The sequence below is a fragment of the Phocoena phocoena genome, chromosome 2, assembly GCF_963924675.1.
Source record: "Phocoena phocoena chromosome 2, mPhoPho1.1, whole genome shotgun sequence".
Classification (NCBI taxonomy): domain Eukaryota; kingdom Metazoa; phylum Chordata; class Mammalia; order Artiodactyla; family Phocoenidae; genus Phocoena; species Phocoena phocoena.
The window spans coordinates 51,690,488-51,834,666 of NC_089220.1; positions in this window are offsets into that span (position 1 = coordinate 51,690,488).

The following is a 144,179-nucleotide window of genomic DNA, read 5'->3' on the forward strand; positions in this document are numbered from 1 at the left end:
CATGAAGAACGTAAGGGCAGGATGGGAATAAAGATTCAGACCTACTGGAGAACGGACTTGAGGACACGGGGAGGGGGCAGGGTAAGTTGGGACAAAGTGAGAGAGTGGCATGTACATATATACACTACCAAATATAAAACCGATAGCTAGTGGGAAGTAGCTCCATAGCACAGGGAGCTCAGCTCGGTGCTTTCTGACCACCTAGAGGGGTGGGATACGGAGGGAGGGAGGGAGGCAAATGCAAGAGGGGAGAGATATGGGTATATATGTATATGTATAGCTAATTCACCTTGTTATAAAGCAGAAAGTAACACAGCATTGTAAAGCAATTATACTCCAATAAAGATGTTAAAAAAATACTATGAACAAGTCTATCCCTACAAATATGAAAATGTAGAGAAAATTGAACCATTCCTTGAAGTATATATCTCCATGGAAGAAATATGGACGATGCATAAGAGTTTTGATACTGAACCCAGACAAATTAATGTGGATATTATTGCTCAATTCAGGTGAGAAATGATGAGATATTTGTGACCGGATAAGTAGAAATTAAAAGGAGCAGGTATGAGGAGGTTTGAAGAAGAGGGAACCATCTATTCCAATGATCTTACACTTTAGCATTTCTCATCTGCTCACTCCCTTGAACATATCATTGACTGCATAATCTCAATTTTAAGCAAAATTCTCTCTAACTACAACCTCCTGTCTTCCTAACTAATTACCTCTTTACAGTGATTTTACAGTTCTTTGAATTTCCTATCTAGACTAACAGGTCTAGGGGAAATTTTTTTTTAATTGGGATATAGTTGATTTAAAATGCTGTATTAGTTTCAGGTGTACAGCAAAGTGAATCAGTTATACATATACATATATCCACTCTTTTTTAGATTCTTTTTCCTTATAGGCCATTACAGAGTATTGAGTACTCTGTACAGTAGGCTGTGCTGTACAGTAGGCTCTTATTAGTTATCTATTTTATATATAGTAGTGTGTATATGTCAATCCCAATCTGGGGGAAAATTTTTAATAACATTCATTCGAGGCTTTTTACACCCATAATTTTGTTATTCTTACAGTCAACATGTTTTTCCTTAATGTACATCTAAAATTATTGCTGGAATCTTGAGGAAGAAAAAGGAGCTGGAGGAACCAGGCTCTCTGACTTCAAGCTATACTACAAAGCTGCAGTCATCAAGACAGTATTGGCAGAAAAACAGAAACATAGATTGATGGAACAGGATAGAAAGCCCAGAAATGAACCCAAATATCTATGGTCAATTAATCTACAACAAAGGAGACAAAACTATACAATGGAGGAAAGACAGTCTCTTCAATAAATGGTGCTGGGAAAACTGGACAGCTACATGTAAAAAACGAAATTAGAACATTCTTTAATACCACACAGAAAAATAAACTCAAAATGAATTAAAAACCTGAATGTAAGATTGGATACTATAAAACTCTTAGAGGAAAACATAGGCAAAACACTCTCTCACATAAATTGCAGCAATATCTTTTTCGATCCATCTCCCAGAGTAATGGAAATAAAAACAAAAAATAAACAAATTGGACCTAATTAAACTCAAACACTTTTGCACAGGAAAGGAAACCATAAACAAATCGAAAAAACAACCCACAGGATGGGAGAAAATATTTGCAAATGAAACGACTGGCAGGGGATTAGTCTCCAAAATTTACAAACAGCTCATGCAGCTCAATACCATAAAAACAAACAACCCAATCAAAAAATAGGCAGAAGACCTAAATAGACATTTCTCCAAAGAAGACATTTGGATGGCCAAGAGCCATATGAAAGCTGCTCAACATCACTAATCATTAGAGAAATGCAAACCAAAACTACAATGAGGTATCACCTCACACCAGTCAGAATGGCGATCATCAAATAATCTACAAATAATAAATACTGGAGAGGGTGTGGAGAAAAGGGAACTCTCCTACACTCTTAGTGGGAATGTAAATTTTTATAGCCACTATGGAGAACAGTATGGAGGTTCCTTAAAAAACTAAAAATTATAGCTATCATATGATACAGTAATCCCACTCCTGGGCATATATCCGGAGTAAAACTTGGTTCGAAAATATACATGCACCGCATTGTTCATTGCAGCACTGTTTACAGTAGCCAAGACATGGAAGCAACCTAAATGTCCATGGACAGATGAATGGATAAAGAAGATATGGTACATATATAAAATGGAATACTACTCAGCCATTAAATTAATGAAAAAATGCCATTTGCAGCAACATGGATGGACCTGAAGATTATCATACTAGTGAAGTAAGTCAGACAGAGAAAGACAAACATATATTGCTTATATGCATAATCTAAAAAAAAATGATGCAAATGAACTTATTTACAAAATAGAAACAGAATCACAGACTTTGAGAATGAATTTATTGTTACTGGGGGGGAAGACATGGGGAAGGGAAAGATTGAGAGTTTGGGATTGACATGTACACATTGCTATATTTTAAACAGATAACCAATAAGCACCTACTGTATAGCACAGGGAACTCTATTCAGTATTCTGTAATCACCTAAATGGGAAAATAATTTGAAAAAGAATAGATACATGTATATGTATAACTGAATCACTTTGCTGTATACGTGAAACTAACACAACATTGTTAATCAACTTTACTCCATTATAAAATTTAAAAAATTAAAAAATAAATAAATAAATAATGAAATTATTGCTAGCATTCATAAGGTGTTTCATTTCTACCAGTAGGCATCTATGTATCAGTCTCATTGCTCTGCTAATTCCACATGCAAGTGGAAATATGCTACAAATCTTTCATTGTGCTATGTATCTTAATGCAATTACACTAATCCTCTTGTTCTTGACTTATTAGTGACTAAGTGGTAAAATGAAAAAATATTTATCTCATCTATTCCATATAAGCAAAAACTAAAAGAAGCTGATCAATATTCTTACATTCAATTCAAGTAAATTTTATCTCTAGTTAATGAAAATTGGGAATAAAAATGAAAACTTTTTTCCATGAAATCATTTTCAATTCAAAAGTGGGTATTAGCATTTGAAAAAGATACGTTTATTAAATTAAAAACATAGTTCAATACTAATCTCAGGTTGATATTCATACCCCTTAGAGGTAATGAATTTCAGAAAGGAATGTTTTAAGTAGGAAATACAATTATACTGTCACATATAATACATGATTTGAAAAATATAACTAAGATGAAGTGGCCTACCAAATTGTAATTCAGAACTAATCATTCTATTTGCTTCACTGTTTCCCTTACACATCCTTCATTCCCTACCACCTCACCCACACCATAAAAAGATGAGAATATAAATGTTTTTCTGTACTCTCTGTCCTATTTTGTAGTTTCAGATTATGATCCTTTGGCAAATGGAAAATTATCTATTATAAACTTGATGACAGCAGCTAAAAGGTATTTCAGAAAAATATTGAAAAAGTAACCTGTCTTCATGGATATTTCGAGGATATTTTTCAAAAACAAACTCTTGTTTTGTTTTTTTGTTTTTTTTACTATATTTGTAGTATTTCTGAGGATCCCTTCCAGGAGATTGGATGTACAAATAAAGCTGTTCATAAGATTTTCCCCACTTTCCCTATCTTATGCTAAAGGGATAAGCACAATTTAATACAGAACAATGGTAAATAAGCTTTTTTTCTTTTTAAGCAATATGCTTCATCATTATTTTATAAAGTAGGAATCTAACTTTGTGGCATACAACATGGCTAGATTCAGGGGCTTATACATTTTTTAACATGATAATACTTTGATATTAATATTTGGGTAAAATTAAGTAACAGAATTATCTTGTTTTAATAGGTACTCATATTAAACATTCAGGGAAAATTCTTTAGGTGTTTATATTTCTAAATTAATAAAATTTAACCCTTTATATCAAGAATAGATTTGTTGAGGCCTAATTCTAAATATTTTTGATATGTGTTTATCATATTTAATTTAAATTTGGGATTTAATTTAAAACTTACTTTAAATTTAAGTTTGGGAACTTACTGATGCTTTCATCCATGACAGTAATCCTTTAGGGATTCAAGATTCAACGTGTATAATAGGATTCATTCTGAAGAAATACGACTAGCTCCTGCAAAATTGCCTTGCAGTTTACAATTCAAAAATATTTTAACATTTTAGTGTGGGTTAATACAGTCAAATAGATTACTTTTGTGTCATCATGGTATTAAAAATGTGGGGATTCTCATTTTTTATTGTATTCCTTTTAAATGTTAAAATGTACTATTTATCCAAATGCCTGCTGGTGGTTTGCTGTCACTTTAAAATGAATAAATGCACTCATCTCATTCTAAATCTGTTATACTTTAATCTTGTTTATTGTTAATGGCAACATAAGTGTCCTAAATTCTGGTCTTATTCATTCCTCTCCTTCACAATATATTAAATCAATCACTAAGTCCTATAGGTTTCTGATCCAAAGTGCCATAATAATTTCTTCTTCCTGAAATTTTTTGTAACTTCATTTCCTTAGCCCAAGTCTTATTTGCATTGTAAACTAAAAACCTCTTTCTGGATGCATTGATTCTCCAATCACAGTGGAAGTCACTGCATCCTGAACTATATTCGATATTGACTGTAAGATGAAGGAAGGAGCCATATGCCAAGGAAAGCTGTGGACAGTAAAAGCTGAAAAAAGCAAAGACATGGATTCTCCCTTAGAACCTCCAAAAAGGAACACAGTCCATCCATCACCTTGAATTTTGTCCCAATAGACCTCTGTCAGACTTCTGACCTACAGAATCGTAGGATGACAGTTTGTATCATCAGAGTACTTATTTTCATAAAGTGTTCTTTGAAGATATTAAGGATGTGACACACAGATCCCTTCAGTTAAACCGAAGAGCATCTCAGAAACTTAAGGACATTATCCCTCAGTTATCTCAGCAAAAGGCAAAAATAGAGATGAGCTAATCTAGGAAATATTTGTGAAGGAGCTTCTTGTCTGATTAGTGAACACTGGGTCGTACACAGGAGCACTGTGGAAAAGTCTAGAAAGGTATATTTTTTAAATGTCTTAGTTCTTCTAATGGTAATTCCTTTCATATTTATGTTTCAGATTTCAGAGATAAACCTATGGCAACGTTTCCAAATGCTTGGTTCAAGGGTCCCAAGTATCACCTGTCTAAAATTAAGTAGAAAATTAATATTTATGATGAAAGTGAATACGCATTCACCATATTGCACATAAAACTATGAATATATGTTGGTGAGTTATAATTTCTAAATGTCATTTGTACTCATCAAATAAATCCTTAGGCTCTGCTGATTCAAATGACAGAATAAGGCAAAAATAGCTCTGTGATGGTTATAAATGATAGAAACAGATCCACAATTATTGGTCACTAAAATCTCAGTCCTCTTGAAGACAGGTGACTTTGACAATTTAATACAACTTTTTAGGCTGATAACATTTTGTTTTTTGTCTACCCTCCATGAAAATAAAGATGGGTACCACAAGAACAAACAAGCAGAGAGTCAGCTTGTTTGTCAGAGCCTCTGGTTCTCCAGGAGATAATGCAGTCAACAACAAAGATGTCAGCGTTTTGACCTGGAGCAAAAGACAATGTTCATCTGCATTTGTTAGCTTGAAGCACAACCTGGCGATCTGGAAGATTTTCCCCATGAAAGCTGTCCTAAAATGGCTCCACATAGCATGGAGACTCTGGAAAAAATTCCTTTGGGCTAACTAGTGTTTTAATCTGTTGACAGCATTTTAATTTTCTCTTTCTGAAGAACCTCTGAAGAGGCCCCGTGGAGAAAGGAAGTAAGTCAAGAGGAAATTAAAAGTGAAGATCTTGTTTTCTCACAACTAGGATAAATCTGTTAATTAAGCCAACCCAGAAAAATGTAAGCAATTTTTAATTTACAATCTGGTGAAAGCTTGCTATCAAATAAATTGATTAGTAGTAATCATAATCAAAAGCTCTGGATTAGTAGTTAATTTGTGGAATCAATTAATAGGAAAATTTATCAAATATTTTTTGCTCTGTGTTTCTGCAGATAACAGATTCATTGCCCTGTGTTTCTGAAGATCAGAAACCCTGGATTGTGGGATTTGCAATGATTCCTAGGGATATGGCTCTGATGTGAGTTTGTTTTTTCTTGATTTCTTGTTTCAAAAAATATACTCTTGAATATTGTGATTTAATTTTTCCTTTTTATAAGCATAATATTAATGGATGATGTGTAAAATTATTTATCAGGTAGAATTTTTTAGTATTAATTTATTAAAGTGGTCTGTCCAACTGTTTGTCCTGGATATTTATAACTAATTCACTTAAAGCTGGATAAGTATTTTTCCAAATTAATAAAATTAGCAGTGGCTCAAGGCTCAATTATCTGCTGTTAAACCTCAAATGAACTACATCTCTCTAATTTAGAATTTAATGTTTGCTTGAAGGGTTTTTTTTCCCCTGAATATAAAAGTTTCATATAAATGCTTAAACCATGTAATATACTACCCTAATTTATAAGACTTTTTAAATAAATATTGGGTGTGTTACTGAAGGACTGCTTTTCAAAGGAAGTTCCTTAAGGCAAAATTTTAAAAGTATTTTTAAAATACATTTTGTAAATCAGTCATTTCCTTAAATTAGATTTATCATCCAAACTAACCTTACATCATTGATTTGATTATACATTAAGAAAGAAGATAGAGCCCTATTACTTGATCTATGAGAAAAATATAACCAAATAAATAATTATTTAACTTTTATTTTTAAACTTCAGAGTAAATTTGTTTATGCTCTCTTTTCTAAAAAGAAAACATATCACTTTAGCATATCTTCTATTATTCAGTTCTTTTCTTCAAAGTTAATTTGCAGCAATGCCTGGTTAAAGGGTCAGTTATATATGATTATACTTGGGCCAAAAATTTTTTAAAAATTATACTTCATGTGTTATAAAGCAACATAAGGAATATGATATTTCTGTTTAATGCCAAACTTTACTTTCATTTGGAATATAATTTTACATTATCATGTCTGAAAATTCTTATCACAGTTTTAGCTTTCTTTATTGTGTACTAAAAATACTCTACAGTATTACAAAAATGCAATTGGTTATTAAGCCAGAAGAGAAGAGTCTTCAAAAAACAAAATGACCTTTTAGTCATCATCAATTCATTCTGCCTAAATAGTCTTTGGTCTCATATTAAAACATAGTGATGGCTCAAAATGACCAATCAGAGAGTTACCACTGAAAGGGAAAAGAAGGACTTGATCATCTAAAGTCATGTTCTGCTAATTTTAAGGGAAATGTATATTAACAGAGACCTCTATATCATATTCCATATGTCATATACATTACATGAAATTAACTTACATGAAAATTTTTATTAAAAATTAGGCATTGATTTTTAACTCCCAGGCAAGCTAGAGTAACAGAGACTGACTTTACACTCCTACTTGAAACAACTGAAAAAATAGACAAAATACATAAAAGAAGAGTATAGTTTTTAAGTCTATGGACATCAGGGAATTAAGGATAGTGATCCCTGAGAGACAGGAAGCAAATGAGGTAAGCTCTATGATTGCCTACTTTCCTGTCTAAAGAAAGTTTCCAGCTGGGGCAAAGATAGGGGACCCAGGAAGAGATTAGAGTTGAGGAACTGAAGCTGAGCGTCCTGAGAAGCCAAAAAGTCTAGAGTTCACAGTGTAGAGTACCAAAGAGTGAGCTGCATAGATAGAGGACTCTGAGAATCTTCAGAGTAGCCCCCTGGAGTCTTAATCTGAGTATTTATATACATTTGGGGAAAACATTGCCCAAAGAAAGAACCACTCAAAATCATTAAAGAGAAAAATTTCCAGAACTCACACAGAGCCAGAACTAATACCAGTTCCTACCAGTCAGATTGGAAAGACTTACAGGCATTGGGGAGAGTACTCAGAAGGGTAGTGCCTTAACTATAAGGAAAATTAGTCATTAACTGCATGTTGCTCTTATCTCACAATGCCTAAAAACAAGACCTGAAAAGATCAAACTGTTTCCAAGTAACTTAACTGCATGCTAGAATGAAGCCTAAGAATATTTATTAGAGTAAAAAAAAAAAAAAATCCAGCAGCCAATACTTTCATATTGTCCAGGATTCAGAAATTACCCAGAATGCAAATAAGAAAATGTAACCCATAGTGAGAATAATAATCAGTTAATTGAAACAGACCCAGAAATGACACAAATGATGGAATTAGTAGACATGGCTGTACAAAGAGTTATTATATGTGTATACCAAATCTTTAAGAAGCTAGAGTAAGGATTAACACATGAAATAGAGAAAAGAAAGATACAAAAAAGGACCCAAATCCAACTTCCAGTGATGAAAGCTACAATATCTGAAAGAAAAAAAAAAATATTTAGATGTGTTGACAGTATATAATATACTGCAGAAAAAAAAAAAAGAACAAAGATTAGTGAACCTCAACACATATGAAAAGATACTATCCAAAATAAAACAGAGAAAAAAAAGAATGACCAAAAAAAAAAAAAAAAAACGTGAACAGAGGAACTATGTGACAATATCAGGCAATCTAATGTACATGTAATTGGAGTCGGGTGAGGCAAAAAGGGTGGGATGATGAAAAATAAAAATAATATGAAGAAATTATGGCAGATTTCCCCCCCAAATTTGATAAAAACTGTAAAGCCACAGATGAAGACACTAAACAAAACCAATGAAAAGAAACAAGAAGGAAACTACACTAAGGTATATGACAAGCAAAATATTTAAAACCAGAGGAAGAAAAATAATATCTTAATAGAAGTTCAAGAAAAAAGGATATATACAGAGAATATAGATAAGGGTGACAGCAGTGTTTTGGCAGGAAAAAGTGCTAGATAGAAGATATTAAAACAACATCTTTAAATAATGGAAAGAAATCTGTCAATTTATAAGTTTATAACATGAGGAAATATTTTTCAAAAATGAAGATGAAATAAATACTTTTCACACATACAAATGCTGAAGAAATTCAACACCATCAAATTTGCACTATAAAAAAAAGTTAATGAAAGAGCTTTAGGTGGAAAAAAATGATACCATGACAATGACATAAACAATAATTATTGGATTAGATGAGAAAGCAAGACCCAACTATATGTTGCATATAAGAAAGCCAGATTAAATAGAGAAACAAATAGATTAGTGTAAAATCAGAAGTTGTGAAGGACATGAGATGTTACTACTTACAAGATGATATACTAGATGGATGGATGGATGATAGATAGATAGATAGATAGATAGATAGATAGATGATAGATAGATAGATGGATATAGATAAACAGACAGACAGACAGAAAGATAGATAGATACTAGCAGAAACTGTAGGTATCTGAGTCTGAGACCAGAGCTTTATCAAGTTGATCCCTCATTCCTAGTACTAGGCAGGTGACATGGTGAGAGCCAGACAAATAATCCTACTTAAATGGTGGGATCAATGTACAGGAAGTAGACAATGCAAATATTAATCTGGGAGTTTATATAAGAGAAGAGTAATTGTTTCCCAGTCCCCTCCTTATAAAAGAAAAGAAGACTTTGCTCCCTAATGTAAACAAAAATTATCTTCTGGAAGAGAAAGGGGAAGATCCTGGGTTCTTGCACTTTGTAATGTAGATAAGTGTCTGTAAATCATCCTCTAAGCTTACAACCCAGAGTTTTATCCCCCTTTGAAATATAAACACATAAGGAGACATGTCCCTACATCCCTATGGAATTTATTTTCAAAATTTGTCCCTTAAACCAGTACTCTGGAATGTAAGCATTTGGCTACAGGGGAGGTAAGGGAAAGTGTGTGTGCATGTGTGTCTGTGCGTCTGTGTGTTTTGGGGGTGGGCTGGTTTCTTGTTTTTTTAATCTTCCAAAAAGAAGCAAACGCCTCTATCATGAAGAAAGCAAATGGCTGCAGGTTTGATATAAATGCCCTGTGAAGGGCAAGAGGACATAATCATCCTAAACATTTAAACACATAATAGAATATATTAAAAATGCACAAAGCAAAAACTGATAGAACCACAGGGACACATAGATGAACTTACAATTACAGTAAAAGATTTCAACACTATCTCTCAATAACTGATTTAAAAAAAAAAAAAACAGAAACTCAATAAGAATATAAAAGAACCACACTTTTCATGAACCTGACTTAATTGACCTTTATATATACTTCTCCCTAAAACAGAAATGCATTCTTTTAGTCTCCTGGGAAAGACTCAATAATTCCAAAGGATTCAAATCATACAAAATAATTCTTTAAGCAAAATGTAACTAGTAGTAAAATCAGTAACTGAAAGATCTCTGGAAATACTCAAATATTTAGAGACAACACAATTCTAAATAGACATGTGTCAAAAAGACATTTAAATTAATATTAAAAAGTATTCTTACTGAATGAAAATGTAAACAATGTAGCAAAAATTTCAAGATTCAGCTGTAGCAGTATCTAGAGGGAAACTTATAGCACTATATGCCTGTATTAGTGGACCAATTCCTTAAAAGAGACAAGCCAGCAAAGTTCACTCAAGAAGAGATAGATATCTTAATAACTCTAAATTAATTAAAATTGAACTTGCAGTTGAAAACTTTCCCCAAAAGAAAAATCAAGGCCCAGATAGCCTGACTGAGGAATTTACTTCTATTGTTGAAGGTGAATTGTCTGTGCTCCTAGCAGGGACAAAATCTCTGTTGCTGCACTAGATCCCATCTTTTTAATATATCAAGGAAATCTTTCCACCAAGATTCCTCTATTTAACCTACACCATAAGTTCTCCTATTTTACTAGATCATCCTTAAAAGCACACAGACATACTTTAAATTAAAATCTTTACATCTTTTTCTCCTGACTGCCTAACTGCTTTCCTTCTTTTCACAGAAAACCTTCTTAAAAATATTGATTTACCAGTGCTGACCAACAAAACTTTATGCAATGGTGGCAATTAAGGAGTTAGATACCATTTCGTTTCTACAGATTGAACATAGAAAAAAATAGTCTATTAATATCAAGTGCTGGTGACACTGTGTTATAACCTGAGTATTTTTAACATGTTGGTAGCTATGTAAATCCATACAATGCTTTGGAGAAAGAGAAAATATTTAGAAGATGTTGTGCTATTTTCCTTGGCCTTACCATTATAGTATAAGTAAGACTGGCTTTTAGCCACAAGTCATCTGCATATTTTTAACCTGAGAGTCTTTTCTCTGCTCACACTCACCTCAGGCATGCATGCGGGGCAGGCCAGAAGTCCTAGAGAATTAATGGCTCTCGGAACAGCCCTCAATCAATAACAGGTGAGTTAATGCATAAATACTCTAGTTCCCTCACACTTAAGGTTGAATATCTCTGAGTTTCAACCACATTCTACACTGGTTATCATAGTTTCTTAGTAAAATTAAGTGCCAGTTGCCCACAATGGTAACTTGCTTGAAAATTCATGCTTTATTGGCTGTCTTCCCTTCTTTATCTCACTTCCTTCTGGGATCACCTCCCAGATAAGTTACTCATAATTGACTCCTCATCTCAGGGTCTGCTTCTCAGGAACACAAGCTATGACAGACTTTTTCAAGTAAATTTGAAGATGTTCATATTGATGAAATAGCAATTCCACCCCTAGGTATTTATCTTAGAAGATCTATTGCATATGTGCACCAGGAGACATCTACAAAAGTGTTAATAGTACTCCCTTTTGTATTAGCAAATAACTGGAAACAGGAGAAAGGATAATAAATTAGTAACTTCATACAATGGAAAACTCCGCAGCAGTAAAAATGAATGGATTTTAGCTTTAAGTACCATGATGCAAAAATCTCAGAACAAATGTTTATGGAAAAAAAAAAAAAAAGTATGTTGAAGAATGCCTAATGATTTGCATTTTATAAAGATAAAAGTCTGTAAAATGAAAAAAGTGTTCAGGGACACTAATATACATGATAGTATTCTAAGGAATTGCAAAATTTAATGCAAAATTTAGGATAATGGGTACCTCTGAAGAAGAAAGGAAGTGGATTGGAATAGTGCATAAAAGGTCTTTGAAGATGATTATAACAGTATTTCAAATTAAACTGTGTGGTAAGTGTATCTCTGTTCATTATTCTTTATAAATTACACAAATTTTATAAATGATATTTTGTTTCTACTTAGTATTGAGATTAGGAAACTTTAAAAAATGAAACTTTATGATGAGAAAGGTAGTTTCCCTATGGAAAATCAGTTACACATCTACTTAAAAGTTAAATATGTATTTGGTTTTACATTATGCAGGATCAATGAAAAAATCCAATTTTCTATGAACATTGGTAAATGTTCTGACATTAGTTCTACTTTATAGGAAGATTGGAAAATTGCTGATTTACTAATTAGTGAAGGCTAATTGCATTGAATTTGGGATTGATATCTGGAATTATTTATATTTTTACCAACAGCATGATCAAATTGAGTCATGTCTTCTCAAATGGAAAATACTATCCAGAAACACATTGGGTTGGCCAAAAGGTTCATTCAGGTTTTTCTGTAAGACATTATGGAAAAGCCCAAATGAACTTTTTGGCCAAACAAATACTTTGATTGAATAGTATACAACGTATAAAGGTGCTGAAAGACTACAGAATATATCAAGTATGCAAGAGAGTTAAGTAAATCAACCCTGGCCAAGAAGGACTTCATGGATTAAAAAAAAGAGAATCATAGTGCCATGTAGTGCCAGGTGATTATGGGTAAACATAAATTTTCTTCATTTAAAGGACTGTTTTTTGCTAAACCACCTGAAACATTTCAGTAAATGTAAACACATAATATGTTAAATGCTCATAGAGTCCCTAGTGATACAGCACCAACTGCTATGTTATTTTTTCCCTAGTGCTGTGAAAAAGAGATTGTATTTTTTTCTACTTCTTAAGATTGCCCTTTCTACACTTTACATATTTTGCTGATTATCACGTCTTCTTCATCTATAAAATAAGAAAAATATTGCCTTTACTGCTAAACATATGGTTATATTGAGCCTTAAATAAGATAATAGATGTTAAAATGTTTTATATACAGTAAAACACTCTACATACAATCAAGGTATTTTGGAGAGTATTTTACTGACTTTTGTTGAGAGTGATGTGAAGGGACATTTGTCTTCTCTGTTTAATTCTCTACTAATGGAGAAATTAATATAAAGTTTAGATATTTCACCTTACAAACAAAAAGTCTCTTTTTTAAATATTAATCTGACACTTCTAAGCTCAACACCTCAAATATAGAATATAGTGAATATTTGTTGATGGATGCTACTATTGATATTTTGGTCATATAGCATTCACTTCCACTTTCTTACATCACATCTCTTTTCTAATTTTATTTTCTGGGAGTCTGGTAGCTCCATAGTTGAGATGCCTTCCCATCTGGAGACCAGGGGTAAGCACATGACATAAACTAACAAAACAGACACAGTTTATCTAGTACTCCCTTTATGGAGCTCAGTAAAACAAAATTAGAAAAGTTGATTTGGAAAATTAACAGTTGCCTAAATTCCTCAAGACACCTGTGTTCCTAACTGTCAAGTCTTCCCCAGTTGGCACCTTAGTCTTCTTTTCCATCCCTTGAAGTCCCAACCCAATAACTTAAGTTCTAAAAGAGTAGGGTTTTTTTTTTTATGTGAATATATCAAAGATTACTTTAGCTGGGAATTTTATTTTTTAATTTATTTTTTTCTTTCAGCTTTATTGAGATATTATTGATATATAATACAGTGTGTTTAAGGTATACAATGTGATGATTTGATATATGTATTGCAAAATGATTACCACAATATTTCTGTCACCTCACATAATTGTAATTTGTGTGTGTGTGCGTGCATGTGTGTGAGAACATTTAAGATTTACTTTCAAACATTTAATACAGTATTAACTATAGCCACCATGTTGTACATTGGATCCTCAGAATTTATTCATCTTATAACTGGAAATGTGTACACTTTGACCAACATCTTCCCATTTCCCCCACCACCATTCTACTCTATATTTCTATGAATTTGGCTTCTTTAGATTCCACATATAAGTGAAATCATATTGTATTTGTCTTTCTCTGTCTAACTTATTTCACTTAGCATAATGCCCTCAAAATCCATCCATGTTGTTGCAAACAGTATGATTACCTTCTTTCTTGTGGCTGGTTAATATTCCATTCTACAGGTATACCGCCTCTTCTTTATACATTCATCCATGTATGGACACTTGCTTCCACATCATGGCTATTATGAATTATGCTACAATGAACATGGGAGTGCAGATATCACTTCAAGACCCTGATTTCATTTCTTTTGGATATATAATCAGAAGTGGGATTGTTGGATCATATGGTAGTTTTTTCATTTATTTATTTTTTTTTTTATGGTAGTTATTTTTAATTTTTTGAGGAAACTCCATACTACTTTACATAGTGGCTGAGTAATTTACATCCCCACTAGCAATGCACAAGAGTTCTCTTTTCTCCACATCCTCATCAACACTTATCTCTTGACTTTTTGACGATAGGCATTCTAATAGGTGTGCGGTGGTCTCATTGCAGTTTTGATTTGCATTTCCCTGATGATTAGTGATGTTGATTATCTTTTCATGCACCTGTTGGCCATTGTATGCCCTCTTTGGAAAAAAAAAGTCTATTCAAGTGTTCTGCCCATTCTTTAATTAGATTGTTTGATTTTTTGGTATTGAATTGTATGAGTTCCTTATACATTTTGGATAATACCCCTTATCAGATACATGGTTTGCAAATATTTTCCCCCATCCTTTAGGTTGCCATTTCATGCTGTTGATTGTTTCTTTTGCTGTGTAGAAGCTTCTTATTAATGTAGTTCCACTTATTTATTTTTGGTTTTGTGACTTGTGCATTTGGTGTCATATCTAAAAATATATTTCGGTGCTCCAATGTTTAGGTGTATATGTACTTATGATTTTTATGTTCTCATGATGAATTGACTCCTTTATCATTATATAATGGCTTTCTTTATCTCTTGTTACAGCTTTTGAGTTAAAGCCTATTTTGTCTGCTATAAGTATAGTTAACCTGCTCTCTTTTGGTTCCACTTGCATGGAATATCTATTTCCATCCCTTCACTTTGAGCCTCTGTGTGTCCTTGAAGCTGAAGTGAACCTCCTGTAGGGAGCATATAGTTGGATCTTGTTTTTTTATCTATTCAGCCATTCTATATCATTTGATTGGAGAATTTAACCATTTACATTTAGAGTAATTATTGATAGGTAAGGGCTTACTAATACCATCTTATTGTTTTCTGGCTGTTTTGTAGTTCTGTTTTTATTTTTCCCTTCCTCTCTTGCTGCCCTCCTTTGTGAATTGATGATTTTTCATAGTGGTATTATTTGATTCCCTTCTCTTTATCTTCTGTATAACTACTATAAGTTTTTGCTTTGTGGTTACCATGTGTTGGGGGAGATCATTGAGAAGATAATGACTGCCTGTTGACCGGAGAGCTGGACCCAGGCAGTTGGAGGCTCCCACTCTCTTCCCTGTCCTTGAAATGTGCATTTCCCTTGCCTCTCCCATTCCCAGAAGCTGTCCCAAGGATATGCTGCTGAGACCACCTGGATGGTATACATGACTGAGCCCAGTAAACTCTTCTATATAAATGTTTAAGATTTTCTGGGCAGGTGCAAAAACATACTAATCTTGAGGCTGCCCAAGAAAAGCCTCATAAGTAACTTCCCTTGCTTATTAAACCTGCTTATTAAACCTCCACCTATCAATCTGGAGTAGTTTGTCTCTTTCTTTTGTCTCTCCAGTCCTCCATTAGTGTGGAAGCTGGTTTCAGATTACACCCTGGAAGTTCCCAAGGACACCATGAGGTGAAAAGAGTAGTTTTAAGGGATTAACATAACAATAACGATAAATTGGAGCAAGGAAAAGAGTAGATTTTCTAAAAGCGATGAAAACAAACCAAAACCTATTTGGAGACATAGAAAAGCAACTAAACCATTTGGGCCAATAATTGTTTTGAATGCTGCAGTGTCCTCACTTTTGGTGTTCCATTTGAAAGTCACAGAGACTTGGGGTTTTAATACAATATAAACACACTTTTCAAGTGTTTTCCACATAATTTTCTTCTCTAGGGAAATTTACTTAAACATTCATTTTCACACAGAATACTTAAGAAACATTAAAGTGTACACTGACATGACTAATAAGCCACTCACTACTCATACAAATCTATTGCTTGGGCAGTCAGGATATCAGGTAGTATAAAACTGCTTTATGGGAGATTTACCTTACTAAAGATGAAAGTTTATGCAGTATTTCTAAATTTTTTTATGAAAAATGAATTTACATGTCACCATTTCCAGCTCTTACAACCAAAGTGCAATCAAAATGACCCAGAAATGCCCAGAAAATGTTTATTAAAATTGATTTTTCTGTCATTTCATTGCCAGTGAAAACTGTATGAAATACATATATTTCATTTAGAGGGTCAGTTTTCTTCTCTTAGAATGTCTTTAATAATAAGTTTTTAAATAAAAGAATGTCTCTAAAATGGGACAAGGCAAAGGAATTCTAATTTTTCATGGAAATCAGGCAAAAACCTTTTGTACAGATGGAGAGAAATGTTTGGACTTTCAGCTTGTGAGTGCTAATCTTTCAAGAGATGTGGACTATATTCCAATGCCCAATAATTGCCTTATTTCTCTTGAGTTTAAAGATAGTCAAAAGTGTAGATAGTCATAAATTAACTAATAGCTAGATGGAAAACTATGGTAGAAGAAGAAAAGAGAAAGACTAAATGACATTCCCCTTATTATCATATGGGAGCTTAAATGTCACAGAGAAGGAAGGACAGAGGGAAAATGAGAAAGGAGATTAACTCTCAATCCACATAAATTAATAATAATAATTTTGTATTTTTAAAACCTTGTGTACTCAGAGAAAGAGGGGCTTTACACTTCCACAATCAGAAAAGTAGGGATATCATAAAATTACTGACTGCAAAATAAACTCAGCAATTTATTTTTATACAATGTGTGAGTTCTTAGAAGTTATCCTAATTAGAGATTTAGCTTCCTTCTGATTTCCACTGTTATTTACGTACCTCAAACCAGACACAAACATTACATAGTAACTATACTGAAAAATGTTTTGCTAGATTAAAAGAAAAATGCATATAAAATTAGTCTCATTACTGGCTTCAGCTATTTCTATATTGCATACAAATTGGTTCTCTTTAAACACAGAGGAACTGCCTCCAAAATGGTCTATAGGTGAGGGGTATAATCTATTATGGCAGGAAGCTGACAGAGCACATAAGAATAGGAGATGTTCATTTAACAAGAGAATTTGACTTGTCTTATAATGGGTTTAAAGAAAACAAACTGCTTGAAGCATTTATCCCCAGAATTATAAAAGAGTAAATTCCAACTGATCTATTATGAAATTCAGTTACCGAATGTAATGCCAGAATCTTTGGGGTTTTTTTGTTTGTTTGTTTGTTTTTACTTACAAACATGATAGTATTTCTCTATTGTATTTGCTCCAGGACAGCCTGTTTCCAAACTGAAAATGGTGACGTGATGCTATAGTGCACAAGCATCTTCAACTTCATTCCACCAGCTGCTTGTTTAGAGTTTTATCCCCTGGCAGTTTGCTTTGGCAAAAAGCCTTCAAGATTGTGTCAGCCATGGAGCACAATAGGAAAGGCCAACATGGTGGTTTACAGAATTAACAAGAGCAGCTATCTTCCTTGACAGATTGCTCTGTTTAACGATAGCTGTTGGGGATTGAGTCAGCTGCTTGAAAAACAGGGAAAAATCAGAGGGTCATTAAAGCAGTCTGTTAATTTTCTGTCATGAGTAGCTGTATATCCATGATCTGCATAGGCAGTATGGCAGAACACTTTCCAAATTACTGGCCTTACAACCCCTACGGTATTTTTTTTTTAATCCCTGTGGTAACTTAAGGGATAAGAAAACTGTGGTGATTTTGGATACACATTTATAGTAGTTAAAATTTACCAGATGGAAAATATTTTTGTTCCAAAATTGATCCGAAAATATTTTTTAAAGAAAAAAAAGAATATCAATTCAACGCATCACCTTCTTCTGCCAAAACTATTACTTGTTCCCACATGTAACAAATAAAAGGCATATTATAGTCATTCCTTGGCCCATATTTTTCCTTGGAAGAACAGATATCTTTAAAGATATTAAAAGAAAAACAAAACTTCTACTCTCTTTCAGGTGGGACAAAAAAAAATTAATAATAAAAGCATCTATTCCATGTCAGGAAAAATACTGGAGCTGAAATGATATTACTTGGTAGCCATGCAGACTCCTAGAGAATGGCACGAAAGGGCAACCAGTTTATGTAATCTTTTAAGAACATCCTGCAGTGTCATCTCAGCAGCTTCAGAATGCTTTAAGTACTTCTAAGTTCTGCATACCAATATGTGAAAGGCACTGACAATGCAGGACTAACACACATTCTAAAAGTTCTCAGCTCTTGAAATACCTGCAATACACTACTCTTAGTATCTTAACACCAGCAAAGATCACTTCAATACAGGTTGCCTTTGGAATCTAGAGTTCTCTTCACAGCTGCTGAGATTGAATAATAAGCTTTACCAGAATTGAGAATTGAGTAGGGAGGTATATATCAATTTAAGGGAACTTTCTAATCTATGTGTCTGCCTATAGATAAGAAAACACAATCACTATCATTAAACACTATGCTCCCAAGAATGTGAAAGCACTTAAATAATAACTTGATAGGAGATAAAGAGAAAATTAAGAACAATAGCACTGTGATGGTCTCATTATATCTAGAAGAAAAGGAAGAACTAAAAAATGATCTAGGTTCCTAAAATTTAATCTGTGAATTAAGCAATACAACATTCTCTAATAAATAAAATCATACCCATTATGGTTAAGGCTTCTTAAGTATATGTTTCTTTCTTTTTTTAATTAGTTATCTATTTTATACATATTAGTGTATATATGTCAATCCCAATCTCCCAATTCATCCCACCACCACCGCCTCCCACTTGGTGTCCATCTGTTACTTCTCTACATCTGTGTCTCTATTTCTGCCTTGCAAACTTGTTCATCTGTACCATTTTTCTAGGTTCCACATATATGCATTAATATATGATATTTGTTTTCCTCTTTCTGAGTTACTTCACTCTGTATGACAATATCTAGGTCCATCCCCGTCTCTACAAATGACCCAATTTTGTTCCTTTATATGGCTGAGTAATATTCCACATCTTCTTTATCAATTCATCTGTTGATGGATATTTAGGTTGCTTCCATGACCTGGCTATTATGAATAGTTCTGCAATGAACACTGGGGTGCATGTGTCTTTTTGAATATGGTTTTCTCTGGGTATATGCCAGTAGTGGGATTGCTGAGTCATATGGTGGTACTATTTTTAGTATTTTAAGGAATCTCCATACTGTTCTCCATAGTGGCTGTATCAACTTACATTCCCACTAACTGTGCAAGAGGATTCCCTTTACTCCACACCCTCTCCAGCATTTGTTGTTTGTAGATTTTCTGATGATGCCCATTCTAACCAGTGTGAGGTGATACCTCATTGTAGCTTTGATTTGCATTTCTCTAATAATTAGTGATGTTGGGCAGCTTTTCACGTGCCTCTTAGTCATCTGTGTGTCTTCTTTGGAGAAATGTCTATTTAGGTCATCTGCCCATTTTTGGATTGGGTTGTTTTTTTTTTTTTAATATTGAGCTGCATGAGCTGTTTATATATGTTGGAGATTAATCCTTTGTTCATTGATTCATTTGCAAATATTTTCTCCCAATCTGAGGATTGTCTTTTCATCTTGATTATAGCTTCCTTTGCTGTGCAAAAGCTTTTAAGTTTCATTAAGTCCCATTTGTTTATTTTTGTTTTTATTTCCATTACTGTAGTAGGTGAGTCAAAAAAGATCTTGCTGTGATTTATGTCAAAGAGTGTTCTGCCTATGTTTTCCTCTAAGAGTTTTATAGTTTCAGGTCTTACATTTAGATCTTTAATCCATTTTGTGTTTAGTTTTTGTGTATGGTGTTATGGAGTGTTCTAATTTCATTCTTTTACATGTAGCTGCCCAGTTTTCCCAGCACTATTTATTGAAGAGACTGTCTTTTCTCCATTGTATACCCTTGTCTCCTTTGTCACAGATTAGTTGACCATAGGTGCGTGGGTTTATCTCTGGGTTTCTATCCTGTTCCATTGATCTATATTACTGTTTTTGTGCCAGTACCATAATGTCTTGATTACTGTAGCTTTGTATTATAGTCTGAAGTCAGGTAGTCTGATTCCTCCAGCTCCAATTTTTTTCCCTCAGGATTGCTTTGGTTGTGTGGGGTCCTTTGTGTCTCATTACAAACTTTAAGATTTTTTGTTCTAGTTCTGTTAAAAATGCCATTGATAATTTGATAGGGATTGCATTGAATCTGTAGATTGCTTTAGGTAGTATATCATTTTGACAATATTGATTCTTCCAATCCAAGAATATGGTATATCTCTCCATCTGTTTGTGTCATCTTTGATTTCTCTGATCAGTGTCTTATAGTTTTCTGAGTACAGGTCTTTGACCTCCTTAGGTACGTTTATTCCTAGGTATTTTATTCTTTTTTTGCAATGATGAATGGGATTGTTTCCTTAATTTCTCTTTCTTATCTTTCATTGTTAGTGTATAGGAATGCAAGAGACTTCTGTGCATTAATTTTGTATCCTACAACTTTACCAAATTCATTGATTAGCTCTATGAGTCTTCTGGTGGCATCTTTAGGATTTTCTATGTATAGTATCAAGTCATCTGCAAACAATGACAGTTTTACTTCTTCTTTTCCAATTTTTATTCCTTTTATTTCTTTTTATTCTTTGATTGCCATGGCTAGGACTTCCAAAACTATGTTGAACAATAGTGGCGAGAGTGGACATCCTTGTCTTGTTCCTAATCTTAGAGGAAATGGTTTAAGTTTTTCACCATTGAGAATGATGTTGGCTGTGGGTTTGTTGTATATGGTCTTTATTATGTTGAGGTAGGTTCCCTCTATGCCCACTTTCTGGAGAGGTTTTATCATAAATCGGTGTTGAATTTTGTCAAAAGCTTTTTCTGCATCTACTGAGATGATCATATGGTTTTTATTCTTTAATTTGTTAATATGGTGTATCACATTGATTGATTTGGGTTTATTGAAGAATTCTTGCTTCCCTGGGGTAAATCCCACTTGCTCATGGTGCATGATGCTTTTAGTGTGTTGCTGGATTCTCTTTTCTAGTGTTTTGTTGAGGATTTCTTCATCTATATTAATCAGTGATATTGGCCTGTAATTTTCTTCTTTTGTAGTAGCTTTGTCTGGTTTTTGTATCAGGGTGATGGTGGCCTCATAGAACGAGTTTGGGAGTGTTCCTTCCTCTGAAATTCTTTTCAAGAGTTTGAGAAGGATGGGTGTTAGCTCGTCTCTAAATGTTTGATAGAATTCACCTGTGAAGCCATCTGGTCCTGGACTTTTGCGTGTTGGAAGATTTTTAATCACAGTTTCAATTTCATTCATTGTGATTGGTCTGTTCATATTTTCTATTTCTTCCTGGTTCATTCTTGGACTGTTATACCTTTCTAAGAATTTGTTCATTTCTTCCAGGTTGTACATTTTTTGGCATAAAGTTGCTTGTAGTAGTCTCTTATGATGCTTTGTATTTCTGCGATGTCTGTTGTAGCTTACCCTTTTTCATTTCTAATTTTATTGATTTGATTCCTCTCCCTCTTTTTCTTGATTGGTCTGGCTAAAGTTTTATCAATTTTAGTTACCTTCTGAAAGAACCAGCTCTTAGTTATATTCATCTTTGCTATTGTTTTCTTTGTTTCTATTTCATTTATTTTGCTCTGATCTTTATGATGTCTTTTCTTCTACTAACTTTGGGTTTTGTTTGTTCTTCTTCTCTAGTTCCTTTAGGTGTAAGGTTAGATGGTTTATTTGAGATTTTTTTTGTTTCCTGAGGTAGGATTGTATTGCTATAAACTTCCCTCTTAGAACTACTTTTGCTGCATCCCATAGGTTTTGGATCATCATGTTTTTGTTGTCATTTGTCTCTAGGTATATTTTGATTTCTTTTTTGATTTCTTCAGTGATCTCTTGGCTATGTAGTAATGTATTGTTTTGCCTTCATGTGTTTGTGTTTTTTACATTTTTTCCCCCTGTAATTGATTTCTAATCTCATAGCATTGTGGTCAGAAAAGATGCTTGATATGATTTCAATTTTTTTTTAATTTATCAAGGCTTGATTTGTGACCCAAGATATGATCTATCCTGGAGAATGTTCCATGTGCAGTTGAGAAGAAAGTGTAATCTGCTGTTTTGGATGGAATGTCCTATAAATATCAATTAAATCTGTCTGGTCTATTGTGTCATTTAAAGCTTGTGTTTCTTTATCAATTTTCTGTTTGGATGATCTGTCCATTGGTGAAAGAGAGGTTTTAAAGTCCCCCACTATTATTCTGTTACTGTCAATCTCTTCTTTTATAGCTGTTAGGATTTGCCTTATGTAATGAGGTGCTCCTATGTTGGATGCATATATATTTATAATTGCTATATCTTCTTGTTGGATGATCCCTTGATCATTATGTAGTGTCTTTCCTTGTCTCTTGTAACATTCTTCATTTTAAAGTCTATTTTATCTGATATGAGTATTGCTACTCCAGTTTTCTTTTTATTTCCATTTGCATGGAATATCTGTTTTCCATCCCCTCACTTTCAGTCTGTATGTGTCCATAGGTCTGAAGTGGGTCTCTTGTAGACAGAATATATATGGGTCTTGTTTTTGTATCCATTCAGCAAGCCTGTGTCTTTTGGTTGGAGCTTTTTATCCATTCACATTTAAGTTAACTATCGATATGTATGTTTCTATTACCATTTTCTTAATTGTTTTGGATTTCTTTTTGTACATCCTTTTCTTCTCCTGTGTTTCCACTCAGAGAAGTTCCTTCAGCATTTCTTGTAGAGGTGGTTTGATGATACTAAGTTGTCTTAGCTTTTGCTTGTCTATAAACTTTTAATTTCTCCATTGAATCTGAATGAAATCCTTGCTGGCTAGAGTAAACTTGATTGTAAGTTTCCCTTTCATCACTTTAAATATATTGTGTCACTCCCTTCTGGCTTGCACAGTTTCTGCTGAGAAATCAGCTGTTAACCTTATGGGAGTTCCCTTGTATGTTATTTGTCTTTTCTCCCTTGTTGCTTTTAATAATTTTTCTTTCTCTTTAATTTTTGTCAATTTGATCACTATGTGTCTCGGCATGTTTCTCCTTGTGTTTATCCTGCCTGGGACTCTCTGCACTTCCTGGACTTAGGTGGCTAGTTCTTTTCCCATGTTAGGGAAGTTTTCATCTATAATCTCTTCAAATATTTTCCTGGGTCCTTTCTCTCTCTCTTCTCCTTCTGGGACCCCTATAATGTGAACGTTGGTGCATTTAATGTTGTCCCAGATGTTTGCTAGGCTGTCTTAATTTATTTTCATTCTTTTTTCTTTATTCTGTCCCATGACAATTAATTCCACCATTCTGTCTTCCAGGTCACTTATCCGTTCTTCTGCTTCAATTATTCTGCTATTGATTCCTTCTAGTGTATTTTTCATTTCAGTTATTGTATAGTCCCTCTCTGTTTGTTTGTTCTTTAATTCTTCTAGGTCTTTGTTAAACATTTCTTTCATCGATCTTTGCCTCCATTCTTTTTCTGAGGTCCTGGATCATCTTCATTATCATTATTCTGAATTCTTTTTCTGAAAGGTTGCCTATCTCTACCTGCATTTAGTTGTTTTCCAGGGTTTTTATTTTGTTCCTTCATCTGATACATAGCTCTCTGCCTTTTCATTTTGTCTATCTTTCTGTGAATGTGGTTTTCATTCCACAAGCTGCAGGATTGTCATATGTTTCATTGAAACTCATTGAAACTGGACTGACCATGCATTAAAATGATCTCAAGGAAACCTTCTACACTTTTCAAAATGGGTCTAATTTGCTATTTATATTCCATACTTAAATGATGAATTCTTCCTTATTGAAAATATCTCCAAAGTGAATTCTAATCACATTGCTTCCTTTTTTCTTTTTATACAGTCGCAATGGAAATTATTTATCTTCATTAATGGGTTAACCCTCCATGAACTGAAAGTAATAAATAACCTAAACACTTTAATTCTAAACACCTAAAGAGGTGTAGATTTTGAACACAGATATTTATACATGTGTTTATTAACTTGATGCAACTCCATGCTGTGAAGTTATTAAAAACTGAAATTTATAATATTTTTGATGATATCCAGGGTTAAATCAAGATTAGAATGAGGAAAGATGAACTCAGAGTCTCTAAAGTCTTATGGCTTTCCCCTCTCAATAGGTTAGCAAGGAACTGGTTCAGAACCCTGAGTTACATCAGTAAAAGACAGGTTGGTACAAAATTCCCTTCTCTAATGAGTTGACTTTCTCAACTAAGAAGTTCCCAGTCTCCCAGATATCTCCTTCCCTGATGTTCCTATAAATATGCAGAATTTTATGTGGATTCATTCCTTCTTCTGGAGTCTTCTCCATGGTGTGTCCAGTTCAGTAATGCCTGGTTCAAGTATACGTCTCTGTATACTTAATAGGAAATAGTGTGTATTCTGCTCTTTTAGTGTTTTAAATCTCCTCCAATAAACCCTAATTCACCTTTACAACACATTGCTCCAATTGCTCCTTTGTGTATGGCACAGAAATATTGAAAACATGCTTCTGATGTAACCCCTTAAATCATTTGACATAATAAAGTATTAAGGACATAAATTTTCTACTATATATTCTGAAATTAGCTTCATTTTGGCTGAAAATTTTCATTTATCAGAATCTTAATCCACAGAACTCACTTTATTAAGGACAGAGACATTTGTATTGCAAATAATATTTGATTTTATAGACATATATGATACTTAAAACAAGGAATGTTATTACCCTGGTAGTAAATGATCTGGTCCTTAAATTAATAGGTAAAAACCTTTGCAAATAAGTTTCAGAATAAAAAGTAATAATCCATATGTTAATTAAAGATGAGTTGTTTTTGCCTGAGAAGCTACTATTAAGTACAACTGGCATCCAATAGAAGCATCTATTTAAGTATATGGTTACAAATAAATATTTTACATTAATATGTTAAGAAGAAAAAACATAATTTTTAATATCTATGGCAATTTTCATGCCTTACTAAGTGTGACTTGAACTACTTTATACCAAGGACATAAAGGGTTTAACTAATACTTGTTAAAAATATGATCCCCATTTACTCCTTCAGAGAATCTAATCTATTTATTGTATGGAATTTGATGTAAATTACAAACTGTTTTATATATATATATATATATATATATATATATATATATATATATATATATATATATATTAGAGAGTAATTTTATATATATATATGGTAGAAAATAATTATTTAGGATTTTCAGACTAATCAGTCTAAAATTTTTGTGAGAAGTCAAATATATTTTAAAAGAAGGCATTTTCCCTAATCAGCTCACAGAGGGATGAGAAGAAGGAAGCGATGTGATTTAGAGATGTGTTCATTGAGTTGGCAACTGTGCAGAATCTTTAAGAAGATTAAGTGTTATATATAAGTGGGGAAAGATGTTCCATATATAAAAAGAAGTAAGGGCAAAATAACCTTAGTACCTTTTGAAAACAAATATATAATTTTAGATCATGGTATTTTGAGGAATGAGGAGTAGTCATGGTGAAAGTAATGTTGATCGTAGTGAGAAAAGCGATACGTGATGTTTATGTACATAGAATACAGGGACTATGTCTCACTCATATTTGCACCTTTCCTAGGTACTGAAGTCAATGACTAGAAAAGTGTCATAATTGTTAAATAATATTTTTGAAACATGAATTTTTTAAACTGTATAACTATAAAAAAGAGTGACATGAATAGATTTAATTTTAAAGAATTTCATGCAAAGGGAAATGAAAAGGAGGATTGGAAAATATTGGATGTAAACCTAGATCAGAGCTGGGCCACAGGCCCTGACAGTGGTTCCAAGTGATAGTATATATTCATTAAAAATAGTACCAACAGATTTCTATTTCCTGATTGAATGGCAGTATTCAGCAAACACACTAGAAAAGGCCAAGATAGATTTGCTTTTAAAGTGTCTGTTTAAAGGCATCAAAGATTTTTGAAGCAATGAGGGATAATAAAGACTAAAATTCCTGGTGAGTGTGAATCACAGTTCAATAGTTTCTTTTTCCTTGGAAGCATTTCTAGTTCTGATGAGGGCAAATGGATGAGAATCTAGGTTCATCTGGAGAGAGGGTCACAGCTGGGAACGAGCAGAACCAGGGGAACATTTAATGGTCCTGTAGAGCTGGAGTGACAAAATTGGTATGATAAAATGATAGGCTTCAAACACACCATCAGTTTACACCTCAAGACATTTACCAAATTCTAAAGCTGCAGAGCACAGAAGGTCAAAGAGCTACCTCAAACCTCTGAAAATTAGAGTTTTCCAGTAGGCAAAGATTTGAGTTTAGGTCCTATGTAAGGGAGTGGCACCCTGGTGAACATACCATGATATCACTTGAATGCCCTGATGTTCTATACCATAAGCAATGGGGAAATTTAGTGGTAGAGTAGTTCTTACCAAATTGAACCCAAGTCTTATCTCAGCTCCATACCTGATTGAATTAACCTGAAAAGCTTTCCCTCTATCAGCCTCATAAAAATAAGAGAGTAAATACTCACTAGAGAAAAATAACATCACCAATAAATAATTATTTCTAGTATTGAATCACGCATTACTAGGCATTTCAAAAGAGAGTACCATATGGTGGAAAACCAAGAGAAAAACTGACTGAAGCTACATACATGTAAGCCACATATTACAGTCATCAGACAGGATTGTGAAGAAGACAGAAGAATACAGAGGGAAAATATGGAAAAATATTAATTTCATCAGAAAATTATTTCTAAACAAAATATCAAACACTTTATAGTACAAAATACAATACTTTATATAAAATTCAAAAACTGGATTTAAAAACAAACAGAGTGGGCTTCCCTGGTGGCGCAGTGGTTGAAAGTCTGCCTGCCAATGCAGGAGACATGCATTTGTGCCCCGGTCCGAGATGATCCCACATGCCGCGGAGCGGCTGGGCGCGTGAGCCATGGCTGCTGAGCCTGTGCGTCCAGAGCCTGTGCTCCACAATGGGAATGGCCACAACAGTGAGAGGCCCGCATACCGCAACAACAACAACAACAACAAAAAAAAAAACCAGAGTACAAGGCACTATTAATGAACTAAAAAATAGATCAATAGATCACATATAAACCAACCCACAGAGAGGGTCAAACTGGAAAAATGTGAAAAGGATGTGAAGACATGAGTGATGTAATTTAAAATGTTTATACATATGTTTATTGGGGGTCCCAGAAAGAGAGGAAAGAATTGGATAGAAGTAATATTTGAAAAGATAATGAACAAAGATTTTCCACAATGGATGAAACATGTTAAGCATAGATCTTAAAAATCTCCATATACTCAAGGAATGATAAATGTGGCCCAAATAGAAAAAAAGTATAATATAATAAATACTTAAAGAAGAGGCTAAGACTATGATAATTGATTAAAACAAATTAAGAAACCAAAACAAAATCCAAAACACTCAACTAATATTTGACAAGGGAGCTAAGAATACTCAACAGGGAACAGATAGTCTTTATAATAAATGATGCTGGGAAAATTGGATATTCACAGACAAAAGAATGAAATTGGACCACTATCTTGCACCACTCACAAAATCTAACTTGAAATGGATTAAACACTTAAATGTAAGAACTGAAACCAAAAAACCATAAAACCAAAAAAAATTAGTCTTGACAACAAATTTTTAGATTTGACACCAAATGCATAAACGACAAAGCAAAAATAAGTGGTACTACATCAAATAAAAGGCTTCTGCACAGCAAATAGAAACAATCAATGAAATGAAAAGAAAAGGCAACCTTAGGAATGGGAGAAAATATTTGCAAATCATGTACCTGATAAGGGATAATATCTAAAATATATAAGCAACTCATAAAACTCAACAGAAAAAAAAAACAATCCAATTAAAAAATGGAGAGAGGACTTGAATAGACATTTTTCCAAAGAAAACATACAAATGGCCAACAGATGCATGAAAAGATAATCAACATCACTAATCATCAGGGAACTGCAAATCAAAACCACAGTGAGATGTCACCTCACACCTATTAGAATGGCTATTATCAAAAAGACAAGAGGTAACAAGTGTTGGTGAGGATGCTGAGATGTTGGTCAACAGGTACAAACTTTCAGTTATAAGATGATTAAGTTTTGGGGATCTAAGATACAGCAAGGTTACTATAGTTAACAATACTGTATTATATACTTAAAGGTTGCTAAGGGGGTGGATCTTAAATGTTCTTACCACCCACCACCTGCTCCCAAAATTGTAATTATGCTGAGTGATAAATGTTAACTAACCTTTCTGTGATACTCATTTCACAATATATATGTGTATCAAATCATCATGTTATATACCTTAAATTATACAGTGTTATTTTTCAATTATAGCGCAATAAAGCTGGAAAAATTCCAACTGCGTTTTGCTTATATATATAAAGACAAATAAAGACTAAAAGATGGAAAAACCTATACCATGCCAACAACCAACCTGAAGAAGGTGTGAGTAGCTATATGAATATCAAAGGAGATTTTTAAATCAAAAATCATTAATAGAGGTAAAGAGCCATTTCATAAGGATGAAAGTTTGGTGTAACAGGAATATGTATGTAATAATTGCACACTTGTATACAAAATAAAATGGCTTAAATATAGATAGTAAAATAGAAATTATCAATTTCATAAACTTTGTGTGAGATTTAGCACATTTCTCTCAGTGACAGACTAAGTAGATAAAGCTCTTGTAAAGATTTAGGAAATTTGAACAATACAATTAACAATTTGATCTAATTTACACTGTACCTTCGAACTGCAGAATGTAAAATATGTATTCTTTGCAAATACCTGAAATGAACACAAGCTGATTTGAAAATCAAACATCAACGAAAAAATTGGTTTGGGTTGATGAAGTTTTCCATTGACTTTAATCACAGGGAATGATAGTACTAAGAGATGCCCTAATGGACCTCTTATATTCTAGACATACTCTTCCTTACCTCCATTGTGAAATAGCAGTGAATTTTTTCTTGGTAATCAGGAGGAATCACCCCAGGAAGCAAATAGGAAAGACTATGTGAGGACAAGGCAAGAAGGCAGTCATCTGCAAGCCAAAGACAGAGGTCTCAGAAGAAACTAAGCTGGCTGATATCTTGAGCTTGGACTTCTAGCCTCCACAATTGTGAGAAAATAAATTTCTGTTGCTTACGCCTCTCAGGCTCTGACATTTTGTTAAGGTAGCCCCAGAAAACAAATATGGATTTTGGTATAGGCTCCATTGGAAAAAGTAAACAACATTCAAGAATTGATCAGTAATATAAGGAGAGGGATATAACCTCTAAGAATCATTAAGAAATGTCTGATTTTTTTTTAAAGGTAACAAAAATGAAGAATACCTTTAACATGCTTACCAATAGACTGGACACAGAATTAGTGAGTTTGAAATTATGTCAATAGAAACTTCCAAAACAAAAATGCAAAGAGAAAAATGAATGAAAAAAAAAATGCAACAGACCATCCAAGAACAATTACAAAAGCTATAACATATGGGCAATGGGAATACCAGATGGAGAACAAAAGAGTGAATGAAGCAGAAGAAATATGTCAGTAATAATGGCTAAGGATATTTCAAAACTAATGACAGACACCAAACGTAGATCAGAGACGTCAGAGAACAATAAACAGGATAAATATCAAAAAAATCTACACCTAGGAATATCATATAAAAACTGCAGAAAACTGAAGACAAAACAAAAGAATCTTGAAAGAAGCCAAATGGTTCAGGGAGACCAACAAAATCCTTACTTATAAAGAAATAAGTATATACAAGATGTCAAAAAGACATAGGAGCCAACGACAGAATTTTCAATGGCTCAAACTGAAACAATTTGAGCAAAAAAATACATAAATACCCAAAGTATAAAGTAAATATCCAAATCCCATACTGATAGAAATAAGTGATTAATGATGTAAATAAATAAATGGGAGAGAATAGACAAATCTCTTGCACAGAAGAATTCTGAATAATTGATGTAGATATTCTTCCCTCAAGAGGGTAGATCATAATTTCCTACTCCTCATGTGTGGACTACACATAGTGACTTTCTTTAAAAGAATATAGAATGGAAAGGGGAGAAAAAAGGAATAATTTTATACATGGGAAACCCAGCAAACACTACCTCAGCCAGGTGGTCAAGGTTAGCATCAACACTGTTGCAATAAGAAAAGCATTTTAGTTCTATGGCTTTCCTCCCCAAACTCCATAACCCTAGTGTAGTCATGAAAATTTCATCAGATAAATCCCAGTTTAAAACACCTGACCAGTACCCTTCAAAATGGTCAAGGTCATCAAAGTCAAGGAAAGTTTGAGGAACTGTCACAGACAGTAGGGAAATAATGAAACATGACCATGAAATATGATATATTCTGGATGAGATACTGGTATGAAAATATGACAGTACATAAAAACAAATAAAATATGAATAAACTATGGACTTATAGTTATGCTTTTTTAAAAAAATTTTTTTAACATCTTTAGTAATGCTTTTTTAACATATTAATAATTTTGCAAAAACCTGTTGCAAGATCATTCAAGAAAAAAGAGAGAAACACAAATGACCAAAAGAGAAATTTAAAAATATTTAAAAGACATTAAGAAGATATTACTTACAATTATATGTCAATAATTTTGCCAATTTGGATGAAATCAATAAATTCTTGAAATTATACAACTGATGAAATCCTGACACAAGAAGACATAGAAATTCTGATCCTATTGAAGAGATTGAATCAGCTACTAAAATATAACCTTCAATGAAAATTCCAGGCTCTTAAAATCCCCACATGGAAAGATAGAAGGGCAGTCAAGGGAAATAGTCGTGTCAGGCAGATGTTAAAATGTTTCCACTGAGAAGCTTTTTATATGTTAATGAGTGATTTAAACCAATAGGTGAATATATCATTAATTGCTTACTCGTGTCTTAGTTTCAAGTACAAATATTCAAAGACATTTGTTCCAAAGGAATAAACTAACAAATGTCTACTCAAATCACCACTAGTAGGTAAAATTAAGGAGCTGACAAAAAAATAGAGTAAGAAGAAAAGATAAGGCTAAATTTATTCCCTCAACCCCTAATGACACCCACAGAAGGCATCCCAGTCCAAATCTGTAGGAAAACAATTATAATGGACTAAGCTAATCACCAGCATCCCTGTTTTGGGGGAGAGCTTTGTATCCAGGTCACCTCATCAGTCTTTGACAATGCCTGTCCTTAGTAAATATCTCTATACCTTGATCATGTAACTGCCCCTGGGGAGAGTTACATTACAGAACATATTTGCTTTAGCATGATCCTTCAGAAAAGAAGGGCAACTGGCAGGAAAGATTTCTGTGAAGGAAGGCCATTTACATGTCAGGTACTAAAATTGGTAAATCCTATAAAAATGCATAGCAGATAAGGAAATAAAAAGTCCATGCTGTCAATAAACTCACAATCTGCTGAGGGAAAAGATAAAACAAATTCTGTAATACAAGACCTCACATAAGGCTGCCTTAGAGTTGTTCATTACTGAGAGTTCAGAAGGACTTGTGTCTTCCTTGAATTTTTAATACAACTAAAATAGCTTTCAAAATTTTTATTGAACATAATAACATATATCAGGAGGATTTTTTTTGGTGGCCCTAATTTTTAAATACTACGAAGAAAACGGAAGAAAAAGAAAATCAGCATAATTTAAATGGATAGTAAGAGCAACCAATTGTATTTATTTTGTGACAAGCATCCTTTTAAGTACTTTATAGATATTGATTCAGTTAACTTTCATAAAATCATATTAAGTATGTTTTATTATTTATGCCCAGTTTTACAGATGAGTAAACCTGAGAAAAGTGACGTTAAGTAATATGACCAATTTCATGTAGCTACTGACATGGCAAGAAGTTGAACCAGGCAGTTTGGTTCCAGATCACAAGCTCTTAACCACTTTTTTAGTCTTACATTTATGCAAAGTTAATGTACAAAATAATTCAAGGATTTTCCTTATAAGAGAGCCATTTATGTCTTGGGCTAGACATTACTAACAACCTTTCTGGTTGCAAAGGATAACTGAAAGAAATGAAAAGTAATAATCTTAAAGAGACCAAGACATGCCAAGTTGAATGCATCATATTCTATGTCAAGCAGGTGGCAGGCTAAGTAATCCATTTCAGGAAAAATTTGGATACAAAATGTTTGAGAAGTGTTGATTTTAGTAGAACAGTTCTGCAGTGAGATCCTACTGAATGAAATAAAGGAAGATGAGTATGTAGGACAAGGTGGCCCTTGTTCTATGTATCCAGGCCTTCACCACAAGTTCTAGAACATTCTGTCCAGAAGTTTCATAATAAGCTCTTAAAAGAAATATTGGGGGCTTTTTGCCCCTCATCAATCGTTTTCTAAATACACATTCTTTTCTGATATAATTCAAGACAACATAGGATGCTCAATAGGTGGCTATGCTAACAAATGTTCCCAGACAAAGCTTGACAGTACTGTAAGGTCAGTACATTTCTTTACACAAAATAACTCAAGACAAATTGAATGGCAAGTTCACTAGAAATGATTGTTATAAATGCAAAGACAAAAAATTGGAAAGATTTAAGTTATAAAAATAACAGCTGAAATCACCTGTTTTCTGCTTTTCTATTATGTTGGCTCATCTTTATTTTAAAAATCTTTCTAGAAGGTTCAGATACTAATCATTTTTTAAAATTCTACAAGGATGGAGGTTTGTATCACGTTGTTGAATGAAATTTAGAAAAAAAATTCTTGAACTGTTCCACCAAATTATTTGCTTCACTTTCTCCCACACTGAGCCCTTCAGGAATACCTTGTTTTTAATTCTTCTAACCATATGGTCATTAAGGTTATGGTCTTCATCAACCAGTTTCTGAATCTTTATTGTCTTGCCTTCATGCCACTCACATTGCTCTGTGACCTACACGGACAGATACAGTGGCTTTTCCAATTGGAAATAAAACATATTTGTTTGTTGAATGTGCTTACAAAGTTAAAACTTATCTGCTTCATTCCTAAAGGAACATAATTTCCTCTGGATTTATTCTTATATATATTTTTAATTAACCACCTTGTGATTTTGTGTTACAAAGGACATTCAAAATATATTTGCTGATTTATGTTAATCTGTTAAGGGTTTTATTTTGTTTTGTTTTGTTTTAAGTCTGATTAACTAATTTGTAGAAGATTTTATGTTAAACTGTTACCAACATTGAGACATTTATATTGATACACAGTGTTGATATTTTATATTCATCAGTTGCTTAAAAGAATAACACTAATAAATAAAGTCTCATCTATCTCATGACAATTAAAATCTTTAGGTGGTGTAGATTTTAGCAGGTGAGTTTGAAATTTTGTTCACAATAAGAACACTAAAAATAAAAGAAGAAAAAAATTATTCCTGGTGACTGTTGGTTGACACATTGGTTGACAGGAGGACTGAGAGATTTACAACCTAATTTTAACTTATTGCACTGCAGTCTTCCTGGTGTTCCTAGGTACAAGTACTATATTTAGAAAAGCAGATTAACTCAAGATAACTTGGAACAGCACTCATATGTAGATAGCAAGAACCATAATGCTTCAGATATGAAAGTCACCTTTAGAGGACATTCTAGCCCACCCCCAATTTTACAGATAAGGACACAGTAGTATAAAGAATCTAGCTAATTTGTAAAAAGTTACACATCAATTAGTGAAGGATCAAATGATGGTCTCCTGAATTAGCATTGCCCTGTTTTTACAGTACTGAGGCACAAGAAAGAGGAAGTAGGAGAAGCAATAATTTAACTGAAGAAAGATAGCTTCTGTATTTTTTTTTCTTCCAAGGTTTCATGCTCAAATTGCTATAGGCCTCACAGGTCTGTGCTGATCTTGTAGCTTGATGGGGTGTAAGGGAGTATGTAGAAGAAGGCTTAAGGAGACATCAGGAACTTGGTCAGATTTTTTTAAGCCATTAGTTTTTTTGTTTTGTTTTGGCTTTTGTTTGTTTGTTTTTTAGTTTAATCCTTTTTTTCCCTCTTCTTTTAAGAAGGGAAGGTATAATATTCAGCTGTAGGAAAAACTTGTCTTGTATCCTCTCCTAACAGTTTGCCCTTGGCCCAGTGTAACTAAATGTTTTGTTCTGTTTGCATAATCTGTTGTCCATTGCTTGCCTGTTTCTCTCATGACCTCTGTGTCCTGGATGTTAGTCTGGTTACATCTTGGTCTCACACATTTTGAATGAATCAATACTACCTCCTTCACTTTTTTCTATTGCTTTTTCCTCCCCCTTATTTACTTGCTTGTCCATCATTTCCTAGGGCCTCTTAACCCTACTCCATCCATTCAACACTTCTCCAGGTCCAAAATTCTCTCTCTCCTTTCCCCTTTAAAACTCCTTTGTCTCTTAATGCATTAGCTCAGGAGTTAGGAAATAGTTTATTGAACTTAGGTCACATTTCAGTCTATATCACTGTTGAGCTAAAATTATTGTCAGGCTCATCACTGTTAACTTCCTCTGTTTCCTGCCTTGATGCATAAAATGGACTATCTTGGCACAAGTTCTCACTCTTTTCCCCACAAATATAAAGAAAGAAATAGTTCTTTTCCTGCCAAGTCTTAACCACTACCCCCTCTGCTTTCTCTGAAAACTCACTCAAGTGAACTCCCCACTGAGGTTCTTTGCCCTTAGTTTAAAATGTCTCATCTTAGGGCACATACACACACTGACCAAGACAGCTTTAACATTCCCCTCAGCTTGATTAAACATTAGACAGGTTTCTTCCTAACTATAGGCCCCTGATCATCATTTTCTTAGAACACATACTTTAGAAAACTTGCAAGCAAGCCAGGAATGCCTCTCTGGAGAACGTGCAGTCATCCTTTTGAAATGTAATCATCAAGAAAGATAGAGCCTCTATCTCCCAGTCTCTGTGAGAGGACAGAAGCCTAACTAAGTGACAATCAGCCAAAGCAGATATCTTTTTTTTTTTTTTTAATGGTACGACCACCTTTATTGTTTGCAACCAGGAAGTGGAAGAGGAGGGGATACAACAGCTCCGGCTCCTGGGACAGCTCCACAGACTCCTGCGCTGTCCTCCAAAAGGCAAAGCAGATATCTTAATGACATTGACTAATCTCTTTCCTAAAGTCATTCAGTACTTTTTCATTAACCCAATCTTTAAGTCTTTCTGCCTTTTTTTCCTGCAGAGTTCAGTTCTTTCTCCCCTATTGCAATAGTTTTGAATAAAATTTCCCCTGCCTGTATAACTTGGTCCAGTGCAATTTTTCTTTGAAAACACATACAGACACACACACTTTCTTAACATTCTAAATGTTCCTCTAGTTGCTATCCTATTTTTATAGCTAACATTCATTGTCCCAACTTTCTCACCTTCCAGTCACTCCTTAATTTACTACAATATAGCATCTGTCATTCCACTGACACTAAAGATATCAAGGTCACAAAAACTTCCTAGTTACTATAGACATTGGCTATTTTCAGTTTATATCTTACCTGAAATCAACACTAGACTCAAATTCAGCACTGCGTTTAACCTCTTTTTTAAATGCTCTCTTAATTCCTTTGTCTTTATAAAATTTTCATGGGGTCTTCTGTTGTTACTTCAGACATGTTGGTGTTTCACAGTTTTCCAACATCTTTCTTAATATTCTATAAATTATCTATGGGTAATTTCATTTTCATCCCTGTCATCATCTACTACATCCCTGCTGTGGATTCTCATACTGGTTAGTCAACTAGACATTTCCTCTGAGTTCCACACATTTATATTAAATGTTCCACTAGATACGTCTATTTGAAAATACCAGAGGAAATTTAATTTTAACATGTAAAATTAAATTTAACTGATCATTGTCTCTCTCTAATTGGTCTTTATACATTAATTAATCATCAGAGTGCAGGCTGCCAACATCTAGCTAGCTGCCCACACCAGACATCTCAGGGTTTCCTTCTTGATAGCTTTTTATCTTTACCTCTTGAACCCAGTCAGACATCTTACCTACACTAACTCTTTAGTAACCCCAGAATATGAGTTCTTTCCTCAATCCACTGTCAATACATTTGTGCCAGGTTTATTGTATTATACTAGGATTACTGCAATAACTGCCTAATTGGCATCCCTCTTATCCCTTGGCCTGTTGTCTCTCCTTGTTTCAAGTCATTCTTCAAAAAGCTCCCACCTTTGTAAAACAAAAATTCACCTGTCATTTTCACTGCACTGCAGGATAGAATCCAATTCCATTACTGTAAAATATTGAGCCCTATGCCAAGATTTGTTTTTTATTAGGTATAAGATGTTGGGTTGGACAAGCTGTTTACCATCTCCCTTTTCCATTTTCCTCATCGCAGTAATAAGTAACAATAATCATGACACCTTCCTCATAGTACTATTATTAAAACTGCTTAGCAAAGAATCTGTTACATAGTTACTGTCATTAATGGAAATGGTATGAGTTTTGTCCAAGAAATTGTAGATCACTTAAACTTTAAATGTATAATGTATCAGAATACAAATAGAGCACATCACTTTTTAGGTAAGGAATGATTTCTAAACCAGCAGATTTTACAGGAAATGGATGGAATTATCAACATATCTTAAAAAATAAAGAATGCATCAATAAGAAGTGGCTTTGATCATAAATGGAAGCAAAAAAGAAAAGAAAAGAAAAAGGAGAAAGAAAGGAAAGAAAGAAAGCAGGGAGGAAGGAGGAGAGAGATTCAGAGAAAAATGTTTGTGCAGCAGATCTAAACATTTCCAACAGAGTATGATCAAGAAAAAATATATAACTCAGCCCCAGTGGCAGGAATATTCCCATGATGAAGACTGACACCACTAAATATCTGACTCTCATAACTAACTTTCCTTGTCAAGATTTCTTCTACATTTCAAAAGTTTTCAGATTTTTTTTCTCATATATTTTGTTTAAAGGGATAAAATAGTTTGGATTTTGGACAAGAAAAATAACTACCTCATGAAAGTTTTATTTCTCAGTCTCTGGGAACTTGGTTAAAGGAAATCCACACTTTAGAAATGGATCCATTCTTAGACTGCTAACAAGTCATGACTCTAAGTCTACAAGGTTAGGAATAAAATGTTGAACTATAGTGTATTTATCAAAGTCATACGACCTGTAAAGCTTTATCTAGGCAGCCACTAGGCCTTCCCAAGGTGACCCTTAGTCTCAGTGTAGATGTTTTACTCAATATTTCTACATAAACATAAAATACACATTGTCATTGTTGTTTGAAATCACTAAGTAGTAAAATTTTCTAGGTTCCCTGCTTAAAGGGTAAGGTGTGTTTAATTGACCATTTTCTTTCTTTGCCTTTCTAGTTAAAATGTTTTATAGTAAAGAAGGGCTTCTGCACATGATGAACTTTTCTGTTAAGGAAAAATTGGAGGCATTTTGGTCAAAGACAAAGAGTACATGGTCCTATTATGTGTTATAAAAAAAATACATGTGATTTTGGATTTTTAAAAATCTTATTTTTGATAATACTGGGAGTCATTTTTCATTTACCATTTATTGAATTCTTACTATATGAGGCATAGTTTTAAGTATTTTTCATGGATTAATTTATTGGGGAAATGAAATAAAAATATCATAGGGTATCTGTAACTGAAAATTTGTGGATTTCAATTCTGAGAATTTACAGCCTAAATTGATGGTAGTGTATAGAATATCAATAAAATTAAATAAAATAAAAGCCTTGGAGGAGCAAACAGAGGAAGTCTAACTCCTAACTCCTAAGGGTGTGTCCTGTTGTGCTGATGAGAGGGGGATGGGAGTGAGAGCAGACTGGACAAAATATTCTACTAGTGGAGAGAATGACATCTAGAAAATCATTTTGACAAGTTTTGCCAAGATAGTGTATTCAATAAAACCACTTAAGAAACTGCCATTCAGTGTAGTCCTTTTTTGTTATCGTTTTAAATTCCTTCTGTTACCCTTACCACTGAAGAATGGTCTAGATGTTAGGGTATACTTCACTAGAGGTATTTGTGAAATTAAAACAAAATGATATAATAGTTAAGAAAATAAGTTTGGAATCTGATAAAACAATTCCATATTAATATTTAAATTTACTAGCTGTTTTTCTTTGGGCAAATTACTTGATAAAAGAGGTAGTTCTACAAATTCATGTTTGTAAATTCTTTGATACTCCCCTTGATAATGGGATGGCTTTAGTGACTCATTTCTAATGACCACAGTGCAATAGATTTGACACAGTGATTTTCAAGGCTAGGTCATAAAAGGCAATACAGCATCCCCCTGACTCTCTCTCTGTGGACTCCAGACACCATACAGCAAGGAATCCCAGACTAAATGGAAGGGCTTGGTGTGTGTGCCCCAGCCAACAACACTCCACTGAGATCTCAGCCTACAGCTGGCATCAATTGCTAGACATGGGAGAAAGTCTTTAGTATGACTCCATCCCAACCACCATGTGCCTTCAACTTCATAATGGGAACTACCCCCACTGAGCCCAGTCAACTGCCAGAACCATGACAATGAATGATTGTTTCATTCCACTAAGGTGGGTTTATTATGCCACATAGAAAACTGGAATAATTTGTGAGCTGCAATTTTGTCATCTAAAAATATAAGTAACAGTACCTCCTTCAAAAATTTGCTTTGAGAATTAAGTGGGATACTCTTCATTAAGGAGCAATAATGGCACCTGGCATATAAATTAGTGTAGTAAATGGTAACTTTAGCTCTTAATGATAATTTTGTTTAGAAGTAGTATCTTAGTCTGTTCAAGCTGCTGTAACAAAAATATCATAACAATAATATTAAACAAAATAAACATTTATGTCTCACAGTTCAGGAGGCTGGGAAGTCCAAGATCAAGGTGTCAGCAGACTGGGTGTCCCATGAGAACTCACTTCCTGGTTCATAGATGACCATCTTCCCTGAATCCTTACATAGTGGACAGGGTGAGGTAGCTCCATGGGGGTTTCTTTTATAAAGATACTAATCCCATCAGAAGGGCTCTGTCTTCATCACCTAATCACCTCCCAGAAGCATCACCTCCAAATACTATCACATTGGAGATTAGGTTTCAACATACGAAATTTGAGAGGGTGCAAATATTTAGCCTATTGGATTCTGCCCCACACCCCAAAATCTATGTCCTTCTCACAAAATTTATTCAATCCACCCCAATAGCCCCAAAAGTATTAACTCATTCCAGCATCAACTTTAAAGTCTAAGTCTAAAGTTTCATCTAAATCAGATGTGGAGACTCAAGGTACTATTCATCCTGAGGCAAATTCCTCTCCAGCTGTGAATCTATGAAATCAAACAAGTTATGTGCTTCAAAAATACAATGGTGGGGCAGGCTTAAGATATACATTCCATTCCAAAAGGGAAAAATAGAAAAGAAGAAAGAAGTGACAGGTCCCTGGTAAATCCAGAACCTAACAGGGAATGTTCTATTTAACCTTAAGCCTCGAGAATAAGCTTTGGCTCAAGGCTCTGCCTTCTGGGCCAACTGGAGTGGCAACACCACCCCTACAGCTCAGCGGAAGACCCTGCAGTAGCTCTGTGTCTGGGCTACCTCCCTACAGTGCGCCCTGGCTGGGGTCACATGCCTGCAGCTCCAGGCAACGCCCTCCTTTGAAACCTAGGTATAAGTAGTCACTTTGGAGGGAGACAAACATTCAGTCTATAGCAGATAGTTATAATAAAACATTATAAAGAATTTGCATAAGAAAAAGAATTGTCAACCTTTTTGAATAAGTGTGACAAGAATTTGTTTGATTCCTTTAGAGCTAAATTTAAGCTCCTTGAGACAGGTAGCGTGTCTTGTTCATAATTTTATACTTCATAACAGGATAGTAGTCATTCTTGAAAGATACAATAATTCAGTAATTACTTGTTAAATTCTATCATATGCTTACACACACACACGGGCACACGAATACTTTAGTTCCTGATCTTTGGAAGAACAAAATGCTATGCAAACAAGATAATAGTTACAATGGGTACTTACATTAGGGACTTAATATAACTAGTTATAATGGGTACTTACATTAGGGACTTTATATATAGTGGTTGGATTGAGTTGAGATAGGTGCATGGTTTCTCTTTCTTGCTCATACAGTTTTCTGAAATTCATAACTCTACTCTACCTCATTGTATAACCACAGAATCAACCCCAAACTGTTCCTATACTGTCTCTAACAAGACACTGAGTTGTTTTTTTGAGACAACAGAGTAAAACAGCAAGTCATGCAGCCCAAGCTTGTGCAGAGGAGAAGATTTTTACCACAAACAACACCCGGAACCCAAGGACGAGGACATGACTGGAACCTGAATGCTGGAACCCTTTCAGATGCAAGGGGTCCACTGTCCGGGAAGATCAATCCTGAAGCTCCCTTTACCATGCCTTACTATATAAATTCCCAAGTTCCAAAGCCCTCCAGTGGAAACCTGTCCCACCAGTGTTTCCACACACCATCATAAGAGTTTGACCCAACCCCAGATCAACCTCAGATTGGGGAGAAAGAGTTGAGCCCTGCCTCCTGTCTCCTTGCCAGTTGACTTCACAATAAAGCATTCTCTTTTCTCAAAAGCCAGTGCCATAGCATTGGCTTCTATGTGCATGGGGCAGTAGGTGCTTTGTTAGGTAACAATGGCATATAATAGATGTGGCAGTGAAGCCAGAAGAGTATGAATAAATTTACTCTACTGCCCCTTTCATGGCTCCCTTCTTTTTGAATGTATTCTATTTTATTTCTACAGGTTGTTGGCATTTAAATACTCAAGATATATTAGCCTGTTGCTTTACAAAGTGTGGCCCAATAGACCAACATCATTGCCATCACCTGGGAGATTATTAGAGATGACAAATTTGAAGCCCTTCTCCCAAACTGCTGAAACAGATTCTGTATCTTAAGCGATTTTTGAGGTGATTTATACTCACATTGAAATTTGCCAAACCCTGCCTACAGAATTTTGCAACCTTATTATTTTATATTTTCAAAAAAGCAAAAACAACCATCACATTCTTCTCAACTAAAATATTTAGTATTTTGAACTTAAGCATCATTTGCTACAACAGAGGTATAAACTGTCAAATGAATATAAAGGCTCTAAACATTTGGTAACCTATTTAATTCTCATCATGAACACTGTTATTATCACTTCTGCACAGTTATCAAGACCTGCACAAGAACAGAATCCAGAGGCTAACCACTTTTCTGATGACATAAAGAATTCTATCCCTGGTGAGGTTAATAGTTTCCCTCTTAAACAAGCTTCATAAATTGTAGCTTTGGAAGAGAATTAAAAATGATCCCTGGCCAGCCATTTATTGTTATTTCAGGTATTTGGTCCTACCAATGACAAGTAGGTAGAGAGCCATGACTTTGATTCAACTTCAGGCATCCTCAGGGACAATTTTGGATAGTAATGTTCAATCCAGTAATTAGTTGCAGATAGAGGATGAGATTTGTGTTACAGTATTATTAAAGGAATTCTCGAGAATAGGGAAACAAACATCACTACTCCTTTTATATTTATCAAAATGTTTCTTGTGCACCTAAAATTTATCAGCTACCCTTCAAGGCACTGAAGTAAAAATAGTGAATAAAACAAAGTTGTTTACTTATATTTTATCTCATTACCATTTTAGATCAAAAATTATGGGCACATTTCTTTGTATGTGGAAACTGTCTTTGGTATTTAATCATCTTTAAGTCAGAGTCTGGTTTCATTTCACATACTATGTTTACTGGTAATTTCACTTTTGGAAGATGTTTTCACTGGATGTAGAAATCTGAGTTGACAGTTTTAGTACTTTAGTAATTCTCTATTATTGTTTTGCTTTTATCAAGTTCATTGATTTCTTATGTTTAAAATATCCTTCCTTCTACCTTCTTTGGTTTTGGTTTGCTCTTTTTTTTTTTTTTTTTAAGATTGTTAAGGTGGAATCAGATCATTGATTTGAGAAATTTCTTGTTTTCTTTTATAAGCATTAAATATATAAATTTCCCTCTAAGTACTGATTAAGTAGCATAATAATACAACTTTTAAAATGCTGTACTTAAATTTTATTAAAATAAAACTATTTTGTAATAGTCTTTGAAATATGCTCATTCCCCATGGTATTAGAAGTGTTTGGGTAAAATTTTAAATATTTGGAATCTTCCAGATATCTTCCTTTTTTTTTTTTTTTTGGTATGGCATTCAATGTCTCTCTCCCACTTTATTCTGCCACATGTAAGCCATGGTTTTCTTCATCCCATCTGTCATTAGAAATAACTGTCTTTTCTAGATTTCAGGGTACTTACTTGAAAGATTTCCTTTAGCTCTTTGATGGTGTCAAGAAAAGTTAGGATTTTGTAGATTATCCAGCAGTTTGATTGTTGTAGAAGTGTACTGAGACTCCTTCCAGCTTTTGATACCCTAGGCAGGAGTGAAAACCTTTTTAAGTTATTTTTTTAATTGAAATACACATAATGTAAAATTTACCATCTTAACCATTTTTACCTTCACAATTATTTCTAACCTGGCCCTAATCATAGTGTGGATCAAATGTTTCCAGCTTTTCTTTTAAATTTATATTATAAATGAATGTATTAAATATGAAATTGCAACATATTTCTCAAAATTATCATTTTTATTTCCTACAAATTAATATAAGTAGATGTATTACTGTCTTTAATGATTTTTTCTATTTTTAAACTTAAAAGCTATTCATAATGTATTTTAAATTTTAAATGAAACCATAATAAACATCTTTTTATATGATGTTTTGAGTTACTTCCAGAAGGGCATGACAGAATTAAGAGTGATAATGCCTAGGATCAAAGCGGTATATGCCAATATTTAATGAAAACTATATTTCAAATTATATGCATTTTTATATGATGAAAAGTTGTGGAATTTTTGAAAAATATAGTGCTTGGGTATATGTTTGATTCATTATATTTGGTATTTGAATAATTAATTTTAATATTCATATTTGATAATTTGAGTAATCAGTAGAATCTGTTTAAAGGTCCAAATTTGTGCTTTAATAATGCAAAATATACTTCTCCTATTTAAGAATTTTTACATTCCATTAGTAACCTTAAAGTGAGTGGTGTTAAAAACACAGTACATGCATATTGTCATTATTTTAGATATTCCCATAAAATAAATTGAATTACTGTATTATGGAACCTCAGAAGCAGTTAATCCATAAAAAAGTTGGCTCAGCATTTTTTGGATTATGGTAGGATTGCAAACCTGTATATTTGAACTCTTGCTCTGAGGAAATATTTTTTTTTCACCTTAAGGAGAAGATGAAATAGTTTGAAAATAATAAAGAGGACTTACAATTAATTCCTTAGGCACGAAATTTTGTCTACATATATTATAGGATTCCAACTAGGGTTGGAATTATTAATAATGAATACTATGATGCATTTATCTATAGATTTCAGATTTATAATTTAGTTTAGTCCTTAAAACAATCTTAGGAGTTAGATGCTATTGTTATCCACATCTTACATAAAAGAGAATTGAAGCACAAAGATTTTATATTATTTGCCCAAGATCACAGAATTAATAAGGCACAGAGTCAAATGGAAATCTAGATATAATCTAAAGTCCAAGCTTGTAACCATTTGCTTAATGGAGAAAACAATGTTAATTCTTGATTCCAATATATTTTAAATGAAAAACAGTATTCCTATGCATGTATTCACATGTTTTTAAAATGTTATATTTTATTTCTTAAGGAAATTTAATACTGGGAGAGGACACATTTGGAACATACCACTAAAGAAGTTATTAGCTACTATCTTAAAGCCACCTATAACAACTTCACAGGTAATAGAAAGGACTCACGAGATTTCTCAGGGTGTCAAGGGAGTAAACACGGTGTAGCAGTAGAAAGAAAGAACAGGTAAGCATCTGCAGTCCAACAAATTTCCATGCACAGCTACATAGGCTACTGTCTTAGTTTCACAGGACATATTTTGCCTCAGGAGTATGAACCATGAAGATCCATGTAAGAAATCTTGGTTTTAGGAGAGCTTGAGCAAGATTTTCCAGGGGGATCATTTATGTCCCATTGGTTATATAGCCAAGAGAGAATTTGTAACTGATTAAACCAGGCCTAAGTCATCAATCTACATATCTCTAACTCTAAACAAACTAGCCCTGCGGACTGTCTTCTAGTTTCAAACTTTAAACAGCACTTTATAAATTGTTAGATAGCCCATATTAACCTTACCTTGGACAAAATTCCATACCACGGCATTCCTGAAAATAAGCCTGTCCAGCTGTAAGATAACTCTATCTTACACACCATCAAAATCTACATTCTATTATAAATGTTTTTATTTAAAGTGTAGCAAATGTATTTTCAATAGCTGAAAAACATTTTTGATTAAGACATTAATACAGAAAGTGATATCTAAGAGATACTAATGTGGAAGATATGCCACTCAAGTCAGAAATCTGAAACCTCAAATGGCATCTGGAACACAGTGAAAAAATAATCATGTGAAGTATTTAGCTAAAAGATCTCCATGACTAAATGAGGTAAATAGTTATATCAGAGGAAATAAGACCTGCTTTATGGCTGATTGGAATTCGCCCCTGCAATTAGTTTTCATGACTTCTCTAACACAGTGTTCAAATAAGCATAATGTCATAAAAGTACATTGATCACAGAGTAGAAAGGGAAAAAGTAAAGGAATTAGATGAACATATACACTTAAATCAGCTCAAATTCTGGATTATATTATTGTAGTCTGAATAGTGATGTTTATTGAAAAGCATCCATTTTGCATGTTTAATTCATAATGGAATCCAGCACATGAGCATTGACATATTTGAAAAGCAGGTAGTTGGAAGAAAACAAGTGTTCCAAAGGTACAATTAACATTCCATTCTTCATACTGCAGAGAGAATAGAACAGCTTTAAATACTGTTCATCTGAATTAGATTTTTAAATAGGTAGAAGAATTGGTTTTTTAGACAATATATATTTTTTTAAACCATGATCCTTGACGACACTTCAAGCTAATTCACTGCCAGTCTTTTTACGAACAGCCTATTTTTTTGAGGGGTCTTTTATATAAAATGGCTTAAATCAAGAAGAACCTGCTGTATAAAAAATAAATTAAATAAATAATATGTTTAAAAAACAGCTTACACCACCAGATGTGGACCTGCCCACCAGAAAGATAAGATCCAGCCTCCTCCACCAGAACACAGGCACTAGTCACCTCCATCAGGAAGCCTACACAGCCCACTGAACCATCTTTAGCCACTGGGGACAGACACCAAAAACAATGGGAACTACAAACCTGTAGCCCGCAAAAAGGAGACCCCAAACACAGTAAGATAAGCAAAATGAAAAGACAGAAAAACACACAGCAGATGAAGGAGCAAGATAAAAACCCACCAGACCTAACAAATGAAGAGGAAATAGGCAGTCTACCTGAAAAAGAATTCAGAATAATGATAGTAAAGATGATCCAAACTCTTGGAAGTAGAATAGACAAAATTCAAGAAACATTTAACAAGGACATAGAAGAACTAAAGATGAAACAAGCAATGACGAACAACACAATAAATGAAATTTAAAATACTCTATAAGGGATCAATAGCAGAATGACTGAGGCAAAAGAACAGATAAGTGACCAGGAAGATAAAGTAGTGGAAATAACTACAGCAGAGTAGAAAAAAGAAAAAAGAATGAAAAGAACTGAGGACAGTCTCAGAGACCTCTGGGACAACATTAAACATAGCAACATTCGAATTATAGGGGTTCCAGAAGAAGAAGAGAAAAAGAAAGGGACTGAGAAAATATTTGAAGAGATTATAGTTGAAAACTTCCCTAATATGGGAAAGGAAATAGTTAATCAAGTCCAGGAAGCACAGAGAGTCCCATACAGGATAAATACAAGGAGAAACACGCCAACACACATATTAATTAAACTGTCAAAAATTAAATACAAAGAAAACATATTAAAAGCAGCAAGGGAAAAATAACAAACAACACACAAGGGAATCCCCATAAGGTTAACAGCTGATTTTTCAGCAGAAACTCTGCAAGCCAGAAGGGACTGGTAGGACATATTTAAAGTGATGAAGGAGAAAAACCTACAACCAAGATTACTGAACCCACCAAGGATCTCATTCAGATTTGATGGAGAAATTAAAACCTTTACAGACAAGCAAACCTGAGAGAGTTCAGCACCACCAAACCAGGTTTACAAAAACTGCTAAAGGATCTTCTCTACGAAAGAAACAAAAGAGGAGGAAAAGACCTACAATAACGAACACAAAACAATTGAGAAAATGGGAATAGGAACATACATATCGATAATTACATTAAATGTAACTGGATTAATGCTCCCACCAAAAGACACAGACTGGCTGAATGGATACAAAAACAAGACCCATATATATGCTGTCTACAAGAGACCAACTTCAGACCTACAGACACATGCAGACTGAAAGTGAGGGGATGGAAAAAGATATTCCATGCAAATGGAAACCAAAAGAAAGCTGAAGGAGCAATTTTCAAATCAGACAAAATGACATTAAAATAAAGACTATTAGAAGAGACAAAGAAGGACACTACATAATGATCAAGGGATCAATACAAGAAGAAGATATAAAAATTGTAAATATTTATGCACCCAACATAGGAGCACCTCAATACATAAGGCAAATAATAACAGCCATAAAAGGGGGAATCCACAGTAACACATTTATAGTAGGGGACTTTAACACCCCACTTTCACCAATGGACAGATCATCCAAAATGAAAATAAATAAGGAAACACAAGCTTTAAATGATACATTAAACAAGATGGACTTAATTGATATTTATTGGACATTCCATCCAAAAACAACAGAATACACATTTTTCTCAAGTGCTCATGGAACATTCTCCAGGATAGATCATATCTTGGGTCACAAATCAAGCCTTGGTAAATTTAAGAAAATGAAATTATATCAAGTATCTTTTCTGACCACAATGCTATGAGACTGGATATCAATTACAGGAAAAGATCTGTAAAAAATACAAACACATGGAGGCTAAACAGTACATTACTTAGTAACGAAGTGATCACTGAAAAAATCAAAGAGGAAATCAAAAAATACCTAGAAACGAATGACAATGGAGACACGATGACCCAAAACCTATGGGATGCAGCAAAAGCAGTTATAAGAGGGAAGTTTAGAGTAATATAATCCTACCTTAAGAAACAGGAAACATCTCGAATAAACAACCTAACCTTGCACCTAAAGCAATTAGAGAAAGAAGAACAAAGAAACCCCAAAGTTAGCATAGGGAAAGAAATCATAAAGATCAGATCAGAAATGAATGAAAAAGAAATGAAGGAAATGATAGCAAAGATCAATAAAACTAAAAGCTGGTTCTTTGAGAAGATAAACAAAATTGATAAACCACTAGCCAGACTCATCAAGAAAAAAAGGGAGAAAACTCAAATCAATAGAATTAGAAATGAAAATGGAGAAGTAACAACTGACACTGCAGAAATACAAAGATCATGAGAGGTTACTACAAGCAACTCTATGCCAATAAAATGGACAACCTGGAAAAATGGACAAATTCTTAGAAAAGCACAACCTGCCAAGACTGAATCAGGAAGAAAGAAAACATGAACAGACCAATCACAAGCACTGAAATTGAAACTATGATTAAAAATCCTCCAACAAACAAAAGCCCAGGACCAGATGGTTTCACAGGCGAATTCTATCAAATATTTAGAGAAGAGCTAACACACATCCTTCTCAAACTCTTCCAAAATATAGCAGAGGGAGGAACACTCCCAAACTCATTCTATGAGGCCACCATCACCCTGATACCAAAACCAGACAAGGATGCCACAAAGTAAGAAACCAAAAGGCCAATATCACTGATGAACATAGATGCAAAAATCCTCAACAAAATACTAGCAAACAGAATCCAACAACACATTAAAAGGATCATACACCATGATCAAGTGGGGTTTATTCCAGGAATGCAAGGATTCTTCAATACATGCAAAACAATCAATGTGATACACCATATCAAAAATTGAAGGAGAAAAACCATATGGTCATCTCAATAGATGCAGAGAAAGCTTTCGACAAAATTCGAAACCATTTATGATAAAAACCCTCCAGAAAGTAGGCATAGAGGGAACTTTCCTCAACATAATAAAGGCCATATATGACAAACCCACAGCCAACATCATCCTCAATGGGGAAAAATTGAAAGCATTTCCACTAAGATCAGGAAAAAGACAAGGTTGCCCACTCTCACCACTCTTATTCAACATAGTTTTGGAAGTTTAGCTTAAGCAATCAGAGAAGAAAAGGAAATAAAAGCAATCCAAATCAGAAAAGAAGAAGTAAAGATATCACTGTTTGCAGATGACATGATACTATACATAAAGAATCGTAAAGATGCTATCAGAAAACTACTAGATCTAATCAATGAATTTGGTAAAGTAGCAGGATACAAAATTAATGCACAGAAATCTCTGGCATTCCTATACACTAATGATGAAAAATCCGAAAGTGAAATCAAGAAAACACTCCCATTTACCATTGCAACAAAAAGAATAAAATATCTAGGAATAAACCTAACTAAGGAGACAAAAGACCTCTATGCAGAAAATTATAAGACACTGATGAAAGAAATTAAAGACGATACAAATAGATGGAGAGATATACCATGTTCTTGGATTGGAAGAATCAACATTGTGAAAATGACTCTACTACCCAACGCAATCTACAGATTCAATGCAATCTCTATCAAACTACCAATAGTATTTTTCACAGAACTAGAACAAAAAATTTCACAATTTGTATGGAAACACAAAAGACCCGGAATAGCCAAAGCAATCTGGAGATAGAAAAACAGAGCTGGAGGAATCAGGCTCCCTGACTTCCGACCATACTACAAAGCTACAGTAATCAAGACAGTATGGTACTGGCACAAAAACAGAAGTATAGATCAATGGAACAGGATAGAAAGCCCAGAGATAAACCAACACACATATGGTCACCTTATCTTTGATAACAGAGGCAGGAATGTACAGTGGAGAAAGCACAGCCTCTTCAAAAAGTGGTGCTGGGGAAACTGGACAGGTACATGTAAAAGTATGAGATTAGATCACTCCCTAACACCATACACAAAAATAAGCTGCAAATGGATTAAAGACCTTAATGTATGGCCAGAAACTATCAAACTCTTAGAGGAAAACATAGTCAGAACACTCTATGACATAAATCACACCAACATCCTTTTTGACCCACCTCCTAGAGAAATGGGAATAAAAACAAAAATTTTTAAATGGGATGTAATGAAACTTCAAAGCGTTTGCACAGCAAAGGAAACCATAAACAAGACCAAAAGACAACCCTCAGAATGGGAGAAAATATTTGCAAATGAAGCAACTGACAAAGGATTATTCTCCAAAATTTACAAGCAGCTCATGCAGCTCAATTTCAAAAAAACAAGCAACCCAATCCAAAAATGGGCAGAAGAGCTAAATAGAAATTTCTCCAAAGAAGATAGTCAGACTGCCAACAAACACATGAAAGAATGCTCAACATCATTAATCATTAGAGAAATGCGAATCAAAACTAAAATGAGATATCATCTCACACCAGTCAGAATGGCCATCATCAAAAAATCTAGAAACAATAAATGCTGGAGAGGGTGTGGAGAAAAGGGAACACTCTTGCACTGTTAGTGGGAATTTGAATTGGTACAGCCACTATGGAGAACAGCATGGAGGTTCCTTAAAAAACTAAAAATAGAACTACCATATGACCCAGCAATCCCACTAATGGGCATATACCCTGAGAAAACCATAATTCAAAAATAGTCATGTACCAAAATGTTCATTGCAACTCTATTTACAATAGCCAGGAGATGGAAACAACCTAAGTGTCCATGGACAGATGAATGGCTAAAGAAGATGTGGCACATATATTCAATGAAATATTACTCAACCATAAAAAGAAATAAAATTGAGCTATTTGTAATAAGGTGGATGGACCTAGAGTGTGTCATACAGAGTGAAGTAAGTCAGAAAGAGAAAGACAAATACCATATCGTAACACATATATATGGAATCTAAGGGGGAAAAAATGTCATGAAGAACCTAGGGGTAAGACAGGAATAAAGACACAGACCTTCTAGAGAATGGACTTGAGGATATGGGGAGGGGGAAGTGTAAGCTGTGACAAAGTGAGAGAGTCACATGGACATATATACACTACCAAACATAAAACAGATAGCTAGTGGGAAGCAGCCGCATAGCACAGGGAGATCAGTCGGTGCTTTGTGACCACCTAGAGGGCTGGGATATGGAAGAGATATGGGAACATATGTATATGTATAACTGATTCATTTTGTTATAAAGTAGAAACTAACACACCATTGTAAAGCAATTATACTCCAATAAAGATTTAAAAAAAAAAAACAAAGTCACTCTCCTGGAGCTCTGGGGACTCGTGGATACAGAGGCTTAGCCTGATGGTCCCCTGCAGTACTCTGCCATCTTAAAAAAAAAAATAGCTTAAATCAGTCTAACTATGATTTATGTATTTAAATCTTACTTTACTGGAAAATTGTCTTTATTGATTCATTTTTTTAAAAAAATAACTTTAATGTTTAAAGCAGTTTTAGTTTCACAGCAAAACTGAGTGGAAAGAACAGAAAGTTCCCATATATTCCCTTTTCCCATATATACACAGTCTCCCCCTACTATCAACATCCCACACCAGAATGGTACATTAGTTAACACAAATGTATAGGATGAACCTATACTGACACAAAATGATCACTCAAAGTCCATATTTTATATCAGGGTTCACTTTTAACCTGATACATTCTATAGGTTTGGACAAATGCATAAGACATATATGCGCCATTATAGTGCTATACCCAAATGTTCTGTGCTCTGCCTATTCATACCTCCCTTCTTCTCCCAACTGCTGGCAAATGCTCATCTTGCTACTGTCTTCATAGTTTTGCCTTTTCCAGAATGTCATGTAGTTAGAATCCTACAGTATATATAGAGATAGAAATAGAGATAGCCCTTACAGATTGGCTTCTTAAACTTAGTAATATGCACTTTAGATTCCTCCATGTCTTCTTGTTTTGATAGCTCATTTCTTATTAATACTGAACAATATTCCATTGTCTAATGTACCACTGTTTACATATTTATCTATTTCACGTATTGAAGCACATTTTGGTTGTTTCCAAGTTTGGGTAATTATTAATAAAACTGCTATAAACAACAATGTATAGGATTTTATGGGGACATAAGTTTTCAAATCCTTTGAGTAAAAAACAAGGAGCGCAATTGCTAGATCTTATGGTAAGTTTTGTAGAAACTGCCAAACTGTCTTCCAAAGTGACTGTACCATTTTGCATTCCTACCAGCAATGAATAAGACTTCCTGTTGCTCCCCATCCTGACCAGCAATTGGTGTTGTCAGTGATTTAGATTTTAGTCATTCTAATAGGTGTGTAGTGGTATCTCATTGTTTTAATTTTCAATACCCTAATGACATGATGTTGAACATTTTTTGAATTCTTATATGACATCTGTATATCTTCCTTGATGATGTACCTCTTCAGGTGTTTTGCTCATTTTTTAATAGGGTTGTTTGTTTCCTTACTCTTGAGCTTTAAAAGTTCTTTGTGATTTTGGATAATAGTCCTTTATTAGATGTGTTTCAGCAAATAATTTCTCTGGCAATTCATTTTGTTTCATGAATTATATTTTCTCATGTCTATTTTATTTGTGACCATGATGACTTTTTTATTCTATACTTTCAAAGAGGTCTTTTTTTACATGAAGAAACACATAAAATATATACTTTTATGAGAATGTATTATATGTTAATATTTGACTGTGTTTGCTTTAGTTTTCATGACCTTATATGAAATGTGTTTTTACAATTACAAGTGTTCTAAACTAGGACTTTAATATATGATTTAGCAAAAAATAGTATTGTAAGTATCATTTGACTTTCATGGCAGATTTCACATGCATATTTACTGAACATCACTTCAACAAATTTAGTTAAATTTTTGAGGATAAAACAAAAATTTTACTACTTCAATACTAGAAATACTTAAAAACTGTATTTAAATATGGTAGTATACAGGATAAAAATTACAAAGGGATGAAATGTGATCAAAAGTTTAAGGGTAATGTGCCATGCAAAATATACCCAACATTAAAATTTAATGACACCATGGTCTCCTGGATTTTATTTTTACTCAACTTTGTCTTAGACCTTTTGCGAATTCCTGCTATTGTCCTCGACCTCTTAAAAATGAAGTGCTCTGGGGTTTAGTCCCAGGTGCTCATCTATTCTCAAGCTCCACTCACTTTCTTGATGAACTAATTCATTATCATAATATGAAATGCCATCTATAGGCCAGTGATTACACCCATTTTTTCCAGCTCATACTTCATCCCATGCCCTGACCTCATAAATCCAACTACTTTCAAGATATCTCCAATTGGATATTTAGAAGATAATTCAAATCATCTCATGTTGAAATGAGCTCCTGATCTTCCTGACCAAACTTTCTCCTCTGTTAACAATCATCATCTCATTTGACAGTATCTTCATTCTTTCAGATTATAGGCCAAAAGAATGAAGTTCTCCTTAATGCCTCTTTTCCTCTCACACCTCATGTCCAGTCCATTAGGAAATTCTGCTGACTCTGACCTAAAAAATACTATATGTAGAATGTAACAATGTGTCATCACCTCTATTGCTACCTATCCTTCTCTGAGCCATTGTCTTTATCCTTACTTGCCTGGATTATTGAAATAGTCTTTCTACAGCTCCTTCTGTTTTTGCCCTTCCCTTCTTACTTTCTTTGAAGCACAGCAGCTACAGTGATCTTTTTCAAATGGAAGTCTATCTACCTCCCTCCTTTGCTCAAAACATAGCAATATTTTAACTCAGTATAAAAGACAATTTCTAATAATGGCCTGTAATGGTCTCAGTTACTTTCCAACCTCATATTATACTACCCTCCCTCGACCACTCTGCTTTATACAAAAGAGCATCATTGTTGTCCTTCCTTTTAACATATCAGGAATACTCCAGCCTCGCAGGAATCCGTACTGTTTTCTTCAACTGGATTCTTCTTCACTCAGTCACTTTTGTGTCTACCTCTCTAACTTTTTTAAGTCTTAGTTCAAATGCTGTATTTCCAGTAGGGGTTATCCTGATCACTCTGTTGAAAATTGCAATCTGCTCCCTCTCCAGCATTCCTAAATGCACTCTACACTAGTCTACTCTTTCCTTTGTCTACAGCATTTGTTGATGTGTTTACCTCAGTAATTCCTATTTTGTACTAATCTTATTTTTTAACGTCTGCCTTCTTCTACTGGAATGCATACTCTACAAGAACAGGAATATTTTTGCTTTTTGTTCACTATTCTATCCTAGACCCTAGCTGAGTACCTGGATGTATTAGTTGCTTAATAAATATTTGCTGAATTAATTAAATATAGAAAGTTTAAGAGTAATGTATCTTTGGCCCTGGATCAGAATCACAGATACAAATGTAAGTTTCCTTAAATTATATTTTATGTTATGTTAATACATCACCGCACAACAGCACTGAAATTATTTTAACTGTGTAATGAACTAATTACCCACCTGTAATGACCCAATTGGTAATCTCTCAACTGAATCAAGACTAGTTCTGTGTATAGCAGAGTCTGTGCTGATTGAATAAAGTAGCAAATATACATGAGATAAAAAGATAGTCAAATGGAACCAAGTTATCTGATAGCAAAGGCATTAATCTCTATAGCTGTAAACTTATTACAAATAAAATCTTGTACAAGCAGGACAGTAGAATTTCATTGCAGAAATACAAGCACTTTTTCATTCAAACATATGTGTTAATACATTTCTTAAGTCTTCCAAGAAGAATTGTTGAAACAAAGACAGAAAGAATCATGTCAGGAGTGTGCCATTTTATAAAAAGAGAATAGTAAAGGGTGAGTGCTCATAAATCAGCTCATCTTTCCAAGCTGTATCTTATGACTTTTGTCTCCAGAGCAAAGCTAAAAGTGACTTATTACAAAACTGTACATAAGAGCAAATTTTTAAAAGTTTGCTGTTGTGAAAACCCATTCCAGTATGCTTTCCTTATTAACAGAACCTTAATATTGCTTATGTATCATCCAGCCATATTCCCCAGGGGATGAATTTTGATTAGCTCAAGCTAATCTGGTAAACCTATTCCCTTGACAGGGCTAGTAATGTTCATGAAAAACCATTCTGGCCAATTATAAAGGAGAGTAATTCTATTGGAATCTTCTGATAAATTTCTCTCACTCTAAAAGTAGAATTTATAAATTTCATAAATTTGTATATTATCATAGATAAATAGGTAGATAATTGACATCTTTACAATATTGATTGTTCCAGTATATAAATACAATATATCACTCCAATACTCTCCAGAGGATATTTTACAATAATTCATTAAGCATAATGTTTGCTATAGATGTTTGTAGATATTCGTAATCAGGTTAGAAGTTTCTGTTTATAGTTTGCTGTGTTTTCAATCATGAATGGATATTCTGCATTTATTGTGTCTATTATTTGATTTTTCTTATATTCTGTTATTATAATGAATACAAACCTTGTATTTCCAAAATAATTATAATTCATTATCAATTTTATACATCAATGTCTTTCATTTGCTAATCATTTGGTTAGATTTTTATATCAAGATTTTTCAGGGAGACTGGCATACATATTTTGCTATCAAGTTTATTCAAACTGCATCAAATCAATCACAAGGATTTTTTTTTCCCTTCCTGAAAGATTTCTTTGACTTTGGTGTTATGGGTTTTTTTGTTTTTTTGTTTTTTTTTTTTTGTTTTTTTCACATTTTTGGGATCTAGCAGTGAAGATGTGAGGTCTTGGAACTAAGTTTATGGGAAAGTTTTTAAGCATGGATTCAATTTATATAAGAGAGAGAAGATTTTTTTCAATGAATTTATCAATTTTAGTTAAAATTTAATATTTATTGGCATGATGTTGTCCATGGTATTATCTTCAGAATCAACAGTGTTTTTCTGTGTAATCCTATTACTGGAAATTGGTGTCTTTGTTAGCCTGAGTCCTGGGACAAACAACCACTAAGACAGGATTCTATGTTGAAATAGAATGACTTATTTATCATATTGATAATATTTAGTATACAGACTTTTAACAGTAATGGACTGACAACTGTCTCATTTGAATTTATTTTGAAATCTAAGGCTAATATTCTTAGAGACATCTTCTTTCCTCCTGTGACCAAACAAAACACTTATTTTCCCAGCCACTCATAGTTACCATACCCTTGCAGATGCCAGCTCCTGCAGAGAAAATGATACTTCACTCCACAACAAACAGCGGGACTTCCTTCTCAGAATGCAATGTATCATAAACACAAACCCTCAAAGACATCATCAAGAAGAAATCTACCAGGACTCTAATGTATCTATCATGAGTCAGTGACTAATGTGGTAATACTCCCTCCTGTTATTTATATTCTGGTCTACAGTTCTTTAGAATGGTTTGATATTTCTCATTTTGTATCCAGGTTCTGTATATTCCCCCATCCTAGCTAAATCTTTCTTTGTGTCTTTCAGAATTTCTGCTGTAAAAAACTTTTTAAATTCTCTTGTTTCTCTACCTCTGAATTTTATTTCCATCTCTGAGCCTGAAATGACAATTGGCTTTCAATAACACCATTTACTTTGTGGTTCCTCAAGTGTAAGCAGTGCATTCTTAAACATCTCATATACATCAAGATCTTGATTCCAATGTCATTCCAATTATATTGATGCCTCTTTCCCTGCTCCACTGAGATTCATGGTTATACAATTACATTCTCCCTTTTATTTCTGTCATTTACATAGTTTCTTGTCACTTTTCCTCACTGTATAAAAACTTCCGTAACAGACTCAAATTCTCTTCCTCCCCACCACAATTTTTCTGCCATAATCCTAGATGTATTCCAATTTCACACTGATGATCTATCCAATTCAAATCTCTCATTTCCTTGACCATTTTATCATCAATGAAATTATCCTTCCTTACAGCTTGGACCCTACCGACAGTCAAAACTTGTCACCACAAAATCACTAATTAAAATAGCTCATTCTCTGGAAATGGTCTCTTATTCTTCAAATTCTCAAGGCATTGTTTGAACCCTTCAAGGCCTTCTTCTCACTCAAGAAAGAGTATTAAGTTCTAAAGAAATCCATTTCTCTGAGAAATTACACTTGTGTAGGTTTCAGATATTTTCTCTGGGCCTCAGTTCTCATAATTGGATATCCTAGTTTATCTTCAGGCTTAACTGATTCAAGGACTCAGTAATGTTATCAAAGACCCAGGTTCTTTTCATTCCTTTGGGCCACCATCCTTGGTGTGGCTTCACCCTCAGGCTGGTTGCAAGATGGCTGATGGCTGCAACTGTTTCAGGCATCGCATCCTGACACACAAGAGGGAAAATGGAACATCTTTACCTGCACTCGCTCTAAGGAATTCATCATCATTTTTTATTTGGAGTATTGCAATAACGTACTAACTAGTTTCTACCTATGTAATGTTGTCTTCTTCATTCCAATAATTGTACGTGGAACAGTAGATGAAGTTGCAAACATGCAGATATTTCCATCTGACTCACTTGCCTGCAGACTTAAATGATTTCTCATCACACCTTCTAAATTCTTAAAAGGTCTAAAGATACCTTTAAAACATGTCTCCTACTAAACATCTTAGTCTCATCACAAAACAATCTTCCTATTGCTTACTACCTTCACAAGCCTTCCTTGTTTGTTTGTTTACTTGTTTGCAAAAAAACTTCTATCTCCAGTGCCTTCATACATGCTAGGCTTTATTGCTGAAATATTCTTTTATCCTTCCCCATGGTATTTTTTTTAAACTGGCAACATTTTCACATCAGTTTTCAGAAAATTACTCTAGGATAGGTCAAATATATATACTTTATGCTCTCACTGTACCTTCAGACTTTCCTTTGAGGCACTTATCACAACTATAAGTGAATAAGAAGTTGTATAATTCATATCCTTAAAAATTTTTATTTCTCACTGTAAATTCTAAGCTTCTTGAGCACAAATGCCATCTATCTTTTTCTGCTGTGTTTTCAGAAAATAGCAATATATGGTACATAGTAAAACACAAATATACACGTATATGCTGAAAATAGAGGTAAAAGAGTTAAAGATAATTTCTACTTTCTATAGTACTAAAAAGATAATTTCTATTTGTGCCATATACACTTTATGTTTACCACACTTCTCACACTCTTTCTACTTTTACAGCATATGATTTGGCCCTATTTCACATAGAAATGAATGGGCAACAGGCAAGATTATTTGTTTTTATATCTCTTCTTTATTAGTTTCCTCTTTAGGGTTAGAAATCCTATTTTTTATAACACAAAGTAAGGATATTGTATAATTTTCTCCAGCTGCATTTAGCATTCATGTGTAAAAGTTGAAGTGATGAAACTTGAGTCAATCAGGGAAAAAGTTTTCCTTGATGAAATAATGGCAGTCCAGAGAGTTAAGGAGAATAGGTTATTAGCAAAACAGCTTTTGGATTGACAGTACATGGAGGCTTTTGCAGATAGGGAAGAAAAACAGTACATCAGTAGAATGTAGGAGATAGTGTACAAATATAACTGGAATGAGGATAAGACTGATAGATATAATGAAATGGCCAGAGAAAAGAAAAGTTGTAGAAATGGATGTTAAGAATGGAAAAATTCTGGTTGATAACAGGATCTATAATTCTAAAATTGATGTGTAGGCCAGAGGGGAGTGCATTTAATTGACCAAATGGTTAAAATACATATAAAATTTATTTATAATATGCATAACATTATATTAAATATAATATATAAATATATAATGAATATATATAATTGTGTGTGCATGTACGATGGACCTAGAATATGAAAAATTGCCAAGTTTTAAAAATAATACTGGAAATTGACCAATCTGACCACTTGGGGGTATGGAAACTTTATTCTATACTTAGGATAATATTATCTTCTATAATTACTAAAGTTTTTATTGTATATAGAAAGAAAAACTCTCTAGAAACTTCTCTTTTACCAGTATAAAAGAAGAAAAATGTCTTTGGGGGTTTTAGAGATGTGCGACTGAGGATCCTACATTAATGTTGCAACACTCTTCCTCTACAGTGACATATTTCCCTAGAAGTCACCAAGAGAGTGAGTTGGTTTCTTTGTGTTGAATAATGCTCCCTTTTACCTAACTGTCATTGAATTGACCCTATTGTGTTGTGATATGAGCTGTCCCCATAGCAGAAGAGGAAATTGGAAAGATAATTTGTATATCAAGACATCAGTATGAAAAAGTATGAGTTACATTCTGTACTTAAATTAATACTGTGTGGTTGGAAATACCTGCCTCATAATAAACAGATTTCATTTAGCTACCTCGCAGTCATGTACAACAACTGTCTGAAATCCTCCTTTATGGAAGAACTTCTCAACTACCATGCCAAAACACCAAAAGATTTGTAAATATCAATAGCAGCGGGGTAAGTGGAAGACCCATCTTCCACTGTTAGGTCCTAAAGTGAATGGGTTGTGGGAAAGTGTATCATACAAGGAAGTAGTGACTCAGCATACAGTCAGGGTCCAATTAGATCCCAAAGTGAAGGAAACTTTCAGAAAAGAAATTGAAGACACATGGTGCCTTTAATGATGACAGACTATGAGCTTCAGAGGCCAGAGTGAGTAGATTTGCCCTGACTGGAAATGAAGTTTAATAGGACTAAATTAGATAATATGTGAAACTGTTGATAAGTGTCTCTGTGATAATGAGTGATCTAGGAAACCTGGGCTTCTGATTAAAACAAAAGTAAACAAAAATGTAAGAAAACAAAGACAGCCTTATAGATCTCTAAGGTAAAAGTTTTTTTGTTTTTTTTCTAAAATCTTTATTGGAGTATAACTGCTTTACAATGTTATGTTAGTTTCTGCTGTATAACAAAGTGAATCAGCTATATGCATACATACATCCCCATACACATTCTCTCTTGCATCTCCCTCCCACCATCCCTAACCCAGCCCTCTAAGTAGTCACAGAACATCAAGCTGATCTCCCTGTGCTTTGTGGCTGCTACCCACTAGCTGTATTTGATTCTATATATATGTCAATGCCACTTTCTCACGTAGCCCCAGCTTACCCTTCCCCCTCCCCATGTCCTCAAGTCCATTCTCTACGTCTGCGTCTTTATTCTTGTCCGGCCCCTAGGTTCATCAGAACCATTTTTCTTTTCTTTTTTTTAGATCCCATATACATGTGTTAGCATATGGTTTTTCTATTTCTCTTTCTGACTTACTTCACTCTGTATGACACACTCTAGGTATATCCGCCTCACTACAAATAACCCAATTTCATTTCTTTTTATGGCTTATTAATATTCCATTGTATATATGTGTCATGTCTTTATCCATTCATCTGTCATTGGACATTTAGTTTGCTTCCATGTCCAGGCTATTGTAAATAGTGCTGGAATGAACATTATGGTTACATGACTCTTTTTGAATTATGGTTTTCTCAGGGTATAGTCCCAGTAGTGGGAATGCTGGGTCACATGGTAATTCTATTTTTAGATTTTTAAAGAGCCTCCATACTGTCCTCCATAGTAGCTGTGTCAATTTACATTCCCACCAACAGTGCAAGAGGGTTCCCTTTTCTCCACACCCTCTCCAGCATTTATTGTTTCTAGATTTTTTGATGATGGCCATTCTGACTGGTGTGAGATGATACCTCATTGTAATTTTGATTTGCTTTTTTCTCATAATTAGTGATGAGCATGTTTTCATGTGTTTGTTGCCCATCTGTACATCATCTTTGGAGAAATGTCTATTTAGGTCTTCTGCCCATTTTTGCATTGGGTTGTTTGTTTTTTTGATATTGAGCTGCATGAGCTGCTTGTAAATTTTGGAGATTAATCCTTTGTCAGTTGCTTCATTTACAAATATTTTCTCCCATTCTAGGAGTTGTCTTTTCATCATGATTATGGTTTCTGTTGCTGTGCAAAACCTTTTAAGTTTCATTAGATCCCATTTTTTTATTTTTGCTTTTATTTCCATTTCTCTGGGGGAGGATCAAAAAGGATCTTGTTGTGATTTATGTCATAGAGTGTTCTTCCTATGTTTTCCTCTAAGTTTGATAGTTTCTGGCCTTACATTTAGGTCTTTAATCCATTTTGAGTTTATTTTTGTGTATGGTGTTAGAGAGTGTTTTAATTTCATTCTTTTACATGCAACTGTCCAGTTTTACCAGCAGCACTTACTGAAGAGGCTGTTTTTTCTCCATTGTATATTCTTGCCTCCTCTATCAAATATAAGGTGAACATATGTGCGTGGGTTTATCTCTGGGCTTTCTATCCTGTTCCATTGATCTGTATTTCTGTTTTTGTGCTGGAACCATACTGTCTTGATTACTGTAGCTTTGTAGTATATTCTGAAGTCAGGGAGCATGATTCCTTCAGCTCCATTTTTCTTTCTCAAGATTGCTTATGCTGGGAGCTTCCCTGATGGTGCAGTGGTTGAGAGTCCGCCTGCCGATGCAGGGGACACAGGTTCGTGCCCTGGTCTGGGAAGATCCCACATGCCACAGGGTGGCTGGGCCCATGAGCCCTGGCCACTGAGCCTGCGGCCTGGAGCCTGTGCTCCACAATGGGAGAGGCCACAACAGTGAGAGGCTCACGTACAGCTAAAAAAAAAAAAAAAAAAGATTGCCTACGCTATTTGGGTTTTTTTGTGTTTCCATACAAATTGTGAAATTTTTTGTTCTAGTTCTGTGAAAAATACTATTGGTAGTTTGACAGGGATTGCATTGAATCTGTAGATTGCTTTGGGTAGTAGAGTCATTTTCACAATGTTGATTCTTCCAATCCAAGAACATGGTATATCTCTCCATCTGTTTGTATCATCTTTAATTTCTTTCATCAGTGTCTTATAGTTTTCTGCATACAGGTCTTTTGCCTCCTTAGGTAGGTGTATTCCTAGGTATTTCATTCTTTTTCTTTCAATGGTGAATGGGATTGTATCTGTAATTTCACTTTCAGATTTTTCATCATTAGTATATAGGAGTGCATGAGATTTCTGTGCATTAATTGTGTATCATGCTACATTACCAAATTCATTGATTAGCTCTAGTAGTTTGCTGGTAGCATCTTTACTATTTTTTATGTATAGTATCATGTCATCTGAAAACAGTGACAGCTTTACTGCTTCTTTTCCAATTTGGATTCCTTTTATTTCCTTTATTTCTCTGATTGCTGTGGCTAAAACTTCCAAAACTATGTTGAATAATAGTGGTGAGAGTGGGCAACCTTGTCTTGTTCCTGATCTTAGAGGAAATGGATTCAGTTTTTCACCATTGAGAACAATGTTGGCTGTGGGTTTGTCATATATGGCATTTATTTTGTTGAGGTAAGTTCCCTCTATGCCTACTTTCTCGAGGGTTTTTTATCATAAATCGTTGTTGAATTTTGTCAAAAGCGTTTTCTACATCTATTGAGATTATCAAATGGTTTTTATCTTTCAATTTGTTAATATGGTGTATCACATTGATTGATTTGCATATATTGAAGAATCCTTGCATTCTTGGGATAAACCCAACTTGATCATGGTGTATGATCCTTTTAATGTGTTGTTGGATTCTGTTTGCCAGTATTTTGTTGAGGATTTTTGCATCTATGTTCATCAGAGATATTGGCTTGTAGTTTTCTTTTTTTGTGACATCCTTGTCTGGTTTTGGTATCAGGGTGATGGTGGCCTCGTAGAATGAGTTTGGTAGTGTTCCTCCCTCTGCTATATTTCGGAAGAGTTTGAGAAGGATAGATGTTAGCTCTTCTCTAAATGTTTGATAGAATTCAGCTGTGAAGCCATCTGGTCCTGGGCTTTTGTTTGTTGGAAGATTTTTATTTTTATTTATTTTTTTTTTTAATTTTTTTTTTTTTTCCGGTACGTGGGTCTGTCACTGTTGGGACCTCTCCCGTTGTAGAGCACAGGCTCTGGACGCACAGGCTCAGTGGCCATGGCTCACGGGCCCAGCTGCTCCGTGGCATGTGGGATCTTACTGGACCAGGGCACAAACCCGTGTCCCCTGCATCGGCAGGTGGACTCTCAACCACTGCGCCACCAGGGAAGCCCTGTTGGAAGATTTTTAATCACAGTTTCAATTTCAGTACTTGTGATTGGTCTGCTTATATTTTCTAGTTTCCTGGTTCAGTCTCGGGAGGTTGTGCTTTCGTAAGAACTTGTCCATTTCTTCCACGTTGTCCACTTTATTGGCATAGATTGGCTTGTAGTAATCCCTCATGATCCTTTGTATTTCTGCAGTGTCAGTGGTTACTTCTCCTTTTTCACTTCTAATTCTGTTGATTTGAGTCTTCTCCCTTTTTTTTCTTGATGAGTCTGGCTATTTGTTTACCAAATTTGTTTATTTTCTCAAAGAACCAGATTTTAGTTTTATTGATCTTTGTTATTGTTTCCTTCATTCCTTTTTCATTTATTTCTGATCTGATCTTTATGATTTCTTTCCTTCTGCTAACTTTGGTGATTTTTGGTCTTTTTTCTCTAGTTGCTTTAAGTGTACCTTTAGGTTGTTTATTTGAGATTTTTCTTGTTTCTTGAGGTAGGATTGTATTGCTATAAACTTCCCTCTTAGAACTGCTTTTGCTGCATCCCATAGGTTTGGGGTCCTCATGTTTTCAATGTTATTTTTTTCTATGCACTTTTTATTTCCTTTTTGATTTCTTTAGTGATTTCTTCATTATTTAGTAGTGTATTGTTCAGCCTCCATGTGTTTATATTTCTTAAAGATGTTTTCCTGTAATTGATATCTAGTCTCAAAGTGTTGTGGTCAGAAAAGATACATGATATGGTTTCAATTTTCTTAAATTAACCTAAGCTTGATTTGTGACCCAAGATATGATCTATCCTGGAGAATGTTCCATGAGCACTTGTGAAGAAAGTGTATTCTGTTGTTTTTGGATGGAATGTCCTATAAATATCTATTAAGTCCATCGTGTTTAATGTGTCATTTAAAGCTTGTGTTTTCTTATTCATTTTCAGTTTTGATGATCTGTTCATTGGTGAAAGTGGGGTGTTAAAGTCCCCTACTATGATTGTGTAACTGTCGATTTCCCCTTTCATGGCTGTTATCATTTGCCTTATGTATTGAGGTACTCCTATGTTGGGTGCATAAATATTTAAAATGTTATATCTTCTTCTTGGATTGATCCCTTGATCATTGTGTAGTGTCCTTCTTTGTCTCTTTTAATAGTCCTTGCTTTAAAATCAATTTTGTCTGATATGAGAGTTGCTACTCCAGCTTTCTTTTGATTTCCATTAGCATGGAATATCTTGTTCCATCTCCTCACTTTAATTCTGTATGTGTTCCTAGATCCGAAGTGGGTCTCTTGTAGGCAGCATATATATGAGTCTTGTTTTTGTTTCCATTCAGTCCGTCTATGTCTTTTGGTTGGAGCATTTAATCCATTTACCTTTAAGGTAATTATTGATACGTATGTTCCTATTACCGTTTTCTTAATTGTTTTGCATTTGTTTTTGTAGGTCTTTTTCTTCTGTTATGTTTCCCACCTAGGGAAGTTCCTTAATATTTGTTGTAAAGCTGGTTTGGTGGTGCTGAATTCTCTTAGCTTTTGCTTGTCTGTAAAGGTTTTAATTTCTCTGTCAAATCTGAATGAGATCCTTCCTGAGTAGAGTAATCTTAGTTGTAGGTTTTTCCCTTTCATCACTTTAAATACGTCCTGCCTCTCCCTTCTGGCTTGCAGAGTTTCTGCTGAAAGATCAGCTGTTAAACTTATGGGAATTCCCTTGTATGCAACTGTTGTATTTCCCCTACTGCTTTTCATAGTTATTCTTTGTATTTAATTTTTTATAGTTTGATTAATATGTGTTTTTGCATGTTTCTCCTTGGATTTATCCTGTATGGGACTCTCTGTGCTTCCTGGACTTGATTAACTATTTCCTTTCCCATGTTAGGGAAGTTTTCAACTATAATGTCTTCAAATATTTTCTCAGATGCTTTCTTTTTCTCTTCTTCTTCTGTTACCCCTATAATTTGAATGTTGTTGTGTTTAATGTTGTCCCAGAGCTCTCTGAGACTGTCCTCAATTTTTTTCATTCTTTATCCTTTATTCTGCTCTGTGGTCATTATTTCCACTATTTTATCTTCCAGGTCACTTATCCCTTCTTCTGTGTCAGTTATTCTGCTATTGAATCCTTCTAGAGAATTTTTCATTTCATTTATTGTGTTGTTCATCATTGTTTGTTTGCTCTCTACTTCTTCTAGGTCCTTGCTAAATGTTTCTTGTATTTTCTCCATTCTATTTCCAAGATTTTGGATCATCTTTACTATCATTACTCTGAATTCATTTTCAGGTAGACTGCCTATTTCCTCTTCATTTGTTTGGTCTGGTGGGTTTTTACCTTGCTCCTTCATCTACTGCATATTTCTATGTCTTCCCATTTTGCTTAACTTTCTGTGTTTGGGGTCTCCTTTTCACAGGCTGCAGGTTTGTAGTTCCCATTGTTTTTGGTGTCTGCCCTCCATGGGTAATGTTGGTTCAGTGGCTTCTGTAGGCTTCTTATTGGAGGGAACTGGTGCCTGTGTTTTGGTGAGTGGGACTGGATCTTGTCTTTCTGGTGGGCACGTCTGTGTCCAGTGGTGTGTTTTAGGGTGTCTGTGAACTTAGTATGGTTTTAGGCAGCCTCTCTGCTAATGGGTGGGGTTGTGTTCCTGTCTTCCTAGTTATTTGGCATGGGGCATCTAGCACTGGAGCTTGCTGGCCATTGGGTGCAGCTCGGTCTTAGCGTTGAGATGGAGATCACTGGGAGAGCTCTCACCAATTGATATTACATGGGGCTGGGCGGTCTCTGGTTTTCCAATGTCCTGAACTTGGCACTCTCACCTCAGAGACTCAAGCCTCAGATCAGGCTGGAGCGCCAAGACCCTGTCAGCCACACAGCTCAGAAGAAAAGGGAGGAAAATAAGAAAGAAAAAAATTTACAAATAAATTAAAAGTTAACAATTATTAAAAGTATTTTAAAAAGTAATAAAAAGGGAAGAGAACATCCAAACCAATAAAGAAATCCACCAATGATAACAAGCACTGAAAACTATACTAAGATAAAGATCAGAAACAAGTCAGTCACAGACATCAAACCCCAAGTCTACAGTTGCTCCCAAAGTCCATCGCCTCAATTTTGGGTTGATTCATTGTCTATTCAGGTATTCCACACATGCAGCATGCCTCAAGTTGCTTGTGGGGATTTAATCCTCTGCTCCTGAGGCTGCACAGAGAAATTTCCTTTTCTCTTCTTTGTTCACACAGCTCCTGGGGTTCAGCTTTGGTTTTGGCCACACCTCTGTGTGTAGGTTGCCCTCTGGCTTCTGTTCCTGCCCAGACAGTACTGGGTTAAAGCAGTGGCTGATTAGGGAGCTCTGGCTCACTCAGGTCAGGGGGAGGAAGGCGTATGGTAGTTATAATTGGAATGCAGGATGAGCCTGCAGTGGCAGAAGCCAGCCTGAATTTGCAACAGCCTGAGGCGCACTGTGTGTTCTCCTATGGAAGTTGTCTTTGGATCACGGGACCCTGGTAGTGGCGGGCTGCACAGGCTCCTGGGTGTGTCGGGGGGGAGTGTGGTTAGTGACCTGTGCTTGCACACAGGATTATTGATGGCTGCAGCAGCAGTGTTAGCATTTCATGCCCGTCTCTATGGTCTGAGCTGATAGCCTGGCTTGCTCTGTCTCTGGAACTCATTTAGGTGGTGCTCTGCCTTATGTGGGCTGACAGGGAAGGAATCCCCTCTCCTCGCGCACCCTGAAACAATGGTCTCTTGCCTCTTAGGCAGGTCCAGACTTTTTCTCGGACTCCCTCCTGGCTAGCTGTGGCACACTAGCCCCCTTCAGTCTGTGTTCATGCACCCAACCCCAGTCTTCTCCCTGGAGTCTGACTCTGAAGCCTGAGCTGCAGCTCCCAGCCCCTACCTGCCCCAGTGGGTGAGCAGACAAGCCTCTCAGGCTGGTGAGTGCTGGTCAGCCCCGATCCTCTGTGCAGGAATTTCTCTGCTTTGCCCTCTGCACCCCTGTTGCTGCACCCTCCTCTGTGGCTCCAAAGCTTCTCCCCCTCCACCTACCCCCCTGTCTTGGCCAGTGAAGGGCCTTCCTAATGTGTGGAAACTTTTCCTCCATCACGGCTCCCTCCCAGAGGTGCAGGTCCCATCTCTATTCTTTTTTCTGTGTTTTTTCTTTTTTCTTTTGCCCTACCCATGTACATTGGGAGTTTCTTGACTTTTGGGAAGTCGGAGGTCTTTTGCCAGTGTTCAGTAGGTGTTCTGTAGGAGTTGTTCCACATGTAGATGTATTTTTGATGTATTTGTGGGGAGGAAGGTGATATCCACCTCTTACTCCTCCGCCATCTTGAAGGTCTCCTAACTGTTTCTTAATCAGTCCATTCTACTTTAAGTCATTTCTGCCTTGGGTCCCGTGTACTGTGTCCAGATGGTCTCAACACCACAGTGCTCTCTCAGGGCTTCCTCCTTGAAGTAGCTCCCACTGTAGAAACTGGGCAAAATGCCTAAAAGCTGTTAATCAATAAAAATGAGAGGTCCCAGTTTTCGTAGAGTTCAGATTCCACATCTCCTCTTGAGAAGGATTGTTGTCCTTAAAATCCTGTTCTTCAAGTACTTAGGCATAACCAATGAGCTTCAATTAAATATATTCCTCTCATATTTAAACTGATACCTGGAATGAGTTTGATAAATAGACCCAAATTTTAATCTCTCTCTCTCTCTCTCTTTCACACACACACACACACACACACACACACACACACACTACAACTTCACTTTTACTTATGTACACTCACATACGCTTTTGTAAGTGGAATAGCAAGGGTTATAACTGAGGAATACAGTATCACTAATGCTTTATTATGCTCATGTAAAGGTGTTTGTTTTGAGAGAGCCCACTGGACCTAGAAAACCAGAATACCTGAGTTCAAATCCTGTTTCTGCTGCTTAATAGCTACATAAATTGGTAACCAGTTAGAACCTTTCGATGACTGAGTTTCCTCTCTTGTAAAAGAGTGGTGGTATTGTCAACATGTTAGTACTGTTGCTAGGACTAAATAACATGAAACATATAAAGCATCTTGGACAGTGTCTTGAATATCTTGACATTCAATAAATATTATCTCTTAATTGTTCTATATTAGAAAAGATTGAGATCTTCTCTCATTGACATTTTCAGTGGCATGGAGGGAAGCTGTATAAAAATTATAGAGGCTAAAGAGTCTAGAAAGGTATTTAGCCTATTTTTAGCTTGATTTCTTCAGTTACATAAGGAGCTATGATAGATGACTTCTTTCAGCTCTAAGATTCTATTATTCCATCACTATGTTTTTGTCTACAGGCAAAACAGAGAAGTGATACTAGACAAATTATTGGTTTATTATTCAGTATTTGAATAAAAAATCTAAAGCAAAAAAGGCAAATTACTTAATAGACACAGATGTCTTTTCCAGAATCATGTGAATAACTATTTCAATGATCACTTTTTTTTACAGGCATAATAAATGTCATAGTATTATATTAAGTTGTAAAACTTAGGAGTAAGTACAGAGCATATTAATGCATTTATCAGACATAAGAACACCTTGTTTTTATAACTTGCATGTTAAGCAAATCCTGAGGCATGCCTTATGCTAGCCCAAATCTTTCATCATCAATTGAGGTGAAGTAGGTTAATATTTTCCTAATATTATTTTGCATTCCTTGTCTCTAAGCTATGTACTAGCAACCATTAATAAATTAGTTTTCATTTCCTTTTTATATATAATAGTTAAGCATTCATTTCCAATTTTTCTGTAAGATGAGTGTTATTGCCCTTAAGCTATGCCTCTGGCTTGATCTTTTAATGTTTTAAAAAATATAATCTTGACAATATTTTTACTTCCCTGGGAGGTAGCTTAGGTATTCCTTTATTAAATATTAATGAGTAAAAATATATATGTATATATTCACACATACACATATATATCAGTTTTAAAGTGTATCACTGTTAAATCTTATCTAATAAACAGATGTCAAGGGACTATGATAAATATCTTTTAAAAATAAATCACTACTGGGACTTCCCTGGGTCCAGTGGTTAAGACTCCACGCTCCTAATGCAGAAGGCATGGATTTGATCCCTGGTAGGGGAATTAAGATCCTGCATGCTGCATGCCCCTCCCCCCCAAAAATCACTATTATATAATGCAATGAAATTAATTAATCACATATAAATTTATATTATCTTTTATATGGTAAACCAGTTTTTCAGTTGGCCTTCAGCAGTGCTTCCCAAACTTTTGTATTTTATGGCACACGGAGAAAATGACCAAGATTTTTTAACCCTGGATTGAACTGTAAGAGTTGGCTACATGTTGTTGAACACTAAAGTTCATTTCCTTTTGAGTATATTAAATGTTTTCAAGAAAATGAAATATAAAAATTATTATTGGGATAGCTGAGTATGTGTCACGAACACAAACATAAACCTTTACATCTGATTTTATGCTTAAGATGGCTATATTCAATGTTTACCCAGATCTTTAAGTGATATCTTCAGTCTTATTGGTAACTATCTTCAAGAAACTCTGCATAGGTGGATGATAAAAAAATTATAAACCAATATGTACTGCCATCCAAAAATATATGAGGAAAAGTGATATTTAAAGAATCCATATTTTTTTCTTAGTCTTTAGTTAGATAAGAAATGTTAAATATTGATAGCATGATTAGACTTTGAATGCAATTGAAGTATTGCCCTAATTTAAGGAACTGACATGTAGTTGTAGAGTAATACCCTTAAGTATCTGCCTGCTCCCTTTCTCTCTAGCCCCCCCTCAATCCCATTGGCTGTCAGTTGGACAGTTCACCATGTATTTAATATTTTTAGGACTCGGAATACCCTCTGGCAGCAGTATAGACTCCTTGCTATGAGAAGCAAGGGAACATCTGCAGTTGGTTAATGAGGTAGGTGTTCAGTTCATAGATTCTCCTTGGCCATGCATCAAAATGGTGGGTACTGGTTTGCTGCTCTTTGTATTTTCAGCCTACAGGTGATGTGTGTGGCAAATTCTGCTTGAGCTTCCCTCTTTGAAGCTCCTTATGAAGCTAGAAGAAGCTGGCTAAGGTCTGAGCTGACCCCTGAAGAGAGGCAACCCTGTAACATATTTGTGGCATATTACTGGGGAAGCTCATGTCCATTGTAAGTCAGTCATGGAAGAGAATAAAACTTCTACAAAATGAATGATGATTTTAGTTACACTTTATCTGTAGAACATATGCTTTCCTTTTTTTTTTTTTTTTTTTTTTGTCGATTAGAATAGAATAGTCTTAGAGCAGAAAACTTTCCTAGTTTACTAATCTTCAACATTCATCAAGTATCTGACTCCTTACATGCTATATGCTAGGACCTATGCTAGTCACTGAAGTTAAAGTGGTAAACAGAAATAGTTATGACAGTGATAAATTTACAAGGTGTTGTTCTAGCTTATTTATAGTATGTGACCATTAGACTATCATAAAGCTAACAGTTGCATAAAGAAATAAACTCTTAGTCTCATTGGATGGCAGTAGAACCAACTAAATTAAATAGCACAGCGACAGTTTGATTGAAAAGCTAATATATGACTTTACATTTATCACAGCACAAATATCTTCTGTATCAAACAGGAAAACAATTTATTTTTTATTTGGTTAAAATTTTGTACGAGTGGATAAAATACTGCAAGTAATTCAATTCTGACACTGATCACCAAGGATTAATACCAGACTCCACAGGTTAAAAAACAAGGGTCCCTAATCAAACTTACAAGCTTTTGCACAGCAAAGGAAACCATAAACAAACAAACAAAAAAACTACAGAATGGGAAAAAATATTTGCAAATGATGCAAGTGACAAGGGATTAATCTCCAAAATATAAAAATAGCTGATAAAACTCAACAACAAAAAAACCAAACAACTCAATCAAAAAGTGGGCAGAAGAACTAAATAGACATATCTCCAAAGAAGACATAGATGTCCAACAGACACATGAAAAGATGTTCAACTTTGCTAATTATTAGAGAAATGCAAATCAAAACTACAATGAGGTACCACCTAACACTGGTCAGAATGGCCATCATTAAAAAGTCTGCAAATAACAAATGTTAGAGAGGGTGTGGAGAAAAGGGAACTCTCCTACACTATTGGTGAGAATGTAAGTTGGTGCAGCTATTATGGAAAACAGTAAGGAGGTTCCTCAAAAGACTAAAAATAGAGTTGCCATATGATCCAGCAATCCCACTCCTGGGCATATATCCAGACAAAACTATAATTCAAAAAGATACATGCACTCCAATGTTCATAGCAGTACTACTCACAATAGCCAAGACACGGAAACAACCTAAATGTCCATCAACAGATGAATGGACAAAGAAGATGTGGTATATATATATATATATATATATATATATATATATATATATACAATGCAATACTACTCAGCCATTAAAAAGAACAAAATAATGCCATTTGCAGTAACATGGATGGACTTAGAGATTATCATACTAAGTGAAGTAAGTCAGAAAAAGACAAATACCATATGATATCACTTATATGTGGAATCTAAAACATGACACAAGTGAACTTGTTTACAAAACAGAAACAGACTCATAGACATGGAAAACAAGCTTGTGGTTGCCAAAGGGGAGGAGGTTTAGGGGAGAGATGGAGTGGGAGTTTGGGGTTAGCAGATGCAAACTATTATATATAGAACAGATAAACAACAAGGTCCTACTGAATAGCACAGGAAACTATATTCAATATCCTGTGATAAACCATAATGGAAAAGAATGTTAAAAAATGTATATATATGGGCAGGCGCTGGCCATGAGGACCAACTGTGCACCAGACTCCAGCAGATTGGAGTGGTGACAGTGGAGGGGACCTGCAGGCTGGCAGACCCCTGCACCTGCTGAACTGGAGCACCCGAGGATGTCTGCATTGAGAGAGGCGTGCCCACCATCCAAGGCCCTGCCGTAGCAGCCCGTTTACCCAGCAGCTTCCCGTGAACACCCAGCCTGCACTGGCTCCGCCACCATGGGGCCAGCTCAGGTTTTGCCCTGCAGTCTGCAGAAGCATTGCTGTATCTTACCAGACAGGAACACAGCTCACTTATAGTAAGACAATTTTCTTAATTTGTCACTGCATTCATCTCCATACCTGGAAACTGAAAAAATTCACAACAATGGCAGAAGGTCTGTTACTGTTTACATATTTATTTTGTCATTTTGAATCAAAAATATTGAAAAGTGAAATTAAACACATATAAAATTTTTAAAAAATATATATATATGTATAACTGAGTCACTTTGCTGTATAGCAGAAATTAACACAACATTGTAAATCAACTATATTTCAATTTAAAAAAAGCAAGTGTCCCAGGGAGACTGCCCTCACTCCAGATGCTAGGTGCAAGTTCAGAGGTCTCCAGGCCACCTGAACTTCTAACCAACTGGCTACAAATCCTGGAGGTTCCCACAACCCCCTCAGGTTCTATAGTTCACTAGAACAACTCCAGAACTAGGAAAGTGCTTTGGTTAACATTACAGTTTTATTTTAAAGAATGCAAATCAGGACCAGCCAGGTGAAGACACACAAAGAGCAGATTTGGGAGGGTCCTGAACACACAGCTTCCATGCTCTTTCCCTGTGCAGTCAGAGTAGATTAACCTCTGGGCACACTGTTGTGTTCACCCTCAGGAAGCACCAACAAGCTTCAGTGTCTAGAGATTTTATTGAGGTTTCATTACCCAAGTATTATTGATTGAAACACTGACCACATGTTTGAACTCAACCTCTAGCCTATACTCTCCCTCTCCCCAAGGGAGGTATCACATAGACTGATATCACATAGCTGAGAGCCCACCCTTCTTTGTGACATGACCTGCCCCAGTCTTTAACATAAATATCTAAAGGCCCACAAAGAATCACATCATAGTATAAACTATCAGGGTCCACCATGAATAACAAAGGCACTCCTATCACTCATGGAAGTCCAAGGTTTCAGTTTCCTGCCCAGGAACCCAGGACAAAGACTAGACTAATTTTATTATACCAAGTGAACTTTAGCAGTAGGGAAGCAAAACAAAACTGTTTCCTTCCAATACAACTCCAACACGAACGTATTCATCCATCATGAATAAAAGAGCTTTTGGGCTTGTAAAGTAGCATGTGCCACTTGGTACAGGTAGAGAACTATTACAAGATGTTTCCTCCAGTGGGTCGGACAAGAGTCCAGGAGGCATTATAAAGGGATTGGGGGATGTGTGTTATGAAGTTCATGATTAGGACCTGAACATGGTGGATTCTAAGAACTCAGCCCTGAAAAATTCCTGGGAAAAATAAAGATTGTCTTCTGGGAGCAACTCTACTTTTTCTTGCTCCAACTAGCTGAGGAAAAGCTAAATATGTTGGTTGAGTCTATTTCAGCCCAGAGGAGATTAGGAAAGCCGAGAGGTTTCCTTCTGGTGCCTGAGTAGGAACCTGACAACCTGATTCTGTTGATTTGCTCCAATAAGATTAATACATCTGGGACACAGCTGAAATTGGATTCATCAACACTTGATTAAGTTTTCAACAGTCAATATTATTCACCAAGAAACATCTGTCTCTTTTAAGCATAAATTTGGTACTTAAATATGGATATGATAAGAATCACTACACCTGCATGTTCAAGTGCTTTAGTGGTGATTCCAATCTCTCCCATTCTCCAATAGAACATGATATATCTTCTGAAAGATCATTATGATAGGAAGAAAATGATCCAGGGATTTCCACTTGAGTTTTCCTATCCTGATGACCCTCACTCCATGATTCAGGGATAAGGGGTGAGGACTCTGCCATTCATTGTAAATCTGTATGCACTATGCTAGTTACTGAGGTAATAACTCAGTAAGAGAATGAACAGGATGGATTCATAGTCTCATCTATGCCACTGGAACCAACGTGAGACACCTTGGACCAAAACTACACTTATCACTTAAATTTCATAAGTCTCCTCTCTGATAAGTGTACCAACGTGGCATTCAGAATCTCTCTAATCATCCCCTAAATTTTTCTTATTTCTCTTACATCAGTGCATAGTTACCTTGATAAAGACCACAGCTTCCTTTGAAGATGAGTAAAAGGAATATTTACAGAAGGCAGGTATGATGTTATTAAGGCCACACCTCAAGTGTAATTGGCCTCCCCTTCACTCAAAGGGATCTTGATATCTTAAGAGCTGATGGTGTCCTACACTGCATCTTTTGTCCAAGTTGAAATCAGTAAATCAACTGCCATGGCAGCGTCTTCCATCTTTATCGTCAGACTATAGAGGATGAATACTCTTTTCCATGTCACTGAAGATATTTTCAAGGATGCTTATACTCACTTCTCCAGTATATTTCTCAAGGGTTTGTTAAAAAATCTTTTCCAGAGACCATAGTTAACTGGTGGATAAGAGGGTACTCGTTAAACTCAGTGTAACATTCCCATGGACATACTTTTGCAAATCCATTCTTTAACTGGCACTTCATAAACTTTGTCACAACATGAGAGCACAAATAGAAAATGATAATATTCTTTGTAACACAGGGCATCCAGCCACCTCAAATCTCACATTCTCTCCCATCTCACGGCCTGAGAGGACAAATATCTTTGTATACTTATATTTTAACTGGAGCAGATTTGTGTTTTACACTAAAACAAAATCAAATAATTCTGTAATCTCAAATTCATTCATCATAGACCACCGTAAGTCTAGACTTGACCAATCAACAAAATAAAAAATGAGATGCATTCTTACCACCTAGGTTAGTCCAGAGTCTTGGGTAAGAAATTCAGTCTCAATTAGGATTTGTCCCATCTTCTTTTATTCAAGTAAATTCAAAATTCATATTTGTACATCTTCTTCAAGTTCAGTGATTTAGTTACCAAATTCTCAGTTTCATTCCTCTCAAGGGAGTATACCAAGTTTGTCCCTTGGGTATGCAATCATCTGACTTCAGTTATAGGTCTGGAGGTAATGGTAAGTGGCAGTGGTGGGGCATAAAGGAAGTTGGTATCTTCTTGCAAGGTTACTGAGTTAGGTGTGGTTGTTACATGATATTCCATCAAGACAGGACCAGCATCCTCAGACAGGTGAGAAAGGGCCAATTCTGTCACTAATGGGGGCTCAGGGGCATCTGGGAATATGGGGTACCTGTAGTTGTCTCAATTCTTCTAAATGTCACAATTCTTCCTAGTGGGTTCCAATGTTTCTTATTCATTTTCTGTTTTTTTACATAAGGAAACAGAAAATGATAATTAAACTTTATGCATGGAAGATACAAACCCTTTTCTAATATTAGTTTCAGTACCTCTGAAACAAGTGATGAGTTTCATTCAGGGTAAAAAAAAACAAAACAAAAAAACCCTCCATTGTTCTATGACCCAGTAAGCTAAGAAATTAAAACCCTGAGCCTAGTAATTTCCTCATATAACTTGCTCAATGCAGGTAGTAGTACAAACACTCCCACCATGGCCAATTTCAATCCACCAACATGATAAAGTACAGAAGAAATATGCCCAATAAGCCCTGATCAGCTGATGTGAGGTGGCTTCAGCACATCACTGAGTGTTTCCCAAAACCATGCTATTCAACTGGCAAGACAGGAGAGCCGTGATCAAGAACTTGAGGAATCAGGAAGGTGCTGTCAAAGCTGCAAACTCCAAAATCTTACTGCATCTGCAAAATCTTATGCCAGCAAAATGGATGCTATGCATACAATCTATCTCCCAAATCAGAATACTAGCTACAGATGAGTCAGGAAAATGTAGTGTTAGCTCTTTAGCCTCTTCATTATAAGAAATTATGCTTGACCTGTGTTAGAATTATTATGGGGCTAACCAATGTAAATTATATATCACACCCATTAATAGGGGCTTAGACTGTTTTACATAGATATTGTACAGTGAAGATAAGAATTATGTATTTGTATCTATGTGTGTAGATATATGAGCATGTTAAAAATACCAAAGAATATACACTGGGTTGTTAACTCAGGTTATATGGCTTGAAGGAAGATCAAGAAGGAGAGAAGCAGGGAAGTCATTTTAAAAAGTAAAACAGGGGACTTCCCAGGTGGTCCAGTGGTAAAGAATCTGCCTTCCAATGCAGGAGACACGGGTTGGATCCCTGGTCATGGAATTAAGATCCCTCGTGCCACGGGGCAACTAAGCCCATACTCCACAACTACTGAGCTCATGTGCCTCAGTGAGAGAGCCCACGTGCTGCAAACTACAGAGCCCACACGCTCTGGAGGTCACACACCACAACTAGAGAGAGAAAACCCACACGTCACAACTAGAGGGAAGCCTGTGCACAGCAACAAAAGAGCCCACGTGCCACAAAGAAAGATCCTGCATGCCTCAACAAAGATCCTGCGTGTTGCAACTAAGACCCAACAAAGAGAAAGAAAGAAAGAAAGAAAGAAAGAAAGAAAGAAAGAAAAAGGAGGGAGGGAGGGAAAGAAAGAGAAAGAGAGAAAGAGAGGAAGGAAGGAAGGGAGGAAGGAAGAAAGAAAGAAAGAAAGAAAGAAAGAAAGAAAGAAAGAAAGAAAGAAAGAAAGAAAGAAAGAAAGAAAGAAAAAGAAAGAAAGAAAGAGAAAGATTTAAAAAGAAAAACAGAAACAGCAACAACAAAAATCTAAATTAATCAACATAGGCAATCCTATAAATACCTAATTATGCGAAAAAGGAAATAGAAAATAGTGTGTTACATCTTTATCTACTAACTTGTAAGGATATTCATGAAAAACATGATAAGATAAAAAGTAGTATTCAGAAATAGTTGTAGTATAATTCAATTTTGTAAAAAATCCACAAACAAACCACCCAGGTAAGAATACATGGTGTGAGTATGTTTGTATGATTAAAAGAAAGACATGAAAGGACATAAACTAAGCCCTTATTGTTAGTTGAACTGTGTGTTTTATTTTTACTATAATAATATACTAATTTTATAATTAAAAAATTAAAATATAGATAATTCAAAATTCTCTTATGAGATTCCATCTCCATGATTGGTTGAGTCACATAAATGAAATGAAAATTAATATTGTTCGACTATTTTGCGAATGAAGTTTCAATAGTATATGCATTTTCACAAGAATGAATCTTATTTGAGCCCCCAGAGAGCAAAAACAAATTGTAAATAGTAAGAAGCAAATAGAATAAATTGCTCCAAGAGAGTTTTGATTAGATAGTGAATGAACATTCTCAGGGTAAGGGAGGTCAACAGCTTCTATTATTGCATATGAAATATATTCAGCAAATGACACAATCGGAGAAGAACAAAAATTGTTTTGCAGGAAGCCATGGTGACATGAGCAATCTTTAACTGACTATGTATTGTATTACGTTACATCTTCACTCTTCAGTGTTACAAGTATTGATGGAAATTATTTTTCTGGACTAGTATTATCCTGCTGAGATTTCTGAATAAAGAAATAAGTAAAATGCTTATAACTAAAATATATCAGATTCTCTTTTCCATTATTTAGAGAAGATACTATTGTAACAAGGAAGACCATTGTAATTTTATCTGCATTTCCTGGCATGGTATGGAAAAGATGTCAACTTCTTCACCAGTTTCCTTCTTCTCACCTCTTTATTGCAGATGTTTGAAGTTTAAAACCTTAGATATGCTGAGGAAAGAGTACATTACACTGAATACACCATCTCAACAGGACAACTAGTGTGTCCTTTGGATATAGGACCTGTCCTCACCTCTATGGCAGTCACTTAATGATTCCTACAGTATCAGAACGAGAAGGTAGAAGATAATCCCATTTTATAAGATCTACTTGGGATTCTTTAAGTTTTAGAATAGCAGGCCATATGGCATTCTCTGGTTTGATTTTAAATCACGAACAAAACATATATCCTTTATTTCATTTTATTATTTTTTTAATACTTTTAATTTGATGCTGGTGTATTAGGAATGTCTGTGATGCCTCAAAATTTTTGAGGTAAATATGTAATAACCAAAAAATATTTATAGCCATAATAATGATAAATAGAAGTACTACAACAGATTGTATTCGGGAATAATAAAGATAGGCATATGTCTTACAAATTGCGGGAAAAATACATAAACACCCTGTAGCATATTGTTTTTCAGCAAATACGGGAAATAGCACAATATTAATAGAAGACGCTTATCAAGGCAGAAACCAAACTGTCATTTGTTCCAGCTCAGGATACCGCCAGTTGGTACATTTTTTAGGTGGGAAATAGCTGTTCAGGTACATCAAACAGGCTGTGAGGCAAAAGTAGATTATGAGGTTTTTTTATTCATATGTCGTTATAATTTTAATTCCTTCATCCTCTTTTAGTGTTTTAGAGTCTCCTCTGCTTTAAGTGCACATTTTATGTCTATCTATCTATCTATCTGGGTTTGGAGTCTTTTCTGTATCTCTTACCTAATATGAATACATAGGTAGATGATAGAGAGATAGAAAGAAAATTTGAGATTCTTTTGCTCTCATATGTATTAGTAAATTAGCCATATATAAATAAAAAGTAGGCCCATAACAGATGCATTGAGAAAAATGAGAGCAATTTAGACTAAGGGAGTACCTTTCTCTAAGAATAGAAGTTGCCACCAATGTATGTGCTGATTTGTGAGGTTGGGGAAGGGGCTCTTTTTTGGAGGCTATAGATAAAAGTTTGAATTATCTCCTGTCAAATGGAGTTCCTGCCTTGACAGAAGAGATGGATCAAATAACCTCTAAACCTAACCCCTGCATCAAACTCTATGGTTGTACTTTCTATTCAAATTAAGTTATCATAATTCAAAATCTATTATTATAAGCCCAATGAGCTAAAAGTTATGTGAGAAATGAATACATCATGGTGTACCATACAGAGAAATGCAGTGTTAGAGCACAAAGAAATACACCTGAATCCTACTCTTAGATCCTTAATTTTTCTGCCACCAAAATTCTATGAGTGTAGGGAAGTTTCATAAGTATTCTGAGGATTATTTTAACACACAACATAAATGCATATACACATAAATAAATTCTAGGTTAGTCTAGGCAAACATCCAGGATCCAATCAAAATCCATGCATGACATTTGGTTTTAATGTCTTGTTTGTTTATTTTGATTTAGAAAGGTCCAAGCACAACTTTTTTTTTTTTTTACATCTAAGACAATGATGATATTGACATTTTTAGAGTCTAACCCAGGTATCTTATAGAATGTTCCACAGTCTGGATTTGATGGATTGCTAATAATTTGCTTCAGATTAAATATTTTGGCAAGAATTCCATATAGGTAATGTCTTGTACTTCATATTACATTCTACCAGGAGACACACAATATTAGTTTGTCCCATTTTGATGATGCTAAATGGGATCTCTTGGTTTAGGTGGCATGCACCAAAAGATAAGGTTCATTTTTGGTTCTACAATTAATTAATGATCCATAAGTGATAGTTGAGACCATGTGAATATACTTGGCCTTAACAGCTTTTAATCAAGAGTCTACTGACTATCCTTACTTGTATCCTTAAGAGTATCAATTATTATACTGGTGAATGTAAAATAGTGATTTTCTAGTTCCATAATTCTCTGTGCCTTTGTTGGTATTCTTCTGAAAAAAGGGTCCCTCCAACTTTAATTCTGAGAATTGTAATGGATTCATGAATTATTTTCTTAAGTGTTAACTATCCATTACCATCATTTATTCTTTTGGATACTCTCCTTGCACAGATTTGGCCAGTGGGAGCCCTTCAAGCCAGTTCATCTGAACTTTTTGACATGGCTCTGCCAGTTTTTAAGAATTCTTTTGATTATTCTCACAAGATATACCCAACAAGGACTCACCTTGTTTTTTCCCTATCTCAGACCTGGTATTAGTCATTTCTTCAAGGAGTCCTGGTTCCTTTTCAGTAGGGAATTGTATTTAGGAATATCTAAGCACTAGTTATGGCTGTTGCTATTGTGGTATCTTTGCATTTAAATTTTGAGATACTTTTGGTGAAATGAGCTAGGATTTATATATATATTGATATAATCATATTGCTACAGTATTGTATGTATGTACGAAGACATTGCTAGAGTATTGTATGTATATACAAAGACCTATCTAATAAAATGTTTCAGAAAAACTGACTATAGAGAAAATAATGAGCTTTGCTTTTCTGAGCCAATCTGAGAATCTGTTTCTCTAATATGTGAATAAAACCCATTCACATTAATGGATAGGACTGAAATAGTTGCTTGAAACTCTACCATATTATTCTATATTACTCTGATTCTTTCTCTGTGTGTTCTTTTTTGTTTTATTTTGTTTTTTGTTTTTTGAAAGTGTTTCTAGTTTTATCATGGTTGTTACCTTTACATTTTTATAATGTTCTCAGTTTACCCCTTCCTTATTTTGGCTTCTACAAATTGGATTGCCATATTTAAATGGTATCCTTTGGCTCCCACCTATTACTTAGTTATGTTGTTTTATTTTTTTCAGAATATATAGTATTTACATAGTATTTTTCTGCCCTTGTTCCCATCTTAGTGTTAGCCTTGAATCTCCAATTGAATGTATTTAATTCTCACTAGGAATCCCTTTGCTGAAGTTTCCCCAGTCTTGTCTTGGTTGGATAAAACTCATCCTACAAAATATTCTTCAGGAAGGCTTCAAGAATACAGTATTCTTTGAGTTCTTGTACATTATTTTTTCCCTTAGTCTCCGGTAAAAGCCCAGCCTCACATACATCGATGTACTTTTAATTTTAGCCATATGTACAATGGACAGGTGCACACAAGTTCAGAGTCACCTTGCACTGAGAATTTGGTCCCAAAGTGCAAACAATGTATGTATTTTCATCTTCTCCCCCAGACCTTCCTTGATGTTGCAGTCAGCATACAAGTACAACCAAATGGCAAAAGAAATAATACCTTCTCCAGCTAAAGCTCTACCAAAGGACAATGGAAGCAGTGGATATATTTTCCACCCTCCCCTCCTCAGAATACCTCTGGGAGGTATTCTGCACACCTCTCAGCAAATGTGGTGAATTACGTGCCCACTGCTCATAGAAGTACTTCCCTATTGCACACTTAGTCTTTAACTACTTCCCTAGTTATTCTCCCAACTCCCTCCCTCCAACTTTATGGAGTCACTTCCCAAATAATTAAAACTGCACTTAAGTGCTTATCTCAGGTTCTGTTTTCAGGAAAACTCAAGCTAAGAAAGTTGGTACAAGAAATTATTCTAAAAAGCACACTCTATGATGGGGTTCTAGAAAAGAATCACTCATCAGTCATGTGACAATAAATACTGCCTTGTTTGTAGTGATAATCCCTAGTGTGTTATTAAAGGGATCTAAAGCCTCAAGGTGGTGAGGTTGTTAAACTGCTTTTTTATTCGAGACCAAAGAATTAACCTACTGTATTCATTAAGAGGTCTCAGAGGACATTCCTTTTATCAAATCAATAATGAAGGAATTAATGTGACAGCATATTTGAGAAGCACTGTGGTGGCTGCCACTTATAACTCAAAATTGACAGAAAGAGATAATACCTTGGAACTGATCTCATTAGTTTAATGTGAGTCATAGAACTCTGGATAAGAAAAGTGAAAGCACTTAAACTACTCATGTGTCTGAGGCAAGGTGGATATAATTGACATCATGAGTAGTAAGGTTGAAATAGAAACCAAGGATCCATTAATAAACATGGTACACAATGAGTGGATAGTCAACAAGGGTAACTTTAATTGTTTTTCCCAGAAAAAAAACTAGTGAATGGAAGTTCCATCTAGTTTCTAACTCTTGGTAAGTTCTGAGTCAGAGGATATGAACTGAAAAGGAAGTTGATTTCCCTTGAAAAAGAGCCCTGTAACATCACCACAAGTAAGTATTCTCAATCCTTCTCCAAACATATTTGCTGACATTTATCAGACTAACTGTATATACTGGGGAAGGGAGATCTAGATTATATCTAGATTATTATTATATATATATAATCTAGATTATATAAAACACTATGGTGACCACCAAGTTAGACTGGCACATATGAAGTACAGTTGATAAATGTACTGTTGCCAAATTTGTCTGACAGAGAGTCCAATGAATCTGTAGCTTCAATTTGTGGTTATTTACCTAAGTTCTGAGTATGGAATTAGTATAGGTATACCTTTCAGCTAACAGAACCCTCACTTTGGTTCCTGGACCTATAGAAAAAAAAACATTAGTAACAGTCAAATGGAAATGCCTTAAACTGGTCTCTCCCTAGCCAAAAGAAGCTATACTATATCAGGGTGGCATTGTAAAGAGTAGAACTACTTTCAGTAGTTTGGATACAGAATGGTGGTTCCCAGAATATCCCTATTCATTTTACCTGCATAACCTCTGTAAAAAATAGATGGATCATAATAGACTAAAAGGGACTATGATGTTAATTAATTAAATGGCAGCCCCAATAGTGGATATTGTACTGGTTATAGTTTCTTTATTGAAACAGATAAACACAACCTCTGGCTCTTTTAATAAGGCTATTGATTGGAGAAATTACCCCCACATGACCGAAGTAAGAGACATCCATCCAATAGCCCAGAGAACTTTTTAAGTGGTTTGAATGAAGAGTGGGGGCTCATCTACTTACGACATTAGTGGAAGCAAAAAGGAAAGTTTTTATATCTGATGTATTTTGGCTAGATGAAACCAATTTTGGACATCCCACCAAGATGGAAGAATTTTGGAACACACATATTTTCACAGCATCTATCTGTTTCATTGCCAAGATTCAATAAATAGTTTGAATTCTAAATGAATAAATTTAAAAATAAATAACATCAAAAATATAAATTAGTTATGAAAAGAGATGTAGCATCATAAATACTTGAAGAAAAACAAAACTAACCAATTACCATTGTTGAATAAGAAGCAGCCTGCTTTTCAGCATCTATTAAAATGTCATACTATAATGAAAGCTAGTAGAGCCCAAAGGAAGGTGTAACACACAGTATAAATTAAGAAATTTGTCTCCGTGTTGAACATAGAGCCTTCTGTTCAATCAACAATCATCATTCATTAAAGAGTAAACTACATCACACTGCATGGGAAAGGCAGTGTTATTCATGAAGGATTCCCAAACCATGTGAACTGTCATTTTACATATAACCTCATTAGTAAGGAAATCCAATTATATTATTCACTTGACCAAATTAGGCCAGACGCTTGGAGAATAAGATTGGTACATATCTCCAGAATCATAAGATAATCTTCTGAGCCCCAAACAAAAAATAACTGTTTTCCAAAGAGTAACATCTGGGGTGTCTCATAGCAAAATCCCCATAACAGTGAAAATGGGTACAATGTCCAATTTTCATCTGTTGTATGTGCTAATTCTGAAAATACACGTGGCCTAATTTGCTATTCCAAATAAAAGTACTAGAGCATCTGTTCAGGTAAATCCATATTCAGGGAAGTTAACTGTGTTCCTTGGAACCAGATTTTATGTTCTTTAAATAAATATGATTTCTACTTTAGAGAGTCTTTTATCAACAGTATTGGAAGATTTTGCTTTGCTAAGAAATTTTTCCTAAGGATTATGTCCTATGAATCTTTCAATACTGACCACATAAGGAAGGTCTGTTCACAGTGATATTCTGATTATAAATAGTGTGACTTTATATTATATTAGTGTGACTTTTATTATAAATTGTGTGACTTCACATTTTTCCATGTGAATAAAGACAATATGGGTGACTTCAACTCTCTTCCATACTTCCTAGTTGTTCTTTTTGTTCTTCTTTTTGTTCTTTCCCTAGGCTTTAATAATTCTCAGGTCCCTCCTTTCATTATAACCATACTTACTCTTGACCCCTCTTTCTCAACAGACATCAGAAACTAAATCTCAAGACTAATAAAACATACTGAAGCCAGTCAATTAATAGTTAAGCATTTTTACATTTGCTTATTTTTGTCATCATAGATTATATCATAGGACAATAACTCAACCTCTCAATTACTGGACCTCCTAATTCCCAATGACCTTGTCTCTACCCCACCTTAACTACCATTCACTAGATCATGTCACTGCTGTATCACTTCAATCTCCTAGCTGCTTCCTAGGATTCTTCAAAAATATTTTTTATTATAGCTCATCTCATAGTCTACAATTTTGTCAGACAAAGCTCCCAAATACTCTTCATATTTGGAAAGATTTTAAACTCAGTTTTTTGTGAAATACAGGGAAAAAAGTACAAATAAATATAATTAGTGACCATTTATTAGAGACTTCATTTAAGCCAAGCTTTGCATGTTGAATGCAGAAAAATAAAAGTATAGTACAGTGTCTTCATACAGTAATTTTTATTATTATTATCTTTAGCCTTATGATATGCAGTCACAACACTGTTTTCTAAAGTTACTTAGGTCACTGCCTACTTTCTTCCATATTCACTTCAATGTTGTTATGTGATTCATCGGTAATACAGTTAGATACATATGTCACAGTCTACATTTGATCTTTTGCCTTATGACCTGGTATATTTTTATTGTTTTTGTTGTTATTTGAATGTGTTAAAAATTATTCTGTGACATGCAGTTCGATGGGTTTTGACAAATGAATGGAATCCTGTATCACCACCTAAGTAACTTTGAAAACAGTTCCATCATAAAGCCTGCCTTTATGAACAATTCTATCCCCCACTCCTAACCTTTTTTCAGTATTTTAAAGGTATTTCATCACTATTTCCTTGCTCTATTATTTGCCATGAGAAATATTCACTGATCTGCACCTTAGTTCCTCTGTATACATCTTTTTATTTTTCCTGGCTGCTTTAAGATTTTCTTTTCATCACTGGTTTTGAGCAATTTGATTGTGACATACCTTGGTATAGTTTTCTTCATTTTTCTTGTGCTTTGGGTTTATTGAGGTTCTTGGATATTTGGGTCTATCATTTCCATCATGTTTGGAAATGTACCGGCCATCATTTCAATTTTTTTTTTTCTGTCTAATCCCTCCCCACTGAAAGTCTACAGTTACATATACGGCAGTGTGCTTGAAGCTGACCTACAAATTACTGATGCTCTTTTCATTTCTTTAAAGTTTTTTCTCTCTAATTTTATTTTGCATAGTTTCTATTGTTATATCCTTACAGTCCTTAATATCTTTATCTGTAATATCTGATATGACATCTATACTATTCAGAATTTTTTACTTCAGATATTATGGTTTTTACATTTCAAAGTCTGATTTTTTTATTTTTTAATTTATTTTTTTATATTTAAATTTTTTTTTTAATTTTTATTGGAGTCTATTTGAAGAAGCTTGATTTTGATCTTTTTAAAATATCTTCTATGTCTCTACTTTTTATTATAAGTTTGACAATTGTTTTAATGACTTTTTTGATAATTCAGACATCTGTGTCAGTTCTGGGTCTTGATTGACTTTTCTCCTAATTTTGGGTCTCTTTTCCTGGCTCTTTGTATGCCCAGTAATCTTTGATAGATTCCTGACATTGTGAATTTGACTTTATTCTATAACGGATAATTTTTTTATTCCTAAAATTCATCTTGAACTTTGTTCTAAAGTGCAATTAAGTTACTTGGAAATGGCTTGTTCTTTTGGACCTTGTTTTTATGATTTGTTATGTAGATCTAGAGCAGTGCTCAGTCTAAGGTTTGTTATTCCCTACTTCTGAATCAAGACCTTCCTGGATACTCTGTTCAATGTTCCATGAATTCATCAATTTTTCCAGTTTATTTGGTAGGAAAAGACACTGTTCACGGTGTCTTGCTAGAACATCAGGTACTATTCTCCTTTTTTTTTTTATTATTATTACATGGTTATTTCCCTGACCTCAGGTAATTTCCTCACATGCATATGCTGAATAGTAATTTGCTGGACAATTTAGATGGACATTCTGCAAGTCTCCTGTAGTCTCTCTCTATGGTGTTCTCTCCTATGACTCTATCCTGTGAACACTGAGTTTCTTGGTCTCTCCAGACCCTCAGCTCTGTCCCCTCAACTTAGGGAATGTGCTAGGGCTCTACTTCAGTTTCCACTCCCTGCACTGTGGCTTGGAAACTTTCAAAGCTGTAAGCTGGGCAGTAGTAGGGCTAGCTTTATTTGTTTCCCATCTCCCTTTTCTTCATTGCTTGGTGTCCACTGTTTTGAAAACCATTGTTTCATTTTTTTTCTGTTTTATTGTTCTTGCTGTTGTCATTGTTTCAGGCAGAGTAAATCCAGTCCCTGTTACTCCATCTCGGTCAAAAGAAGAATTTTCTGGTCATGACTTGAGATAGAAAACACGAGAAGGAATCCATTTTTGGCCATGGGCAGAGTATTCTCAAATTCAATTTACTATCTTAGTATTTGGGTCATTCAACATCCCCTGAGGTAAAATTCTAAGCTGTCTCTTATTTTTTCTTACATAATACATACAAGAGGCTGTGGTTGTTGCCAGAGATTGGCCTCTTGAAGGAAGGAAGTTCTTATGAGGCATTAACCATATATCCCCAGTTCATCATAGGCTTGATGGCTAAGCTCTAAAGGATTAAGAATGGAAAAGTCAGGGGATTTTATTTCTATCATCATATATTCTTTTTTTTTTTTTTTTTTAATGTGGAGGGCTCTCCAACAGGATAGCACTACTTGTCATTCTTTCCAGCTCTGTCTCCTCTTCAAGACACAAGGGATCATTATTTGATTGATGAGTTTAGGTGCCAGAACTCAAACCTCTTTTCTCCTATTCTTTTCCTATTAGCTTATCTTTGGAGCATACTCATATGCTTGGATTCTCCGTGATGTAAGCTTTACAAAGACAATCTCTGCTCTTTATTTTTCCTGAGTTTTCACTACATGATGTGTTATGCAAATCTGTGGAGCAAATCTTCTTAAAGGAAAACCAACCAACCAACCAAATTCTCTACCTGTATATTGTTTTATTCCATTGATCTTTTTCCTCAACACACTTTAAAAGTTTGTATAAATAGAGATCAATACTCTGGGCAGAAAATTCTGTAAACAAGATAATTGGGTGAAAAATATAGGGGAAGGAGAACTTAACTCAGTCTTTTGCTACCCCTTGGCCTCTCTAATGTCTGTTGCTAGAGCATTTCAAATTCTTCTGAGCCTCTGGAGCACAGAGGCTAGAGGCAGTCCAAATAGAGACGTAACCAAATTTTAGTTAGAGACACACTTATAAAATTAGTTTTAAAGCCTGTTCTGAGATTTTTGTCTTATTTCAGAGAGCCTGGGGACAACCAGTGAGTACAGTCATTTTTTACAACAGGCGATGAGGAATTCCTACATCCATTCATGGCTAACAAAAGAGCATTCCAAAATTTCAGATAAAGAGTACAGATGCTGACAATGTTTGGAAACAGGGATGGATGGTGATGAGTGGGCAGTTTCCAAGATGCTACACTCATATTAAGCAGTAAAAAATTTAGCTTCTGGCAAGAGTAAGGAAGGGCATTGTAACAGTGGTGTTCACCAAACCTCCCATTTCCACCCTTACCTACCCCAGCCTCCCTGGCAATTAGATTGAGGTCATGTGGCTGGTTCTGGCCAATGACACATGAGTAGCAGTGATCTGACATTTCCTGGTTAAGGCACTGAAAGACCTGTCTCTGATTCCCTAGGTTTATCTTTCCACACCTACATGATGGAAAAAGCTACTTATTCCATAATCACCCATCTAGAGGGTAGTGGTGCTAATTCACTGAGGATCTGAGTACTCTGTGGACCGAAGCACCACATGACCCATGTGGAACTCATGGTGTATAGCTGAGCAAACTTTCATAGCATTAAGCCACTGATATTTTGTATTTGTTTATTTTCACAGCATAAATTAGGCTATACTGACTAATACAGGCCTCAAACCTAGAGAGTCAGAGGGTATAAAACAGATAACTAGCAAGAAGTACACTTTAGGAAAACAAAGGATAAAGCTAACAAAACTTGTATATAAGATCAGGATTGAACTTAATATTTTATCCCAGAGTTGTAGATGCAAGCTTTGTATATATTTCTTGTCTATATTCAATATCATTTTAATCAAAATATTAAATTAAGGTTCAAGGGACCCCAAACTGTGAGGGTAGGAACATTATATAAATTTAGTTCTAAGTAAAATCTGGTTAAGAGTAGTGTGCTAGGGCTTCTCTGGTGGTGCAGTGGTTGAGAGTCCACCTGCCGATGCAGGGGACGCGGGTTCGTGCCCCGGTCCGGGAGGTTCCCACATGCCGCAGAGCGGCTGGGCCCGTGAGCCATGGCCACTGAGCCTGTGCGTCTGGAGCCTGTGCTCTGCAACGGGAGAGGCCACAACAGTGAGAGGCCCGCGTACCGAAAAAAGAAAGAAAAAAAAGAATAGTGTGCTATAATATTATATGATATTATATTAATAATCAAAACATGTTTTCAGAGTGTGTGATTAAAACGCAAGGAAACCCATTTTTATGATGAATTTTGCAATAAACATGGTTTGTTTTGCTAAAACTTTAATGTGCATACACTTCTCGAACATTAAGATTAGATATTCCTTTTATTGTAACTCACTTAAGTTAAACTTAAACAATTCATGACTATCTTCTTGAAGAAAGACCGGCAATACTTTCAGTTTCAACTGTCCTAGAAAACCAGGGTTTCTGCACTATTGTTATTTGCTTTTTTAATCTGTAGGATAGTGGTAGGATAGGATACTAACCTTGTCAGTTTTCATTTATTTTTTAGAAAAAAATGAGTTGAATACTGGAATCTTAATGCGCTCACTTTCATTAAAAGTAGCTTAGAATAATTATATTTCTATAATCTTTAAGCTACACTTAACATTCTCCTTCAGATTTATTCATTATAAAATTAACCATTAATCAGTAGAAAAAATGTGGTATGGGTAAATTAAACTCTTTATAATAATGAATCTCACAAAGTAGATAGTACTAAGGCATTAATTCATATCTCGTAAGTGCCTTAAAGGATATAGTAGTATCACATAGGAAGGGAAATTACCCTGGGATTAAAATAGCCAAAAGAAACAAAACTTTCTGAGTACGTTTCCTATCACTGTAAATACACTAAAGACAAAATAAGGACTCAAATATTTAGTCTTCTCCATCCCTAAATTCACCTGGGTATTCTCAACCCTTCCTAACTTCTAAATAGTTATCTAAGAGAATCTTGCCTGAGTTCAGGGAACTGGTCCACACTATAGTGTCTGAACATCACTGTCTTTCTTCCCACTCTTGCTGGTTAACATGAAATCTATGGTTTCTGCTAATATTAAAGCAATATTATATGTGAGACAGCTGCTGTGGACATACAAGCTGAGGAGGTTGATCCCCAGGATCATAGACACAGACCAAGGGCACCAGTGTTCAATGGCAAGGTCTTGAAAGAGCAGTGGTAGTAGCACCCTGCCTGCCACTGTGCTTCTGACCGACATTGTAACCAGTCAGACTGACAACACTACCAAACAGCCATCCTGGGTACTAGTCATTCTGTGCTATCGTAGATAAGTACTTCAGCTCATTCTGTAAGTATTTTAGATTGTCTATGCATTACTACTGTGAAATTCTTGCTGTGGCACACAAGTATGGACTTATCGAATAAAGTGAGCAAATAGTCCATGATAGACACTAATAATGTATCTAAATTACTTCCCTTTTTTTCTCTTGATTCAGTCTTTAGTTTCAAAAAAGCAATTTAAAGAGATGCTTTACTTTTTGCAGATTATATTCTAATTCAGTAAAAGTTTCCATGTAACCTAAAATTTGTGTCTATCAAACAAAAATATTACATCTTATAGTTTGTACTCTTTTAAATTTGTACTTTTATATTTTAAAATACAAGTAAAATTTCTGAGTGATTGTATTGAGTGATAGAATTGAAGTAAGCTTGGCTTATTTGTCTTGAAAAACACTGTACTACCACTTTTTTAAATCCAAAACTACTGATAAACTTTAGCAAACTGTAGTACTACAGGAGTTGGATATATAAACTGTATCAGTATGAAGATGGAGTAATTTCAAATCATTACAAATATGCTTTAGAAATGAACACAGGTAGCTGAATCTGTGCATGCCAGGGATTGAATATACTTATAAACAGGAGTTCTCCATATTAACTTTCACGTTACATACAATGTTTCTATTCAGCGCTAATGGGTAATGAATGAAAGTAAGTATAAAATAAAATACAAAGCAATAATAGATAATAAAATTAAGTTTTAAGAATTTCAAAAGCTGACTTGATATTACATATGGCACAAACTGCAGCAGTTGTCTTTATAATTTGAATAAAAATTTGTTTTTCAAGGAGGAATAACTTCTTATGTATGATGTTTAGAATTTCCAGTGCATGGGCTGTAATAAAAACCAGAGTGGGTAATAGTTGATTTAACTATTTTCAAATTTTCCACAGATGAGGAACCACCTTTTCAACTGCACTAAGATACATTAATTTGACTGCCTTGTCCTTGGCACAAAACTGAGTTTTATAAAGTGAGAAAAAAATGCAATATTGTTATTGGCTATAAAATAAGAAAACTGGGCTTCCCTGGTGGCGCAGTGGTTGAGAGTCCGCCTGCCAATGCAGGGGACACGGATTCGTGCCCCAGTCTGGGAGGATCCCACATGCCATGGAGCGGCTAGGCCTGTGAGCCATGGCTGCTGAGCCTGTGCATCCGGAGCCTGTGCTCCACAACGGGAGAGGCCACAACAGTGAGAGGCCCACGTACCGCAAAAAAAATAAATAAATAAAAATAATAAAACAAGAAAACTTTTGAAAACAGCAGAAATGCCAACAAAATTGTAAATGCTTTTATACTGAAACTCAACAACAGCAAATATAAGCACCAATGGTTCTTTGAATTCTGAAGCTCCATATATTGCATTTTTCAGCCAATTTGCAGTAATATAACTGGGAATATTGGACAATTGAATTTGGTTTTGCTGGTGGTAGACTTCAGGAGAGTGTCCAAGTGATGGCCATGAGGGATGAAATCCAGCCTACCCTCTGCTTGCTAAGCTGCGAACTCAAACATATGAATGCATCTGCCCAGAGAAAGTGGCATATTGTACTAATTAGCATAAAGACATCTATTTTCTTAAGGTGCACCCCATGGGGCTGCATTTATCCAGTGGGTGTACCATTTCTGCTTTGTACAAACATTCCCTTTAGACTACTGAAATATCTGTAACTAAAAGAGATTATTTTAACCTCTAATTTTCTCCAGATCAATTTCTTAGACAGAAATTCACCCAGTATTTTATTAAAAATCCTTTCAACTTTTTGTTTCCTATGTAAATCATATAATAAAGAATCAAATAATTCATGTCTCTTGCCCATCCCTCCAATTATGGAGAACCATCTTTAAATCACGATTTTTTGACACTTCTAATTAATAACTTCATATCAATAATATTTCTTTATATTTTCACATTTCCCATTACTCACTGCATGCTAGAGGAGAATGTACTTTCTAACACATTAATATTTTCTAATAAATTTATTTATTTATTTTTGGCAGTGTTGTGTCTTCATTGCTGTGCGTGGGCGTTCTCTAGTTGCAGTGAGCAGAGGCTACTCTTCGTTGCGGTGAGCTGGCTTCTCATTGCGGTGGCTTCTCTTGTTGCGGAGCACAGGCTCTAGGTATGTGGGCTTCAGTAGTTGCAGCATGCGGGCTCAGTAGTCGTGGCTCATGGGCTCTAGAGCACAGGCTCAGTAGTTGTGGCTCATGGACTTAGTTGCTCTGTGACATGTGGGATCTTCCTGGACCAGGGATCAAACCCATGTCCCCTGCATTGGCAGGTGGATTCTTAACCACTGTGCCACCAGGGAAGCCCCACATTGATATTTTGATTGTTATCTTTGTACAGTTCTTCTTTGCCTCTTGAGTATCTGACCTTCTCCCTACTGAGAGACATCTATCTGGCTTAGAGAACATAAAGATGTGTTGCAGAAAAAAAAAGAAAGAATAAGGTAATAATCACCTTCTTATCTTCCAAATAGGATTATCCAAAAAACTGCCACCTTGAGATCCATGCAATTGTCTTTTAAAAAAACTTCTAAATTGATTTCACCTCTTCATTGTCCTACCCTTGCATTCTTCTTTATCATGTCAATATAGAGTTCTCCAAATGTATAGAAAAAAAAATATGCCTGCTTCTAATAATGGCTCAACAATAAAGGTGAAGGCAGGAAGGAGAGAATGGCATACAGGAAATCTCTCTATTGGATTCTGGGAGTTAAAGGGAGGGGAAATAGTGAGAGAGGGATAGGAAAGCAAGGCTGTCAGACAACTATGCTTCCCGGAAAGGAATTACATTAGAAATGTAGTGGAGACAATTAGTACAGAATGGAATTTTAGCCTTGGCTCCTGTAGTAGGAAGAATGGTCTCCCAAATATGTCCACATCCTCATCCCTGGAACCTGTGATGATGTTACCTTACTTTGCCAATGTGACTAAATTAAAGATTTTGAGATGGGGAAATTATCCTGGATTACCTTTGTGGACCCAGTATAATTACAAGGGTCCTTACAATTACAGGCAGAAAAAAGAGCAAGAGATGTGAAAATGTTATTCTGTTGGTTTTGAAGATGGAGGAAGAAGCCAAGAGCTAAGTAATGCAGGTGGCCTCAAGCATGCAGCAAAGGTAACAAAACAGATTTTCCTGAGAACCTCCAAAAGAAATGCAAACCTGCTGACACCCTGATTTTAGTAAAGTGAAACCTATTTCAGACATCTGACTTCTAGAATTATAAGATAATAACTTCATGTTGTTTTAAACCACTAAGTGCCTGGTAATTTGTTACAGTAGCAATAGGGTACCAATACAGTTCCCCTCAGAACTCAGGCAATGACTGCAGGGCCACCCTCCCACCATATCATTTTAACGCTGCACCATCTTATTCAGGCAAACAGAGTCTAAAATTAGGCTTTGCAAGCCCCCTGCATTTTAACTGTGGAATGGATGCTAAATAGATAAGTAATGGATTGGCAATGAGGACTCCCAGATGAGACATTCCACATCAGAGCCTGGGCATGGTGGGCCAGATTAGCAGAAAGGATACACAATGTGGCTGCAGCTCACAGTTTTCAGCCAGAGGGACCCAGAGTGAGGCTATATCAATCAGGAAGAGGTATCAGGCTCTGAACAAGCTGAGAGAGAAAAAGCAGACTCTGCATTTAATCAGCCATAGAATCAGAACAGCAATCAGAAACTAGGTGGGAGGCCCAGGAGTGAAAAAAGAATAGTTTAAGACATAAAGATTTTTTTTTTCTTCTGCACATATGAGTCGTGATGCAGATGTGTTTATGACAAAAGTACAGCTACTTAAATTAAACTCCATCTCTCTCTATTCCTACCTCCCCTAATAGTTATATTGGCATCCATATTCTTTCTTCTAATTACCTCTGCTTCTTCAAACAACTTCAAACATTTCTTGTTCTATAAACTGCAGACATTATCTTTTGACTCTCTACATTATTAGACGAGAACCTTAGCATCTTCCTCATTCCTTTCACTTCTCCTCACATCCTTTCATCTTCTAAATTCTTTACTTTCATATCTTCTTCTAGTAAACATAGTTTTCTGAAATTGATTCTAGAAACTTAAAACTAATAACATTATTCAGATAACTTAGATGACATAAATAAGATTTTTGAATGCAGTGCCAAGTTAAAATATAATCCTATTGCATCTTAATGTGACCCTAATTCTGAACTCTCAGATTATCCAACAGATAATGTGCATAGCATCAAGTTCAAGTGAATGTCCATTTTCACCATCTATCAATTGCCTTCATCCTAAGTTGAGGCTTTTCAAAATTCTCATTCTGCTATTTCTTTTCAAAGGCTGCTGTTTATATATGGTTTTATAATACCTCTTCATTTTCTTCTAGGTTGGATCTAACATTTATTTGCATATCTTCTTTCTTGGTTTATTGTCTTGTTTTGTTGGAAATAAATTTTCCACTGAATTCCTTAGTAAAACAACATTCAACATAAATGTAATGAATATCACATGACTGAAAATGCCTTTATTCTTTCTTTACATTAACTGTTTCATTTGGAACAGAATTCTAGGTAGAAAATAATTTTCTTACTAAAAGCTAAATGCGTCAATCCATTGTTTTCTAATGTCCAATGCTACTGATGAGATATCTGATACTATTCTTACTCCAGTTCACTTGTATTTAAATTTTTGATTTGTTACTGTTTTAGTTTACTTAGTTTTAGTAATTTTAATGTCCTCAAAGAAGCTTTTAGGTGTTCTCTTTAACTTTTTGTTGTTGTTTTAATTTTGCATAATGTACATTCATTGCACACAAGGCTCTAAGTTGACTCTTTTAATTTGAAGATTGTTTTCCTTCAGATCCAGAAATTTGTTTCTGTAATCTCTTTCACAATATTACCTCCTCAAGTTTTTCTGCCCTTTCTAGAATTTCGATTAATCTGATTTTTTAAATCCTAGATTGATTCCTTTTATCTCTTTCCTCTCTTCTGTTTCATCTATTTTTTCCCACTTAGCTTAGGTTTCCTCAACTTCATGTTCCAATTTTCTCTTGATTTAATACCTTATTTATAAAGTATATCACAAATAAGAATAGGTTATAAATCATAAGTGTATAGCTTAATGAATCTTCACAAAAATACCTGTGCAACTATCGTGCTGGTGAATAAATAGAATATATCTCCCAACTCAGTAGTCCTGGCCGTGTCCCCTTTCAATCACTAGCCTTTCATATGTAAACAGTATTATGATTTTTTTTTGAATTTCTGAATTTTATTTAATTTTTTATACAGCAGGTTCTTATTAGTTATCCATTTTATACATATTAGTGTATATATGTCAATCCCAATCTCCCAATTCAGCCCACCACCACCCCTCCCCCACCACCTTCCCCCCTTGATGTCCATAATTGTAAACAGTATTATGATTTTTAACAGCAAATATTACCTAGATCTGGTACAGAAATTAATAAATTTGAATATTATAAATGTATTCTTTTCTGTCTGGTTTATTTCACTCAACATAATTTTTGTGAAATTTACCCATTTTATTACATATAGCTATAGTTTATTGTATTGTAAAATTGTAATTTTCTGATAATAAACTACTTTGCTTAATTCTGTGATCAGCATGTGCATGTGAAGAAAGTACCTAAGGCCAGGGAAAGAGTCATCCCAAAAGCACTGAGGGAATATTTGCAAACAGGCTCTGAACAGTGCCTGTCCCTTCTATACACTGCCAAGCGTGTGACAGGCACTTCATACATATCTATTGAAAGAGTCGCAAATTTTATATCAACAATATTGGAAAGTTAAAATGAGTTATTTTTAGAAAACATTAAATAAGAGCAAATATAATTCAAAAGAAATAGGTTACTGTGAAGATAAATAACCATCAATGAAATCACATTTGTAGACAGAAATAAAAATTCTCTTAACCCAAAAAACATCTGCTAGAATATGGGAAATAAGAACTTCCTTAATCAACTTGTAGAAAGTAAATTGGAACCTCTACTTTGAAGAATAAATTGACATCATCTAATAGGCTTGAAATAGCCAAGGACTGAGCGATACTGATCTTAAGTATAAATCTTAGAGGAACTCTGGGTCTTCTAACATGTGTCATCATCAGGAAACAAATCCAACTTAGGTCAATGCAGAAATGTTTCTAATAGAGCAAAATGAGAACAATTCAAAGGTCTACTTTAGGTAAATAGATTAAAACTTATGATGTAATCAAATAATAAAATAATATAGAGAAGCTAGGTTTATATGTACCCACTTGGATAATTCTTGAAAATATTCTGTTAAATGAAAAATATGAAAGAAGGATGTTTCACACGATTCTTTGTACAATGCATTTGAGTAAATTAAATAAACATATACAACACTATATATTGGCATGGATTCATTTATATGAAGTAAAATTTATAAAAAGGACTGAAAAATAAATAGCAAATATATGATAGTGGTTTCTTCTACAGAAAAAGGAAAGTGAATGCCTTGGGGAGGATAGCAAGTAAAAATTAGGTCTTCAACTTTATCAGTAATGTTTTATTTCTATCACATAAAAACAATCAAAGAAATACTTATAAGGAAAACTGGCAAACTCTTACTGTTTGTTAATGATGTTTGTATACATAGATATTTGTTGTTTCATATTTATTTTTCTGAATTTAATCTATTATCCTAAATTTTATTACTTAAAATTAAAAAAATTAAAATATATAATGTTCAAATGTCCTGTATGTTTTTATTTATCATTTATATTTTTAATAATCTTAACCATATAGAACTAACCTTAATATGCAAAAATAAGACATTTGTTTGAAGTACGGTACAGTCATGCAAAGGTAAATAGTTGTTTTTTTTTTTTTTTTTTTTTTTGCGGTACGTGGGCCTCTCACTGTTGTGGCCTCTTCTGTTGCAGAGCACAGGCTCCAGACACGCAGGCTCAACGGCCATGGCTCACGGGCTCAGCCTCTCCGCGGCATGTGGGATCTTCCCAGACCAGGGCACGAACCTATGTCCCCCTGCATTGGCAGGCGGACTGTCAACCACTGCGCCACCAGGGAAGCCCAGGTAAATAGTTTTTAAATGATATTATAGGGAATCACTTAACAGCACTGAAACGTTTCCACAGTATATCGTATAGCTGGTCACCCCTCCAAAACTTAACTAGTAGCAAGAGTACTGAAAATTTTAATTTACTCTTGTTGATGTTGTTGACAGTTACTATGAAAAAGAGATGTGTGTGGGAAGTAGGCGTTAGAAGGTAGGTGTTGGAGGATTGAATCAAAAGGAAGTTATATAGTTATTTTCCACATATTTCCAGAAATGGAAAATCTGTCCTTGAGTTTGTAATGACTGTGTTATTTCCCTGTCTGGAAAGATTATACTTTTGTTTTTTCTAAAGCTCTTGATAGACTTTCCAGTTCTACTGTGAAAGATAATTAGAGGAATAGGATTTTTACAAAGGAGGTGAGTACCCTGAAGAGAGACTAGGATGAAGGGGAGTCCGGTTTAGGATTGTTCTAACACATTGTGAAGATAGAAGAGCTTATCTATGGCCAGAGAAGCATCAAGGTTAGTGGGGAATATCATAAATTGTCACTCAAGACTCAAGGTTCTCTGCCTGGAGGATCCAGGCAGATGTACCAGGGCAGGTGATACACATATAAAGGTGGTTTGACGCTGTCAGTGATTTAAAACCTAGACTGCAGATTACCTGGTTATCACATGAATTGCTTCAATTTCCAGATTGTTATTTGAGACTCCACATGTCACTCATCGTGCTTCATAGGAAAGGTCTACTAATTAAACCTCAGGATACTTTTAAATTCTGGGAAACCACTGTGCACCGCTCCATGAATTATTTTTGGAGGCAGAGAAACTGCCTGCTGCAAAACAAGTCCCTTCTTTGAAGAGTCATCTTTATACTCACTTGGAAATTTTTTGAACTAAATAAAATCAGGATTTTTAAAAAATCCTACCTTTCACATGCTGAAAATTTGCAAAAGTTATGCATTTTATACTTTAAGAATTCTCTTCTCTCCTGTTAGTCTGATGATCAATTCAAATTCAGTATCTTAATTGAATTGTGGTTCTGTTACTGGAAATGTGATATGATTCAATACAGAAACTTCAAAATAGAAGATTATGTTGACTCCTATGGATGCAGGTTTATCTAACATACCGGTGGAAAGAAAGCCTTATTCAAACCAAACATAATTTAGGGTACATGATAGGCTTTCAATAGATAAAGAACTCTATGAAAAAGAAAACATTTGAACTGAATCAGAAAGGATGCTAGAGCATAGGCATAGGCAACACTGGAACAAAGGCAAGAAGGAAGAAAAGCCTGTTTGTGAAATCAACAGTTCCAATTATTCTGAACTCAAACAAGAATAAGTTCTTATTTCCTTGTGTATAACTCTGGGATTTTAAAGTCTTTCTAATAGTTCTAAAAATCCTTAGAATAGTACATTTAGTGGATTCATCTTAAGCATATATAGCCTTTCTAAACATATATTCATTTATTTGGAAAATAATCACTTTACGTTTGTCTAATTGAGTGCTCTATGATTTTTGCAATGTCTCATTAATGATTGTATTTGTGCAATGTTATTATTTATTTTATATGTGAGGAAATTGACATTAAAATATAGAGATGTATATGTTATTCTCTATATTTCATTTGATTCTTATTGTTGTGTAGAATTCAATTGGAGAACTGTGCATCAATACTTTATTCTGTTGGCATAAGGACAGTTTCAAGTTTGGGGCAATTATGAACACCACTGATATCAACACTCTTGTATTTGCATCCCAGTGTACAATATTACCTAAGAATGAAATCAATGGGCCTTAGTGTATTCATATTTTTAACTTTACGAAAAAAAGGTACAATTAAAAATGTTTAAAAGGAAAATAAAAGAAAGACTATCTTTATAATTTCAAAACTAAGCCAGGAATTTATGTCAGAGTATCAGTGTGTTGAAAATTTTAATAATAATTGAGAAAGTGACTTTCCTAAGTCACATGACTAACAACTGTCAAAGACACAACTTGGGACTTTTTATTCCAAGCCCAATAGTAGAATTGGGTCCAATTACCCTTTAATCAATAAGTTGAATGAAAACCACATCAGGATATAAGGAAAATGAAAAGTTACCTATTAATTCAGTGTGGTATTGAGCCAGCTACAATTCATTTGAATCTGTATTTTTAACCTAAATGCAGATGTACATTCTTTTGGAAAAACAGCATTTAACTACCAGATTAGTTTCTTTATCTTCATAATCATATTTCCTAGGTTGGTAAGCATATTTAGAACAACAAAACAATGAATCGTTATATTATAGAAAGCAATTCTCATTACTTATTGACCACTGGAGAAAAATAAAGCTACTAGAGGATTATAAAACCTGATTCATTTTCGATAATTTCTATTTAAAACCACTAAGCTTATAAAATTACAGGGTAAAAATAATATAAGGATATTTTACTTGTGACTGAATTACCAAATAATAGAATACCACAGAGAATAAAGCCACATTTTTGGTAGGTGAATCAATGAAATACAGATTTTTTTTAAATCAGAGTACATCATTTCACTAATGCGATTCTTGGTTTTTCCAAGCAAGATTGAATTTAAGAAACTAGGAAAAACATGTCACTAGCTTTTATATTTAAAAGGCATATTTTAGTCCTTACTTACTCTCTGTGTCCTTCTATCTTTGCGGAAGATGGGCTTTCTGGAGAGCTGGAAAGCTAACATCAGATACATTGCTCAGGAAGGGCAAAGGCCTGACAATGCTTTCTCCCCTCATCCAGCCTTGTTGGTACCATTTGTTCAAGATTAAGAGAGCCTGATGTCTGTAAACATTTCTATAAAAGGAAAAGCAAGGAATTTAAGTTATTTGCAGAGCCTTGGATAAATATATTGGGACTATAATCTAATTTTACTGGGGATAGATAATAGACACCTACAGTCCTTTCTTACCAAACTCTTACCCATTCAGACTGCTATTTTCTGTTTAAATTTTTAAGTGTTTAGTTTTAAATGTCTTAACTTTCTCCATTAAACAGAAATATAAATGCTTGTGAAAAAATCACAAAGCTTTTTGTTAGGGGGGAGATTTACACATGAATTTTAGTAGATTTAGGCATTTGACTAAAATTCTATCTGTTTTCTCAGCAATGTTCTGAATATTTCCAAATTCTCATTAATAGTTTTTCTTGTTATTGCTCCCAATTAACCTTTATAGCTTCTTTAATACAAAAACACTGCATTTTCTATCATTTGCATTTATATCTTGCTAATAACCTTCTCCATCTCCACCTTTTGATTTCACATCTAATTATTTTGAGATTTCTATCACCTAAGTGTTGTAAAACCACTGTTATCATAACTTCTTTTCATTAAAAAATTTAAATTTACCTTATCATTGTTCATTGCTCAACATCCTGCTATATGCTGTGACCCTGAGTGGCTTTATAAACTTGTCTGTTATTTCCGAAGATTTAGCCCATGATTCTCTAAATATATCCTGATAGCACTAGATGAGTTTTGATTTAATCAAGCTGAAGAGTTTTATGCCCATCAATATGCACCCAGAATTTAAGTTTTTCCATTTAAATAGTCTATAAATACACATGTCAAAACAAAGCAGTAGCATTCCCATGTTTGTAAACACATACACACACACATACACACACACGTACATGCACACACATACACAAAGTAAACATTTAAAGAATAATAATAATCGTATCTAATTATTTTCCAGGAATTATGCTAAGCTCTTTGAAGTAAAGAGGATTACTTTATTTAATCTTTACAAGACTCCATGCAGTAGGCATTATGATTTATCCCATTTTACAAATAAACTAACTCTTTACGTTATCTGTGTTCACCACCCCCACTCAGTTACTTCTCTAAATTTATCTCCTTCTACTTTCCTTTCTTCCTGCAGTCCATACTCCCCAGCTTTCCTCCATCAACCTAACCCAAGCACCAGCACACAGCTCTGCAAACTACCTAACCATGCTCCTACCTCAAGGCCATTGCACACTTATTCCATTACTTCAAAAGTTAAACATCTGTAACAGAATCCACTTCACAACTGTTTTTATTGACTTAATATTCTTATCGTTCCAGAGTTTGAAAAAAGATATGCCACCGTCAACATACTGTTTTTGAAATACAATAAAGTAGATCTCAGGGATATCTCCCCACAAAAAGCAAGAGGGTCATTTACCATCACAAAAAATCATGACAAAGAAGAAATTCAAATTGAATACAGTCGACCCATTAAACAGAATTTTATCCCCTGACAATTATTGGGACTTGAACAATAAAAGCAAATTTAATTTTCCTATCTAGGAAATGGGTCACTTCGTGTTATTTTTTAATAAAAATGACAATAAAATTGGCGAAACCAATTACTGATCTCATATGATTTGGCTCTATGATAAAAATAGGATAATTTTATAAGTGCACCAACAATGATAAATCAGAAAATCAATTGTATGCAATTTAATTTAATATATAACTATATCTACAATTTTAGAAATATCATCTACATAATTCCTACATTATTTTTACAGAAAAGTTAAAAAAAAGAAACCTCTTTGTCAAAATCATGGAAGGTTTTCTTTGTGCAATATTTAACTGTTCTCTTCAAGGATATTTGAAAAAAACAATTTGGGTTAACTGATGGCTACTTTAGAAACAGTTTCATGGTTTTCTGTTGATTTCTCTTCTCCTTTAGTGAATTTCTGCTGTGATTGCACAGGCACTAGAGTTTAATTTATTCGTTGTTATAATGACTAGTGCAGAACAAATATATTCTTTCCTTCTTGAGGCACTATCTTATAATGGTAGAGGAAAAACTTTTACATGCTGTTAAAATGTATAAATTCATCCATACTTCCCCTAAAGGTCTGTTCATTTGATCTTAGATAAAATTATTTTATTGTGAAAACATCTCATATTTATTTCTAATGCTGGTTAAATAATTCAAAATCAACTAAGTCAATTTGAATCAGAAGTATATTTAAAATATATTAAGAATATATGTTGATATTTTTAATAAAATAACCCAATCATTTCTATGACACTTTTTTTCTTTGTGATAACTAAGATTAGTAAATACTGAATTGGAGTTTCTTTTTTAATAATAATTTCAAAATGTATCCATCCAATTCAGAATTGTCATTTATAGATTAACTCAGAAAACTGGAAATCCTATTCAAACAATATTGCTAAATCTTAGTACATTTCAGAAGTGTTCTTGTAGATTTATCACCAGAGCTATAAACTTAAACACAAGAAACAAAACCAATCCTCTATTTTAAAGTACAAATACAGCTTTCATTGTTCTTTTTTATTTTCTCCTTTCTTCCTACCATTTAATTGAGTTCATCTCCATCCACTCCATTTCCTTAAATTCTTCCAGCCTCAGACTTAAACGAGTTTACACTGTGGAGTTATATGAACTACATGAAACAGAATGACTGAAGAAAGTTAATAAACATATGGTAGTTACATGATAAATGTGGTTAGTGATAACATGGTTGTAAAAAGTAATATAATTAAATTTCCAGAGTCAAAGGCAGCTTGTGTAGTCTATACAAGGGGCAGTGTAATGTAGTGAATGAATCTTGCTTTTATTTGAAATAGTTTGATTGATTTTCAAATATTTTTTAAAGCAAAATTAGAAAATGTTAAGTCAAAGTACTCTGCAAATGCTAAAAGACAATTATCAAAGATAACAGCAATAAAAAGGTAGTACTTAAACTTAGAACTTCATGTTGAAAGCTGTGATCTCACCATGTGAAATATTTTAGAAAATGTCATCAAAATCTGCTACCTTAAAAGGTGAGCAGACTTTGAAGAAAATGAATGCAAAATAACATTTAGACAAACAGTACAGCAGCATAGGGAAACTGATTTCAAAAGATAGAAAAAACAAAACAGACAATCCTGGATCAAGTATGTATTAGAGTTCATGAGACTAGAAGAGCAAAATTGGCATGCACTGTTTGTAACATACAAACCATTCTAGATGAAACAATTTAGATCTTTGATTTCTTGAACCAGTGGAATTTTTTAAAGAATTATTTATTTTATATTTATTAGCCTCACCTTGTTTAGTCCTAGCTTCATTTTAGAAATTCTTTCCTCTTCAAAAGAAATGTTTTTCCACCTTCAAGATGGCAGAGGACTAAGTTGTGGAAATCACCTTCCTCCCCACAAATACATCAAAAATACATCTACATGTGGAACCATTCCTACAGAGAACACTTTATGAATGTTGGCAGAACACCTCAGACTTACCAAAAGGAAAGAAACTTCTCACATACCTGGGTCGAGCAAAAGAAAAAACAGAGACAAAGGAATAGGGATAGGACCTGCACCTCTGGGAGGGAGCTGTGAAGGAGGAAAGGGGAAGCTTCAGAGCAACAGAGGAGACCACAGCAACAGGGGGTCAGAGGGCAAAGCAGAGAGATTCCTGCACAGAGGATGGAATTCACCAGCCTGAGAGGCTTGTCTGCTCACCCACTGGGGCAGGTGGGGGCTGGGAGCTGAGTGAGGCTCGGGCTTCAGAGGAGTTCAGATCCAGGGAGAGGACTGAGGTTGGCTGCGTGAACACAGCCTGCAGGTGCCTAGTGTGCCACAGCTAGCCAGGAGAGAGTCCAGGAAAAAGTCTGGACCTGCCTAAGGGGCAAGAGACCATTGTTTTGGGGTGCACGAGGAGAAGAGATTCAGAGCACCACCTAAATGAGCTCCAGAGATGGGCTTGGGCCGTGGCTATCAGCACTACACCAGAGAAGGACATGAGATGCTAAGGCTGTTGCTGTAGCCACAAAGACCTGTGCACAAGCACAGATCACTATCCACACCGCCCCTCCCTGGAGCCTGTGCAGCCCGCCACTACCAGGGTTCCATGATCCAGGGACAACTTCCCTGTGAGAACACACGGCTTGCCTCAGGTTGTTGTGACATCATGCTGGTCTCTGCCGCCGCAGGTTCGCCCCACATTCCATAACCCTCCATCCCCCTGGCCTGAGTGAGCCAGAGCCCCCTAATCAGCTGATACTTTAACCCCATCCTGTCTGAGTGAAGAACAGATGCCCTCAGGCCACCTACACGCAGAGGCAAGGCCAAATCCAAAACTGAACCCCAGGAGCTGTGCGAACAAAGAAGAGAAAGGGAAATCTCTCCCAGCAGCCTCAGGAGCAGCGGATTAAATCTCCTCAATCAACTTGATGTACCTTGCATCTGTGGAATACCTAAATAGACAACAAATCATCCCATAATTGAGGCGGTGGACTTGGGGAGCAACTGTAGACTTGGGATTTGCTATATGCAACTGACTGATTTCTGGTTTATGTTTATCTTAGTTTAGTATTTAGAGTTTAATATAATTGGTAGATTCATTTATTGATTTGGTTGCTCTCTTCCTTTTATTTTTAAAATAGATACATTTTTTTCCCTTTTCTCTTTTTCTGAGTGTGTATGTGTATGCTTCTTTTTGTGACTTTGTCTGTATAGCTTTGCTTTTACCATTTGTCCTAGGGTTCTGTCTATCCATTTTTTGTTGTTTTTAGTATAGGTTTCAGTGCTTGTTATCATTGGTGGATTTGTTTTTTGGCTTGGTTGCTCTCTTCATTCTTTCATTTATTTATTACTTTTTAATTTTTTAATTTTTAAAAATTTCTTTTAATTTTAATAACTATTTCTTTTTATTTATTATTTTCTTTCTTTCTTTCATCTTTTCTCCCTTTTCTTCTGAGCCATGTGGCTGACAGGGTCTTCGTGCCCTGGCATGGTGTCAGGCTTGTGCCTCTGAGGTGGGAGGACTGAGTTCAAGACACTGGCCCACCACAGACCCCCCAGCTCCCCATAATATCAAATGGTGAAAGCTCTCCCAGAGATCTCCATCTCAATACTAAGATCCAGCTCTACTCAACAACCAGCAGGCTACAGTGCTGGACCCCCTATGCCAAACAACTAGCAAGACAGGAACACAACCCCATACATTAGCACAGAGGCTGCCTAAAATCAGAATAAGGCCACAGATACACCAAAACACACCACCAGATGTGGACCTGCCCACCAGAAAGGCAAGATCCAGACTCATCCACCAGAACACAGGCACTAGAGGCCTCCACCAGGAAGCCTACACAACCTCCTGAACCAACCTTAACCACTGGGGGCAGACACCAAAAACAATGGGAACTACAAACCTGCAGCCTGCAAAATGACCCCAAACACAGTAAGTTAAGCAAAATGAGAAGACAGAGAAATGCACAGCAGATGAAGGAGCAAGGTAAAAACCCACCAGATTAAACAAATGAAGAGGAAATAGGCAGTCTACCTGAAAAAGAATTCAGAGTAATGAAAGTAAAGATGATCCAAAATCTTGGAATTAGAATGGAGAATAAAGAAAAAACAATGAAAAGAATTGAGGACAGTCTTAGAGACCTCTGGGACAACATTAAATGCACCAACATTTGAATTATAGGGGTCCAAGAAGGAGAGAAAAAGAAAGGGACTGAGAAAATATTTGAAGAGATTATATTTGAAAACTTCCCTAATATGGGAAAGGGAATAGTCAATCAAGTCCAGGAAGCACAGAGAGTCCCATACAGGATAAATGCAAGGAGAAACATGCCAAGACATACTAATCAAACTATAAAAAATTAAATACAAAGAAAAAATATTAAAAGCAGCAATGGAAAAACAACAAATAACACACAAGGGAATCCCCATAAGGTAAACAGCTGAAATTCTGCAAGCCAGAAGGGAGTGGCAAGACATATATAAAGTGATGAAAGGGAAAAACCTAAAACCAAGATTACTCTATTCAGCAAGGATCTCATTCAGATTTGACAGAGAAATTAAAACCTTTACAGACAAGCAGAAGCTAAGGGAATTCAGCACCACCAAACCAGCTTTACAACAAATGCTAAAGGAACTTCTCTAAGTACGAAAAACAAGACAAAGAAAAGACCTACAATAACAAACCAAAAACAATTAAGAAAATGGTAATAGTAATATACATATTAATAATTACCTTAAATGTAAATAGAGTAAATGCTCCAACCAAAAGACATAGATTGGCTGGGTGGATTCAAAAACAAGACTCATATATATGCTGCCTACAAGAGACACACTTCAGACCTAGCGAAACATACAGACTGAAAGTGAGGGGATGGAAAAAAATATTTCATGCAAATGGAAATCAAAGGAAAGCTGGAGTAACAATTCTCATATCAGACAAAAAGGACCTTAAAATAAAGACTATTACAAGAGACAAAGAAGGACACTACACAATGATCAAGGGATCAATCCAAGAAGATATAACAATTGTAAATATTTATGCACCCAACATAGGAGCACCTCAATACATAAGGCAGATGCTAACAGCCATAAAAGGGGGACTCGACAGAAACACAATCATAGCAAGGGACTTTAACACCCCACTTTCACCAACGGACAGATCATGCAAAATGAAAATAAAAAAGGAAACATAAGGTTTACTATTTTTTTAATTTTTTTAAACATCTTATTGGAGTATAATTGCTTTAAAATGGTGTGTTAGTTTCTGCTTTATAACAAAGTGAATCAGTTATACACATACATATGTCCCCATATCTCTTCCCTCTTGCATCTCCCTCTCTCCCACACTCCCTATCCCACCCTTCTAGGTGGTCACAAAGCCCCGAGCGGATTTCTCTGTGCTATGTGGCTGCTTCCCACTAGCTATCTATTTTATGTTTGGTAGTGTATATATGTACATGCCACTCTCTCACTTTCTCCCAGCTTACCCTTCCCCCTCCCCGTGTCCTCAAGTCCATTCTCTAGTAGTTCTGTGTCTTTATTCCCATCTTGCCCCTAGGTTCTTCATGACTTTTTTTTTTTTTTAGATTCCATATATACGTGTTAGCACACAGTATTTGTTTTTCTCTTTCTGACTTACTTCACTCTGTATGACAGACACTAGGTCCATCCACCTCACTACAAAAATCTCAGTTTCATTCCTTTTTATGGCTGAGTAACATTCCATTGTATATATGTGCCACATCTTTATCCATTCATCTGCTTCTGGACACTTCGGTTGCTTCCATGTCTTGGCTATTGTAACTAGAGTTGCAATGAACATTTGGGTGCATGACTATTTTTGAATTATGGTTTACTCAGGGTATATGCCCAGTAGTGGGATTTCTGGGTCATATGGTAGTTCTATTTTTAGTTTTTTAAGGAACCTCCATACTTTTCTCCATAGTGGCTGTAACAGTTTATATTCCCACCAACAGTAAAAGAGGGTTCCCTTTTCTCCACACCCACTCCAGCATTTATTGTTTGTAGATTTTTTGAAGATGGCCATTCTGTCCGATGTGAGATGATATCTAATTGTAGTTTTCATCTGCATTTCTCTACTGATTAATGATGTTGAGTATTCTTTCATGTGTTTGTTGGCAATCTGTATATCTTCTTTGGAGAAATATCTATTTAGGTCTTCTGCCCATTTTTGGATTGGGTTGTTTGTTTTTTTTAATACTGAGCTCTATGAGCTACTTGTAAATTTTGGAGATTAATCCTTGGTCAGTTGTACCATTTGCAAATATTTTCTCCCATTCTAAGGGTTGTCTTTTCATCTTGTTTATGATTTCCTTGGCTGCACAAAAGCTTTTAATATTCATTAGGTCCCATTTGTTTATTTTTGTTTTTATTTCCATTTCTCTAGGAGGTGGGTCAAAAAGGATCTTGTTGTGATTTGTGTCATAGAGTGTTCTGCCTATGTTTTCCTCCAAGAGTTTGATAGTGTCTGGCCTTACATTTAGGTCTTTAATCCATTTTGAGTTTATTTTTGTGTGTGGTGTTAGGGAGTGATCTAATCTCATATACGGCCTTTATTATGTTGAGAAAAGTTCCCTCTAGGCCTACTTTCTGGAGGGTTTTTATCATAGATGGGTGTTGAATTTTGTCAAAAGCTTTTTCTGCATCTATTGAGATGATCATATGGCTTTTATTCTTCCGTTTGTTAATATGGTGTATCACATTGATTTGCGTATATTGAAGAGTACTTGCATTCCTGGAATAAACCCCACTTGATCATGGTGTATGATCCTTTTAATGTGCTGTTGGATTCTGTTTGCTAGTATTTTGTTGAGGATTTTTGCATCTATGTTCATCAGTGATATTGACCTGTAGTTTTCTTTCTTTGTGACATCGTTGTCTGGTTTTGGTATCAGGGTGATGGTGGCCTCATAGAATGAGTTTGGGAGTGTTCCTCTCTCTGCTATATTTTGGAAGAGTTTGAGAAGGATAGGTGTTAGCTCTTCTCTAAATGTTTCATAGAATTTGCCTCTGAAGCCATCTGGTCGTGGCTTTTGTTTGTTGAATGATTTTTAACACAGTTTCAATTTCAGTGCTTGTGATTAGTCTGTGCATATTTTCTATTTCTTCCAGGTTCAGTCTCAGAATGTTGTCCATTTCTTAGAATTTGTCCATTTCTTCCAGGCTGTCCATTTTATTGGCATGTAGATGCTTGTAGTAATCTCTCATGAACCTTTGTATTTCTGCAGTGTCAGTTGTTACTTCTCCTTTTTCATTTCTAATTGTATTGATTTCACTCTTCTCCCTTTTTTTCTTGATAAGTCTAGCTAATGGTTTATCAATTTTGTTTTTCCTCTCAAAGAACCAAATTTTAGTTTTATTGATCTTTGCTATCATTTCCTTCATTTCTTTTTCATTTATTTCTAATCTGGTCTTTATGATTTATTTCCTTCTGCTAATTTCGGGGGTTCTTTGTTCTTCTTTCTCTAATTGCTTTAGGTTTAAGGTTAGGTTGTTTATTTGAGATGCTTCTTATTTCTTAAGGTAGGATTGTATTGCTATAAATTTCCCTCTTAGAACTGCTTTTGCTGCATCCCATAGGTTTTGGGTCATTGTGTTTTTATTGTCATTTGTTTCTAGGTATTTTTTGATTTCCTCTTTGATTTCTTCAGTGATTTCTTGGATATTAAGTAGTGTGTAGTTTAGCCTCCATGTGTTTGTAATTTTTACAGATTTTTTCCTGTAATTGATATCTAGTCTCATGGCATTCTGGCCAGAAAATATACTTGATATGATTTCAATTTTCTCAAATTTACCAAGGCTTCATTTGTGACCCATGACATGATCTATCCTGGAGAATGATCCATGAGCACTTGAGAAGAATGTGTATTCTGTTGTTTTTGGATGGAATGTCCTATAAGTATCAAATAAGTCCATCTTGTTTAATGTATCATTTAAAACTCGTATTTCCTTATTTATTTTCATTTTGGATGATCTTTCCATTGGTGAAAGTGGGGTGTTAAAGTCCCCTACTATGAATGTGTTACTGTCGATTTCCCCTTTTATGGCTGTTAGTATTTACCTTATGTATTCAGGTGCTTCTAGGTTGGGTGCATAAATATTTACAATTGTTATATCTTCTTCTTCGATTGATCCCTTGATCATTGTGTAGTGTCCTTCTTTGTCTCTTGTAATAGTCTTTATTTTAAAGTCCTTTTTTGTCTGATATGAGAATTGCTACCACAGCTTTCTTCTGATTTCCATTTGCGTGGAATATCTTTTTCCATCCCCTCACTTTCAGTCTGTATGTGTCTCTAGGTCTGAAGTGGGTCTTTTGTAGACAGCATATATACGGGTCTTGTTTTTGTATCCATCCAGACAATCTATGTCTTTTGGTTGGAGCATTTAATCCATTTACATTTAAGGTAATTATCGATATGTATGTTCCTATTACCATTTTTTAAATTGTTTTGAGTTTATTATTGTAGGTCTTTTCCTTCTCTTTTGTTTCCTGCCTAGAGAAATTCCTTTAGCATGCCTTTACAAAGCTGGTTTTGTGGTGCTGAATTCTCTTAGCTTTTGCTTGCTGTAAAGGTTTTAATTTCTCTGTGGAATCTGAATGAGATCCTTGCTGGATAGAGGAATCTGGGTTGTAGGTTTTTCTCCTTCATCACTTTAAATATGTCCTGCCACTCACTTCTGGCCTGCAGAATTTCTGCTGAAATTTCAGCTGTTAAATTTATGGGGATTCCCTTATGTGTTATTTTGTTTTTCCCTTGCTGTGTTTAATATTTGTTCTTTGCATTTAATATTTGATAGTTTGATTAATATATGTCTTGGAGGTTTCTCCTTGGATTTATTCTGTTTGTGACCCTCTGTGCTTCCTGGACTTGATTAACTATTTCCTTTCCCATATTAGGGAAGTTTTCAACTATAATATTTTCAAATATATTCTCAGTCACTTTTTTTCTCTTCTTCTTCTGGGACCCCTATAATTCGAATGTTGTTGCGTTTAATGTTGTCCCAGAGATCTCTGAGACTGTCCTCAATTCTTTTCATTATTTTTTTCTTTATTCTGCTCTGCAGTAGTTATTTCCACTGTTTTATCTTCCCGGTCACTTACCCATTCTTCTGCCTCAGTCATTCTGCTATTGATCCCTTCTAGAGAATTTTTAATTTCATTTATTGTGTTGCTCATCACTGTTTGTTTGCTCCTTAGTTCTTCTAGGCCCTTGTTAAAGGTTTCTTGTATTTTCTCCATTCTATTTCCAAGATTTTGGATCATCTTTACTCATTATTCTGAATTGTTTTTCAGGTAGACTGCCTATTTCCTCTTCATTTGTTAGGTCTGGTGGGTTTTTGTCTTCTCCTTCATCTGCTGTGTGTTTTTCTGTCTTCTCATTTTGCTTATCTTACTGTGTTTGGGGTCTCCTTTTCGCAGGCTGCAGGTTCGTAGTTCCCATTGTTTTTGGTGTCTGCCTCCAGTGGCTAAGGTTGGTTCAGTGGGTTGTGTAGGCTTCCTGGTGGACGGGACTAGTGTCTGTGTTCTGGTGGATGGGGCTGGATCTTGTCTTTCTGGTGGGCAGGTCCACGTCTGGTGGTGTGTTTTGGTGTGTCTGTGGCCTTATTATGATTTTAGGCAGCCTCTGTGCTAGTGTATGGGGTTGTGTTCCTGGCTTTCTAGTGGTTTGGCATAGGGTGTCCAGCACTGTACCTTGCTGGTCATTGAGTGGAGCTGGGTCTTGGCATTGAGATGGAGATCTCTGGGAGATTTTCACCGTTTGATATTACGTGGAGCTGGCAGGTCTCTTGTGGACCAGTGTCCTGAACGTGGCTCTCCCACCTCAGTGGCACAGCCCTGACACCTGGCTGGAGCACCAAGAGCCTGTCCTCCACATGGCTCAGAATAAAAGGGAGGAAAAAAAGAAAGGAAGATAGAAGAATATAAAATAAAATAAAGTAAAGTAAAATAAAATAAAATATTTAAAATAAAAAATAATTATTAAGAAAAAAATATTTGGCTCACTCCAGCCGGGGGGAGGGAGAGGTACAGAGTGCAGGGTGAGCCTGCGGCGGCAGAGGCCAGCAAGACGTTGCACCAGTCTGAGGTACGCCGTGCGTTCTCCTGGGCAAGTTTTCCCTGGATCAAGTGACCCTGGCAATGGCGGGCTGCACAGGTTCCTGGGAGGGGAGGTGTGGATAGTGACCTGTGCTTGCACACACAGGCTTCTTGGTGGCTGCGGCAGCAGCCTTAGCATCTCATGCCCGTCTCTGTGGTCTGCGCTGATAATCGCGGCTCAGACCCATCTCTGGAGCTCCTTTAAGCGGCGCTCTGAATCCCTTCTCCTCGCGCACAAGGGAACAAAGAGGCAAGAAAATGTCTTTCACCTCTTCTGCTGCTCCATATTTTTTCCCAGACTCCCTCCCGGCTGGCTGTGGCACACTAGCCCCCTGCAGGCTGTTTTCACGAAGCCAAACCCAGTCCTCTCCCTGGCATCTGACCTTTGAAGCTGGAGCCTCAACTCTGAGCTCCACCCACCCCAGCGGGTGAACAGACAAGCCTCTCCGGCTGGTGAGTGCTGGTCGGCACCGATCCTCTGTGCAGGAATCTCTCCACTTTGCCCTCTGCACCACTGTTGCTGCACTCTCCTCCATGGTTCCGAAGCATCCCCCCTCCACTACCCGCAGTCTCCACCAGCGAAGGGGCTTCCTAATGTGTGGAAACATTTCCTCCTTCCTTCCTCGCACTTGTGCACGTCCCATCCCTATTCTATTTCTATTTTTTTTTTTGGGGGGGGAGGGTACGCAGGTCTCTCACTGTTGTGGCCTCTCCTGTTGTTTTTTGTGGTATGCAGGTCTCTCACTCTTGTGGCCTCTCCCGTTGCAGAGCACAGGCTCCGGACGCGCAGGCTCAGCGGTCATGGCTCACGGGCCCAGCCGCTCCGCGGCATGTGGGATTTTCCCGGACCGGGGCATGAATCCGCATCCCCTGCCTTGGCAGGCGGACTCTCAACCACTGCGCCACCAGGGAAGCCCCTCATCCCTATTCTTTTGTCTCTGTTTTTTTCTTTTTTCTTTTGTCCTACCCAGGTATGTGGGGAGTTTCTTACCTTTTGGGAGGTCTGAGGTCTTCTGCCGGCTTTCAGTAGGTGTTCTGTAGGAGTTGTTCTACATGTAGATATACTTCTGATGTATTTGTAGGGAGGAAGGTGATCTCCGTGTCTTACTCTTCCAGCATCTTGAAGCTCCGCCTCAGGAAACACAAGCTTTAAATGATACATTAAACAAGATGGACTTAATTGATATTTATACAATATCAATATATATTGATATTCCATCCGAAAACAACAGAATACAGTTTCTTCTCAAGTGCTCATGGAACATTCTCCAGGATAGATCATATTGTAGGTCAGAAATCAAGCCATGGTAAATTTAAGAAAATTGAAATCGTATCAAGTATCTTTTCCAACCACAATGCTATGAAACTAGATATCAATTACAGGAAAAAAAATCTATAAAAGATACAAACACATGGAGACTAAACTATACATTACTAAATAACCAAGAGATAACTGAGGAAATCAAAGAGAAAACCAAAAAATACCTAGAAGCATACGACAATGAAAGCATGATGACCAAAACCTATGGGATGCAGAAAAAGCAGTTCTAAGAGGGAAGTTTATAGCAATATAACCCTACCTCAAGAAACAAGGCACATCTCAAATAAACAACTTTAATATTACACCTAAAGCAATTAGAGAAAGAAAAACAAAAAAGACCGAACGTGAGCAGAAGGAAAGAAATCATAAACATCAGATCAGAAATAAATGAAAAAGAAATGAAGGAAACAATAGCAAAGATCAATAAAACTAAAAGCTGGTTCTTTGAGGAGATAAACCAAATTGATAAACCATTAACTATACTCATCAAGAAGGGAGAAGACTCAAATCAACAGAATTACAAATGAAAAAGAGGAAGTAACACTGACATTGCAGAAATACAAAGGATAATGAGAGATTCCTACAAGCAACTCTATGCCAATAAAATGGACAACCTGGAAGAAATGTTCACATTCTTAGAAAAGAACAACCTGCCAAGACAGAACCAGGAAGAAATAGAAAATATGAACGGACAAACCTTAAGCACTGAAATTGAAACTGTGATTAAAAATCTTCCAACAAACAATTGCCCAGGACCAGATTACTTCACAGGCAAATTCTATCAAACATTTAGAGAAGAGCTAACACCTATCCTTCTCAAACTCTTCCAAAATATAGCAGACGGAGGAACACTCCCAAACTCGTTCTACGAGGCCACCATCACCCTGATACCAAAACCAGACAAGGATGTCACAAAGAAAGAAAACTACCGTCCAATATCACTGATGAACATAAATGCAAAAATCCTGAACAAAATACTAGCAAACAGAATCCAACAGCACATTAAAAGGGTCATACACCATGATCAAGTGGGGTTTATCCCAGGAAGCAAGGATTCTTCAATATACGCAAATCAACCAATGTGATACACCATAATAAAAATTTGAAGGAGAAAAACCATATGATCATCTCAATAGACACAGAAGAAGCTTCCAACAAAATTCCATACCCATTTGTGATATAAACCATCCAGAAAGGAGGCACAGAGGGAACTAACCTCAACATAATAAAGACCATATATGAAAAACCCACAGCCAACATCATTCTCAATGGGGAAAAACTGAAACCATTTCCTCCTATGTCAGGAACAAGGCAAGGTGTCCACTCTCACCACAATTATTTAAAATAGTTTTGGAAGTTTTCATCACAGGAATTATAGAAGAAAAATAAATAAAAGGAATCCAAATCAGAAAAGAAGTAAAACAGTCACTGTTTGCAGATGACATGATACTATACATAGAGAATCCTAAAGATGCAACCAGAAAACTACTAGAGCTAATCAATGAATTTGGTAGAGTAGCAGGATACAAAATAATGCACAGAATCTCTTGCATTCCTGTACACTAATGATGAAAAATCTGAAAGAGAAATTAAGGAAGCACTCCCATTTACCACTGCAACAAAAAGAATAAAATATCTAAGAATAAACCTACCTAAGGAGAAAAAAGACCTGTATGCAGAAAATTATAAGACATTGATGAAAGAAATTAAAGATGATACAGATGGAGAGGTATACTATGTTCTTGGATTGGAAGAATCAACAATATGAAAATGACTCTACTACCCAAAGAAGTCTACAGATTCAATGCAATCCCTATCAAACTACCTGTGGCATTTTTCACAGAACTAGAACAAAAAATTTCACAATTTGTATGGAAACAAAAGTGACTCCAAATAGCCAAAGCAATCTTGAGAAAGAAAAACGGAGCTAGAGGAATCATGCTCCAGGCTTCAGACTATACTACAAAGCCACAGTAATTACGACAGTATGGTAGTGGCACAAAAACAGAAATATAGATCAATGGAAGAGGATAGAAAGGCCAGAGATAAACCCATGCACATATGGTCACCTTATTTTTGATAAAGGAGGCAAAAATATACAATAGAGAAAAGACAGGCTCTTCAATAATTGGTGCTGGGAAAACTGGACAGCTACATGTAAAAGAATGAAATTAGAACACTCCCTAACACCATACACAAAAATAAACTCCAAATGGATTAAAGACCTAAATGTAAGGCCAGACACTATCAAACTCTTAGAGGAAAACATGGGCAGAACACTCTATGACATAAATCACAGCAAGATCCTTTTCGACCCACCTCCTAGAGAAATGGAAATAAAAACAAAAATAAACAAATGGGACCTAATGAATATTAAAAGCTTTTGCACAGCAAGGAAACCATAAACAAGATGTAAAGACAACCCTCAGATTGGGACAAAGTATTTGCAAATGAAGCAACTGATGAAGGATTAATCTTCAAAATTTACAAGCAGCTCATGCAGCTCAATATCAAAAAATAACAAACAACCCAATCCAAAAATGGGCAGAAGACCTAAATAGACATTTCTCCAGAAAAGATATGCAGATGGCCAACAAACACATGAAAGGATGCTCAACATCACTAATCATTAAAGAATGCAAATCAAAACTACAATGATGTATCACCTCACACTGGTCAGAATGGCCGTCATCAAAATATCTACAAACAGTAACTGCTGGAGAGGGTGTGGAGAAAAGGGGACCCTCTTGCACTGTTGGTGGGAATGTAAATTGACAAAACACTATGCAGAACAGTATGGAGGTTCCTTAAAAAACTAAAAATAGAACTATCATATGACCCAGCAATCCCACTACTGGGCGTATACCCTGAGAAAACCATAATTCAAAAAGAGTCATGTACAACAATGTTTATTGCAGCATTATTTACAATCGCCAGGACATGGAAGCAACCTAAGTGTCCACTGACATTTGAATGGATAAAGAAGATGTGGCACATATATACAATGGAACATTACTCAGCCATAAAAAGAAATGAAACTGAGTTATTTGTAGTGAGGTGGATGGACTTACAGACCGTCGTACAGAGTGAAGTAAGTCATAAAGAGAAAAACATATACCATATGCTAACACATATATATGGAATCTAAAAATAATAATAGTAAATAAAAAAGGTTCTGAAGAACGTAGGGGCAGGACAGGAGTAAAGACGCCGACTTGAGGACACACGGAGGGGGAAGGGGAAGCTGGCACGAAGTGAGAGAGTGGCATGTACTTATATATACACTACCAAATGTAAAATAGATAGCTAGTGGGAAGCAGTCAAATAGCACAGGAAGATCAACTCGTTGTTTTTTGACCACCTATAGGGGTGGGATAAGGAGGGTGGGTGGGAGACACAAGAGTGAGGATATATTGCGATATATGTATACGTATAGCTGATCCACTTTGTTATAAAGCAGAAACACACCATTATAAAGCAATTATACTCCAATAAAGCTGTGAAAAAATGTTTTTCCCCTCTAAACCTTTTTTTACATTAGTTTATTTTCTTTCCCTTCAATTTTGCTTACTTTAATGCCCTTTCTGGCTGACTCCAGTGCTTCACATATGTTATTAATTTGTCTGACTTGTTATCTAAATATAAGAGAAATTAGAGAATGAGAAAATAATTTTGCTGCTGAGTTCTTGGACAAAATATAAATCTATTAAGCCTTTCCCTGCTCTCTAGCCTAATTGTGACAAGATACACCAGCACGCTTTGCATTGCTTTTCCTGCAGAATAGACGTGTGATGTCCATGTGATGTTTAACTGATTTGTAGTAACATAGGTGTTCCACTAACGTATTTGTGAAGAAATATCCATTTGTTTTTTGTGTCTACTGCAGAAAGGTATGATCTACTTGCCTAAGATTAAGGTTTACAGACTTCAGTTAAGAATGGGTTATACTTATTGGCATGTTGGTACACATGCATCCTATGAGATTGAGCATGGCAGAATTAATAAAGCACATAAATTGATACAGAATTTGCAAATTATCATAGCTAATTTAAATTTTGTTACTGTAAAATAACATGTGCTTTTAAATTCATTTTAGTTTAAGAAGTGAATAAAAGTTTTTCAGAAAATGGATACATTTGAGTTTCAGCTTAGGTTTTATCACCCTCAGAAAAGTTTCCTGACTCCCACAGAAGGCTTCTCTGTATTTCAGTAAGGTTTTCTGTATAATTAGAATTTTGTAATGACTTGCATATATAGATTATCTAATTTCTTTTAATTTTCATTAGTAGACTTTGAGCTTCTTTAACATGGAGACTGTTTTATTCATCTTTGCATCCCCAGTGTTTGACATGGTGCCTGGTACATAGGAAATGTTCTGCTGATGCTTAGTAAGTGTTGAGAAAATTAAAAATAGACATCTCTGAAAAGAGAAAAAATTATAGTCACATATTTCTTTTATAAATTAGATTAATACTAAGAATTAAACTGAAGAGAATTTATAAGGTGATATTTAACTTATTTCCCAGTAACAAAATAACAATAACAAAACTGTGGAGCAGTTATGAGAAATCAGTTTAACATCACATGGACATTTTTAAAAAGAATGTGTTTTTTTCCTCAACATGAAGAAATGGTGCCGATTCCAAAGAAAAAACAAACTGTCATAAGGTTTTTACATGAGCACTATAGAGACTCTTCTGCTATCCCATAAACACCAGATAATTTGGAAATATAGAAACATCATATCTCCAGTTGTCACAAGGCATTTGAAAGTAGCAGAGCACTTCAGGGCAAGTTTTATGGAATGAAAGATAATATACATGCCCTATCATTATCACAGAAATGAATCTAAGTAAGGTGCTTATCTATAGAACCATATTTAGGAAGATCACATAGAAAATTGTGGTCTATGATGAGCTCATTTCACCATGAAAACTACTGAATCTATGATTATGACTAAAATCAGGGGTAAGCTTTTGTCTATTTCCCAAATATCAAAAAAAAGTTAAAATGGAAAGTAGGAAACTATTTCCTTCATTTAGCATATGTCCATGAAATAGCTATTATTATTGCTAAGTACTGAAAGATACTAACAAATATGAAACAGTTCTTACCTTTAAGGGTAAGCTTTGTTTCCACTGGAAGAGAACACAGGAGCATGCACCAAGATACTTTTGATATACGATAGCGAATGATAAAGTTTAGGGAAGCAATGCAACAGCTCAACATAGTCTGTGTTCCTCCCTTTTTTATGGTAACAATGGGTTTGATGTTATAAATCCTGATTAGTGAAAGCCATCATTAGTAATCCTAGATTCACTGCTAGTCCAGGAATCTAGGGTTGGACCAGTACATGGACTCAGTACAAGGATTTCCCCTCAGTGCTGGTTTCTGGTTCAGTAGGGCATGTGAGCTAGGCTGGCATAACTACACTAATGGGAAGGGATGGGAAAGAGGTGTTCTCACTTTCCCTACTGACAGAGGTGAACTAGGCAACCTGTAATCCCATGGCAAGTGACAGCCTTTCTACAAACAGCCAAAGAAATAAGCTGTGGAAATTTACTATACAAACAGCAGACAGAGCAACTGACAGAATTTGGGCCTTTGATACTCTTCTTGAGAGCCACTAGATCAATAAGCCAAGTCTTCCCTACATGTTATATGAAACAATACATTATGTCGTTGTTTAAGCAATTTGAGTTTTCTTTTACTCACAGTCAGAGACATCCTAATGAAAAAATATCATTGGTTCATTTCTGGCATCACATTTTGTGATTATTTTTCATCCCTCTCAAGCACTGTATAATGACCACAATAACTCACCAAAATAACTGACAAAGAAATAGTTCGAACTTATGAAAAATTTAAAATAAAATACCCCCATTGTTTTCTCTCTACCCATATAAAGCTGTAAGTAGATAATGGGAAAATTAATTCCAAAAGGAAAAAAATAATCAAAATTATTCTGTGAGAGTACTCAAGTGCCATTGGAAAAAATACATGTTTATATTCAGAAAAACAGTGGTCCTTTTCCATAATCTGAGGGAATTTTCACTAACTCCAAACTCAGTGGTAGTGGAGGAAAAATACTCTTGTAGGCTACATATGCAATAAAACAGAAAAGAGCATGCTTGAAAATAAACAAAACAATACCTTCTCCCGGCTCAGTGTCTGTTAGTTAGTTTAGACATTGAAGGTCTGTATCACCCAGAAAATGCATGAGTGGCCTTCTATCCTGGGTCCAACTTTATGTGAGCCAGAATCTGGAAACAGAATAAGATTTGTTAACAGAATATTGTAATTCCTTAGAAAATCAATCTATTCAGAAAACACGTTACAATGTTTGCAGAGCAATACCATTTTAGATGAAGGATAGACAGATGATTGGCAGAAACATGGAAATACATATTTACTAAAAAAGTAAATCCATTTCTGATAAAAAGCAAAATAATAAAATACCCAGTAATAGGAGGAGAAAGATGCTTTTTGGAAATAATACACCTCAATAAATATCAATAATATGAATGGGAATAAGAAATATTTCATTCAAGTTAGGGGCATAAAATTACACTATTACAAGAAACAATACCCATTATACTATGACAAAACACAACAATAAAATGAATAGCTATTGGAAAATATGAGACAGAACCAGGTTAATATAATTGTCTTTTAGTAATACTGAAGAGAATCACTATAAATGAAACCAAAGTTTAATTAGTTGGTCATTTACTTAGAAATACCGATTGCTTTCAAATATACCAGTAAAAAAAAGTTATAAAATAAAGTAAATCTGTTATTTATTATAATAAGTGATGTACTTGATATAAATAAGCTTAAGTCAGATCAAAGAGCTAAATGAAAAACATCAAACTTTACAGAGAGATATAGAAGATTGGAATGAGTACAAAGATGTTTCTGGATGGTAAGATTGAAATTTCATTATTCTTAATATAAATTATATGTCAAATTCATTTACAAACAACATATTTAATGTTTGTTGATTTTTTCAACTTAATTAAAGAAGTATTTATAAAAATTCATAACAAAAGTAATAATTTAGAAATACTTGGAAAAAATATTGTTGATAAAATTTGTCTTTACAACATAAGGCTTACACCAGATGGGCTCAAAATGTGTTGGTCATGCTTTAGTTCTTATGTTAGGTGATGGTTAGTTACTAATTATATTACACATTATGCCTGTTATTTATACTGTACTATACATTATTTTGTATGTGTGTATATAAGCACTGAAAAAAATTGCTATCTAAGCAAATGGACAAATGACATGGTTAAGAGAAGACAGACATCTGGTAAACATATGCAAAGAAGATCAATCTCGCTAGTGATTAAATCCATGTAAATTAAAACATAAAGACAATCTATTGTTAACTCATTGAATCTTCAAAAGAGAAACAATGAAATATTGGAGACTAGGATTTAGTGAGAGGTGCACTTCTGAGGATGGCTGATGGATTATAAAAATGAGTCCAACTTTTCTGAAAAATCACCTTTCAATATGTCTTATGAGTTTTTTAAATGTCCATTGTCTTCCAGGGCAGTGACACTTTGTTTATGAGTCTACTTTCAAGGGGAGAAAAAAAATACAACAACACTAACAAGTTAAAGGTACAGGCAAATATTTATGGACCAGCATGTTAGAAGTGGATGTTTTCTGTTCAGTTTCCTTCTGAGACATTAAGATAATAGATGCCAGGTTTCAAAGAGAGATATTAGATCCCTATACATATTTGAAAAGAATGTTGTAGCAAAAAAGGGTTGTACATATTTAGCTGACCTCCTGCTTTCACTCAAAAAGTGGTTTTGAAGGGCTGAAAAAAGAGGGCTTAGAGATCAAAAGACAACAGGCAGCACCTAAAATGTCATTTTCCATCATCTGCTAAGATCAAAGGGCACTAACGTCAATCACCTTGACACATTCATCAGGAAGAACAATCCTGCTCCCATACTCCTTCCCCCAAATGCTTTCCTTCTTTAAGTCATCACAGGTCTAAACATTAGAGAAGGAACACCTTAAAAATCAACCATGTGCTTCTCCCAACTATAGTTTTCTGGCCTACGACAATTCCACACGGAGGGATAGGGAGGCCTCCAATTTTTTTTTTTTTTTTTTTTCTGGCCGCGTTGGGTCTTCATTGCCGTGCACAGGCTTTCTCTATTTGTGTGGAGCAGGGGCTACTCTTCGTTGTGGTGTGCGGGCTTCTCATTGTGGTGGCTTCTCTTGTTGCAGAGCACAGGCTCTAGGCACATGGTCTCAGTAGTTGTGTCTCACAAGCTCTAGAGCACAGGCTCAATAGTTGTGACACACGGGCTTAGTGGCTCTGTGGCATATGGGATCTTCCCGGACCAGGGCTCAAACCCGTGTCCCCTGCATTGGCAGGTGGATTCTTAACCACTGTGTCACCAGAGAAGCCCGAGGCCTCCACTTTAAATCAAGAGGGAATTTTGATTAATACTTGGGAGTAGAAATTTTAATTATTGAACTGAATATTTGTGTTCTGATTTGAAATGAAGTACAACTTTTTATTACTGAAGAGCGATTAGCAAGTCATCATGGACTTGTGGCAGGGAAAGAACTATTTACTCAAACCCAAAAGGAAAGTCAAAGACTAAAATAAAGTTACCTCATTATGTCACCTTTTAATATCATTATATTAAAACCTTTACATTATTGCAGTCTTATTAATATATAGGAAAAATATTAAATATTGTACAATAGAAAAATTGTAAATAAATTATACCTTTTCATATGAATATAATACCAATTTAGCCATCTATAGAGGATTTGGAATTCTGTTAATTCCTTAAGTTTTAAACACATCCTTTTTTATATAATACTATTATTTGATAGTAGTGAGCAAAGTTGAAAGACTACAATAGTAAATCCTGATAAAGAATAAGAAGTTTGATATTTCAGCATTCTCAAAGATACTCAAAATTAAATAAGTGGTAAATGCATTAGTCAACTCTGCTTTAAACATTTTAAAATATTTGTAACTTCTAAAGGGTAGGAAGGAGCAAGAAAAGTGAACCAAAGCAAGATAACACAGACAAGAAATGAGATTGAGACCAACATTATATCACAGAAAATTATTCTCTATAAAAATTAGGATGGCAATTTACCCAAGCATATTTAATAGGCAAAAACAAACATATCCACTCTCTATGGGAATCAATCATAAATCTGCTCATCAAGAAAAATTATCATTCAAATATCCCCCAATGCCAAAGAAATGTACACTGAAGGGAAGAAGAAACATGTTGATGGCTAATAATAGAAACAGCCCTCTAGGATGCTTATCTTTAAAATAATGAACAGAAGAGCATAATTAAATAAAAGATATTAGCAGTAACTCAATTAGAGCAAAAAATAACTAAATAATATATGTGTGCTTTAATTAATAATTTACTTGACAAAACGTTATCAAAGCATCAGTAATAAATATAGAAACTATTAAGTAATTTAAGTCAAAACTGAATTTATTCAGAAACACATAAACAAATGAGATAAATACATTGGACCCTTTAATTATCCCAACACCCAACCCTTCTATACAATGGCTATTTATAAAAACAATACACTTTTAATCTTATGGGAATTTTTGATTACTGCAAAATGTCAGTAGAGAAAATACCTGGAGCGTTTATAATGGAAAAGCAATGCTCCAAGTACACGAGCATTTCCCCTTGCTGCAGCCCTCCAAAGCTTTACTTGGGCAAGCTTAGGCATTAGGTCCACATGTCAGGAAGCCATCAATGGCATAATTAAGGGAAGCTCAGCATTTCCAACTTTATACCACAAAGCCAAATTAAGCTATATAACTAAGCTACACAAACTTTAATGAGGAGAATGCTTCAGTCTTATCCAATTTGTGGCATTTTACAGGCTCAGTCATATATGTTAGTACATGCCATAAAAGACAAATGACTCCAAAAGCGAGTAAAAGAGAGGTAGGGAAGTGGTTGTTTTATATCAGAATACTGTAGGAGAGAAAACTCAGTGACAGCATTGTTAGAATTTCTTCATGTACTGGGTTGGTATGATTTATTTCTGAACTGACTCTTTTTATTACTTTATATGAATAAATGGAACAACGTAATTATTTACAAGTACTGCTGATAGAACTCTCTTTGTATGCAAATTCTATTTGTTAAAGCAGCAACCTTCAGAGTCTTCTACACTAAAGACGGCGAAGTGAGCAGAATCAAATTTCTGAACTTAATGACAATGTCAGTGTAGCTTATGAAACCATAACAGTGTAAGAAGAGACATCTGGTGTGCACCATGCATGTAATGTATGGTTAGCCTCAGTGACTCTTCTGAGTTCCCTCACACTGTAATATACATGTGGCATTCTGCCACTCAAACTAAGTAGAATCATTCAACTGTCTTGAATATAAAGTAAAGAATACAATGCTTGACTAGGTAGGCTAGTTGCACATGACTTTTGATGCAGATGCCCAGTAAAAATGTTTCTGATAACTTTCAGTAGAGAATATCTGAAAGAATCAATAAAGAAAGGTTTATTTCTAGAGAACATACAACTGCGTTTATGATAAAATCATTTCAAACCCAAGCACAAATTTTATGTTACATTCCATCAGTACACTGGGACTGATGGTTACAAGGGGCATGGTAACTGATACAACCAAAATAAGATGGGAAGTGGCATATATGTGTGTGTATAGAGAGAGACAAAAATATGAATTTTACTTGTGTGCATACATATTTGCATGTATGCTTTGAAATAACATCACCATAGTTATACAGTCCCCAAAGAGAAAAAAGACACATGTCTGGACTTTAAATAAAATGCTATGATTTTTAAAATATTACTTGATTTTAACCTGTAGTTTTTTCTCTTTTATTTTTTTCTTCCTAATTAATGGACTCATGGGTGAGAATCTTTGAGACAATAGTGAACTTGAATTTTTCTCACTTCCCTCCCTCCCTAATCTGAATTCCTCTCTAGAACAAAGAAGCTACTAGTCCTGTTTGTTGACTACTGATTGATAATAATAGGGCTCTATGGGAATCCCATTACTTTCCTCCCTTTAGGTCAGCAGATAATGAATCAGAGAACTTTCCATTACTAATGAAATCTGAGGTAACGATTAGAATGCTGGGGATTCTGGAAAGAGTTTGGCCTATAAAACCATCATCCTTTGCGGGTAAAGTTGGCACTGCCCAACATGAATGGGTCTGGCCTCACAGGCCACCAAGAGCCCAAGGAAAGACTAAGAGAAGGGGCTAGATCCTTGTTGCTCCTGGGGAAAGTCCTAGAAGACAGGGGAGTAGTATGACTTCTTCCTGGTACCTTCAGGAAAGAATAGCAGCCTGCCTATGGATTCCCTTCATTTTGAGTCATCAACCTCAACTGACTAAATAAGTAGTGTTGACATAATTGACTACTCCTTTGGGGGAAAAAGTTGGGTTCACCTCTCACATGATGTATAAAGATAACTTCAACATTAATAAGATAATCTTTGGAAGACAGTAGGAAACTACATGAAAAATAATTGAGGTATAAAAGGTTTGATGTATTTTGAGTAAGGAAAAACAAAATCTAGAATAACTCATACAAGTAACTTATTTTTGTCATACATTGACACCTAAATCCACTATATTTATAAAAGCCTTAATAAGATTATACTGACAAGTAGAAAAATACATAGGGAAGCATACTAGATTACTAACATGGGTTACTTGATGTGGGAGGAGGAAAAATCAAAGGTAAGAGAGAAAGAAAAAAGACTGCTTTAGCAACATTACCTCACATCTGTTATAGACTTTCATATAATATACTTAAAATCTAAAATATATTACTGAAATAAATTACTTAAAATCGTTATCCTAAATGAAATATTACAGTGCATTTGTGATTTTTTTAATTACTAAGAAAAAATAACATGCATAACTAAGATTTACTAAGGAAAATATTCATCAAATCACATCATTGAAAAAAATAGGACCTCTATAGATATTCATAATACTGATGAATACACAAGGTAATATCTAAAATCTTTTCAAGATGCATAATGGGTATTAATTTCAGAGCCCAAAATCTTGACAGAGTAACTCCAACATAAGCATTATGAAAATATTACATGGACAAAAGAGCTATAAAGATAAAAACATGAAAGCAGTCAGAGAGATTTTAAAGACCCATTTTATTGCCACATTTATACCTCTTAATGTGGGTAGCATATTGTAGTTCTTTGAAAGTCTCCTACACCTTCTCCAGCTCCTTTAGCAGTGCCAATATTGTTAGATATAAAAAGAAATTTGCCTCTCCATCCTTTATTCTACCCCCACATTTCAAAAGAATTATTTTGAAAATGCACACTCAAGAATCACTTGCTGACTACTCTCTGGACAGTCACCTATATGGTTGATATTTTAGGTATAATTAAAATGAACTTTCAGAAATGTGTGTGCTTGTTTTTCCCTAACAAAGAAAATGCTAGTTTCTTTGTTACATTTAAATTATTGTAACAACAGAATAATTTCCATTACTGATTTTGAAAAAAAGCTTAGTCTCTTTACTTATTTTTGCAACAAGTTTAAATAAAGGTAATCATGACTCTAATAGTTTCCAAGTCTAAACACAAAACAGTGTTGTTCATAATTCAACTAAAATCTACAGCTGTAAGAGTGAATAAGATAGGTTATTACAATACACTGGATATAATCCACCCACAAAAAAACTGAATCACCACACTGTACATCTGAAACTAATGCAATATTGTAAATCAACTATACTTCAATTTAAAAAAAAAGAATGAATAAGATAGGTATGCCTTTGGGCTCAGAGAGTTTAGAGAGCCATTCACAGTTAAAAAATAAAGAAGCTATGGTCACAATGGTGATAATTCCTATGAAAGTTGGAAAAGAAAAACAAGTGTGATGAAATATAATGAGATGTATGGGAGTGAACCTCATTTAACTGGGGTGTCCATTAGGGTAATATCAAATGTATCAGGGTAGGGAATGTCAAAAGTGATAAAATTACTTAGTAATATCATTAAAATAAAGTTGTTGTGGCAAGATTAAATGATAGTGTAAGCACCAAACTGCAATTCAAGTCCCTTAATCTCTAACCTCAGAAAATTAAAGGGTTTGTAGTCAGGAATATGACTAATTTCCATATTAAATGGGATATTATCTATGAATCTCAAATTAACATGGTATCACAAAAATATAATAACAATTTGTTAAATTACATTTGATATCTAAAAGCCAATTCTTTTAGTTATTTGTGTAAACTTGAACTCTGTTAAATCCTAAGAAAAAATATTTAAAAATTTTGACACCTCTCTAAAGTTAACCTCATTTTATAATAATCTTCATACACAAACCACTTTTTTTCTTAAATTAAATGAAATGTTTATTTGATTTGGCTTAATTCAAGTGCTAAAAAATAGGAAGCATTTTCAATTATTTGGCTTAAAATATACTTCTTTATTTTAGCCATTATTAAGTAGGCTCTAATTTATTTGTATAAGGAAACCAATAATTCTTAAAATCTTAAATCATTTACCAAAAAAAAGTCAAAGAAATATCTCATAGATTCATGACAGAAAACAGAAACATACTTATGAATCAAATATATTTAAAATATATTTCAGAGGGAAAAAATATTTCAGAGGATGGCGGTATATTTCTGCCATCTATCACTAATAATTTATTACCTTGCAATATAAAGCTATTTTATTCATTAAGGAAATTTTCCATTTAGTTAATTGTGCAATAATAATAAAAATGATACCTATTTATCCATACACACACACACACACACACACACACACACACACACACATAATTCTTACAGTTTCAGTTTCAAGAATAAAAACCTAAATATTGACAGGAGTACAGAAATATAGAGATTTCTTAAACGGCTTTCAAGAGTATGATTTAGTCCAACTTTAGCAAATTGTTTTTAAAATCCTTAAAAGTATTCATTTCCTTCACTCCAGTAATACCATTTCTGAAAATGAATCCCAAGAAAATAATGTAGGATGGTAACTGTAATTATGTGATAAAAAAACAATGTAAATGTGCAAATTAATCATCACACTGTGGATACTTTTCACCTATTAAAAATTATTTTGGTCACTAATATTCATTAACATAAAAAGACCTTCATGACCTGCCTTTACATATATATAGGATGATCTATAATTATACATACCAACTGTGATTACCTCTGCACTGGGAATTTAAAGGATTTTTCACTGTTTTTAAATAATCTATCTGTATCTCCTAATTTTTGATAAAATGAACATGTACTGTTTTTGTAATGAGGAAGCCATTCTTAACTATACCAAAAATAATTGATGATTTCTGATGGTAGTAAACACCACTATCCTCCTCTTAGATGTATGGATAATGTTATATAGTTTCATTGCTTTATGATGATGAAAATATTTATCAATAAATTGATAATGGCAATTATTTAAAAGCCTAGAAAATAAAGCTAAATATAAAGGAATCTTCTATATTAACTTTTTCTTTGGGAGTGGGGAGAGTTGTGGTGTTTGCTTTGCAAAATCTTAAACAAAGGAATTTCCTACTTTTTATTTATTTTTGGCAATTGCTTTTCCTCTCTAATTTCCAAGGGAAAGATTTTACTATGTTATCATTTGTGGGGTTTTTGGCATCTGACTTCCTTTCAAACGTTTAATCAATTGTTCAGAATAATCAAGAATTTCCTCAAGGGCTTCCCTGGTAGCGCAGTGGTTGGGAGTCCACCTGCCGATGCAGGGGACATGGGTTCGTGCCCCGGTCCGGGAAGATCCCATATGCCACGGAGCGGCTGGGCCCGTGAGCCATGGCCGCTGAGCCTGCACGTCCAGAGCCTGTGCTCCGCAGTGGGAGAGGCCACAACAGTAAGATGCCCGCGTACCGCAAAAAAAAAAAAAAAAAAAAGAATTTCCTCAAAGAACTTTGCTAAAGGGCCACAGGCTTTAATCATTCTTTCTGAGAATAATCCTATTTTTTACTCTGTCTCTTGCTTCTTCTCTTGAGTCTTAGATACATAGTTCAGAGAGACAATCTTACTCTGCAATCTACCCCTCAGTTTATCCGTTTGGGTGAGTTACTATTCCCATTTTATTATTTTTTTAATTTAAATCTTTTCATTGTTAATTTCTACTCCTCTTGCTTATATCCACTGTATTTGTAAAAGTCTTGAAATATGTATGTATTTTTCAAAAAAATATAAAATTGAATTATGTTTGTTTTTTTCTTGAATTTATTTTGAATTATATCATACATATAAAATGACTAAAAAGCACAATTCATTAGGCCAATGTAACAACTATAAAACTGTGTTCATGAAATAAATGGTCTAAATATGTATTACAAAATTTACAGAAATATAATGACTAATCAACAAATCTCTCATCATTCTGAGGGTTTTTGACACAATTGTTTCAATTATTGTTCCTTTAAGCATAAAGAAGTAAACATCCAGAGAATTTGAAACATGTAATTAAGCAATTTAATAGGCATGTATAAAGTTATGCATCCAGGCATTAGACAATATAACCTTGTCCAAAAGCACATGGAACACTTAAAAATATTCATGATATGATAAGTCATGGCTTTTGATCTTGAAATATAGGGACATGAAAGGTTTAATGCAATTCCCTTAAATGGAAACTGATTTAAGACCCAGTACACACACATTAAGAAGATGACAAGGGGACCTTCAAGATGGCAGAGGAATAAGACGTGGAGATAACCTTCCTCCCCACAAATACAACAGAAATACATCTACACGTGGAACAACTCCTACTGAACACATACTGAATGCTGGCAGAAGACCTCAGACTTCCCAAAAGGCAAGGCAATCCACATGTACCTGGGTAGGGCACAAGGAAAAAGAATAAAGAGACAAAAGGATAGGGATGGGACCTGCACCTCTGGGTGGGAGCTGTGAAGGAGGAAAGGTTTCCACACACTAGAAGCCCCTTCACTGGCAGAGACGGGGGTATGGGGGAGAGCTTTAGAGCCACAGAGGAGAGTGCAGCAACAGGGGTGTGGAGGGCAAAGTGGAGAGATTCCTGCACAGAGGATTGCTGCCGACCAGCACTCACCAGCCTGAGAGGCTTGTCTGCTCACCTGCCAAGGTGGGTGGGGCCTGGGACCTGAGGCTTGGAATTCGGAGGTCAGATCCCAGGGATAGGACTGGGGTTGGCGGCATGAACACAGTCTGAAGGGGCTAATGTGCCACAGCTAGCCAGGAGGGAGTCTGGGAGAAATTCTGGACCTGCCTAAGAGGCAAGAGATCATTGTTTCAGAGTGAGTGAGGAGAGGGGATTCCTTCCCTGTCTGCCCACAGAAGGCAGACCACCACCTAAATGAGCTCCAGAGAGGGGCGCAAGCTAAAGCTATCAGTGCAGACTGTAGACATAGGCATGAACTGTAAACACCGCTGCTGCAGCCACCAAGAAGCTTGTGTGCAAGCACAGATCACTATCCACACCTCACCTCCCAGGAGCCTGGGCATCCCACTACTGCCAGTGCCCCATGATCCAGGGACAACTTGCCTGGGAGAACACACAGCACACCTCAGGCTGTTGCAAAATCATGCCGGCTTCTGCCACTGCAGGCTCGTCCTGCATTCCAATTACAGGTACTGTACCCCTCACACTCCCCGGCCTGAGTGAGCCAAAGCCCCCTAATCAGCCGCTGCTTTAACCGCATCCTGTCTGGGTGAGAACAGAAGCCTGAGGGCAACCTAGATGCAGAGGTTGGGCCAAAACCAAAGAGGAGCTGTGCGAACATAGAAGAGAAAGGTAAATTTCTCCGTGCAGCCTCAGGAGCAGTGGATTAAATCCCAACAATCAACTTGATGTACCCTGCATCTGTGAAATACCTGATTATACAACAAATCAACCCAAAATTGAGGCAGTGGACTTTGGGAGCAACTGTAGTCTTGGGGTTTGCTGCCTGCAATTGACTAGTTTTTTATATTTGTTTATCTTACTATAGCTTTTAACACTTCTTATCATTGGTGGATTTGTTTATTGGTTTGGTTGCTATCTACTTTTTTTTCTTTTTTTATTACTTTTTAATTTTAATAATTTTAATTATTTTATTTTATTGCAATTTTTTTCTTTCTCTTATTCTCCCTTTTCTTCTGAGCCATGTGGCTGACAGGGACTTGGTGCTCCGGCCTGATAGCCTGAGGTGGGAGAGCCAAGTTCAGGACATTGGACCACCAGAGAACTCCCGGCCCTAAGTACTATCAATTGGCAAGAGCTCTCCCAGAGATCTCTGCTGCAACGCTAAGACTGAGCTCCACCCAATGGCCAGCAAGCTCCAGTGCTGGATGCCCCATGCCAAACAACTAGGAAGACAGGAACACAATCCAACCCATTAGAAGAGAGGCTGCCTAAAATCATACTAAGTTCACAAACACCCCAAAACACATCACTGGACAGAGCCATGCCCACTAGAAAGACAAAATCCAGCCCCACCCACCAGAACATAGGCACCAGTCCCCTCCATCAGGAAGCCAACACAAAACACTGAACCAACCTACCCCCTGGGGGCAGACATCTAACAGAATGGGAACTACAAACATGCAGCCTGCGAAAAGGAGACACCAAACACAGTAAGTTAAGCAAAATGAGAAGACAGAGAAACACACAGCAGATGAAGGAGCAAAGTACAAACCCACCAGAAGAAACAAATGAAGAGGAAACAGGCAGTCTACCTGAAAAAGAATTCAGAGTAATGATAGTAAAGATGATCCAAAATCTTGGAAATAGAATGGAGAAAATACAAGAAATGTTTAACAAAGACCCAGAAGAACTAAAGAGCAAACAAACAATGATGAACAACACAATAAATGAAATAAAAAATTCTCTACAAGGAATCAATAGCAGAATAACTAAGGCAGAAGAATGGAAAAGTGACCAGGAAGACAAAATAGTGGAAATAACTACCACAGAGCAGACTAAAGAAAAAGGAATGAAAATAATTGAGGACAGTCTCAGAGAGCTCTGGGACAACATTAAACACAACAACATGTGAATTATTGGGGTCCCAGAAGAAAAGAAAAAGAAAGGGTCTGAGAAAATATTTGAAGAGATTATAGTTGAAAACTTACCTAATATGGGAAAAGAAATAATCCAGTCCAGGAAGGGCAGAGAGTCCCATACAGGATAAATCAAAGGAGAAACACGCCAAGACACATATTAATCAAACTATCAGAAATTAAGTACAAAGAAAAAATATTAAAAACAGCAAGGGAAAGGCAACAAATAACATACAACGGAAACCCCATAAGGTTAACAGCTGATCTTTCATCAGAAGCTCTGCAAGCCAAAAGGGAGTGGCAGGACATATTAAAGTGATGAAAGGGAAAAACCTACAACCAAAATTACTCTACTCAGCAAGGATCTAATTCAGATTAGAGAGAGAAATTAAAACTTTACAGACAAGCAAAAGCAAAGAGAATTCAGAACCACCAAACCAGCTTTACAACAAATGCTAAAGGAACTTCTCAAGGCAGGAAACACAAGAGAAGGAAAAGACCTACAAAAACAAACGCAAAACAATTAAGAAAATGGTAATAGGAACATACATATCAAAAATTACCTTCAATATAAATGGATTAAATGCTCCATCCAAAAGACGTAGACAGGCTGAATAGATACAAAAACAAGACCTGTAGATATGCTGTCTACAAGAGACCCACTTCAGACCTAGGGACACATACAGACTGAAAGTGAGGAGATGGAAAAAGACATTCCATGCAAGTGGAAATCAAAAGAAAGCTGGAGTAGCAATTCTCATATCAGACAAAATAATTTTAAAATAAAAACTATTACAAGAGACAAAGAAGGACACTACATAATGATCAAGGAATCAATCTAAAAAGAAGGTATAGTAATTGCAAATATTTAGGCACCCAACATAGAAACACCTCTGTACAAAAGGCAAATGCTAACAGCCATAAAAGGGAAAATTGACAGTAACACAATCATAGTAGGGGACTTTAACACCCATTTGCACCAATGGACAGATCATGCAAAATTAAAATAAATAAGGAAACACAACCTCTAAATGATACATTAAACAAGATGGACTTAATTGATATGGATAGGGCATTCCACACAAAAAGAGCAGAATACACTTTCTTCTCAAGTGCTCATGGAATATTCTCCAGGATAGATCATATCTTGGGTCACAAATCAAGCCTCATTAAATTTAAGAAAACTGAAATTGTATCAAGTATCTTTTCTGGCCACAACGCTATGAGACTAGATATCAATTACAGGAAAAAAATCTGAAAAAATACAAACACATGGAGGCTAAACAATACACTACTAAATAACCAAGAGATCACTGAAGAAATTAAAGAGGAAATCAAAACATACCTAGAAACAAATGACAATGAAAATATGATGACCCAAAACCTATGGGATGCAGCAAAAGCAGTTCTAAGAGGGAAGTTTATAGCAATACAGTCCTACCTTAAGAGCAAGAAACATCTCAAACAACTTAACCTTACACCTAAAGCAATTAGAGAAAGAAGAACAAGAAACCCCCAAGTCAGCAGAAGGAAAGAAATAACAATGATCAGGTAAGAAATAAATGAAAAAAAAATGAAGGAGACAGTAGCAAAGATCAATAAAACTAAAAGCTGGTTCTTTGAGGAGATAAACAAAATTGATAAATCATTAGCCAGATTCATCAAGAAAACGAGGGAGAGAACTCAAATCAATAAAATTAGAAATGAAAAAGGAGAAGTTACAACAGACACTGCAGAAATACAAAGCATCCTAAGAGACCACTAAAAGCAACTCTATGCCAATAAAATGGGCAAACTGGAAGAAATGGACAAGTTCTTAGAAAGCTATAACCTTCCCAGACTGAACCAGGAAGCAATAGAAAATATGAACAGACCAATCATAAGTAATGAAAGTGAAACTGTGATTAAAAATCTTCCAACAAACAAAAGTCCAGGACCAGATGGCTTCACAGGTGAGTTTTATCAAACATTTAGAGAAGAGTTAACACCCATCCTTCTCAAACTCTTCCAAAAATTGCAGAGGAGGGAACACTCCAAAACTCATTCTATGAGGCCACGATCACTCAGATACCAAAGCCAGACAAAGATACTACAAAAAAAGAAAATTACAGACCAATATCACTGATGAATATAGATGCAGAAATACTCAACAAAATACTAGCAAACAGAATCCAACAACATATTAAAAGGATCATACACCATGATCAAGTAGGATTTATCCCAGGGATGCAAGGAGTCTTCAATATATGCAAATCAATCAATGTGATAAACCATATTAATAAATTGAAGAACAACCATATGATCATCTCAATAGATGCAGAAAAACCTTTTGACAAAATTCAACACCCATTTATGATAAAAACTCTCCAGAAAGTGGGCATAGAGGGAACCTACCTCGACATAATAAAGGCCATATATGACAAACCCACAGCCAACATCGTTTCCAATGGTGAAAAACTGAAAGCATTTCCTCTAAGATCAGGAAGAAGACAAGGATGTCCACTCTCACCACTATTATTCAATATAGTTTTGGAAGTCCTAGCCACAGCAATCAGAGAAGAAAAAGAAATAAAAGGAATACAAATTGGAAAAGAAGAAGTAAAACAGTCATTGTTTGCAGATTTCTTGATACTATACATAGAAAATCCTAAAGATGCCACCAGAAGACTACTAGAGCTAATCAATGAATTTGGTAAAGTAGCAGGATACAAAATTAATGCACAGAAGTCTCCTGCGTTCCTATACACTAACAAGGGAAGATAAGAAAGAGAAATTAAGGCAACAATCCCATTCACCATTGAAACAAAAAGAATAAAATTCCTACGAATAAACCTACCAAAGGAGGACACAGACCTGCACTCAGAAAGCTATACGACACTGATGAAAGAAATCAAAGATGACTCAAGCAGATGGAGAGATATACCATGTTCTTGGATTGGAAGAATCAATACTGTGAAAATGATATACTACCTAAAGCAATCTACAGATTCAATGCAATCTCTATCAAATTATCAGTGGCATTTTTAACAGAACTAGAACAAAACATCTTAAAATTTGTATGGAGGCACAAAAGACCCCACATAGCCAAAGGAATCTTGAGGGAAAAAAATGGAGCTGGAGGAATCAGACTACCTGACTTCAGACTATACTACAAAGCTACAGTAATCAAGACAGTATGGTATTGGCACAAAAACAGTAATATAAATCAAAGGAACAGGATAGAAACCCAGAGATAAACCCACGCACCTATGGTCAACTAAACTATGACAAAGGAGGCAAGGGTATACAATGGAGAAAAGACAGTCTTTTCAATAAGTAGTGCTGGGAAAACTGGGCAGCTACATGTAAAAGAATGAAATTAGAACAGAGGGAAGAACACTCCCAAACTCATTCTATGAGGCCACCATCACCCTAACACCAAAGCCAAAGTTGTCACAATAAAACAAAACTACAGGCCAATATCACCAATGAACATAGATGCAAAAATCCTCAACATAATACTAGCAAACAGAATCCAACAGGACATTAAAAGGATCATACACCATGGTCAAGTAAGGTTTATCTCAGGAATTCAAGGATTCTTCAATATATGCAAATTAATCAATGTAATAATCATATTAACAAATTGAAGGATAAAAGCCATATGATAATCTCAATAGATGCAGAAAAAGCTTTTGACAGTATTCCATACACAATTATGATAACATCCTAAAGTTGCTACCGGAAAACTACTAGCCCTAATCAATGAATTTGCTAAAGTAGCAGGATACAAAATTAATGCACAGAAATCTCTTGCATTCCTATATGCTAATGATGAAAAATCTGAAAGAGAAATTAAGGAAACACTCCCATTTACCACTGCAACAAAAAGAATAAAATACATAGGAATACACCTACCTAAGGAGACAAAAGGCCTGGGTGCAGAAAACTATAAGACACTGATGAGAAGAAGTAAAGATGATACAAACAGATGGAGAGATATAGCATGTCCCTGGATTGGAAGAATCAACATTCTGAAAATGACTATACTACCCAAAGCAATCTACAGATTCAGTGCAATCCCTATCAAAATACCAATGGCATTTTTAACAGAACTAGGACCAAAAATTTCACAATTTGTATGGAAACACTAAAGACCCCGAATAGACAAAGCAATCTTGAGAAAGAAAAATGGAGCTGGAGGAATCAGGCTCCCTGACTTCAGATTATACTACAAAGCTACAGTAATCAAGACAGTATGGTACTGGCACGAATACAGAAATATAGATCAATGTAACAGGATAGAAATCCCAGTGATAAACCCGTGCACATATGGTCACCTTATCTTTGATAAAGGAGGCAAGAATATACAATGGAGAAAAGACAGCCTCTTCAATAAGTGGTGATGGGAAAACTGGACAGCTACATGTAAAAGAATGCAATTAGAACACTTCCTAACACCATACATAAAAATAAACTCAAAATGGATTAAAGACCTAAATGTAATGTCAGAGGCTCTAGCACTCTTAGAGGAAAACATAGGAAGAATACTCTATGACATAAATCACAGTAACATCCTTTTTGAAACATCTCCTAGAGAAATGGAAATCAAAACAAAAATAAACAACTGGAACCTAAGGAAGATTAAAATCTTTTGCACAGAAAAGGAAACCATAAACAAGATGAAAAGACAACCCTCAGATTAGGAGAAAATATTTGCAAATGAAGCAACTGATAAAGGATTAATCTACAAAATATACAAGCAGCTTATGCAGGTCAATATCAACAAAAACAAACAACCCAATCCAAAAATGGGCAGAAGACCTAAATAGACATTTCTCCAATGAAGATATACAGATGTACAACAAACACATGAAAGGATGCTCAACATCACTAATCATTAGAGAAATGCAAATCAAAACTACATTGAGGCATCACCTCACACCAGTCAGAATGGCCATCATTAAAAAATCTACAAACAGTAAATGTTGGAGAGGGTGTGGACAAAAGGGAACCCTACTGCACTGTTGGTGAGAATGTAAATCGATACAGCCACTATGGTGAACAGTATGGATGTTCCTTAAAAAACTAAAAATAGCACTACCATATGACCCAGCAATCCCACTACTGGGCATATACCCTGAGAAAACTAAAATCCAAAAAGAGTCATGTACCATATATTCATTGCAGCACTATTTAAAATAGCCAGGACGTGGAAGCATCCTAGGTGTCCATCGACAGAGGCATGGATAAAGAAGATGTGGCACATATATACAATGGAATATTACTCAGCCATATAAAAAAACAAATTTTCTGTAGTGAGGGTGATGGACCTAGAGTCTGCCATACAGAATGAAGTAAGTTAGAAAGAGAAAAACAAATACCATATGCTAACACATATATATGGAATCTAAAAAAAAAAAAAAAGCTTCTGATGAACCTAGTGGCAGGACAGGAATAAAGACGCAGACATAGAGAATGGCCTTGAGGACACAGGGAGGGGAAAGGGTAAGTTGAGACAAAGTGGGAGAGTAGCATTGACATATATACTCTATGAAAAGTAAAATAAATAGCTAGTGGGAAACAGCTACATAGCACAGGGAGATCATCTCAGTGCTTTGTGACCACCTAGAGGGGTGGCGGGTGGGATGCTGGGGGTGGAGAGATACACAAGAGGGAGGGGATATGGGGATATATGTATATGTGTAGCTGATTCACTTTGTTACACAGCAGAAACTAACACAACATTGTAAAGCAATTATACTCCAATAAAATGTTTTCAAAATATAAAGCATTAAAATCTAAAAAAAAAACGACAAAAAAATGTTTTGTCATAATTAACACAAATTCACAAGTTGTCTTAAAAATCTGGCCTTATTGATCCTAATGGTTTCCAAAATAAATGAGAAAACAAATCATAAAGAAAATCTCAACAAATTTTAAAAATTTGTGTCATACACACTGTTCTGTGACTATAATGACATCAATTTAATATGAATAATTGAAAGGCATAAAAAGATAAGCATAGTTTTCTAAATTTAACAATAATATTTAAATAGCTCATGTGTTGAATATTTTGAGCTGAATAAAAATTTTAATATTCTATATCAAAATTAAAAATTATGAATAAGTGATATTTTGAGGAGAAACTATGTCCTTGCATTGTTACATTAGAAAAGAAAAAGCCTGATAATTAGTTGAGTATATAAATAAATAAGGAAGAAGTTGAGCCATTACATGCTTTAAGAAAGTCTTAAAGGCTTAAAGGCTTTAAGTATGACTTTGGGTGAAAAAATTAAAGAATGGAGCAGAAATTAATGGAAAAAAATGTTACAGTAGAGATGATCAAAATAGACATAGTTTCTTTTTTTTAAAAACTAGTAGTAAAGTCCAGTATCTGGTGTAATTGGTGAATGATTGAAGGTACAAATAAATCAAGTTGAAAAAGTTATCAAAGATGAAAACTATATGATGAATAATATTATGAAACAATTTGTTCCAATACTTTTAAAAACATAAAAATCTTACAAAGAATTACAAATCAAATAATCTCAGACGCATTAATGAATTGAAGAAAACAGTTAAGAATATCAACTGAGGTTGGTTTGAAGGTGAATTCTAGCAAAATAGCAAACAGTTAATTCTGGTCTTACACAATCTCTTCCTGATAGGAAAGAGAAATAGGAACTCCATCTTGAGTCTTTCTGAGTTAAAAATAATCTTGTTTGCAAAAGCAAACTAAATTATAAAGTAATTTCACTAATGAAGATAGATGGAAAACCTTTAACAAATATTAGCCCACCCCACCTACGATTACTTTCAAAAAACAATGAAACCATTAAAAAGTTTGTTACTGATTATATGACAAGCTTAAGGAGAAAACAAATCATTTTGATAGATTTAGAAAACATATTTGATAAATTTCACCATTCTTTCTTAAAAATACGCAGACAAATGAAAACTTAGAAAACAGTAATAAAAGGTGACATTCTTAGTCTGATAAAGAGTAGCTACCAAAACCTACAACAATTACTACCCTTAATAAATAATATCTGAAGTTTTTCTTTAAAAACAGGAAAAGTCAATATCTGACATAGATTATAATAGAACATGCATTGGTGGACCTAGCCAAGTAATAATAAGAAAATTAAATAAAAGGTATAAAGTTTGGAAAGGAAGTAACAAAACTGTCACTATTCACAGATTAAGTCATTTTCTAAATAGAAAACCTCAAGGGTATTATGGATTTTATTACTAAAAATCCATATTACTAATAAATTCATATTTATTACTAAATTATGGATTTATTACTAAAATTTTTCAGTAATTTTATAAATTATTGAATAAAAGGTCAATATTTCTATTTTACATTTCTAAACATTAACAAAGACATTTAAAAACATAATTAGGAATATACTACTTAAAATATCAATGGAATTTTTGTAGTATTCTTAGACATGTTTCTCAATTAATAGTCCTCTTCAAATTTGTCTAGTAATTGATTCAAATATTTACTTCTTCCAAACTAAAACCCAGATAGAAGACACTATTAAGATTTTGAACAAGGTCCTTATATGATATGTCCCTTCCCAACAGGATAATTATATCACCCTCTCCCCATGATCAAGTCCACCTGTGAAAGCCCTCCCATAAATTTCACTTCACCTCTATGGAAATTATAATATCAACAATCTTTTTCCTAAAATGTTAAATAGGATGATAAAACTTTTTGACAGCCAGTAACTCTAGGTATATATCTACCCCTTCTAGGGGCACAAGCCTATCACCAGAACCTTTTGAGAGAGAACCATTTGCTGAGGAGCCCATTCCAGTATTGGATCATGTCACTTTAATCCATTCCAAGTATCCTAGATTATCAATCCCAATTTCAGAGCTCATGGTTACCCTCAAGTATATTTAGCCTGTACTTCACTGTTCTCTTCTGAACCCAGATTTTATGATTCCCTGTTTTGACAATCCTGTCTTGACAATCAATATTAAAAATAAAAAAGAACTAGAATACTCCATATGGGTGGTTCTTGCCTCATGTTACCACAGATGTCAGTCCAATTCCAGCATCAAGGAGAGCTGACATTTCATTCTTTGAGGGTGTTTAAATGTACCAGTGTTCCATGGAGCACGTTTAGAGGAGTCTCATAAAAAAGAATTCTAGTGAACTCAGACCCACTCCAACTCAATGTTTAAATAGCTGTACTGATCCATCCACAACAAAACTCAGTGTGTGGGCACCATATAAAAAGCTATCCTATGATGTATCTCTTTTGGATAAATGACTCAATCTGCTCTGTCAGATTCATACTTCACCTTGTTTCTATGTTCTTAGATTTCCAATGCACTGGCTTCACTGCTTATTCTGCTGTTTGCCTTCCCTCCAGACCTCTTCTGATTGTGAACACAGCTATTCTCTTGAATAAAGCCTTGTGTCTTTGTTTCAGAAATACACTCTTGATTTTCTTTTGGAATTCTACGCCACATGTGACTATCCCCTGTAAACTTCCAAATAGCAAGTGACCCTGAGGTCCATTCAACTGGTCTTTTTGTCTCAGAGACAAATCCTAAGTAGCGAAGAACATTACTGCCAGAGTGAACAAACTTAACAACTAATCAGGAAGAAGAGTTAGTGGGAAAGAGAATCAACTTTGATGTTCATTTCTTGTCTTTCGAAGTAACTTGAGGTTTAACCCTGATACTCAAAGAGAATAATGAGGGTTTTGAAAGAGGAGAGTTTCTGACTGAGACATTTTACAAAACAAGTCAATCTAGAGTGATGCAGAATATAAATTAGAAGAGAGAGTTGGAGGAAAATGAAATCAGAAAGACTAGTACTTACCAAAGAAATGCTTCTGCTTATGAAGGAAGTGTTAGACTTAACAGCTCATTGAATGATGACAAAGAATTAGGAAAATTATAACTTTTCCAAATCATATTTTAGAGAAATTCTATAGTGAGTAATGTGTTTCTGTGGACTACACAGGCCATTGTTTTGAAAAATACAGATTGTGCCTGACATTTCCACTAATTAAAAATATGTGAAAATAATATGAAAATAAATCTTAAGATTTGTGATAATTTTGAGTATTTAAAATTAATACAGAAGTGTTATTTAGTGTATGATCTCCCACTGAATGAAGTAATTTTTTTTTATTGTCAAGACAATGATTATATTAACCAACTCACCCTTGGTATCTAAAAAATGGTAAATAGAGCTGCATTGTCCGAAGAAAAAGGAGAAACAAATACTGTCATGCCAGTTGATGGCTGAAAGAGATTCCTGTCACAGAGAAGGTGGTAAGTCAGCAATTACGGCCTTCACTTATCCACCAAAGTGTACTCGGGCTCTAAAATTATGTTCTAAAACACAATTTTTCCTTGCATGGGAGAGACAGAAATAAGAAAATCTATTACCAAAAAAAAGACAGTATAATTCAGCTTTTTTGTCATTACGACAATGTGTAAAATCCCTCTAAGCAAATACATTTTCATCTATATGTATATATCCATATATGTATGTATGTACATGAACGTCATGTGTAGGTGTATACATTTTTATATGTGTAATTCTGAGAAGTCTTCTAATTTTAAGTCTCAATCCAGCTAATCAACACATTTGTATTAGGATATGATCAACAAACATGTCTTTAAAAGTCAATTTTTACAACACCAAGAATGAACGATAATGTAAACTATGTACTTGGGGTGATTATTTGTGTCAACGTAGGGGATGTAACAAATGTACCACTCTGGTAGGGGATGTTGATAATGGAGGAGGCTATGGCAGAAAAGGCTATATGGGAAATCTCTGTACTTTCTCCCCAATTTTACTGTGAACCTTAAATCACTCTAAAAAATTAAGTCTTAATAAAAAAATAAATAGGAAGTCAATATTTCCCAGAATATCACATATATCAGCTACTCAGCAATCAGTAGATCATTTGCTTAATCCTTCAATCATTTAAGCATATTGAATGGCTACTTTATTTAAGCACTATATTAGGTATCTGGATTACAGAAATCAATAATAATTGTCCCTTTATTTGATGCCCTTATGGTCTATTCTATAAAGTAGTTCTCTGTTCAGTGAATAACACTGATGTCATGTCTTTGAGTGAATGTATTCAAAGAGAAAACACAGCAGATTGTTTATGAATTCTGAAGTCAGACTGCCTGGATCAGAAGCCCACCAGCATGATCAACTAATTTTACACTTTTATTTTCTCAGTAAAATATGAATGTAATATTACTATTTCTTCAGCTTGTTAATTTAATTACCCAGTCTAAGTAAAACTCTTACAATAATACCTGGTGCATTCTAGTAAAGAATGTTTATTATAACTATTAGTAAGAACTATTAGTGTTCTGTTTTAGATATATTTTTCCCAACTGTTGAACTAATAATGATAATGTAAATAGATATCCTTCTACTGATGAATATCCATATTGTGATTAATATTTTTAAAATAATTCTAATAGCATACTTCTGAAGAATATCCCAAGCGGTCATCAGATATACTCAAATCATAGCTCCATAACCCGTCTGCTTTGGTGTTTATTACTTAATACTAACTACAATGTGCTCAAGATCCAAGACAGAATATTACACATTTGCATCTGCTTGTTTACACAAATGCAAAATATGTTTGATTGGCAGCATATGTTAGAGTGAACACCAATCTGTTATGGTAATAATTTCACTGTTGGCTGTATTGCAGAGGCCTGGTCTACAATGTATTTTATTAAGATGGATGTGCTTTAGTTTGTTCAACCAGTCATAGTAAAATATTTGGCTAATGTTTTTATTGCATGCCATCTGTGTGGGCAGTAAGGTTGTCTAATAACACATGAAATGTCACTGTTTTGAATAGGCATCTAATTGAGATTTAATCAGACGGATATTTTACATTAATCAAATGCCAGCTTATTAATGAAAGTGTATTTTTGATATTTAATAACTATGTAAAAATGACACATGATTAGCTCAGAATTCCATGCATTATGCACAAAATGTAGACATTCTCATGAATACGTGCATGCAGAACAGTATGGTAGAACCTTGATGCATTTAAACAGCATTAAAATAAATGTCACCCTATTTTTTAAGAAATAGCAAGCACTATTTGTTTGGAAATGATTCTCTCTAATATCTGGATCTCTTTGACCCCTGCTTGTACTGTCATAAAGCAGCACATTTTTTTTTGTCCACAGCCAGGAAGAAATTTAAGTGTACCCACTTGCACTGAGACAAATAATCAGTTCCATATATACAAACCTAGAAGCAGTATTAACTATCAAAATGATTGTAAGAATCATAGGAGAACAAAATCGGGCAGATGTTTTGAAAAGAAAACAACTTGCTGAAATTTAGCTTCTCTCAGGAAAATTCAGAGAACTGAATAAGCTTCACTCTCTATTTGTCTTCTCTTGTCATTTTCCATCTTATCTCCTGGAAAAGCCATTTTGTTCAGTCTTGCTATATTTCACTGTAGGTCCCCATCTCAAGTTTATCAAAAAACAATTGTGTATGTGCATTCTCCCTTTCCCATGAAAGATGTTTCCTTCCTTGAAACTACAAAGAAAATTCTGCTCAGAAGAGAAGACAGTTCTTACATGCCATTCTCTCATCGTTTATATCAACGAAAGTCACTTCTCCCCTCTTTGCTGGTGTTTTCCCTTCAGATTAAAGAGAAATCAAGGTATAGAATTAAGAATTGGATACATTTTAGACAGAATCAGGCCCAGGACTTTCCCTAGAGTGGAGTCAGATTGCCAGTGCCTCAGAACACTCTTTTCTTCCAGGTAACACTAGGTAAAGGGAAGTTTGGATTTTCACGTTTAGTATCTGTAGGCCCTGCTCATCGTTGAAGCCATGAATAAAGACAAAGATGTTATATACACCTGAGCATTTGTCCCACTTAATGTCTGTGTGACCCTTGAGAACCAGAGCTTTTTCTTATTTTCTATCTTCAGTGACTAATGCACTAAATAACGATTATTTGAATGCATTATCATTTAAATACTCCATATTATCTCAAACCTTTAAGATGGATTTCCCTTTCCACATATTTGTAATGAGGTGATAAAATTAGCTATTAGACAAATGTATATGACCACAGTATAAATAAATTAGCTTATGGCATTCTGTTTCTAATCAATATTCCATCTAGCCCAGTAAATTTGCAAGGTTTAAGAATTCTCAAGCATCCTCAACTTTGTGCAAAAACTGGCTAATTTGTGAATTAATTTTAATATTTTTGAGTCTATACTTTTAGCCTTCAATAGCACTTTGGATAATGATAGTATTAAGTTTGCCACCTGCTGTAGTTTTATTTGACTAAAAACTACTTATTTTAGTGCGAGCTTTTAGTTCTGCTATTCTTCATTTTGTGTGTGTGTATGTGTGTTTGTATAGGTAAACCTATTTGACAATGACTTTTATGACCTTAAATGTGTCATCTAACCTCCAATATTTTTAAATTATTATACCTAGGATTTTACTATTTGTACTCTATTTTTCTATCAACGTTTAAAAATACAGATAAGGCAAAAAAAAAAAAATGTGGCTTATCACCATGAGCATTGCCATTGACACTTTGACATCTAGATGTAGGGACTCTTTTTAATTCCTGTCTCTAAGGAGTACACATGATAAAAAGAATCCTACCATATAGAAATATTTCATAATCTTTGCAGAAGAGCAATGTCAACAAGAATTTTGGAAATTCTCGATAAATTAATTTAAAAATAAGAAGCTTAGTAAGGTTTACTTTTTCTTATAAAATTCAAGTTGCTGTTTCAAAATAAAAAATGATCTATAATCCACTCTTTTTTATGTATCCCACCAGCTTAGGCACCAAAGAATCAATGCTCAACACGTGTTTAAAGAGTGTCTTCTAGATGTCTGGCACACTGGCAGGCTTTTTGTACCCTGACACTGTAGCTTTTGTTCCAACAGATAATGCACTTTGGCTAACAATTTCACCGTTTCACCGTTGAGTTCTTTCAAAACCAGTAGGGAAATTCCATCTGGTCCTGGGGATTTATTTATATCCAGATTCCAGATTTTCTTGTGATTTTATTACTTTTTAACTAATAATTTTCTCATGTTATTTTTTTCTGTCTTTAATATATATTTATTGGAAAGCAACACTAAAAAACAGAAGATGATGGCATCAAAATGATAATTTGCAAAACATAATTTATCATAGTTGCACAAAACACTTCAAACTTATAAAATATTACTAATATGTTTTCAAATTTTGGAATTTTTCAAGTGGAAATGGAAAATGCATTCATATTTTCAGGGAAAAAAGAATCCCTTTCCCCCCATATAGACATGAGCACATGCAGATAAATATCCATAAATTTAAGGCAGTTTTCTATAGAAGGTATATTATAGAGATTATTAAAAGAAACTTGAATTAATAACTCTCCAATTTTTAAGCAATTTTCTACTACTTACTCCGTACTTCTCAACACAGTACACATCAAGCTCACTTATGTATTAAGCCTAGTTAATTATTCTTAAAATTAAAGTTAAAAATAATTTTAACTGTTGGACATTTCAGATCTAGAGTGATTTGGGCCCTAAATAATCTTGTTGATACTTCCTTTAACAATTTCCCTTTAAGTTCCTAACTCTATGATTATCCAAATGTGGCATTTAAAGTAAGATTCTAAACTAAGAAAATTATGCTTTACATAAAAAGGTATGAATTAAGTAAAAACATTTAATGATATTAACATTTTGATAAAGTTTCAAAACATTGACCTAGAGAGCATTTGTGTTAGACCAATCATTTCATAAATGTTCCAGGTATATTAATTTTCATTTCAATATCATTAAAGACATGTATTTAACTTCACCAGCCTGCTAATTCTATTTATTATGCAATCTGATTTCCATTTTACACATAAGAAGACAAGTTGATATGTGATCAGCATCACACAGCCACAGATATCCAGGGTCTAGGTCTGAACCCAGAACTGAACACTCTTTCCATCATGCTGCATTCCCTCCCTCTATTAATCTCACGTTTCCTTTGTAGCTATTTACTACACTAGAGGTCCCTTATCTCCAGGTATGCATGGAACATGTGATTGGGAGGCAGCAAGAGAGAAATTAGGTAAGATGGAACTTTTTTTTTTCCACGAGCAGAATTAGAACAACCACCTTTGTTTTTGCATAGGGTGGGTGTGAGTGTGGATTAAGGGGGATAGTCTAAGTATCCTGGAAAAAACACTAAAAGGCCTCCATTAGAATGTGG